The sequence below is a fragment of the Schistocerca gregaria genome, chromosome 2 (genome assembly GCF_023897955.1).
Source record: "Schistocerca gregaria isolate iqSchGreg1 chromosome 2, iqSchGreg1.2, whole genome shotgun sequence".
NCBI lineage: Eukaryota > Metazoa > Arthropoda > Insecta > Orthoptera > Acrididae > Schistocerca > Schistocerca gregaria.
In genome coordinates, this window is record NC_064921.1 from 912,977,591 (window position 1) to 913,099,486 (window position 121,896).

General features: G+C 41.2%; 1 protein-coding gene across 1 annotated transcript; it reads left to right on the forward strand.

Annotated features, from left to right (window-relative positions):
* Positions 1-61,125: 61,125 nt before the first annotated feature.
* LOC126336644 (uncharacterized) lies at positions 61,126-114,771 on the forward strand. Its single transcript, XM_050000567.1, has 3 exons — positions 61,126-61,222; positions 105,744-105,908; positions 114,275-114,771. Exons 1-3 carry the CDS (start codon positions 61,150-61,152, stop codon positions 114,487-114,489), a joined length of 453 nt encoding a protein of 150 aa, XP_049856524.1. The 5' UTR covers positions 61,126-61,149; the 3' UTR covers positions 114,490-114,771.
* The last annotated feature ends 7,125 nt before the right edge of the window (positions 114,772-121,896 follow it).

The window sequence follows — 121,896 nt, forward strand, 5'->3', positions numbered from 1 at the left end:
TGTTATAAAGCTTAACTCCCATGTGAAAAGTACCTTTTTGGCACAGTGCTGTGCTGATTTGAGTCATATGTAATTTCTGTTTTGTCTGGTAAAGTGCTCATGTATATCATAGTTTTTTTTGTAGTCTCTGGTCCTTGCCTATTACATTTAATTTAAAGAACAAAAGGGTTCCCATAATGTATACACATGGTAATGGAGGAATAGCAGATTTCTTAAACAGGGGTTTACAAGATTCTCTAGGCTTGCACCCAGACAAGATTCTAATGGCCCTTTTTGTAGTTTAAAAGTGCTCTTAGCTGTTTTAGAGTTTCCCCAGAAAGTGACCCCATATCTAAGACGAGAATGAAAGTACACATGATATTCATTCAATACTGTTTTCTCACTGTAGCATGATTTTAATGAACAAAGAAGGTAACATGTTTTGCTCAGTTCTGCATTGAGATATTCAATATGCTTATTCCATCTGATGTTACTCTGCAGCCAAAGTCCTAAGAATTTGGTTTCAGTATAGTTACCAACTGGTTTGTCATTGATAGAGACTGAGGGGATAAACATGTCCTTGTTAGGAACATTGCGGAATTTTAGAGCAATGTTTTCTTATTGTTTATTACAAGCTGATTACTGTGTGCCCAGCTGCTAAGTTGTTTCATGACCGTGTTTACTGTCTGCTGTAACTGTTCATCGTCATCTCTTTTTAGTAGAATCATAGTGTCATCTGCAAATATGATTGTTTTGTGTGCATCAACATTTAAGCTTGGATCATTTATGTACAGAAGAAACAGAAGGGGTCCCAATACTGATCCTTGGGGTACACCACATTTATTTTGTTTATAGTCAGATAAGTGATTAGATACAGGTTTTAGTTCAATATTAGTGTGCTTGATGTACACTGCCTGCATACAATTAGTCAGGAAGGAACTGATCCACCTGTTGGACAGACCTCGAATACCATATCTTTCTAGCTTTGATAGCAGAATTTTATGGTCCACCATGTCAAAAGCTTTTGACAAGTCAATAAAGACTCCTATTGTTTCCTGTTTTTTCCATCAGGTTTAGGATGGAATTGATGCACTCATAGACAGCAGTTGTTGTTGACCTATTATTTCTGAATCCATGTTGTTCATTACATAGGATGCTGTTTTTATTTATAAATTTCATAAGTTTCTCATGCATAACTTTTTACAGTACTTTAGAGATGCAGGAGGAAATTGTGATGTGTCCGTAGTTATTTACATTGTCTGTATCCCCTTTTTTATATACAGGAATAACTTTTGATGTTTTCAACACATCGGGGAAAGTGCCTGCCTGAAGTGAGCAGTCGCATAAGTGTGTGAGTACTTCAATTAGGTTTGATGTGCTCTTCTTTAACATTGTTACAGGTATAGCATCAATACCTGCCAATTTGGAATTTTTTACTCCTTTTATTGCTTTAGCTACTTTATCTTGTGAAACAGAACTGATGTACATTGATCCTCTACATGCACTTATTTTATATTCATTTACCTGGGTCCTCTTACAGTTTGATTGTAACATTATCAGTAACACCTGTGAAAAATGTGTTAAATGTGTTGGCTACTTCTAAGGGGTTTGTTACTTTTTAATTTTTATGTGATAGTGTTATATTTTTGCAAGGTTGTCTGTATTCTCCACATTCTTTTTTTTTATAAAACTCCACATAGCCTTTGATTTATTAGCTGAATTATAAATGATTTCATCATTATGAATTATTTTTGCAGCTTTTATTACTTTTCTTAATATTTTGGAGGATTTTTTATAGTATGCGCGTACTACAGGTGAGGAGTTTTTTGAGTTACATATTTCATGAAGTAGTCTTTTCTTCTGGCATGAATCCCTTATTCCCTTTGTGATCCAGCTGTTTGTTCTAGAGTTCCCCTGTATGGTTAATGTTTTCAGTGGGAATGCAAGTTCAAAGAAATGGGTTAATGTATCAATGAAAGTGTTGAATTTTTCATTTATATCGTTCATTTTGTACACTCCTAGCCATTTTTCTTTCTGTAATAAGTTGTTGAAGTAGTTTACATTATGCTGATTATAACTTCGATATGGTGTTCTGAAAGACATGTTGTTAATAATACTGCCTTGTACTTTTATGCTTAATATTTGAGCAAGATGATCACTAAAACCTGCATTGAAATTTTTTTAGTAAGGTGTTGTGTAATCTCTTCTTGACTAGAAACTTTGAAAAATGCTTTCCATTAGAATGTTCTAAACGGGGTACTAGCAGTAATAGGCAGCTCGGATGGCTGACTAGGCTGATAAGGATGTCCTGCAGAACAAAGCGGGACTTATATCAAAAAGTTAGAAATAGTCACAATCAAGCTACTGTAGCCCGTTACAGACAGTATTGTAAGGTGCTTAAAAATATAATTAGGAAGGCAAAGGGTATGTGTTATGCAAATAGAATAGCTAATTCACAGGATAAAATTAAAACCATATGGTCAGTTGTGAAGGAAGTGTCTGGTCAGCAGCACAGGGTCAATGATATAAAGTCAGTTCACAGTACAAATATTATTGTTACTGATAAATCAGATATATGTACAGTATTTAGCAATCATTTTCTGAGCATTGATGGTGAATTAAATAAAAAATTAGTTTCTACAGGAATCATATAACTTTCTTGGCAAATGCCTTCCTGAGATTAATGTCTGCAATACTCCTCTGTGATACAGACAAGAGGGAGATTGAGTCAATAATTAAATCACTGAAACTAAGGACTCTCATGGTTATGAATGAGTGTCCAGCAGAATTTTAAAGAACTGTGCTGCACATGTTAGCTCTGTTTTTAGCCATATTTGTAATTTTTTCTTTAGGAATGGTCAGTTTCCTGAGTGATTACAGTACTCAGTAGTAAAGCCACTTTATAAAAAGGGACAAAGGGATAACATAGGTAAATTTAAACATATTTCTATGCCATCAGTGTTTGCAAAAGTTATTGAAAAAGCTATGTATGTAAAAATAATTGATCATTTTATATCACGCGATTTGCTATCAAATGTACAGTTTGGCTTTACAAGTTGTTTAAGAACTGAAAATACTATAATCTCTTTTCTCTGTGAGGTACTGGATGGGTTAAACAAAATGTTTTGAATGCCTGGTATATTTTTTGATTTAACTAAGGCATTTGATTGTGTTGATCACAAAATATTGCTCCAGAAGTTGGACCATTATGGAATACGGGGAATAACCCACAATTGGTTCACCTCTTACTTTAGCAATAGGCAGCCAAAGGTCGTTATTTGCAATGTTGATAACGGCTGTGATGTGGGGGGTCTGAGTGGGGCACTATCAAGTGGGGAGTGCCCCAGGGATCAGTGTTGGGGCCACTCCTGTTCCTTATTTATATAAATGATATGACCTCTAGTATTATGGGTAACTCTAAAATATATCTGTTTAGTGATGGCACTAGCTTGGTAGTAAAGGATGATGTGTAAAATATTGGCTTGGTTTCAAATAGTGCAGCACATGACCTAAGTTCATGGCTTGTAGAAAATAAACTAACGCTAAATCACAGTAAGACTCAGTTTTTACAGTTTCTAACACACAATACGACTAAACCTGAAGTATTAACTTCACAGAATTGGCATATGATTAGTGAAAGTGAATAGTTCAAATTTCTAGGTGTTCAGATAGATAGTAAGCTGTCATGGAAAGCCTACGTTCAGGATCTTGTTCAGAGACTTAATACTGCCATTTTTACTATTTGAACGGTATCTGATGCGAGTGATCGTTTGACACAAGAATTAGTCTGCTTTGCTTATTTTCATTCACTTATGTCATATGGTATTATATTTTGGGGTAACTCTTCCCATTCTAAAAGGATATTTTTGTCTCAGAATTGGGAGTTCGGGCAATAAGTGGTGTAAGTTCACGAACCTCTTGTCTACCCCTATTCACGAGTCTGGGTATTTTGACATTGGCCTCTCAATATATATATGTTCCTTACTGTCATTTCTTGTTAACAATATTAGCTTATTCCCAAGAAAATATAGCAGCTTTCATTTGGTTAATACTCAGCAGAAATTAAACTTGCATTTGGATCGGACTTCCTTAACTCTCGCACAGAATGGTGTGCGGTATACTGCTGCATCTATTTTCAATAAGCTACCACTCAAATTGAAAAATCTTAGCAGTAATCCATGTGCTTTCAAATCAAAACTGAAGAGTTTCCTTATGGGTCACTCCTTCTATTCTGTCGAGGAGCTCCTTGAAAAATTAAGCTGATTCTTATGGTATTGTTGGTTGTGTTTACTTAAATTTATGGACTGGCTTTTTCAAGTTCATAAACACTTATTTTTATCTGTTATTACTTTTATGTTGTACTTTCATGTACTGACATGTTCCATGACCTTGGAGATTGGCTCCTTAATTTGGTCCCACAGAACGAGACATGTAAATAAAAAGATAAAACCACTACCCTCATCTCTATTTAATTTCCCAACAATCACACAATCCACTGAAATAAAATTGATTTCACAAATGATTTGTACTTATCTTTTCTAATGTCCTTCATCATAGTTGTCAAGTCCTCTTTCAATTCATCCAGTCTGTTATTGTTGACATCATATGACATTATTGTCCATGTTGATATGATTTTGTTGGGCAGTCCTTGGTCTTCTTTCTTAAAGTGATTTGAGTTTCATAGCTGTAATTGACATAAATTGCTGTTTCTTCTTGTTCTGCAGCGACAAGACTTTGTTATCAGTCAACGGATCATGGCTGATGCCTACACTTGTAATCTTACCCTCCCACACATCACTTTTAAAATTTCTCTGTATTTGCACCTATTTTGAAAGCTTCAAGATGTGTAAGACACAGGAAAGAAGACTTATTACTTATCTTCATTATTTTGTTGTTGTTGTTGGTTCAAAGTCTTGTTGTGTTTAGGGTACATTCTTGAGGCTGTAATTATGAACTAAGGGGTTCCTGAAGAAGAAATAACTGATGAAGATTAGGCTGTTCTTATGAATATCTTTTTATTTTATCCCATTCTTCTATACCACACTGACTTCACAATCTCCATTTTTAACACACCACAAATTACTTTACATTATTAGAGACACAATCAAAAATACATCTGATTCGAGCTGAGGCATACCCACCACTACTTACATACTGCAGTACTAACTATTTCCAAAGAGTTTACAAAGCAAAATAGTTTACAAACTTCCTGCACACAAAAAGAATCTTTACTAATTCATATCATTATTTTATAAATTAATCCAGAAATACATTTAATAATTAGCATTAGATTGTGCAAGTAATAACATCAATTTTAAGTAGGCAAGAAATTTCGCAATTTCCATAATTTTTAAAAGAAGAGCAATTTTAACTGCACACACAGAGTACTAACAAATTAATTTCTTTTTACATATTGCATCCTGAAACATACATATCATACAAAATCATATGAAGTTCATTCAGTTTGACAGCTGATAAAGTTCACCCATACAAAAATCGATAGTACGAGGACTATCCACAAAGTACATTACGTTTCCGTTTGTGTCCGTTAGGGGCGGGGATAGCGCGGCCATCTTGCTGTCATGGCATTCCGCCACTCAATCGGCATCCTGCCGTGCTAGTGAGAGGTTTGTGCTGTACTCCGTTGAGTTAAAGTGACAGTTTGAAATGTCAGCATTAATTGAAAATGCCGTGAAAGTGTGAAGTGCGTTTTGTAATAAGGTTTCTGACTGCAAAAAACTGTACACCGATAAAAATCTATCGGCAGATTTGTGAAGTGTATGGGGACAACATAATCACTGAAGGTGGAGTGCGTCAATGGGTCATAAAATTTAAAAATGGCTGAACTAACGTTCACGGCGAAAAGTGAAGTGAAAGACCCAGCGTAGTGACTGCTGAACTTGTCGAAAAAGTTGATGCCATGGTCCGTGAAAACCATAATTTCACAATAACGGAACTCTCTATGAGTTTTCCACAAATTTCACAAAGTTTGTTGCATGAAATCATTACCAAAAAGCTTAGTTACCACTAGTTTTGTGCAAGATGGATACCAAAAATCTTGACAGAGATTCACAAAAATCAGTGAATGGCTGCAGCGTTAACGTTTTTGTACGCTTATGAGAAAGATGGTGACTCATTACTCGATCACATCATTACTGGTGATGAAACATGGGTTAAGCATGTGAACTGTGAGACAAAATTGCAGTCAATGCAGTGGGGGCACACAAATTCCCCCCAAAAACCCAAGAAATGCATGCAGACAATGTCGGCAAGGAAGGTGATGGTGACTGTCTTTTGGGACAGAAAAGGTGTGATTTTTGTGGATTTCCTGGAAAGAGGCACTATAATAAACTCTCAATTGCCAAACTCTGCACAACCTCAGAAGAGTAATACAAAACAAGTGCAGGGGAAAGTTGGGCTCAAAGATCTTGCTGATTCACGACAACGCCCGGGACCACACGGCAAATGCCACTCGTGAAGTTCTCGAATCTTTTAAGTGGGAGTTGTTTCCTCATCTGCCGTACAGTCCCGACCTGGCACCGAACGACTTCCACTTATTCCCAGCAATGAAGAAATGGTTGGCTATGCAGCGTTTTGATGACGACGCACAGCTTCAAGAAGAGGTAACCACATGGTTGAAGGCGCAGGCGGCCGAATTTTACGCCGAAGGAATTTCCAAGCTCATCCATCGCTACGATAAGTGCCTTAATTCAAATGGCAACTATGTAGAAAAGTAGTATTTAAGTGTGGTTTTCATCTGTATATAATAAAAAAAAAATTCCAATACTTTATTTATTTTTAATCCCAAAATGTAATGTACTTTGTGGATAACCCTTGTATAAATGGTATCAGTTATTTCTATAAAAAAGCTAATGTTAGATGAAAGTGAGCCATTATAAGGCCCAGCTTGCACTTTTCTCACATTACGTACTGAAAGCTTTGGATTAAGCCAGTCAGGTAGACACAGTATTTCTTGATTTCTGGAAAGCATTTGACTCTGTGTCACACCTATGCCTATTATCTTAAGTTCAATCATATAAAGTATCAAGTGAAGTTTGTGACTGAATTGAGAACTTTTTGACAGGAAGGTTTCAGTATGCTATCTTGGATGGAGGGTTATCATCAGAAGTAGAGGTGTGTAGGATCCTTGCTGTTCATGTTATAAATAAACAACCTTGTGGACAATATTAATAGTAACCTCGGATGGTTTGCAGATGATACAGTTATCTATAAAGAAGTACTGTCTGAAAGAAGCTGAATAAATATTCATTCATATCTTGATAAGATTTTAAAGCGGTGTAAAGACTGGCAACTTGTTTGAAATGTTCAAAACTGTAAACTATGCACTGCACAAAATGAAAAGTAATGTAGCATCATATTACTATAATATCAGTGAGTCAAAAGTGGAAATGGTGAACTCATACAAATACCTGGGTGTTACACTTTGTAGGGGTATGAAATGGAATTATCACATAGGCTTAGTTGTGGGCAAAGAAGTTGGTAGACTTTGGTTTATTGGGTAGCATACTGGGAAAGTGCAATCAGTCTACATAGCAGATTGCTTACAAATCACTTGTGCAACCAGTTCTAGGCTATTGCTCAAGTGTGTGGGACCTATATCAAATAAAACTAATGTGAGGATATTGAACCTATATGGAGAATGGCAGCACAAATGGTTACAGGTATGTCTGACCCATGGGAGAGTATCACACAGGCGTTGAAGAAACTGAATTGGTAGACTCTTGGAAGTAGACATAAACTATCCCAAGAAAGTCTACCAATGAAGTTTCAAGAACCAGCTGTAATTGATGACTCGAGGAATATGCTACAACCCCCTTTATATCACTCACATAGAGCTCATTTGGACAAGATTAGAATAATGACAGCTTTCACAGAGGCATTCACTCAGTCATTCTTCCTGCCCTCCATATATGAATGGAACAGAAAGAAACCATAATAACTGGTACAATGGAAAGAATTCTCTGCCTTGAATGTCACAGTGATTTTCAGAGTATGGATGTAAATGTAGATGCAGATTGCATTTTCCTAGTATCCTATCAATGAACCAAAATCTGCTGCCCGCCTGAGCCATTGTGGTCATTCTATATTGTATCTCTACATATTGTTACACTTGATAGTATAATAAAAACGGATAGATAAAAAATTTACTCACCAAGTGCTGGCAGTGGAACACACACACAAAAGGTTTTCACTTTTACAATCTTTTGGAGCCAGTGGCTCCTTCTTCTGGCAGAAAAGTTGAAAGGGAAGGAAGAGGGGTGAAGGAAAAGGACTGGAGATGTTTAGGGAAACGAATATGGTTCAGAACCCTGAGTCAGGGGAGGCTTTTGCTATCCTAATATTCACGGATTTAGTGACACTCGTTACTAATTAGTTAATCCACTAATTAAGATTCTGTATAATTTATTATAACACAAAAATTTTTCAATACTCATAATTAGATTATCCTCAATGCATAAGCAAAGGAGCATAATGTAAGCATAAGAAGCATGAATATACAGAAGTATACTTTTATAATTTACTAACCTTCGGCATATTTCATAAAACAACTATTAAAATTCACAGCTGATTCAGAATAGGAAAATCTAATCTAGACATTTTTCAAAACATTATGTAGTTTCCAAGACAACAAATATCTGTACATCTGTAAATACCACACCCCAGTGCAAAATCACATATGTGACCAGGTATCATACAAGTAAAAACTTGGTATCAAAAAGTCTGCAGCTAGCTAATATCTCTATGTCAGTTTGAGTAAAAGTCTGTGCTCATATAGCAAGTACGTAATGTCTTTGTCTCAGTTATTCATAAAAGTCTGGTAAGCTTATCCTTAACACGATGTAGCAATTTTGAATATAAGTTCACGTCCACTTTGCATACACATAACAACCAATTGTTAATGTTCCAAAGTGAAAGTCACTGGATATGCCTACTTTAATCAATTTTGGTGACTTTATAGAAGACCAAAGCAAGTGCACTCATTTCATTATGCTACACTGCCACTGGGTTACTGTTCTCCACTGGATTATTCTGCCATTATTGTGAACTTAGAATATTGTGATTTGTGGGAATTGTGTTGACTCATTACAATGTCATCAATGCCACAATAGTGTCTAGGGGATATGCAGAGGTCCTTTACTTGTATGAACAGTGTATAGTTAAACTGGCCTTCACAACAGTTTAGCATTGATAAAAGTGGAACAAGCCACTTGTTTTGTATTGTATGGAACTGAGGACCTAGAAATGATGGAGAGGCTTCATCCCTGCCATAGCCCGCAGTGGTACACAACCCCACAACAGGCTACAGCAGTCCACTCACCCCACCGCCACCCCACACTGAACTCAAGGTTATTGTGTGGTTCAGTCCCCATGGACCCCCCCTGCGAACATCTCACACCAGACGAGTGTAACCCCAGTGTTTGTGTGGTAGAGTAATTATGGTGTATGCTTACACGGAGCAAGTGTTTGCGCAGCAATTGCCGACGTAGTGTAATTTAGGTGGAATAAGGGGAACCAGCCTGCATTCGCTGAGGAAGATGGAAAACCACCTTAAAAACCCTCCACAGACTGGCCGGCACACCAGACCTCAACACTAATCTGCCAGGTGGATTCATGTCGGGGACCGGTACGCCTTGCCACCCAGAAAGCAGTGCATTAGACCACACGGCTAACTGGGCAGGCACAAGCCACTTACTTCACAGTGTACATCATTTCCAGTATCATAAAAGTCAGCTTTAAGTTAATTTATGCCAAACATCAAGACATGAGACATCAAGAATAAAGAATCTGAGGGCAGTAGGGGTAAAGGGGAGCATCACAATAATATTGATAACACATAACAATTTCACACTATGTTTATCCCTTCCTTCTGTCTGCTACTTTCTTGTTTTCCTATTCTGGAAAACCTTACTTCCAAAGCTACGCAAAGTGTAATGCTAGCACCTTTCTGAGATCAACAACTCACTCGTTACAGAGGGCTGCTGACTCAGCTTTTCCAGCTAGAAAGTGGGAAATTGTGGTACTCAAAATGAAAACCAAACACTGCAGTGTGGTCCTGATGGAGTCAGCTGATAGTGGTTGTAATAAAATGTGTTTAGTGTGTACAGTGATTGTGAGTGACCTGTGAATGAATAGTGTATCACTAGCCTTTTATATTATTATGATAAATAACTCTTCTGTCCTAGCCTTGTCAAACTGGACATGTAAGTATGTAAATGATTGTGTATATGAATTATGTTCTATTGTTACTGTTAAATTGTAATACCATGACATGTTCAATATCCCTGCAAAAGAGGTCTATGGATGAATAAATCTACTAATGCTATTACTACTACCACCATCACCACCACCACCACTGCTACCGCCACTGCTGCTGCTGCCACTACTAATACTACTAAAAACTAAAATCTGCAACCGAACAGGCCATGAAGGCCCAATGGTACTGATCAGCTGCTGTGTCATTCTCAAACTACAGGCGTCACTGGATGCTGATAAGGAGTGGCATGTGGTCAGCACACCACTCTTCCAACTATATGTCAATTTATGAGACCGGAGCTGCTACTTCTCAATCAACAGTGTGCAGCAGACTGGATGGTCACCCATCCAAGTGCTAGCCCAGCCCGACAGTGCTTAACTTCGGTGATCTGATGGGAACCGCTGTTACCACTGCGGCAAGGCCATTAGCCTCCATCTACTCCTCCTCCCACTCCTCCTCTCCCTCTCCCTCCCCCCTCCTCCTCCTCCTACTACTACTATTGCACTACAAATGATAAAGCTTATTATTGATCAAATACTGGCAGAAATAACAGATGTCTTGACATACTGACCCCAAGCAGTTCCAGAACAGTCAGGGATCAGGGACTTGTCAAACCACTATCCAAGAAAGACACCGCTGCAGCACCCTATGACTATCAGCTTGTTTGCATTTTTCAGTCTGCTAGAAGTAATAGATGTCTTGACATACTGACTGCAAGCATTTTCCCAGCAGCCTGGGATCAGGGACTTGTCAAATGACTGTCCAAGAAGGACTCTGCTGCAGCTCCCTTTGACTATTACCTAGTTTGTATTTCTTAGTCTTGTCCATGGCATCAGAGTATATAGCCCATAGCCGCCTTACCAACTACTTAATTGTGAATGACCTACTATATGAATGCTAATCAGTCTTACTCAAACATTGGAACACATGTGTTGTGATAAAAGTTGTAACTAAGTGAAACTATCCATGGAGTGACGAGAAGTGACTACCATACACATTTTAGACTTTAGAAAAACATTTTATACAGTTGACTACAATGCTTAATTTGTAAAAACAACAGTTTAAGTGTTCTACAAGTGCAGTACATTGGTTTTGCGAATACCTGATATCTTGCCAACATAACAGCATTGAAATGGAGACAGGTAATATCAGGTAGGTCCATGGTTTGCTAAGGTCTGATGCTGTTCTCATTGTACGTTCATTGTGTGCCACCTTCCCTATTCCACTGTAAATACAACATATTTCTCATGATATCCAGTTATACCAATATCAAAAACAAATTATATTAAAGACAAATATTGAGACTGTCAGTGCTGTCCTATGAGCATCATAAAAAAAGTCTCAAATCATCTGAAACTGAATTAATCTTCTTTACTAATTGGAGACTCATTAGCCAGAAATTTCAGGGCTCTTTCCTATATTTAATTCTAAAATGGATCAAAATAAATTGTTCTCACTGAGTGAAGAGTCTGTAAGTAATATTAGATGAAAACATAAACTAGGCTGAACACACTCTACAAAAATATAAGAAAACTAAATCAGCACTCCTTCCCCCTCCTCCAGTACAGGAAAATATACAGTGTATTCAAGTGATTTCCTTTCAAGAAAATTTATTTGAAAGTCTTTATTACCTAGAAGTGGTTCAACACTAAAATATTTTTTATATGTACAAAGTGACAGTTATTGAACTATATGAAATAAAATTATCAAACCTTCTGAATGGTTTGTGTTAGAATGTTCAAACTGTATGGTTGGGTATGGAGCATGATGGGGATTAGTATGCACATGTATGGTTTGGTTTAGTGACAAAGCCCACTTTCATTTGGATAGGTTCACCAATAAGCAAAATTGGGGCATTTCAGGGACTGAGAATCCGCATTTCACAATCAAGAAGTCTCGTCATCCTCAACGGGTGACTGTGTGGCATGCAGTGTCCAGTCACAGAGCAATCGGTGTGATATTTCTTGGTGCACAGTGACTAGTGAATGGTAAGTGAAGGTTTTGGAAGATGATTTCATCTCCATTATCCAAAGTGGCCCTGATTTTGACAAGACGTGGTTCACAAAGGATGGAGTTCAATGATATCAAACCAGGAGAGTGTTTGATGTCCTGGAGGAGCACTCTGGAGACCACACTCTGGCTCTGGGGTACTCAGAGGCCACTGGCATGGGACTCAATTGGCTGCCGTATTTTCTGGATTTCAACACATGTGCCTCCTTTTTATGGGGCTATATTAAAGACAAGGTGTCCAGCAATAACTGCAAAACCTTTTCTGAGCTGAAAACAGACATACAGGAGATCATTGACAACATCAATGTTCCCACTTCCTTGGGGCATGAAGAATTTCACTATTTGTCTGTGCCACATCATCGCCACGGACAGCAGGTATATCAGACGTGTCATAACCTAAATCCAAATATCTGTAGTGATGTTTACATGTATGTTGAATAACATTCGTGCTCACCATTGTTCGTAACTAAATTATGTTTTTCTCTCTTCATATAGTTCATAATTGTCACCCTATACATATAACTTAATTTTTTAAATTTGAGTTCAAGTGGTCTCAAGGTGTCATGTACAGCAAGAAAGAGCACACAAGTACAGCATCCTTGACAAGTTATTCCCCTCCCCAGTACTACCCAAGCCCACACAGCAGCACAACACAGCAATGTGTGTGTTCACTATTAACATGTTGAAACTGAGTTTCTTCAATGTGAGTTTATAGGTTCCCACAACTGGTCTGGAATTGTTTAATATGTTCAGTCATTGTAAATAACTTTTAAATAAGTGTAAATAAATTCATGAAGAGTGAAAATATCAAAACTGTAATTGTCATTGAATTGTGTTCCTTAAATTTCCTCTTTCTCACATCAGTTCAGAATACTTATAGTTTTTCAGGTGAACAAACATCTTTGCAAATAATGCATATTATTTTTTTGTGATAAAAATGACACTAAATTCTTAAGTTTACAATGGTAGGTTAGAGAGTCTCTTAAGAGGATTATTGTTAAATATTCTGAACTTAAGTTTTGTGTTTATTTCAGTGATGGATGTCAGGAATTTGTTTGAACCTCCATGACCCACTGAAAGTTCCAGGTCCAGTACCTTTGAAAGTATGTAAGGCAAGAACTTTTAGTTTATGGTCAACACAAGCTTCTAGCTTCACATTGTCTGTCAAGCAGTATCTCTACCATTTCCAGGCATCAGAAGTGTCACTACCACAATGTTCTTCCACAAGTACTACTGAGTCTGATAATATCACTACACCAGATGCTACTGATTGATACGATGTCAACCTGTGACCTTCATTTTCTATTGTTAGCAAGATGGAGGAACTAAATTCATTAGCAGGTAATCACAGGTTCGATTTTGGTGAATGCATAAACCATTCAGTATCAGATAAGTCAGGTATCAGTTTCTAACAAACTTGTTTGCTCAAAAAGGAAATTGATGACAAAAAAACTAAAAACAGATGCCCTTTTAAAAATCTTGGCTAGAAAAGTACACATGTGTAGTATATTCAACCAAGTTGAAGGGACGATTTTGAATGATTGGACCAGGTTGAAGGAAGTTTTGTATCCTTTTCAAACAAGTTTTAAAATGAAGAATATTTGGTGTGTTTGTGATAAAGGCTCACCAAGTTTACAAATACTTTTATGAAGATGCTCTGGGCATGAAAGGAGCAGGTGCTACCTTGAATATACAAGTAAGGCCAAAAGTTTTTGTAAGTCATTAGAAATCAGAAGAAAAATGTGCTCAAACAGTTAGACAGTGGGATCAGACAGCTTGTAAATACCACCTGAAAAAAAATCCTGCTACTTAAATATTTTGTGGTACTTGTGGCAAATCCATTAGAGTCAAAAGTCTGTCAAGGAAATTTCCAAGATTTACTTTTATTTAGAGTAATTATGGATGGCAGTGTAGGAGAATTATTTACAAAACTACAGTGTAAAAGCAAAATATATATCACACAGGGTTAAAAAAATTAATAAGAACATGTGGTTCAGTGTTATAGCATGATATTGTTGAGGAGATAAACACATCATCAGCATTCTCATTATTGTCTCATAAAATGGCTGGCAATAGGAAAAAAACAACTGTGTTTGGTGGGAGTACAATTTGTAGACATGAAATTGAACTTTATCATAAAAGAAGAATTTTTAAGGTTTGCAGAGCTAAGTACATTGGGTGCTGAAGGAATTTCTTCATATATTTTTAAATTTGTTGAAAATTTGGACCTTGATATGAATAAGCTGATTGGCATGGACTTTGATTGCTGTTGGACAATGATAAACAAGAACTGGAGAGGAGGATAGATTTAGAGAAAAATGTCCTTCAGCTGTTTATTTCAACTGTACATCACGTGGACTAAACTTAGTTGTCAGTGACTTTAACAGTTCGCAGGAGATCTGTAACACTGCTGGAACCACTAAAGAGCTTCTTTGGCTTGTAGTTATCACAAGAGATTAGCCAAGAGATATGAAACATACATTTATTGAACACTTGTGCATATGACAATTATGGCTGTTGCACATACCACAAACAGGAAGTTTACGCCACACTAGCTAGTCCAAAGAAAAAGATTTCCAAAGATAGGGTGCTCTGCACCAGAGACTCCACAGAGCTGCCCTCCCTCCCCACGCCCATCTACCCCTTCCTGGTAGTGTGGTAGTGTGGAGCAAGGCAGAGGGAAGGCTCATGGGATGAAGTCATAAACTCAGTGCCAACGCAGTGAGTGTTGGCGGCGGTGGGTGCGGGAAGTGAGGGTGGCAATGTTGGCAGTGCTGCAGCCCGGTGGTTCCAATGGCTGCACGTGAGAGGTGACGGCGGGCAGAGACAAGTTGGCTGAAGGCAGTGCGGCTGTGTCTGGAAGAAGGTCATCATTGAGAGACCACACCAGTTTCAGCCTATTAACTGAGACTGTCTGGGGCCATCAGTGGAGGTGGATGACAAATGTGTTGGTACCATGGCATAGTAAATGGTGACGGCCCAAATAGGGCATCTGAAGGGCTGCCCTCACAGTGTCGTCCCACAGCATACAAAAATTGCACACAGCCAGGTACTTGTGGATGAACAGGGGGGGGGGGGGGGGGCAGAGGGGTGTGGAGGTGCATGATGTACATGCGGACATGATCGATGAGGGTGGGGAGATCCTTGCATACGGCGGGAGGTTAATCCTCGACGATCTTGGTGGGGAGAAGGAGTGGCTCACCATACAGAACCTTGGCGAGTGAGGCATTAAGATCTTCCTTAAGAGCCGAGTGAATACCCAGCAGTACCCACGGAAGGGGGTGGTAAGTTGATGTATGAAATATGGTGACAGTGCAGAGTTCACAGAGTCGTGCAAAGAGGGCAGACTCAAATTGGCATCCCTGGTTGGTGGTGAGAGATAGGGAACAGCCAAAGTGAGCAAACCACTCTGAAATGAATAAACAGGCGATGGTCTCAGTCGTGATGTCAGTAAGGGGGACTGTCTTGACCCGACGGGTCACATGGTCGATGACCAACAAGATATGTCTGTAGCTCTTGGATGGAGGAAGGGGACCAATGACGTCGATATGGATGCGCTGGAAACGCCCCTTAGGAATGTCAAACTTTTCCAGAGGAGGTTGGGCATGCCTGGCACAAAATGCACACACAGCTCCAAGTACGAAAGTCATGCTTGACACAGGCCAGACCAAGTGCTCTGTAACCAGCTGCATCATGGCTCATGTCCCAGGGTGAGCTAAGCCATGCAAGGTGGTAAAGACCCTATGGTGGAGAGGGGCAGGGACCAGGGGGTAAAGCGTGCCCATAGAGGTGTCACAAAGGTCAGGAATTGCCAAATCAGGTTGTATATGGGGCTGAACAGGGAGGGATGAACTATTGTCTGATCTTAGTTGCTGTATATCATCATCATTGGCTTGTAGTTGGGTGAGCTCCTCCAGATTCAGCAGTGCAGTTAGCATGCCAATGTGGGAAAGGTAGTCTGCCACAATGTTCTCTGTGCTGCGGGTATAACATATGTTGGAAGAGTGCTGACAGATGTAGTCCATATGGCGGAAATGCCTGAGCAGAAAGTGTTTAGCCGGATTACGGATATCATCCATTAGTGGCTTGTGATTGGTATAGATCATGAAGTGTTGCCCCTCAAGGTCACTACGAAAATATTTAATTCTCCTGTACACTGCGAGGAGCACATGGTCAAATGCCAACTGCTTGCACTGGCTCTTAGTCATTTTTCTTGGAAACGAGGAGGGGCTGGGTGGAGTCATCAGTGTGCTGCTGAAAAATTGCGCCCACGGCTGATGGAATCACTGGCAACAGTTGTGATCAAGTGACGAGCCTCAGGGTCAGGTTGGGTGAGTGTGACGGCTTTGGCTAGGGCAGTTTTAAGGTTACCAAAAGTGTCGAGCATTGGTTGGGTCCACTCCAACTTCCGTTTTCCAGTGCTGTTCTTGCCAGAGGAGAGTGCGTCAGTGAGGGCAACTGGGATGGAAGCAGCTTGAAGAATATAGCGACGGTAAAAGTTTGCCATACTTAGAAAATGACGGAGCTGAGCATAATCCTCAGGGAGAGGAAGTTTAAGTATGATTTTGACATGAAAGCTCATCGGCTAGAGGCTGTCGGCAGAAATGGGTTGGCTGGGGAAGGTAACTGATGTACAACATAATTGAGATTTATCATGGTTGATCACCACGCTGTTGGCAGCAAGGGCCAAATGGACTGAAGCAAGGTGGACTTGATGCTTCTTAGCGGAGAATGAAAAGATAAGGATATTGTCTGAGTAAGCATAAGCAAAAGGCAGAGAAGCAAAATGGAATCAATGAACCACTGCCATGTCTGCACAGCATTTTGCAATCCATAAGGCATGTAACAGTATTCAAATAGGCTGAAGTGTGTGATGATGGCCATCTTGAGAATATCTGGTGGATGCATAGGAATCTGGTGATATGCTTTGGAACAATCTAATACGGAGGAAAAAGTAGAACCGAGAAGCAACTGTGTGGAATCTTGGATATGTGGTATGGGGTAGTTATCCAGAGTGGGGCAGGTGTTAAGGGACCTGTAGTCCTTGCACATGCAAAAGGTACCATCCATTTTGGGAACAAGGTGAACAGGGAAACACCAGTTGCTACTGGATGGGTGGAGGACGCCTGAAACCAAAAGATCCCGAACAATCTCCTTAGCACATAGAAGTCTGGAAGCATTAAGGTGCCTAGCCTTATAAAGAACAGGTGGACCATCGGAAGTGCGAATCTTATAGCAAGTGGCATTACTGATAGCTGATAATTGCATGGGAGAGTCGGCATGAGGGGTCAAGAAGGTATCCACAGGCAACATTGATTCACTGACCTTGATGAACCAGGGCAAAGTAGGCGAGGGCGTTGGCTGTAGTGGGAGACAGAAGGTGCGGTTCAGGAGTGAAGCGGCATGAAGAATCTGGAGAGGTGTATGCAGGTGGATCTTGGAGATCCGATTGTGGTGGTGTGTAAAAAACAGCAGGCAGTGGAAAGCTCGACACTGGAGCAGGTTGGTGAGAAGACTCTGTAGGGGTGTGTACTGGGGTGCCTCTCTGTGGGGCTGCAGATAGTCAATGTATGGTCTGCCATGCAAGTGACAATTTGACAGAGGCAGAGGTGATTCGGGCACGTAAGTCATCATTCTGGGTGTGGAGTTCATCAATCTGGGAGCGCATGTGTGACAGATCAGAGAGCCTTGAGGTTATGTGCTCGAGCAGATAAGCACACATGGAAAGCCCAGCCAAGGAGGCAGGGAGCAAAGTGAGTCTGAACTTGGGTGGGCACGGAACTGTAGAGCCAGGTGCGTGGCAGAGCATGGCGGCCTGCAAGTCTGGTGAAAGTTTGTAATGGTATAGAAAATCCAACCTGATCACAGTTTCATCCATATCAGTAGCATGGAAGGTGCAAGGGAAGGTGTGAACCGGTGAGAGGTGAAGCGCCATCTTGATGGAGCTGTGGACCACAATGGGAGAATTGTTGGTGGTGATCAAGGCGAGGGTAGTGGAGGATAGTGAATTGACAGCATGCTTGGCTGGGATGGTACTAATGTCAGTGCCACTGTCAATGAGAAAGCAGATATCTGTGGCATAGAGGCGTCGTGTTGCTGAATCGTTGGATGATAGATGCTGTGAATGTATGTGGTGGGACATGGCACCTAAAAATGCGCGCCAGTCTTGTTTGGGCTGGCGCAGGGTGTGCAGCAGTTGCAGGCAGGGTCATCATAATTAGGTGGAACCAGCACAGCAGGTAGGCCAGGTGGCAGGCTGGCGCAGTGCGGATGGGGGTAATGGCTGACTACGGTGGGGCTGGTAGCCAATCGGGCCGCTGCTCGGGTGAGGTCGGCAGCTGTTAGGAGCTTGCTGAGAGTACATCCTGTAGGTCGCTAGGGGGCAGCCTAGGCAAGTGCTCTGGCCTCTGCTGGCTGGCCGTGGAACTGGAGGTGCAGGTGTGACAGCTGAGTAGGATGGTGGAGATGTTGTTCATGACAGGTGGTGTTGGTGACAAATGATGGCATAAGCCTGATCAGCCATATGTAATTGAACCTTGAGTGGGTCAGCGACGTGAGACAGCAGATGAAGCTGCAGATCCAAACGCATTTTGACCATGCACAATGTCCAAGGAGAGACGTCAGGCAGTGGTGTGGTCATTGATTAAGGCACGTAGATGCTGCCAAGGTTGCGAAGGGGTGCGGTCATCAAGATGCTCCTCATGTATAATGTGATGGATAGCTTCTGATCGAGGGTGAGAAAGATGCTCAATGAGCAGTGATTTGGCCATGAAATATTTGTGTGAGGTGGGCAGTGAGAGGAGCAAGTCGCTGATGAGGTCTGTGTGTGCATGGAGATGGTTCACCAGGCAGACAAAATGGGTGCCATCATTGGAAATGCCATGGATGTTCAGGAGGTGGTCCACTAAGGTGAACCAAGTTTTTGGGTTGTCTTTTTGCAGTGCTTGTAGCTTAGGGAACCTGCCAGGTAACACATGTTGAATCTGCACTGGCAGCTGCAGATCAGTGTAGGTGGAGCAGGATGCCTCCAACGCCAAAAGTGCAGTAACTGTGAACGGTGCATCGCCCGAGGTCTGGCTGGGGCTGTGGCAGCATACAGCACACGATACAGAGGGGGGGGGGGGGGGGGGGGAGGAGGGTGCTGTGACACTATGTAAATGAGAATGTGCTACTCCATGCACTGTAATGTTAGATTTGAAGTCCTGGAAATTTGCTGGTGCACCAAGCCATCCTGAAGGTAACAATGCACATAAAGGATACAATGTAATGTCTTTAAGTGGAATGTCCTCCATGTTGTGGCTAGGCAGTGGGCACTGTTCATGTTATGGCTGTTGTGCTGCCCTGCTAGGCAGCAGCCATGTTGAACCAGGTAAGATTAGGTGGCTGCCGGCATGGCTGGGCATAAATAACTGTTCACTGTTAACCAATTTTGAAGGAGGTACACAATCGGCAGAATTAAAGGTGCCTGTTACACTTGCACTAAAAGGCACAGATAGATGTATTGTGGCATAAACAATGCAGTCGAGCAAGCGATGTGATTGAATGATGAAAACAAGCACAAATAACACTAGATGGGATGTCAATGGTGTTGGGGTCAGAATCATGGGAGATTAGTCAAGAGATACCTCACTTCAATATGAAATATACATTTATTGAACCCTTGTACATACACCCAGACTATCTGGTCCAAAGAAAAATATTCCCAAAATAGGGTGCTCTGCACTAGAAATGCCACAGTCTCTTTGGAGAAAGTATACTGTATAGGAAAACAAACGTAACATTTCATTGTTCTATGAAACTAGGTGTTCACACAAAAATACACATCAGTCAGGGTATTCAAAGAAAACTTCTTGGTGATAAATGGTAGTCTCAACTCCCTTGCAAATAACAGTGAAAACAATAAAGACATTAGATCACTTGCCAACCAACTAGATAGTGCAACATCATCAACTACATTTATTATTTGACTACACATTATATCAAGGCATTATAACAAATAATGAACAAACTGCAATGTGCTCCAATAATCTCCACTCAGTCTACAGATATGTCAATGCTGACCTACTAACCAATTTTCAAAAAGCAGAGAGAAAGCAATGATGAATTTTTTTCTAGGAAGTAAAAGAAGATTGCAAGGAACTTGACATAGATATAAAAATTCCAAGATTGGCTGGAAGGCAGAACCACATATGCAATGTGATGACCAATGCTCATCATCCGAAGGCTACTTCAAAGTGACATTTTACAGTCCATACATGGCTTTTATAATCATGTCACTTATCACAAAATTTCAAAAAGTTACAGATATACCTTTCAAAGATGGGATTCTTCACCCACATTAAATGAAAAATCTGCAGAAAGAAGATTTCATGAGAGATGTTTTAAAGGTTTACAAAAGTTTTATCAAATCAACAACAAAAAAGCTGAACCCTGAGTATGGTATGACATCGGACAAATAAGGAGTGTTTGGAAAAAATGATACACCTGCAGAAAGTGTGAAGAAGTTTGGTCTAGAGGTCACAGTGATTTAATTGTTCATCAAGAAGAAAATAAATTTACAGTTTACTTTTTCAGATAAATATTAGTGTCAAAGCCATAAACCGACCTGCATAATACTTTACCTTACAATTTGCTTATAATCTCAATACCAGTATAAAATCTTACAAAATGTTTATTTTTAGTTTCTTTTCTGTATTAATTTATGAAGACCTTGCTCCTGCATTTATGATGCCAAATATCGACAGATTTCAATACAGTAGTTAAAATAACACGTTATTCTTTTCTATAAAGTAGGAGTACTGTGGCCTAGTATTTTAGTAACAGGACAAAGGTTTTAACTGGGTGTAAGTCACCATTCATCTTCCAAAATATTAACACCAAATCGGGGATCTAGCCCGACCCCTCACAAACTATGTAAGGGCACCATTGCTTCTTTGCTTCCAGTTATTAATTGCTATCGCCATTCTGTGTTGTCTTTATTAGGATAGATCATTCTGGCTGGGGCTGGTGATGATATGTCTCCAGCCTTGTCATCAAATATGGGGGTGACTAGGAATCTTGCATACTCTGTCTGCTAGACAAATATTCAAGCAAATTTTATTAATGAGTTTTATTACATAATGAGAAGAGGCAATACTTAACTTTGATAACTACACAGAAGTATCACAAGTAAAGGGTGACATACAAAATACGCAATCATCTTCACTATAAACTACCCTAAGTCTGTGCTACATAGGCAGTACAAAGGAAGTAACTATTTATTCTATCTAACTATCTATCTATTCAAGTCACTAGTATTGAACCTGCTCTAGAATTGGGGCCTTGACCAGTTGGGTGTGGACTGCTGCTGCTGTTGCACATTCCTTCCCCCTCAAAGTGATGCACCGTCATTGTATACGGAGCATGACAATGGGAGAGGGGATAGGAGTGTGGATGCTGTGATGGACCGGAAGCTGTGGCAGCAGGGGACATCAGACGTCTGGTCATACCCACCAACTGGCCTATGCTCTGGTGGAAACATCACCCAGAAAATGCCCAGAATGGTACGCATCCACCTCCTGAGGCCTATGCAAAGATGTAGAAGGCGTTGACTACTGCAGCATGGGTGGATCCAGTTCCATCAGTAGGATGAGAGGAGGCAGAGGAGACGAAGGCTCCATCTCCATGGGGTTGTGATGACACCCCCAGGCGGCTGCTGTGTCTGCTCTCTCCCCAGGATCTGTAATCTGGCAGAAGAGATACAGACGGATCACTGTGCATATGTGGCGAATTTAATTGTAATGTTGGCACTGCAATCCATCTGAGCCTGAAACGAGATACATGTATGCATAAACTGATGAATGATCTCGCCTTACATCGACCATCTGCTGTTGCTAAAAACCCTGAAAAACACAATAATATGCGGCATGAGGTGGCCATCCTTTGGTGCCAGATGCTGAGGGTAGGTGGGGCAGGTGGACTACTGTCTGATAGCAGCGGCTGTGAAGCAATTCTGCTGGTGATCGTCCATTTCATGGATACAAACAATAGGAGCTGAGAAACAGTTGAAATGCTTGATCCCTGGGTGTGTGAAGTTTGACCACCTGCTGCCTGAAGGTTCTGACAAAACATTCTGTTTCACTGTTTGACTGTGGAAAGAATGGTACACTAGCTAGATGCTGTATACTATTGTGTTCACAGAATGTTTCAAATTCATATGACGTGAACTGAGGACCATTGTCTGACTCTACGACTTCACACAAACCTTCAAGATAAAAAATAGAGGACAATGCCTAAATCATGCTACCTGATATTGTCGAGTTCATTGGCACAGCAAAAGGAAACTTGCTATAAGCGTCTACCACAGTCAACCAACGATTGTTGCAAAAAGGTCCCACAAACTCCATGAGCACACATTGCCATGGTGATTGCGACTTAGGTCCAGCAGAAAATAATTGTGATGGAGTGGACTGATTTTTTGCACATGCATGACACTGTGACATCATCTGTTCTATTTGGGTGTCCACACCCTGGCAAGCACAATGTCAATGTGCTAACTGTTTCATATGAACATGAGTTGAAGATACGCATCACACAACTCAATTTTTGAAAAGTAGCGACCAGTGTCTAATCTGTCCATGAGATCCTCTGGGCATGGCAATGGATAAGTATCAGTCACAGTCTGGGGGTTGACTGTAGACAGAGGCGAATGCGACCTGAAGGTTTGGAGAGCAAAACCGGTGGACTTGCCCATTGACTAGCTTGTATGGGTGCAATAGCTCCACTATCTTGCATTTCTTTGAGTTCAGAAGCCACTTTGTCCCATAATGCAATGGGAACAGTTCTGGCGCAGCAAAATTTCAGCTAAGCAATGTCTTTCATAGTAATATGTGCAACAAAATTGTTAGCCTTGACTAAACCTTCAGGAAAGAATTCAGGGAATTCTTTCAGCAAGCTACCTACACTGTATTTGCATTGACAACACATTGTCCTCAATTTAAAGCAAAAACAATTGTACAAATCAAGGCCAAATATCTTCTCACAATCATGTGATTGTAGCACAGTGAAAGTGACAGTTCGCAGATGTGAGCGATACACGACAGGCAAAGTACATTTTCTGAGAATGGGTATGTCTTGTTCACTATAACCCGTCAGGTGTGTGCTAGTTTTAGGCACGCGTGGGGAACCTAACAGTTCATATGTGTTATGATTCAGAATTTGTAACAGAGGCGCCTGTGTCCAACTGAAATTCACACATTTTCCAGTAACATGAAGATGAACAAAAAGTTTATTGGATTGGCATATCACTGAAGAAACTGTTCACTTGCTAGTTTTGCTAATGCCTGGAGCAGGCTTTGAATACATTGCATTGATTACATTGGCCTTGTGAAGACAAGTATGTGAGTGGGCAGAAGTCTAATGTTTGTTCTGTTGCAAACATATGGATTGTATGTGATCTTTCTTGCCACAAGAATAACACTGTGCTTGTCTGGATGGGCACTCCTGGCATTTGTGCTGTGAATAGCACTGAGGGCATGACAACTCTAGCCACCTGTTTAGAGAACTGCTTATGTGGCATAGCACGCACGTGCTATTGCTGCCTACTGGGCCAGTCATAAATCTGTTGTCTAAGTCTGACACCAGTTACATTGTACACAATCACATCACACAACATAACATCTGAATACAAAGCACCACAAGCACATTTGAATTTGAATTTCCTCGTCATACCCTGCATATCTCTTACCCACTTGTGATAAGTTTGTTCTGACTTATTCTTGCAAGAAAAGAATTGGCACTTGTTGGTCATAACTGTTAGAGAATCTACAACCTGATCATATGGAAATTCACTCAGAGTGGTGTTAGGGAACAGTTTCTGAATGAGGCAAAACACTGCACTTCCTAACGTAAACAAAAAGTAATTTAGTTTCACAGTACCTGGTACTTTGTGAGCAAATACGTGGGCTTCATACTGTTGCAACCACTCAATCCATTCCTGTTATTTGTCAGTAAACTGGTGAAAAGGCGGTATAGCACTTGAAGCTACAGTTGTTGTATTTTGTGCTGCTCTGGACGCTTGAGTTGTTAGTAAGTGCTGTACTGTGTCCAGCAGAGTTGAGATCTGCTGTGTCTGAAACTGAAAAATCTGTGTTAGCTGCATTGCATCTATCACTTACAGCTGAAGTGCCTGAGCAGGGGGTGGCAGAGGTGGGTTGCTCATTTTGGAATAGGCCAATGCAATAAACAGAAAATGCAAGCATTAAAAATAAGCACACAAGCAAAGAAAATTTCTGCAACACCCACGTGAAAACACAGAATAGTAAAAGCACCATAAGACACTGTTAATACTGTGTACACACCCCTGCAAAGAAAAGACATGTTAGAATGAAGGTGCCAGCAAAACAAAAAAGTCCATGACAAAATAAAACTGTGGCAGCTAGGCACTAGTTTTTTCTTACACCTTGTCACCAAATATTATGTTTCCCGCCTTGTCAACAAATAGACAAATACTCAAGCAAATCATGTTAATGAATTTTATTACAAAATGAAAAGAGACAATACTTAACTTTGACAATTACACAGAAGTGTCGCAAGCAAAGGGTGACATCCAAAATAAGCAATTGTCTTCAGTATAAACAACCAAAAGGCTGTGATACATAGACAGTACAAACAAAGTAACTTTCACTTACGGTTCTATCCAAGTCGCTAGTCTTGCAGCTGCTATAGAAACTGGGGCCATGACCAGTCAGGTGTGGTGCTTATGTCCTCTTCACATAGGGGTCACTGCTGTCGCATTGTTGTCCCGGAGGGCGGTCCGGTCAGTGTGTAATTGGCTGATGTCTTTTCACAGCCATTTTATCTCTCTCGTTCCTGATTGGCGTGCTGGCACTTGACTTTATGCCGTAAAAGGTGATGCATTTTTGCACACAATGAATGTGTGACATTTATGATTTTCATCAGATATTACTGAGTTTCACTAAGTTATTCTGGCTGTGTGTAGAGACAGGCAAAGATTTCTAACCACTCTGTGATGCTTTACTGTTCTGTCAATGCATACAGCATCTTGTGTCTCTCCTCAACCTTAACACTCTCATTTGAACAGAACAGCAGACATAGTCACTCTTGTCAGAGTAAAATTTACTCTGTGATACCCCATCCCGCAACCACCTTCTTTAAATGATTTTCATTAGTAGGAATTCAAACTGAAAATGATTTCTCTCATTAAACCAGAGTACTGAAGTAATTTTGAGCTTCAAGAGACAAACAATGACCTATTTCCTAAAGTAACAGTAATATCTGGTCTTGGTTTTAAATTTGACCTTCACCCCATTACAACTAAGTACCCTTCATTCCTTATTTATTTTATCTTATTTATTAAACTCCACAGTTAGGGTAATATGCTTGAATGCCTTTCTCTTAGTAATCACTACGTCTCAATGTTAAATAACCACAACCATATTTTTATTTTCTACTTATCATTATTATTCATAGTAGTAATGTTATTGTTACTCCTATTAGTTCTTATTCAGTCTTGTTGTTCCTAATGGCCTAAGACATGGATAAGGCAAACCTTCAGAATTCCAGAAATGAGATTTAAATCCAGGTTGAAAGGATACCAGTCAAAAGATTCACTGCTGACATTGCCATCCTCAGTGAAAATGAGGAGGAATTGAGGAGAGACCTGTTGAGCAGAATGAACAGGCTAATGAATAGCCTAATGAATGGATTTAAAGTAAAGACAGTAGTAACGAGAATTAGCAGAACTGATACTAATGACAAACTTAACATCAGCATTGGGGACCACCCATGAAGTAGATGAAATGAAGGAATGTTTCTATGTTGGGAGCAAAATAAAGAGAGAGAGAGAGAGAGAGAGAGAGAGAGAGAGAGAGAGAGAGAGAGAGAGATGTTTGAGATGTTTGAATATAGAAGAGTGTTGAAAATTAAGTAGGTTGAATTCCAATTAATAAATAGGGCATTGTACAACAGAAACAATGATTCACTGGGGCAGAAATGGTTACCATCATCTCAGCTCATTTGCAGCCACCTATACTAAAGTATTTCCATGATGCTCCAACAGCATCTTGTCAGCTGGAATTCATGATGATGCTGGACAGAACCAGTCTCAGATACCACTGGCCATGAGGTACCAGATCTCCCGGACATAAGTGCAGAATGTCCTTCTGTCACTGGTGTTCTTTATAGTGGCTCACATTGTCTTTAAAGTATTGGTAGAGTCCTGGTCAGTGGTATCTGAGACTGGTTCTGTCCAAGGTCATCATGAAGCCAAAACTACAACAGAATCACTGTTCCCATTTCAGCCAGATGATACTCAGAATGACTATATGAAACATTATCAGGAGTGAATAAATGAGGCACTGACTCACATGTTGTTGTTGTTGTGGTCTTCAGTCCTGAGACTGGTTTGGATCAGCTCTCCATGCTACTCTATCCTGTGCAAGCTTCTTCATCTCCCAGTACCTACTGCAACCTACATCCTTCTGAATCTGCTTAGTGTATTCATCTCTTGGTCTCCCCTCTACGATTTTTACCCTCCACGCTGCCCTCCAATGCAAAATTGGTGATCCCTTGATGCCTCAGAACATGTCCTACCAACCGATCCCTTCTTCTGGTCAAGTTGTGCCACAAACTTCTCTTCTCCCCAATCCTATTCAATACTTCCTAATTAGTTATGTGATCCACCCATCTAATCTTCAGCATTCTTCTGTAGCACCACATTTCGAAACCTTCTATTCTCTTCTTGTCCAAACTATTTATTGTCCATGTTTCACTTCCATACATGGCTACACTCCATACAAATACTTTCAGAAATGACTTCCTGACACTTAAATCTATACTCGATGTTAACAAATTTCTCTTCTTCAGTAACGCTTTCCTTGCCATTGCCAGTCTACATTTTATATCCTCTCTACTTCGACCACCATCAGTTATTTCGCTCCCCAAATAGCAAAACTCCTTTACTACTTTAAGTGTCTCATTTCCTAATGTAATTCCTTCAGCATGACCCGACTTAATTCGACTACATTCCATTATCCTCGTTTTGCTTTTGTTGATGTTCATTTTATATCCTCCTTTCAAGACACTATCCATTCTGTTCAACTGCTCTTCCAAGTCCTTTGCTGTCTCTAACAGGATTACGATGTCATCGGCAAACCTCAAAGTTTTTATTTCTTCTCCATGGATTTTAATACCTACTCCAAATTTTTCTTTTGTTTCCTTTACTGCTTGCTCAATGTACAGATTGAATAACATCGGGGAGAGACTACAACCCTGTCTCACTCCCCAACCACTGCTTCCCTTTCATGTCCCTCGACTCTTATAAGTGCCATCTGGTTTCTGTACAAATTGTAAATAGCCTTTCGCTAGCTGTATTTTACCCCTGTCACCTTCAGAATTTGAAAGAGAGTATTCCAGTCAACATTGTCAAAAGCTTTCTCTAACTCTACAAATGCTAGAAACATAGGTTTGCCCTTCCTTAATCTTGCTTCTAAGATAAGTCGTAGGGTCAGTACTGCCTCACGTGTTCCAACATTTCTACGGAATCCAAACTGATCTTCCCCGAGGTTGGCTTCTACTAGTTTTTCCATTCATCTGTAAAGAATTTGCGTTAGTATTTTGCAGCTGTGACTTATTAAACTGAAAGTTCGGTAATTTTCACATCTGTCAACACCTGCTTGCTTTGGAATTGGAATTATTACATTCTTCTTGAAGTCTGAGGGTATTTCGCCTGTCTCATATATCTTGCTCACCAGATGGTAGAGTTTTGTCAGGACTGGCTCTCCCAAGGCCGTCAGTAGTTCCAATGGAATGTTGTCTACTCCGGGGGCCTTGTTTCGACTCAGGTCTTTCAGTGCTCTGTCAAAGTCTACACGCAGTATCGTATCTCCCATTTCATCTTCATCTACATCCTCTTCCAATTCCATAATATTGTTCTCAAGTACATCACCCTTGTATAGATCCTCTATACACTCCTTCCACCTTTCTGCTTTCTCTTCTTTGCTTAGAACTGGGTTTCCAACTGAGCTCTTGATGTTCATACAAGTGGTTCTCTTATCTCCAAAGGTCTCTTTAATTTTCCTGTAGGCAGTATCTATCTTACCACTAGTGAGATAAGACTCTACATCCTTACATTTGTCCTCTAGCCATCCCTGCTTAGCCATTTTGCACTTACTGTTGATCTCATTTTTGAGATGTCTGTATTCCTTTTTGCCTGCTTCATTTAATGCATTTTTATATTTTCTTCTTTCATCAATTAAATTCAATATTTCTTCTGTTGCCCAAGGATTTCTACTAGCCCTCGTCTTTTTACCTACTTGATCCTCTGCTGCCTTCACTACTTCATCCCTCAAAGCTACCCATTCCTCTTCTACAGTATTTCTTTCCCCCATTCCTGTCAATTGCTCCCTTATGCTCTCCCTGAAACTCTGTACAACCTCTGGTTCTTTCAGTTTATCCATGTCCCATCTCCTTAAATTCCCACCTTTTTGCAGTTTCTTCAGTTTTAGTCTACAGGTCATAACCAATAGATTGTGGTCAGAGTCCACATCTGCCCCTGGAAATGTCTTACAACTTAAAACCTGGTTCCTAAATCTCTGATACCTTTTAGTATCTCCAGGGTTCTTCCATGTATACAGCCTTCTTTTATGATTATTGAACCGTTACCTATGATTAAGTTGTGCTCTGTGCATAATTCTACCAGACAGCTTCCTCTTTCATTTCTTTGCCCCAGTCCATATTCACCTACTACGTTTCCTTCTCTCCCTTTTCCTACTACTGAATTCCAGTCACCCATCACTATTAAATTTTCATCTCCCTTCACTATCTGAATAATTCCTTTTATTTGATCATACATTTCTTCAATTTCTTCGTCATCTGCAGAGCTAGTTGGCATATAAACTTGTACTACTGTAGTAGGTGTGGGCTTCATATCTATCTTGGCCACAATAATGCATTCACTATGCTGTTTGAAGTAGCTTACCCGCATTCCTATTTTCCTATTAATTATTAAACCTACTCCTGCATTACCCCTATTTGATTTTTTATTTATAACCCTGTATTCACCTGACCAGAAGTCTTGTTCCTCCTGCCACCAAACTCCACTAATTCCCACTATATCTAACTTTAACCTATCCATTTTCCTTTTTAAATTTTCTAACCTACCTGCCCAATTAAGGGATCTGACATTCCACACTCTGATCCGTAGAACGCCAGTTTTCTTTCTCCTGATAAAGACATCCTCTTGAGTAGTCCCCACCCGGAGTTCCGAATGGGGGACTATTTTACCTCCGGAATATTTTACCCAAGAGGATGCCCTCATCATTTAATCATACAGTAAAGCTGCATGCCCTCGGGAAAAATTATGGCTGTAGTTTCCCCTTGCTTTCAGCCGTTCACAGTACCAGCACAGCAAGGCTCACATATGTATACTGAATGCCAGGGAAAAGAGTGAGAGTGCTTTAACACTAATCACCGACCAGTAAGATACAGCCTGGGAGTCATGGTGTGGATTTTTACGCCTGCCAGGTTGTTACTACCATTATAAAAGTTATTAAGGCACTAAGTTGGGCTGTATTATATCCTTTGTCGCTTGTCAGATGTCACATATAAAGTTGAAGATTATGATCCTTCGTCAAGAAGGCAAACATGCAGAGACGTCATTAATGTCCTCCGTAATGACCCCTACTACAGTGTAGAGGCAAGATTGACAATGGAAGGTACAAGGAAACTGAAGACCCACTCAATGGTCATGAAGTTTTGATAGAAAGGCCTAGCTTTGATGATCAATATCTACATCTACGCACATACTCTGCAATCCACCATATGGTGCGTGGTGGAGGGTACCTCATATCATAACTAGCATCTTCTCTCCCTGTTCCACTCCCAAACAGAATGAGAGAAAAATGACTGCCTATATGGCTCTGTATGAGCCCTAATCTCTCTTGTCTTATCTTTGTGGTCTTTCCGCGAAATGTAAGTTGGTGGCAGTAAATTTGTACTGCAGTCAGCCTCAAATGCTGGTTCTCTAAATTTCCTCAGTAGCGATTCACGAAAAGAACACCTCCTTTTCTCTAGAGGCTCCCACCCGAGTTCCTGAAGCATTTTCGTAACACTTGCATGATGATCAAACCTACCAGTAACAAATCTAGCAGTCCGCCTCCGAATTGCTTCTATGTCCTCCCTCAATCCGACCTGATAGAGATCCCAAACGCTCGAGCAGTGCTCAAGAACAGGTTGTATTAGTGTTTTATAAGAGGTCTCCTTTACAGATGAACCACATCTTCCCAAAATTTGACCAATACACCGAAGATGACTATCTGCCTTCCCCACAACTGCCATTACATGCTTGTCCCACTTCATGTCAATCTGCAATGTTATGCCCAAATATTTAATCGATGTGACTGTGTCAAGCGTTACACTACTAATGAAGTATTCAAACATTACAGGATTATTTTACCTATTCATCTGCATTAATTTACATTTATCTATATTTAGAGTTAGCTGTCATTCTTTACACCAATCACAAATCCTGTCCAAGTCATCTTGTATCCTAGTCACTCAATGATGACACCTTCCCGTGCACCACAGCATCATCAGCAAACAGCTGCACATTGCTATCTGCCCTATCCAAAAGATCATTTATGCAGATAGAAAACAACAGCGGACCCACCACACTTCCCTGGGGCTCTCCAGATGATACCCTCTCCTCCGATGAACATTCATCATCGAGGACATCATACTGACAAAGATGTGACAACATGACCAGAATGCAAGGGATGAGGATGCGATGTCCTGAGCCGCCTTGCATGCAGTGTGGTGTAGTGGGTAGTAGCACTGGTCACCATTGTGCTGGTAAACCAGTTCAAACCTAATGTCTGGCAGTTATTCGTTAATTATTATTTATTATTTCTTGAAATATCTAATTTTTGTATATTCTAGAATATTCAATGGTTGTGTAAATACCAGCTTCCTGGAATTCCATAGAGGAACTCTATTCTGTTCAGGCTGTAATTTGGAGTTAATAATAAATGTGCTTCACTGGCTTAGTTTTGTATTTTATTGAGACCCTAATTTCAGGTTTGGAATTGAGCATGGTTATGATGACACCTAATCGCACAGTATTCCACTTTTAGGATAGTAACAGTATCAACACTTAAGAATAATGATAGATACAGTATTCCATTTACTAATTACCCTTTGTGACAGGAGATTCTGAATCTGGTTAAATTTGAGAGACCTACATGTTGAGGTAAACCATGCCTCCTTCTTCAAGGCTTCTACTGTTTTCAGCAGTGCTGGACTGTCCCTCCATTCAGCAGCAAATGCCCAATGACACTGCTGTATTCCACCAAAGGACATCTTGAAAGGTAGTCAGAATCCTCATGTTTGCATCCATAGATTATGTACCACTGTCATGTCATGCTCCTGAAGCTTCAGAACCCATATTGGCTGTCAACCAGACAGATCTTTCAGACTAGTCAGCCAGCACTGAGAATGGTGGTCCGTCATAACAGTGAATGGTTTGCCAAGAAAATACAGTACGGCTGGAACCTGTTGATGGTCCAGACAATTGCAAGGTACTCTTTCTCAGCTGTAGAGCAGTTAGTTCATCTTGGACTTACAGATATTGCGGAAGTGTAAACCATAATTTACTAAAATTACATTAGGGCTGCACTTATCCTATAACCAATAACGTTGGCGTTAATTTCTGTTTCAGAATTCTCGTCTTACTATGCTAGAACTGGAGAAAATGTTAGCGCGCACTTAAGGTCAAAGCAAAATCTTTCTTGCAATGGTTCTAGGATAATTTGGCGGATCCTGGCAGTAGTTCTTGCAAGGGAAGTGCCTTGGTACAGTAATCCTATATGAATCATTGGTAGAACGAGCACATTCTGAGAAAACTTTTCACGTAGAAATGTGCCAAGGAGTTGAAAAATTGTGCCTCCTCTTATTGTATTGGTGCATAAGTTCGTAGTGTTTTCATTTTCCTTGCTGGTATTCCAGCTGCTATGGGTTTATTTACCGATCGCCATATTTGTGGTTCAGTATTGCCACATGAGTTTGGATGTTGTCATTTAGTCATTTGGAGTTAGTGAATGGAGCTGTGGATTCTATAAAATGGAGTGCCAAGCGGAGAAATCGGAACATTTCTGATATATTCTTCTGATTTAGTTCAATAGAGGGGTGATAGCAGTGGAGGCGGGCAGGAATATTAGTGCCGAGTATGGGGATAATGTAAGGTGCTCAGATTTTCTACACGAAAAAAGGGGGCATTTGCGAAAAACTGGGATAAAAAAATGGACAAAATAGGACACTAGGTATTCTGCATGCATAACTGCATCGCTTTACTAAAATAAATAAAAACTAATCTTTATACACATAAAAGGGCTTATATTTTAACAAGGCACTTCAAAACATGCTTGTAATGGCACTGCATCATATGCTAACTCATTGCATTTCCAAGAACTGATTATAATTCAAAATGTTGAGAAAATGATAGAATGATTTCTAACAAATGAACGCTAATGTTGACATAAAATATCCATAGACTGTTTAGCTACTGCAGCAGGCACACTGCTACTAACTCTGTACTTATCAGAAGACCTAATACATTCAAAAGCTTTGGACTGCTTAATAGTAGCTTGTAGAACTCTTTGCAGGCAAGCTCTTGATAAATGAGTCTTAATTATTACAATTGCTTCAGTAGTTTCAGTGGCAAAACAGTTTTTTCATCAATCCAAAGGGAACTCACAATTGGAAATACCCTTTTCACAACAGTAGTCCTGTTTATGCTTGGTACAGAAAGAGCAAAACTCACAAACATCTCTATACTCTTACATGAAGTACGGTAGCCTACCTGTACTTTTAAGTGTGTGGAATACATCACACCATCTCTTATCTGTTTCCAAATCAACATTTTTCCCATTCTTCAAATTTATTGAATACAATGTTGATCACACATCCTAGGTCACCTAACAATACACCTTCATCTATCTGAAATGTTGTAACTGAATCTACTGTCTTAAGAATTTTCAGGCAATGTTAAAGTTCAATCCAGAAACAGAATTTTCAGTGTTATCCAATGAAAGATTTCAGACGCTGAAATGCAGAAGTTCACTTTTCTAAAAATAGTCACAAATGTGTCATACAATAAATTGGTAATCGTCTTGTATTTTGACTGAGTGAAAATGCCTTCCTTTTTACTGGTTAATTAAAAATGAAGAAATAACTTCAGTTTGAAACTTACTAAATTTCCTGTTACTAGTTTCTTTCTTTAAGCAGCTATAACTCCTCAGCTGATTCTATATCAACTCCCGTGGTTCTTTCCAACTTTTGGATTGAATTTGAAAACATTTTCAATTGGATTTATGTGAAATGCAGCCAAAGAAGTGAATGTGGGTTCTCAAAAAACTGTTTCAGCAATGTAGGACACTGATCTTGAGACAGGAAACAAATTTCCAAAGGTTCAGACATATCAATAGCTCTTGCAACTCCTGGCAACAATGACAACCACATAGTTTTACTACTGCCTAGAACTTGCTTGTGTTCAGTATCAACGAAATCACAGAATGATTTGAGTCCCTCAACACGCACAGTTAAATGTGAAAGTACTGAAAAAAATTATTCACTATTGTTTCTGCGTCATCGAGATGAATGTCTCCACTTGCTTATGCTGCACTGTGAACCACATGGGCTGCACAACCGATACCTTGAATGTTCATCTTGAGAACACTGTTTAGTTTGGAATAAACATTATGTGTCCTCTTGTAGCCACCAAAGTTGGTATTATAGTTACCTGTACAAAATGTGACAATCTTGTCAACTATATTTTGTTTTTTTAAAATATCCAGAAAAAAGGTAACTATTAATTCTGCCACTTCTCCACCAGTGTTCTGGAGACAGATTACTTTCCACTGACCATCTTTGGTAGGATGAAATACCTAGCTAGAACCGACACTACCTTTAAGCTTTTGTGGTTTGGTGCAGCAGCCGTCACAGACACATACTTAGTAACTGAAGTTATGATTGAACTTCATGCATTGCGTGCAGTGATAAAATCGACTTACATTTTGTGCTAGCACAAGTGATTTTCTTCTCAAATACATTACGTGATCAAAAGTATCTGGACACCCCCAAAAAACATACGTTTTTCATAGTAGGTGCATTGTGCTGCCACCTACTACCAGGTACTCCATATCAGCGACCTCAGTTGTCATTAGATATCGTGAGACAACAGAATGGGATGCTTCGTGGAACTCACGGACTTCGAACGTGGTCAGGTGCTTCGGTGTCACTTGTATCCTACGTCTGTACACGAGATTTCCACACTCTACACTTAGGCAGGAGGTGAGAAAGCTTGGATTTCATGGTCGAGTGGCTGACAATAAGCCACACATCACGCCGGTAAATGCCAAACGACGCCTCGCTTGGTGTAAGGAGCGTAAATGATTGAACAGTTCAAATGTGTGTGAAGTCTTAAGGGTCCAGACTGCTGAGGTCATTGGTCCCTATACTTACACACTACTTAAACTAATTTACGCTAAGAACAGCACACACACCCATGCCCGAGAAAAGACTCGAACCTCCGGTGGGAGGGGCCGCGCAGTCCGTGACATGGCACCCTAAACCGCAAGGCGACTCCGTGCGGCGATTGAACAGTGGAAAAACGTTTTGTTGAGCGACGAATCACGGTACACAATGTGGCGATCCAATGGCAGGGTGTGGGTATGGCGAATACCTGGTGAAGGTCATCTGCCAGTGTGTGTAGTTCCAACAGTAAAATTCGGAGGCGGTGGTGTTATGGTCTGGTCGTGTTTTTCATGGCGGGGACTTGCACCTCTTGTTGTTTTGCGTGGCACTATCACAGCACAGACCTACATTGATGTTTTATGCAACGGCTTGCTTTCCACTGTTTAAGAGCAATTCAGGGATGGAGATTGCATCTTTCAACACGATCGAGCACCTGTTCATAATGCACGGCCTGTGATGGAGTGGTTACACGACAATAACATCCCTGTAATGTACTGGCCTCCACAGAGTCCTGGCCTGAATCCTATAGAATACCTTTCGTATGCTTTGGAATGCCGACTTCGTGCCAGACCTCACCGACCAGCATTGATACCTCTCCTCAGTGGAGCACTCTGTGAAGAATGGGCTCCCATTCCCCAAAAAACCTTCCAGCACCTGACTGAACACATGCTTGCGAGAGAGAAAACTGTCATCAAAGCTAAGGGTGGGCCAACGGCGTACTGAATTCCAGCATTGTCGATGTAGGGTGCCACGAACTTGTAAGTCATTTTCAGCCAGGTGTCCGGGTACTTTTGATCACATAGTTTAGGTCTCTGATGAGGAGGACCGTGCAGTCCACTGAACGAAAAGAATGATTGTGTTTTGCGGTATGGAATGCAAGCAGTCCTTCTTCCACAGTGATAATTTTATCTTCCTCTGTTTTTAGTTTGTTCGTTCTTAGAAAGGAAGTTATGCTACTACAAATTTTCGCAGAAACTGCCAGCATGCTTCTTTCTCTCCATTTGCTGCGGTGTTATATCGGCATGTTCCCCATGTTCAGTGGAAATAATGAACCACGCAACGTACATCCTATATACTTACTCGTGGTTTCCTTCAAAACAGGGCTCTCTTCTTTCGTGGTATTCGAGAAAGAACACTTCTTTTACCCGTATTAATGCGCACGAGTTAGTTTCACACACAGCGGGTAACAGCCATTGGAAAACGTCTGCAACAGTGAACAGTCACCCAGAGCAATCTTCGTTATGTGTGCTTGTCAATTTGAAGCTCTGATCTTCCACACGCTAATACTGCATCCTATGACTGCAAAATGTTCAGTCCGAGAATAATATGGTGTGAAGTCTTCTAAAAAGATGTATTTGGAAGGCTGCATTTGTCATTCTTGCAATACATGCTCTTGTCAGCTGAAGTATTTTCCATCAGTTACTTTCAGCATAGTCACTTTCGCACCTTGGAACTTAGTCTTCTTTAGCCGAAAACAATATGCATCCAATAATACTGAAAAAGAAGTCCCTGAAAAGATTAGCGGCCAGACACGTTGACCATTGATGATTATATCAATAGGAAATGATGATATCAATTACATATCACGAAATTTAGTGGCTGTGGTCTATGAAGGATTTTCATCTGCGGCACTCTTACCTCCATAGATGGTCATCTCGCTTCGTTTCCCTGAATCTGATGGATAGGCAAGAAGTTGGTACCTCTGTACAATGAAAGGGAATGGCTTTCATATATTGGGGAGCGATCTCGACCGTGATACGGTAATGGGCTACATCCCACCAGCATCTCTAGCGGAAACTGATGGATGCCTTTCTGCTGCCTTGAAATTGAAACATCCCCTTAGAAAAATTATACGTGACTGTGCTTAAACTGACACACAATATTTTTAGCGCAACGCAATCTGACTTTCAATAATCCCTACAAAAGAATGGCCCTGACTAACATTAACCTATACCTTTCACAAATCACTTACCTCACCAAAAATCTTTGTTACTCGAACTACTGCAATACAGCGAGTGCCACTACTGCCAACTAAATAAAAGATTCAAACTACTGAAGGAACTAACTACTGATAGGCATAGTTAGCAAATGAAAGATTTTGATAGAGAACAAACAATGTATTTGCCTTAATAGTCATAATATATATAGCAGTTCATGACATCCATTCTTACAAATTTCAAAACTCCGCCATCTCTCTCCCCACATCCACCACTGCTGGCGGCTCACCACCAACTGCGCAACGCTACGTGCCGCTAACAGCCAACTGCCCAACGCTACAATGGCGAGTATTACAACAATGCCAACCAGCCACAGACTGCACACAGCACAGCCAGTGATTTTCATACAGAGGTGGTGTTACAAATAAAAAAACCTAAACAGCCTACTTACATAGCCCCCACGCTCCCCACAAAAAAATTTACAAATTGTTTTGGGCACTGGCCAACACAGATTTGAAAAAAAATTCATAATTATAATTACAATAACAAAGAAATCAAATGCACACACTTATTGATACAATGTTGGTCAAAAGCTAAAATTTTCTCACAGTCCATAAAGACAGTCCTGATCGTTCATCACAGTAAAATAGCAGTGTTTTTGCTCAATGTCTGAGCAGTAAAAGAAAATGCACACGGAAGTAGTGGATTTCCATGCAGTCTTGAAGAAGTAGTGTTGTCCTTCCAACGGAAAGCCAGTGCTGACTCTTGACATGCTGACAGGTAATGGGCCACAACAGAGCAAACCCACAGCAGAGTCAATCAAAGTTGAAGAGTATTGGTAGGTAGGTCATCACAGAGCAGACCCACTGTAGTCCTGGTAGAGATTATGGTATTGGTGCAGATCCACTGCAGTCCTTGTAGAAATAATGGTATTGGTGACTCATCAAAGGTATAGACCCACTGTAGTCCTTGTAGAGATGGCTAGCAGCCAACTGTTGTGGCTGTGCAGGTGCACAATCACCATCAAAGAGTCTTGTGGACAATATAGCAAGTCCATAAACCACCACTTGTCCACTCACAAAGAATTTGTTTGAAATCCCTTAGAACCAGCAATGCTTTTATCCAGTCCCTTGCTGAATTATTAACACACGTGCAAACACTATCAGTCCCTACTTCTCACATATTGTCCATATACTATGACCAACAGAAACGTGTGCAGTGAAATGTAATTTACAAGTTACTTAATTTGATGAACTGGTGTCAATTGCAATTTTATAACATAAGAATACAATAACAAAGGTACAAAATACATTATTAAACAACGTAACAATACAGATAAATTTATAGTAGTACAGGCTTTACAAAAGAATAGAAATATACATATACATCAGTATTACAAGAATTATGACATAAGTACATACATAAAGATCAGAATAACTTTTGAAACATCAGCTTCACATATGAGCAACAAAACAGAACAGATAAATAATGTCTAAACATCTTTACAAAGTAAATAACATATTATTAGAAAACTTCTACAACATAAATCTTATTAGCTAAACACATAAAGACAGGACAAACACAGATTCACATAGCGTAATAACACAAAATACGGGACAGGGTTTGTTTTCTGTGTGACATTTGGTACTGCAGTCCAACCCAAAACTTCATTCTGTAGATCTTTCGTCGTATCTCAACATTTTTTTCCACCAAAAATATCCTATCCAAGCATGCTTTCTGTATTTTGTTCACATCCTCTTTCAAAAAAAGTTTTTCTCCACTGTACACTACTTTTTTGGCCAAATCATTTACTTATAACTTCTCAATAAATTTCTTCCAATTCCTCATAGTTAGTTTCTTATATAGTCTACCCCCTCTTAAGCTAACTTAAAATCTACTGAGCTCAGATGCTAAACTAAGGGACAAGGCAATGCAGCAGCATAAAACAATTAATACAAACAGAAATGAAAAAAAAATGGAAGTTGTCAAAGCAGGCAGCAATATTACAACTAATATAAGGCAATCAAAAAAATGGAAGTTGTCGAAGCAAGCAGCAATATCACAACTAATATAAGGCAATGCGCAGCAAACAAGAAAAATAAATCCATAGTAAAACTGGCTTAACAGAGTAATACAAAGTCAAATTCAGTAACATTATGCCTGGCAAACAGCAGCAGCAAATGTAATAACTTTTGCCTAAACATGACAAAGCTCAAGCAGAAAAAATATTACAGTAAAAATGACCATGTTTAATACCTACGTCACATCTTAATACTAGAGTGATCCATCACGATAACTTACTCTACCAAAAACTACCAAGCAGTTGAAAAGAAAATTATGTATGCAGTTCCCGTGAAGGGAAATGTCTTTTTGTGCTCCCTCATTTTTTTGGAAGTATATCACATTATTATTATATACTGGATCTGTAGACACAAAATATTTATATTAGTACATCTATAAAATTTTATTTTAACCAATGCTGCAGTGCAGCTAGAAACTAGATATTGAACAAAATAGACAAAGCAAGGCGTGAAACGTCATTCACTAGCCATATGGCGTATCATAGTGCAGTAAACAAGCTTTCAACTAGCAAGACAATAGACGTGAAATATTTCTCATCATTTCATTTCAGTAAATATCATAAATTAAGAGCTTCACAGTGTAATCATATGTTTTAAAGTTCGGGCGTGTCGTATTTGCGATGCTTTCTACAAAGGAATGTCAATAGCGAGGTTAATGGCCTCCTTTTTTCCACCTGGGCCTCTGAAAGGCACACACTAATGACTTTTTCTCAAGGCGGCTGGCACACCTGGCCGCTCACAACGCATTACGTCACGGTCACTTAACGTTCTTACCTAAATATTTACAACAGCAGTTTCCGCTACAGTGACAGTCTCATGTAAAAATATTTTTACAGGTTGAGAATTTGCGTTACAAACGTGTAGAAAATAAAATCCTATAAATATAACAGTGTCCAAAAAATTTTCGAGAACATTGTAATACATTCATGCATGTACACACATTTCCTAATTCTTAAAGTACGATTCTTGGTTTCCAACATCCTTTTCCACAAATCAAGAGTCCCTAACCACTACTCATTATTCCTTACCTTATTATACATATACATATTCGTAGACACTTCTTCAATATTTCATCATAATAAATACGTAGCATAATCAAATTCCTCACATAGCATCAGCCTATTGATCATAAACATACCGCAACAGCATAATACACATCGTTATCATAACATCATAAAACCTCAGCCAAATCTCATAATCGTCGTGGCTTCCTTCAATAATTTCAAAACCTAAAAAAAATTCTTTGCTCATTTTAATAGTGTCGTCTACCTCAAACGTACCTTAAAAATCATGACCCCATACCAAATGCGACATTCAAAGCTCTCATAGTATCACAATGTTTCCGAAAAAATATGAACATTTCACAAAGTATAGACAAAATACAATTTCACAAGTGTGAAGTTATCCAACTGTGTAATTACGTAAACATCTGTCACTGATGTAGTGAAATAAATATTTGCCTCTCTCAGTTAAATGATCAGGTAGCTGTGTAATTTACATGTTAGAGAAATATGGTACCGATATTTAAAGTTGTATAAGCAAATACCACATTAGCTAGGGCTCCTTGTGCTTGCCAAACACATGGTACACAAAGTAAGCGTGTACCCCCTGAGGATTAATGTAATTATATCCTCAGGTGTTACTGATTACAGCAATGGAATGAAATGTATCACGGAAAACCTTTGTATCATTGCACTTCAAATATCTTTAAAAATGAATGTTTTAAGTACAAAATTAAACACTCAAATACGTGTACTGTAGGGCTAAACTGTGCATCTTGTTGTAAGATAATCTCTGTGGAAGTGTCGTAGTTATCGTCTCCGAAAGCTAAGTTCTGCATAAGTCAATGTACTTACCTCATGATAAACAAAAGTGAAATGCTTTGCGTATAGATATCGTAGTTACTACGCTTATTGCCGTGATGAAGTAAGTACTGTACTGTAACGTATTGTTGTGCTACAGAAAAGGCTGTCTCATTGTAGCTACACCACAAAAGTTAATACTAAAACATGTTTTCTTTTCCAGAAGAATTCAGAAAAAATATGCCGATATAAAACAGATAAACCGCAAAAGCAACATTGTAAATTCTCACTTATTAGTAGCGTCGTGATAAAATCGTGTAGCTGTCACATAAATTAACCACTGTGTCATCTGGTATCTCACAGAAAGTACTTTAAATCCAGAATGTATTTTCAAGTAAACCCAAAATGTTGCATTAAAATCTCATTAGCAGTACTGGTAAATGTTCTAAGTATGGAGCCTTATAGTTGTTACGTAATCGTGCAACTAACAAGTAAGAATGTACACACACAATAACACTGTGTCGTCTGTTCACAATAACAATGCATTCGTAATTTCTGTTTAAATAAGTTCTCTTGGTTCTTCACTGGATATTTAACTTCAAACATTGTTGCATGTTAACAGATTCTAAGTCCGACAAAGCATACTAGAAATGTGAAGTGAAATGTTTTATGGCAAAGACAAAGTTAAAAAGCAAATTATCTTTCAATAAATGGTTTTACATGTGAAATGTGGTGTAAACCTTTACTCTTCCTAGTACGCAGAGTTTCAACTTCAACGCAATTATCATGTATATGTCGGATTCTGTAAGGTCCATTGTAAACTAGAAAGAATTTGTGACTCAAGTGTTTCTTCTTATGTGACAATGAATGAGCTTTAATGAGAACTTTCTGACCAATATATAATTGCTTTGCATTTGCTTTACCGTGTAATTTTCTCATTTTGTCCGCACCACAATTTATATTTTTAGTAGCCAAATCAATTATGTCTTTGTGTCGAAGTTTACGTGTATTCGGAAAAGGTACAATCTCTCTGATTCTGTTCGGTGGTTCTTTATTCTTCAGTACAAGAACAGGTGGTAAAGCAGTGGAGTCATGAGGCATTTCATTCAGCACGTTTTGAAATAAGTGTAAATATCTGTCCCAATGCTGGTGCTTTCTGTGACAATAAAGTCTGTAAAGCTTATTGATTTCTTTCATAATCCTTTCATATGGGTTACAATGTGGTGAGTACAATGAAATAAAAACATATTTGATTTTATGGTTACGAAGCATGCATGACCAAACAGCAGATCTGAATTGCGGTCCGTTATCTGAAATGACTTTACTAACGTGTCCAACTTCACGTAAGAAATTTTTAACAAAGGCGTTGGATACAGACCGTCCAGTGGCTTTATGTAACGGAGTGAAAGAAGCAAATTTTGAAGTAAGTTCAACAGCGACTAGAACGTACGAAAATCCATTAGATGTTCTGACAAGCGGTCCCAAGAGATCAACAGCAGCAAATTATTTTAATTTAGAAGGAATGACAGGAAACAATGGAGCACGATGCGAGACAGTAGATGGTTTCGCCTTTTGACAAAGTTTACAAATAGACAAGATTCTTCGAATTCTCTTTTCCATATTGTTAAAATAACAAGTCGTTCGAAGAATATAATAATATTTTCGTGGACCAAAATGTGCATAGCTGAAATGAATGTACCAAATGAGCTTATTAACGAAATCTTCTGGAATGCAAATTACCCATAGCTTGTCATCAACAGTGCAGCGTTTGGACAGTATGTTGTTTCTAACCAGATAATAATGCCGAATCTGTGTGTGTGTCTTTTCATGCCATTTACTTTTGATGTCTTTCCAAATCGGATCTTTATCTTATTCATGAGCACTGTCCTTTAAAGATGTGGTGATGAAGTTTTCAAAGGGGACTTTCTGAATGTAAAGAATACTGAAATTTTTCTCGAGGTTGCTTTCTGTGTTACTTTTCTCAAGCCCAGCCGGTGCGCGTGACAGTGCGTCCGCAACAATGTTCTCCTTGCCGGGAATGTAGACTATTGTGAAGTGGAATTCTTGCAGAATCAATGCCCAACGTTTTAACCTGTCATGATTTAATTTTGAAGACATAAGAAATTGTAATGCACGATGATAACTGTATACTTTTACGTGCTTACCATACAGAAAGAAACGGAATTTGTTAAATGCCCAAACGATAGCTAAAGCTTCTAATTCAGTAACGGAATAATTTTTTTCAGATTTTCTTAGCATTCGGCTAGCAAACGCAATGGTTTTCTGAACGGTAGTGTCATTTTCTATGGCTTCTTGAAATAAATGGGCACCAAGACCGACTTCAGAAGAATCCGTGCTAAGGCAGAAATCTTGTGACAGATCTGGATGAGCTAGTATTGGTGCGTTAAGTAGCGATTCTTTCAAAGAATTGAATTCCAACTGTGCTTGTTCGTCCCAGTTCCAAATAGTATTTTTGCAGTGAGAGAACAAATTTTTGGTGTAACTAGAATTTGCATATTTAGAAAACGACGGTAAAAATTTACGAGACCTAGAAAACTGCGGACTTGTTTTTTTGTGGATGGAACTGGAATGGCTCTGATTGTTTTTAACTTTTCAGGGTCTGGCTGAATGCCTTCAGAAGAAATAATATGTCCCAAAAACTACACCTTTGTCCTACCGAATTCAGACTTTTCCAAGTTAAGTGTAATTCCAGATTCTGCAAAAATATGTAACACGCTGTTGAGGATGCGATTATGTTGTTCCCATGATGCTTCTGCTATCAGAATATCGTCCACATATAAGGTGATGTGACGTTTTAAGAACTCAGGTAATATGGAATTTAGCCCGCGAATGAATGCCGCCGAAGAAATGTTCAAACCAAAAGGAAGTTTCCGAAACTGATACCAGACGCCGAAACAAAGGAAAGCTGTGTATTTTCTACATTCTGGATGAAGTTCGATCTGATAAAAGCTGGATCTGAGATCAATGGAAGACAACACTTTTACACCATTAAAATTTTGAAGAAGTTGTTCCAATGTTTGCGGCCTATCTGTTTCAGGAATAATGATGGTATTGATTTATCTCGAATCTAAGACAAGCCTGATCGATCCATTTTTCTTCTCAACTACATGTAATGGATTGTTGTATGAGCTTACTGCAGGCTAAATAATGCCCTCGTCAAGTATAGATTGTATTTCTGTTCTAACACGGTCCCTATAATGTGCTGGAATTACGTATGGTCTAACACAAAATTTAGTATGCTCACGAACACGAAATTGGTACTGAAATCCCTTGATTGTTCCTGTTTTGTGAGTAAAAACTGTGGAATGTGCTTGTAAAATATCAAAAATGTCCTGCCTATCAGTGTCATCACAATTCTCAATTTTTTCGATTTTATTCTGAATTAACTTATTAGTTTCAAATATGCCGTCGATATCATCCCTGTCAGTACTTGCAGAGTGATTGTTAGTGTCTAGTTCTCTAGAAAATTCCGAACTGTTGTCTAACAGAAGGTAAAGCCGATTAATTTCCTCGTCATGGTTTGAGACCCAATCTTCAAATTTCAAAGCTATTGACTTACCTTATTTCTCTAAACTTATTTCAGCATCGTGAAAGTTTAAGATTGCTTTGTATTCATTCAAAAAGTCTGCTCCCAGTATAATTTCCGTCGACAATAATGGAACAATAAGAAAGTTCATAGAGAAGCTGTGGCTTTGACAAAAGAATTCTAAGTTGGTTTGTTGGCGTACATCTATACTTTTTCCAATGACTGCACCTTGTAATTTAATCTTGCGTAACGGAAGTGTGGGGCAATCGTTCGATTTGTTGCATTTGATAAAAGCTGTTTCACTAATTACTGAAATGGGACTGCCTGAGTCAAGTACTGCCGCAAATTTTACGTCAATTACAGTAATGTGAATTACAGGATATGCAATGTTGTTATATTTTACGTCGTGTTCCTGGAGTAAGATGTCCCTAATGTTTTCCATTTTTACGTAATTACTAGCTACGGCAGCTGCGTCGTCAGTTTCATAAGTACGTTTTGTGGCTGTCAGCGGTAGGAGTCATTGCCTATTGTGTCTTTGTTGGCGCGCGTCGTTATTGGGATTTGGAGACCTAACTTCTACAAATTCACCTTGTCGAGAGGGCCCTGCTCTGTTTGAATCTCGCCAGTTCTGCTGCAATTCAGGTCTGCCGTTACGATCATATCGTCTGTCGTCATGTCGGTAGATTTCATAGTTTCTTTCTTGCCGGTCACGTGGTGGAGAATTTCTCCCTGAATTGTAACTGCGCGCTGGACCGTTGCGTCTTAAGTTATTCTGTCTCCCTTGATAATAATTATTTTGGTTTCCATATTGTCTGTTTCTCTGATTGTCTCTGTGATAGTCATTACCGCGGAGGTGATCTTTCCCTGTAATTATTACTACTCTGCCAACGGTTGTCATACGGTTGGTGTCTGTTTTGGTCACGATTTACGTTGTACGAATAGCCTTGTCGTGTATTATTTCTGTCATCGCGGAATTGTGACAGGTGTGACCTGTAATTGTTGTGCTCCTGTTTTCGCGTTCCGCTATTGTCAGTGTCAATTTCCAGTTCTTGTAACAGTCCCTGAAAGGCTTCAATGTCGTCTTTGCATCGTCCTGCTAAAATAATCTGTCGTAAATGTTCAGGTAATTTGATTAAGCAAATGCGGATGAGTTCTGAGGGGCTGTATGGGTTTGAAAGATACTGATTCTTATGTAACATGTCTTCTAAATATTTGACAAGACTGGAAAATTCAGATTGTTCGAAATGTTTCATCATTATGATGCTATGATTTATTTGGTCTTGTGTAGCTTGAGACCAATATGCTGAGAGGTAGGCATGATAAAATTCTCCTTCACTGTGACAATCGAGAATGACCGATCGCATTCTTACAGCTGGTTCATTCTCCAAGTAGCCTCAAAAAAATACTAATCTATGCTCTAATGACCAGTTGGGAGGAAAACAATGAGAGAATTGATGGAGCTACGCTTGTGAATGAATGTCCATGCCAGAATTCTTAAATGTTTTGAATTTACGTGAAGTAATGAACAGTTTATAGTCAAAATCATCGTGTCGGCGGGTAGCATATCGGTCATTGTTACGTCGTGTCGGCGGTTCCATCTCAAAATTCGGTGCACCTTGCCAATTTCTTTCATAATTTCCGAAATGCCCTGTGTTATTATTTTGTGGCTTTTCCGTGTTGGAGCGCGAGTGTCCTCTGAAATACGTAATTCTTGTATTACCTGTGTCAGCTGATTTTGTACTTCTCGGATTTCTCTTTGGTGTTGCATATTAATTTGATTCTGACTTTGTTTGAATTTCCTAATTTGTTCGCACTCTTCTGTATCATTCAGATCATCATCTACCTTTGGAGATAAGTTAATGAACTGATCCGAAAGTTCGGCTACTTTCTCCGATAGTGTACTTATTTCCTCAGTGTGTTTTTCTGAACCAAATTTCAGTGTCCATTTGTGTTGACATCGTATCTACTGTGTCCTTTAAGTTCTGCTGAGTTTTTGCAAGTTGCGTAACCGAATCGGTAGATACAACTGAGTCAATTTTAGCTTGCAACGTCTCATGATTTTCATGAACAATAGTTTGCAGTTCTTTTATGGCTGATTCGTGATTCTGTAATGTATTTTCATGCCGCGAAAAAATAGGTTGGAAATGCTCACAAATTTGTGTTTTTACGTCATTGTAGACTTTTTGACATTTCGATTCGATTTTATGCAAGTCAGTAGTTAAATCTTCACGTGTTTGTTCAAGCGTATGTTCCACTGAGTCTAATTTTTGAAGGTTTTGTTCCATTGTGTCTAACTTTTGAAGATTTTGTTCCACTGTCTAACTTTTGAAGATTTTGTTCCATTGTGTCTAACTTTAGAAGCTTTTCTCCCATTTGTTGCATTAATTGTAATAACAATGCACTGGTGTCTGAAACATGTTCCTCAGCGCTTTTCGGCAATGAATTTGCACCGGCAACATTCACATTCTGACAAGCAGAAAATGTGTCTTGACTCATATGAGAAAACGGAAAGGACACAGAACCTGAATCTACAGTATTTGCAAGATTGTGTCCTGTTATTTCGGAATCCTGAGGCAAGCTGTTTCCGACCGGTCGATCGATAATGCTTCCCTGTTCAATAATTGTTTCACTGCCTACACCATTATTTGCAGCCCGCTCCATTTCCCTATGCACAATTACCAAATTACTACTTTGAAAATGAGTTAATTCATTACATGGTGGCGCTAACACACTGCTTTCGTCTTCACTGTCGTTTCTCAGTTTACTTTGGTGCCTAGTATTACGTTTCTCACACGCCATTATTTTCACAATATTTCACACGATAACACATAAAAGCACAATTTGAAGAGCAAAAATAAGAGAACACATTAACGTAGCACTGAAAATGATATCTAGTTAATTACAAGCGCAGCTGCGAAATACTTGGTGCAAAACTACATGCATGCCACAACTGTTTTACTGTACAACAATGAAAGACTGCAACTACGAAGGAGATTCTCTCTACAATTATGCGCTAGCAATAAACAATATCTACACTAATTACACAAACTAGAAGAAAAAATCAGAAGATTCCAGTGAGGTATCCTCGGCTAAGGGTCGACATATGAAACGTCCCCTTAGAAAAATTATACGTGACTGTGCTTAAACTGACACACAATATTTTTAGTGCAACACAATCTGACTTTCAATAATCCCTACAAAAGAATGGCCCTGACTAACATTAACCTATACCTTTCACAAATCACTTACCTCACCAAATATCTTCGTTACTCGAACTACTGCAATACAGCGAGCGCCACTACTGCCAACTAAATAAAAGATTCAAACTATTGAAGGCACTAACTACTGTTAGGCATAGTTAGCAAATGAAAGATTTTGATAGAGAACAAACAATGTATTTACCTTAATAGTCATAATATATTTAGTCATAATATATTTAGTTCATGACATCCATTCTTACAAATTTCAAAACTCCGCCATCTCTCTTCCCACATCCACCACTGCTGGCGGCTCACCTGCAACTGCGCAACGCTACGCGCCGCTAACAGCCAACTGCCCAACGCTACAATGGCGAGTATTACAACAATGCCAACCAGCCACAGACTGCACACAGCACAGCCAGTTATTTTCATTCAAAGGTGGTGTTTCAAATAAAAAAACCTAAACAGCCTACTTAAAAAATCAATTGCTCTTGTGAGCGCATGGACAGTGGGAACGATGTACTCGTATTCTGGTTCCTATGCATCTAGGCGATAGCTTTTATGTTGTTAATTGGAGCCATGGTGATGTATACAGGGTGGTGCATTGATAGAGACCGGGCCAAATATCTCACGAAATAACCATCAAACGAAAAAAACTACAAAGAACGAAACTCGTCTAGCTTGAACGGGAAACCAGATGGCGCTGTGGTTGGCCCGCTAGTTGGCGCTGCCATAGGCCAAACGGATATATCAACTGCATTTTTAAAAAATAGGAACCATCATTTTTATTACATATTCGTGTATTACGTAAGGGAATATGAATGTTTTAGTTGGACTACTTGATAGATGGTGCTGTAATAGCCACAAACGTATAGATACGTGGTATCACGTAAAATTCCGCCAGTGAGGACCGTGTTTGCTTCGTGATACACTACCAGTATTAAAATGGACCGTTTACCAATTGCGGAAAAGGTCGATATCGTGTTGATGTATGGCGATTGTGATCCAAATACCCAACGGGCGTGTGCTATGTATGCTGCTCGGTATCCTGGACGACATCATCCAAGTGTCAGGGACGTTCGCCGGATAGTTACGTTATTTAAGGAAACAGGAAGTGTTCAGCCACATGTGAAACGTCAACCACGACCTGCAACAAATGATGATGCCCAAGTAGGTGTTTTAGCTGCTGTCGCGGCTAATCCGCACATCAGTAGCAGACATTTTGCGCGAGAGTCGGGAATCTCAAAAACGTCGGTGTTGAGAATGCTACATCAACATCGATTGCACCCGTATCATATTTCTTTGCACCAGGAATTGCATGGCGACGACTTTGAACGTCGTGTACAGTTCTGCCATGGGGCACAAGAGAAATTACGGGACGATGACAGATTTTTTGCACGCGTTCTATTTAGCGACGAAGCGTCATTCACCAACAGCGGCAACGTAAACCGGCATAATATGCACTACTGAGCAACGGAAAATCCACGATGGCTGCGACAAGTGGGACATCAGCGACCTTGGTGGGTTATTATGGGAGGAAGGATAATTAGCCATTTTATCGATGGCAATCTAAATGGCGCAATGTATGATGATTTCCTACGTAATGTTCTACCGATGTTACTACAAGATGTTTCACTGCATGACAGAATGGCGATGTACTTCCAACATGATGGTTGTCCGGCATATAGCTCGCGTGCGGTTGAAGCAGTATTGAATAGCATATTTCATGACAGGTGGATGGCCCCCATGTTCACCGGATCTGACGTCCCCGGATTTCTTTCTGTGGGGAAAGTTGAAGGATATTTGCTATCGAGATCCACCGACAACGCCTGACAACATGCGTCAGCGTATTGTCAATGCCTCTGCGAACATTACGGAAGGCGAACTACTCGCTGTTGAGAGGAATGTCGTTACACGTATTGCCAAATGCATTGAGGTAACGGACATCATTTTGAGCATTTATTGCATTATTGTGGTATTTACAGGTAATCTAGCTGTAACAGCACGCGTTCTCAGAAATGATAAGTTCACAAAGGTATACCAATTGTTCGTCTAAAATTGTGAGCCATATGTTGGTGACTATTACAGCGCAATCTATCACAAAGCGAAAAAAGTGGTCCAACAAAAACATTCATATTTCTTTACGTACTACACGAGTATGTAATAAATATGAGGGTTCATATTTAAAAAAAAAAAAAAACAACAAAAAACGCATTTGATATCCGTTTGACCTACGGCAGCGCCATCTAGCGGGCAAGCCATAGCGCCATCTGGTTTCCCCCTTCAAGCTAGACGAATTTCATTCTTTGTAGTTTTTTCGTTTAACCCTTATTTCGTGAGATATTTGGCCTAGTCGCGATCAATGGACCACCCTGTGTATTTTGAAGTACCGGCACCTTCATTAAACAATGTCACGTCGTAACCACATTCAAGTCCAAATTCGAAAGCATGGTCATCAATGAAATATAACACTTGGCACCGAAAACAAGTTTATTACGAACACCAACATGTAGCAAGAAAGGAACTGAAATCCCGGATAGAAAGTGCATCTGTTTATCATACTCTGCCAGAGCATGAGAGAGTGAAAGCTCTGATTGATTATCTGGGTTCTTCTTAACAACTTTTACTAAAAGAGAAATGGCAAATACAATAATTCTCAGGCATAATGCCTTAGATAAATTTAGAACACTGGACTTGCATTCTGGAGGACGACGGTTCAAACCCGCGTCTGGACATCTTGATTTAGGTTTTCCGTGATTTCCCTAAATCGCTGCAGGCAAATGCCGGGATGGCTCCTTTGAAAGGGCACGGCCGATTTCCTTCCCCATCCTTCCTTAAGCCGATGGGACCGTTGACCTCGCTGTTTGGTCCCCACCCCCGAACCAACTAACCAATTAACAAACCAACTAACCAATCAACCTTAGCTAAAGCATTTGAATATAAGTTAGATGATTAGGCCCAATGACCACATTTAAAGAATAAGCTCAGGTTTGCCTACTCGTTAGCAAAAAATTTTAAAAATTGAATAAATGATTACACACAACATCCACCTTGAAAACCAAGTTCATGGATTACCCCTCTGTTTAACCAGAAAATTAAAAATTGAACTGAACGAACAGGAACACAGAGGGTTATCTGCCGATTGTTAAAATTTTAGCAGTTTACAGCCAAATGCTTGGCCGTTATGGCAACCCGAAGAAACCCAAGGGAAGTTCTGATAACCACAATTCTAACAGACAATTTTAACTTATGCATGTACAAACATTGTAACCTCCCAACAGAAAAAATATGTACAGCATTCACATTCAGTGTAACCTCCCAACAGTTTATTATTCTGTAACCTCGCAATAATAAAGTGACTAACCTCCCAATAAAAAATGTGACTCATATGTAACCTTTCAATAATTAAATGACTGTGAATCTAAACTGGTAAATTTTACGTCAGCAGTGCTGCGTCATGGCCCTGAAAGATTATTCTGAATAAATTGAAAATTCTTACCTCAATAAAGTTGCCGGATAACGCGTATATATCTGCTCCTGTAATAAATTTTTCTGGCACAGCTCAGTGCAATGCTGGGCGCTAGATTTATCATGTATAAAAAGAAACAACTGATTATTCCTTACGGTAATCGGGATGACCAAGGATTGCAGAAATTAGTAAATTCTTTAAATTCAAATGAATGATTGTCAAAAAAGTTAATTTTATAAAAAAGATTATTATTAAAAAATTTTTTTTAAGAAAAAAACATTTACATGGGATTTGATATAACAATAGTTCAAATTTTGTTGTAATAAACTACATATGCGCGCGGTTGCTGGTACCTTATATTACATCGCTCAGGCACCGCCATCGCTGCCCACGACCAACCTCGCGAACTCCATACACCAGACTGCTTAGCTACTACTTACTCCTACTGTCACTGCTCTTACTGCAGCCAACACTGCTCTCTGGTCTGAGATTCTCTTATAACTTACATATCGCAGACAGCGCGTGAGCAATCCATCGAAATTACATCTGCTCTAGTGTCCTAACAATAAATTCCTTTATTATGGACCTCTTACAACACAGAGGGTGCCTTCAGCTCCTGATAGACAAGAAATGTGTTCTTCAGATTCCTTCTGGGTTGCGGAGAGTTGCTTCAGATCCCATATTGACATGCTATACAGAAGAACCCCGTTATGCCCGTCCAGACTTCCAAGTGCCAGTGGAGGTGAAACAGTTGCTCTCTGTCAGCAGCGGTCATCGCCGTCCGCCTACGCTGTTGTGACCGTATCAGCTTGGCGCCAACAGTTGTACTGTCCGCAAGTGCCTCCACATTAGGCGATGGTCACGCGCTCTCTGTCGGCCAGGTGAGCCCTCTGTGGCCAGTTAACCAACCGTTACGCGAGGAAATTGATGCAGCGCAGATCCGAGGCAACTGGAAAAGAGCGAGAGGTAATCGGAAGCGTAATTGTGACAGACAAGCGCGAAATTCAAAAGTTGTGCAGCTGGTAGCCACGGCGCATCCTCCCGCTTCCAAATATCTTCATGTGTTGTGAGCTTTATGGTTAGGGAACTCACAAAGCAATATTAGTGCTGCCACACCACGGAGAACTACAAGTTAACCCAAGTTACTGCAGATCCTCCTTGCTTTAAGCATACATTTCTCTCTAATTAAGAATCAAATTGAAAGATAGCGTACGTGAACGTAGTGAAAATCGTATACCTTCTTTAAAAATAGAAAATTTAATATATGTGTGGAGGCAATCATCCTTGTCCATAACTGAAACAGTATAACAAGGCACCCTACTCTTAGGAATAGGTTATCAAACAGTTCCTTTTTTTCTAGATACAGACTTAAGATAATACAGATTCCTCCTTAAGTTCTTTCGTCATTAACCCAAGGTTTAAACTGACAAGGGAACCTCCCCATCGCACCCCCCTAAGATTTAGTTATAAGTTGGCACAGTGGATAGGCCTCGAAAAACTGAACACAGATCAATCGAGAAAACAGGAAGAAGTTGTGTGGAACTATGAAAAAAAAAGCAAAATATGCAAACTGAGTAGTCCATGTGCAAGATAGGCAACATCAAGGATAGTGAGCGTTCAGCAGCGCCGTGGTCCCGTGGTTAGCGTGAGTAGCCCCGGCACGAGAAGTCCTTAGTTCAAGTCTTTCCTCGAGTGAAAAGTTTAATTTTTTATTTTCAGACAATTGTCAAAGTTCAGGCACTCACACATAATCAACTTCGCTCTCCAAAATTCCATGACATGTTCAGATTTGTTTGGGCATATGCAGGATTTGACTGTCTACACACGGAAAAATTTGAAAACGTTGAAAACATATGTTTTGACAGAGCACAGGGAAAACTGTGCGACTGTGGAACTGTTGCATTCATTTTTTGCAGTTTATGTGACAAACTCTTATGTTTTCATCACTTTTTGGGAGTGATTATCACATCCACAAGAAAACCTAAATCGGGCAAGGTAGAAGAATCATTTTACCCATTCGCCAAGTCTACAAGCTAAGTGGGTCGACAACATATTCATGTCATGTGACGCACATGCCGTCACCAGTGTCATATAGAATATATCAGACGTGTTTTCCTGTGGAGGAATCGGTTGACCTATGACCTTGCGATCAAATGTTTTCGGTTCCCATTGGAGAGGCACGTCCTTTCGTCTACTAATCGCACGTTTTTGCGGTGCGGTCGCAAAACACAGACACTAAACGTATTACAGTGAACAGAGACGTCAATGAACGAACAGAAGTAAACTTTTCACGCAAGGGAATACATGAACCCAGGACCTCTCGTTCCACAGCTGCTCGCGCTAACCACGGGACCGCGGCGCTCCCGAGTTCATACTATCTTTGATGTTGCCTATCTTGCTCATGGACTACACAGTTTGTATATTTTGCTTAATTTTTCATAGTTGCACATAACTTCTCCCTGTTTTCTCGATTGATCTGTGTTCAGTTTTTCAAGGCCTGTCCACTGTGCCAACTTATAACTAAATCTGAGGGGGGTGCCATGGGGAGGTTCCCTTGTGAGGTAAGTGTTGGCGAAATTTTTTTTACTATGTGTGTTTTTGACCAGCTGGATGGCTGTAAGCACAATCCACAAGATACGTACCGGCTCCGTAACCCTGGACAGCAACTTCCCATTATTTTATCTTCCCATTTACTGACTGCCTGAAGATCTGCACCCAGACCCTGTCACCCAGTTTGAGGTGAGTACGATGTCTCCCCTTTGTATACCTCTGTCACGATTACGGTTCAGATTACCTCTCGCCTCGGATTTGCGCTGCATCAATTTTATCAGATAACAGTTGGGTAACTGACAACAATTTCGCTAGTGGCGAGTTGGGCTTGTAAGCAAACGGAAGGCTAGTTGTTTGTATGTGTGACTCATGTATCGCGGTACTAAAGGCAAGAGCCAAGCTATGGAACTCCTGGAACCACCGGAAATGATGTTATTTAACAACCAATAGCCTTTTAGATGAATACCAGTCAGGTTATCGGTAAAATCGCAGCACGGCGACTGTTCTTATACAGTGACCGACGAACTGAAAGAAGCCATGAACAAACAACGGGTGATTATTATGTGCTTTTTGGATTTCAGCAAAGCTTTGACATTTTACTTGCTAAACTCACAAGTCAAAATTTTTCTTGAAGTGCTGTACAATGGTTCCACTCATACCTTATGTTCCGCCAACAATGTGTAGTGATTGAAACAGAAAGGTCACATTGGAAGGATGTAGTATCAGAGGCTCCGCAAAGCTCAGTATTGGTAATTGTACTTTTCTCGTTATATGTTAGTGATGTGTCAGCTGTTCTCTCCCACCACAATACGCTGACGACTTTCATTTATATCGAAGTTCAAGTCCAACCACCCTATACACAACCATGTAAATGTTCATTTACTTGCCTTACCAGAGTGGGCGCAGGACGTAGGTTTGAAACTTAATCCATCTGATACACAAGCAATGTTAGTCGCTCACAAAAGAATTACTACCATGCAGCTCAGAGAACCTCTTACACCATTAATCCTAAATGCCACAGAAATAACCTTTTCTTATTTTGCTGAGAACTTCCGGTTAAGTCTTGGACCGTGCCTTAGACTGGACATACAACTGCAGTCTGTAGGAAGGTGTCAGTTTCATCTCATTCACTGCAGAAATATAAAAAAGAATTTCCTTAAGAGTTTAAAAGAACGTTCATAGAGCCAGTAATATTCCCCACACTTGATTACGGTGATTCTGTTCTCCAACGACTTTCGTACGAAAGCTCATGCAGGCTAGAACTAGCAATGGCTGCCTGTATGATGTACATTTGTGACGTACGCTATTTAGACCGTATCATTCCCGTCTATGAAGAGATATCGTGGCTACGTGCCAATAAGTGTAGAGACTATGATATTCCATGTTTGCTCTATGGTCTTGTCAATCATGGCGTTCCCTCTTGTTTACCATCAACTCTTACAGCATAACCAGGAAAGCTCAGCAGAAAGACTCGTTCTAAGCCAAGTAAAAACCTCTTTGTACCATCATCCCCCACATCAGGAACCCGACTCTGGAACAATTTTCATCAAAATATCAGAGAAATTAAGTTCTTTCCAAACTTCAAAAGATAGCTAATAGACCACCTATCACAACAGCTGTCGCACCCCTGTACTAGTCTACAGCTCACTCTCGGCAATACCCCTTCTCCCATAACTTTTCTCACCCTATTATCGACAAAATTCCGTATTTAAATTTTGTTCTTTCCTAACAGCCACTGTCATTTCAATCTTCTCATCTTTCTTTATGCCTTCCACTTCTGATAATACTATAAATAGCTTCAAATGTGCTACGCTATTCTATATTATTCTTAATGCCCTTTACTAATCTTTCTTTATGCCTTCCACTTCTGATAATACTAAACATAGCTTCAAATGTGCTAAGCTATTCTATATTATTCTTAATGTCCTTTACTATTATTATTTTCCATGTCAATTACCATTACTGTTGTTACTATTGATATTGTTATTAGTCTTGTGAATGTTTTTGGAAGATCTTTGGTATGTGTTGTTCCAGGTCAGGCGTAAGTGAGGGCTGTAAGGCGCTAACCTGAACAGGCTAAATGAGCATTAACCAGATAAATACTTACTAAATGATGGAGCTCTTCCTCCAAGTACTGCAGCTCACTGATTCTTTTAGCCTCGCCGATGGATCGGCAGTAGCAGATCATGCACTGAGACAAGGGAACCCCTTTCACCGATACTGTAGTTTTAACTAGGACCAATAATTACTATCCTAGGACGTATATAAAAAGTCCATAAAATAAAAAAGTAACTTTTACAGAAAACAAAAAGCACTGAATTTCGACAAATTCTGGGTCCTAGTGTTAGATAAAGCAACGACTTTCTGAGCTCGTGTGAGTTTTTTAAGCTGCTGTCTGAGTCTTTATAGTAGCTTCTGCTCTCGATTCACGGAGTGGATGAACTTATAACACTACCGTCCGCTACTGCTATACCATAACCTTAAAGTTGGAGGCAGGTCGTGAAATAAAACTATCTAGTTAAAGCAATTATACTATAGAGCAACAGAGCAGTGTTACCCTCTGAGAGGAATTATATTATGTTGACCGTGTTGTAGCTAACGGAGGTGGCTTATCGGAAGTGAAAGTCAGAATTACGTAAATATTTAAACAGTAACAAACAATATTTTACCTATCCACACTGTTCAAAAGATAAAGAAAACGGTCGCCAGCCTAATTAGGCACAAGAATGCGCAACATTCTTGTTCAAGAAAATAGATATGAGTAACTTTAATGGACAGACACAGCCTATACTTTACACATGAAAGTGCAATGAACTCTGTCACTAGCTGATGTTGACGTTAAAGTAAGTGCTAACAGTTATAGGAGAACAAGGCTATTTGCATAAGGACAACAGAAAATGACATACATTTGCCTTCAAGGCTTGGTCAAACAGAATGATTTCAATAACATTACTATTAAAGTGCACTTTAGGAATTTACAATTAAACATAGATTTAGTCTCATTTTTCAAACGTTTTCCTATCTGACATGAGATGTGAATAAAGTTCACTGCAAAATTATAAATTTGGCATAGGTTTAATCTTCCTTTCACCAATTACTTTTCTAACTGACATGTAAAAGTATTCATTAGTAAAATATTTCTCGCTGTCCCCCGAATTACAGAAGTTACTGTTTTCATACATAGTGGTCTTCCTATTACTTGTCATCTAGCATAAGTACAATAGACAAACTGTGGATCCTATTACACTTATAATATGCACTTCCAATACACAAGAGAGTCAAGCACTTAGCAAACATGAGTATATAACTTTCCACGAATGCAGTTCACGACTTTTACTGCAGTGAGACACAATATTGACAAATTTGTAAAAAAACTGACCCATCTTTTTGCATTTACAACAAGCAGCACTATGATCATTAACAAAGCCAAACTCAGTTTTAAGAACTTTTAATTTTTAAAGGTCACAGCGAATTGTACTTATTACTACAGTCTTCTACTTTCAAGTCAATGATTAAATAAGTAACTTTGAAAGTCCACATAACTTTTAATTGGACTGATTCAACCGCTGAGACGCTTTCACAAAGCTAAATACCTCCCACAATTTTACTAAATCCACAGTAAATCTGAATACGTCCAATAGTGCAACAAGGGTTACTACAATGACTGCATCAGTAATTGACCATGTGGCCACAAATATAGACAGGGAAAAATGTGATGTAGCTGTAAAAGATCTCGGATTATCAGACCATCTCTGTCAAATAACAACAGTAAAATCAGGCATCGAATCATTCCCTAAACTACAAGCCTATAAACGACATCTATCAGAAATCAAAATAAAAGATTTTTCAAAAGAACTAGAAAAACAAAGCTGGGATGAAGTGTATAAGGAAACCAATGTGAATATGAAATTCTCCAAATTCTCCACATTGTTTAAATTGAACTTTGAAACAGCATTTCCAAAAGTATGCATGACTGTATCAACATCTCACAAAAACAGATGGATAACAGCAGGTATTAAGAAGTCCTCCCAAACACTTAAACACCTCAGTTCCATGAAAAAGATTCACAATGATCCAGAATTCTTAAATTTCTATCATAGATACAAAAAGATTTATAGGAAGGTGCTGATTGCTGCAAAAAAGTCATTTAATGACAAAATAATATATAATGCAGAGAATAAAAGCAAAGCAGTCTGGGATGTTATAAAAAAGGAAACGGGGAGAGGCAAACAAACGCAGAATAACATACTGCTAAGGGAGGGGGATAAGGTAATAAATGATCCACAACACTTAGCAAACTATGTAAACGAGCATTTTTCAAGTATTGCAGAGAAGTTACAGCAAAAATTCCCCAAAACAAATATAACACCTGCAAAAATTGTTGCACTAGATACAATGACGTTACTTCCAACCACAGAGAATGAAGTCAATAAAACTGTTCAAAAGCTAAAAAATAAAAAGTCAGAAGGCTTAGATGATGTACCAATGTGTGTACTGAAACAATGCATAGGGATTATACAAGGCCCATTAACAAATATAACAAATGAATCCTTCACATCAGGGACATTTCCAGAGCAGCTAAAACAGGCAAGAGTTGTACCTTTGCTTAAGAAAGGTAATGCAGAAGACATAGAAAATTACCGGCCCATTTCCCTGCTGTCAGCATTCTCAAAAATAATAGAAGCAATTATGAAAGACAGATTAATGAATTATCTGAATAAATACAATCTTTTAAGCAAATCACAGTTTGGTTTTCGAAGTGGCAAAAATACGGAGTCAGCCATAGTAGAATTCACAAAAGTTGTACTTAATGCTCTTGATAAAGATGAGTGTGTCACAGGCATATTTTTGGATCTTTCTAAGGCTTTTGATACAGTCGACCACAAGATTCTATTAAATAAATTAGAAGCATTAGGAATAAGAGGGGTAGCTAATGACTGGTTTCGATCATACCTAACAGATAGGGTACAAAGAGTAGAGATAACACATACTTCAAATAGATCTAAACATTTAGTAAAATACTTATCAGAACCAAAACATATTAATATAGGGGTTCCACAAGGTAGCATATTAGGACCAATACTATTCCTGATATACATCAATGACTTTCCCAGTAGTGTTACTCATGGTGAGAAAATTCTCTTCGCTGATGACAGCAATATTATAGTCACTGAGAGAACAAGAGAACTCCTTACCGAGAAAGCAAATGAAACTCTCAAGGAAGTTTACGATTGGTCAATAAGCAACAAATTGACATTAAACATAAAGAAAACTAATGCCATGAACTTCAGTTTGAAGAGGAAAAATGAAAATGTTAAATTAAATGTAGATGGCACCTCTATAGATTGTGTAACAAATGCAAAATTTCTAGGAATGAATATTGACTCTCAGCTGAAGTGGTGTGAACACACAAAGGTACTTGCAAACAGAATGTCATCAGCATGTTATGCCCTTAGAATTCTATCATCTGTGTGTAACATGCAGTGTCTTTTAGTTACATATTATTCATATGTACACTCAATTCTTAGCTATAGCATTCTTTTTTGGGGAACAAATCCACAAAATATGAACACAATTTTCAAACTCCAGAAAAGAGCCATAAGAATAATAACCAGAAATAGTAGTCGAGCTCATTGTAAAGATCTGTTCAAAACACTGGGAATTTTAACTGCTCCATGTGAACACATTTACCAGTCAGTTGTACACATCAAAAGTAACATTGGCAATTACTGCACAAACAGCTCTGTCCATGACCATGCAACAAGAGATAGACTCAACTTACATTTACCAAGAAAAAATAAACATAAAACTCAAAACAGCATTTTCTACCAAGGAATAAAACTGTACAATAAATTACCAAAAGAGATTAAAGAAATTTCAAAAATACACTTATTTAAGAAGGCAGCTAAAAAGTACCTGTTATGCAATACATTTTATACATTGAAGGATTACTTAGATAAAGCAGAGTAGGGGTTTGATAAAAAAAATGTTATACAAACAAATAATAATAATAATGATGATTATAAAACATCCAATATTCCACATAACACCTTCACTTTATTATTTTTCTTCTTTTTTCCTTTCTAGAGACACTCTCCCCTCAAGCTATGCATAGCACAATACTAACACCTCTTCCTCTTTCTGAGCTCAACATCTCACTCATTATGAAGGGATGCTGACTCAGTTTTTCAGGATAGCAAATGCGAACTTGCAGTACAGAAAATGGCCCAAGGATCACCTGTGTGTGTGTGTGTGTGTGTGTGTGTGTAGTGAGTGAAGTGTTATGAAACAATGTGTGTATAGTGTGTGCAGTGACAGATAGTGAAATATGAGTGAATAGTGTGGCATTACATTATTTAATGAGTTATTTGTAAATAAATTATTGTATACCAGGAGTAAAATCTAATGATTGTCTCTAACTAGAAGTCTGTAAATATATGTGTATACGAATTAGCTTATTGTAAATTGATCTAAGCTTGTAAATACTTTGACATGTCCTATATCCTTGTAAAAAGAGATCTACGGATGAATAAAACTACTACTACTACTACTACTACTACTACCAAAGATCAAACAACCTTATTTAATTAACTGTTTGGCTTTGAGGCTTTCACTTTCTCCACAACAAGGACACTCGGTAATCATAGTTGAAACGGAGAGTAACCTGACAGGTGTTGCGATAAGGAAAAATCAAGGGAGGTACATAAATTCAGTTATAAATTACCTTATATTTGAGCACACTAAAACATCCAGTGAGCTGATCCTTCACTGTACATAACTATATTTCTTCTGTTCCATTACAGTGATTGCGCCATGTGGTGGCGAGTGCATGTTGATAGGTGGATTTGCAGGTAGAATTGCTGGACTCTGTCATTTCTTGGTGGCAATGATAGATACCAATTCCAGTATAGTTCCAGCTCTTGATCCATCAGTCCGAGGCATTGGAAAGAGTCAGGAAAAGCCTCTCTCGGAACCAGCACAATACACAACTTCTACATGAGCAGTTGATAGTTTGGTAGCTCGTCCCCGACTGACTCTCCCTTCCACCTTTCTATCCATGCCAGTCACATTATGAGTGCGCTACAAAGTTCCGTTCCCGAGGGGAGCTACACCACCTTTTACATACAAAATAATTAAGAACCTTAAGTGAAGGTCAGCAGTTTGCATAACAGCCACCAAACATATTAAATAAAACAGAACATTTGCACATATTGACATTTCTACAACAACAAAATTATCTAAACAAAATTATTCAACCTCAAAGATAACCAAAGAGATTATATGAGAAAGACAAAACATCGTTTGCTCATATTGTGCATATTACAGATGCTACACTTCATTACAGTATCGAATTAATCATACACTAATTACAGAAGTTCAACGATGGGGTGTTGAACAAAACAGAAAGCTAAATGAATCAACATAAGGTATGTAGCGTGTAAGCTATGGTGTTACAAACTGCGTATTTACGTAATTAAGTTTCTACAGAACCCTCAGTGCAGGAATACTACTCGCACTTTGTCGATTTTTCTTATCTTTTCGTCATTTAAATTCTGTGGTAACAGTTGTACATTTTGATTGTGCCTCTAGGCAGCAAACCAGAGATATGATAGAAAATAAATTAAAAAAAATAAAATTTACGGGGAAGCTGTGAACAGCCTTTGATCTCATGTCTGGGGCAACGGATGTGCGGCTCTATCTGGAAGTGCGGAGCCGCGGAGGATGTTGCTGTGGTCAACCGCGCCAGTATTCCGCCGTCCGGCCGTGAACAATGAGCGACGCGGAGAGCACGCCGATGGGGCTCTTAGTCGCGCTGCTGCTGGCGCCTGCACTTCTGCTTCCAGGTGGGTCTCTGCTATTCTCAGGGACACACACATACACTCCTGGAAATTGAAATAAGAACACCGTGAATTCATTGTCCCAGGAAGGGGAAACTTTATTGACACATTTCTGGGGTCAGATACATCACAAGATCACACTGACAGAACCACAGGCACATAGACACAGGCAACAGAGCATGCACAATGTCGGCACTAGTACAGTGTATATCCACCTTTCGCAGCAATGCAGGCTGCTATTCTCCCATGGAGACGATCGTAGAGATGCTGGATGTAGTCCTGTGGAACGGCTTGCCATGCCATTTCCACCTGGCGCCTCAGTTGGACCAGCGTTCGTGCTGGACGTGCAGACCGCGTGAGACGACGCATCATCCAGTCCCAAACATGCTCAATGGGGGACAGATCCGGAGATCTTGCTGGCCAGGGTAGTTGACTTACACCTTCTAGAGCACGTTGGGTGGCACGGGATACATGCGGACGTGCATTGTCCTGTTGGAACAGCAAGTTCCCTTGCCGGTCTAGGAATGGTAGAACGATGGGTTCGATGACGGTTTGGATGTACCGTGCACTATTCAGTGTCCCCTCGACGATCACCAGAGGTGTACGGCCAGTGTAGGAGATCGCTCCCCACACCATGATGCCGGGTGTTGGCCCTGTGTGCCTCGGTCGTATGCAGTCCTGATTGTGGCGCTCACCTGCACGGCGCCAAACACGCATACGACCATCATTGGCACCAAGGCAGAAGCGACTCTCATCGCTGAAGACGACACGTCTCCATTCGTCCCTCCATTCACGCCTGTCGTGACACCACTGGAGGCGGGCTGCACGATGTTGAGGCGTGAGCGGAAGACGGCCTAACGGTGTGCGGGACCGTAGCCCAGCTTCATGGAGACGGTTGCGAATGGTCCTCGCCGATACCCCAGGAGCAACAGTGTCCCTAATTTGATGGGAATTGGCGGTGCGGTCCCCTACGGCACTGCGTAGGATCCTACGGTCTTGGCGTGCATCCGTGCGTCGCTGCGGTCCGGTCCCAGGTCGACGGGCACGTGCACCTTCCGCCGACCACTGGCGACAACATCGATGTACTGTGGAGACCTCACGCCCCACGTGTTGAGCAATTCGGCGGTACGTCCACCCGGCCTCCCGCATGCCCACCATACGCCCTCGCTCAAAGTCCGTCAACTGCACATACGGTTCACATCCACGCTGTCGCGGCATGCTACCAGTGTTAAAGACTGCGATGGAGCTCCGTATGCCACGGCAAACTGGCTGACCCTGACGGCGGCGGTGCACAAATGTTGCGCAGCTAGCGCCATTCGACGGCCAACACCGCGGTTCCTGGTGTGTCCGCTGTGCCGTGCGTGTGATCATTGCTTGTACAGCCCTCTCGCAGTGTCCGGAGCAAGTATGGTGGGTCTGACACACCGGTGTCAATGTGTTCTTTTTTCCATTTCCAGGAGTGTACATCCGCTGCAGTGTGCGAGAAACTCTGCTTATGCTCTTGTCCTATGTAACGCGTATTCGTTTATACTAGGCCGTGGGCTAAGGTATTCTGTGACTCACATTTCGTCTTCTAATACTGGAGACGCCATCAGAGGCTATAGAGACTCAGATAGTAGCTTCACATAAGAGCTCAGCGGGCCGAACTGTTTGTGTACGTTCATACGACAGTGGCATCGTGGCGTCCATCAGACCGCTATTTAAGACCGCGAAGTCGTTTCGACAAGTAGCCGGCGGGAGTGGCCGTGCGGTTCTAGGCGCTGCAGTCTGCCTCGGGCATGGATGTGTGTGTGATGTCCTTAGGTTAGTTAGGTTTAATTAGTTCTAAGTTCTAGGCGACTGATGACCTCAGAAGTTAAGTCGTATAGTGCCCAAAGCCATTTGAACCGTTTCGACAAGTATTATGGAGCACGTAGTGCGAAGAGTTGACGGTTCTATATTTAACAGTAGGAGCCAGAACTTGTCCAGATTCATTCCTTCTAGTTTTCTGTTAAAGTTTATCCTTCTTTAAATGCTTTGTGGCCTCTTTATACATCATAACATAGTTTATCCTTTTTAGTGCGAGGTCGCAAAAAGGCAATTATGTTTACCTCATTCGACGCCCCACATATTGTCTGCCACAATATTGTCTGGTAATGGCAATAGGATTGGGAGTGGAGATATCAGGGAGTGGAGATATCCAATGGTGAGCACAGCATTACGCTACGGACCATAGTTGAACTGCTTAGTCCACGAGCAACTCAAAGCTACAAAGCAGAGCAATGCAACGACAAGCAAAGAAAACGTTGCATTATATCATGGCCACCTCCCCCTTGGCAGTTCCTCCCCGGAGACCTAAATGGAATGATAAGGCAAGTAAATCAGAATTTAGATGCTGGACTTGTACTTAAATATAAATGAAAGTCGTCAGCCAGTAGGTGATATTTGTGTTGGGACGAATAGAAATGACACTTTTATTCAAAGACAATAATTACACTGAAGTAATGACGATTCATGCAGGTCCCCTGGACATACAAAAAGCAGGGTATGGTGTTTAATAGGGTGAGTAGTAACCACGGACAGCGGGGCACAATTTGCAGTGTGTTCCCGTGCTGAACACTAGGCTGGCAAGGAGTTCTTCAGGCAGGGCATTTCATTTCTCCATCAGCGCAGCTAACAATTGCTGGATGCTTTGGTACATGTGGACGTACTAGAGTACGTTTCCACAATGCATCCCACATGTCACTGATGGGATTTAAGTAGGGTAGGCCCCTCCATACACCGAATATAGTCTTGTTGCATGAGCTACTCTCCCCCCCCCCCCCCCCCCCCCCCCCCCCCCGATCGACCCAGTTGCGCTTTGGAATTCATAAAAATGAATTCAGGGTCGAATGCACTCCTAAAATGCTGCACCTGGGGAAGTGGTCACAACAATGTTGACTGGTGAGTGTGTGGTGTTCAAGGATTTGCAGGTGAGTACGCCCATCCAACATCATACCTCTCCATACGACAACACCTGGACCATCAAAAAGATCACGTTCGTAATGCTTTTAGGGCTGTACTTGTTTCTATCTCTCGCCATATGAGCGTGCGTCAAGTGGTTCAAATGGCTCTATGCACTGTGGGACTCAACATCAGAGGTCATCAGTCCCTAGACTTAGAACTACTTAACCCTAACTAAGCTAAGGACATCACACACATCCATGCCCGATGCAGGATTCGAACCTGCGACCGTGGCAGCAGCGCGGTTCCGGAGTGAAGCGCCTAGAACCACTCGGTCACAACGGCCGGCGAGGGTGCGTCTTGGACCACTACTCACACTGCATCGATATATCCGGAAAGTGCACGCGGTTCCAATTATCGTTGGTCGAGTCCCTGCGTTCTTGGTACTATCGCAAACGCTGACACCGATGTGCGGGTGTCAACTGAACTCAACGTACTGGTCGTCGGGTGAAGAGAACACCCGACGCAGGTGCCCCACCACCGTGGAACCTGAGACTGTGTGCCTTCAAGTTCTGTCAAATGCGGTTACAGATGCACCTGCTGTTTCTTAAGGGGTCCCTTCTCGCCTGCTGCATGGTGCAGCGGTTATTCATCTATTGCTGCAGTACTTCGTGGTTGACGACTTCATCTCTTTCGGGAAGCAGTGCCTATGGTTTGGAAGGCTCCCCATGCACGTGGAAGAATACTGTGAGCGCTACCGAAGATCTGGGCTACACTCTCCATACTTTTCGTTCTTCCAGTTTCCCGATGATTCGCCCCCATGTGAAATCATCCAAAGGTTGCCTCCGGACCAGGTTATAATGAAGAACACCACCACAATACACGGTAACTGTTTGCTGACTGACGTACGCTGTCTTCTTTAACTGCCTCGTGTTGTGAGGCCAACCACATTCGGCGCAATAGTCATGCTGACCTCACGCCATGTGACGTTCAGCTTCCTGTGCGACACTGAGAGACCTCTGACACATGTTCCCGCACTTTCATTCAATTCCGCCGAATAGTTAACATGTCATGTTACTTCATCTATCTCGTAGTATGTGATCATGTCACTGTGTTTACTGCATTACTCGTAAGTTCATGCCTTGTATGTTTTAAATGTTGACGGGGGTATTTAAATTTAAACAATACGAGTTATGAAAGAAAAAAAAATGTATTCTGATTGTTTGGGTAAAGTATAACATAGGTATACAGTTTGATCTTCGTCGTAAACAATACTTGTTACACTAAAAGTATCCGTCCCTCTTGACGTTTATTAGTTTCTTTAATGATTATTTATTAATAATATCCAGCTGCACTGCTATGTAAGTTGTTTATATTTTATCACAATGAGCCCATTTCGGCAAAGTGTCATCGTCAGGTCCTCTGTAAATACATAGATAAGCGATGGTCTTGATATAATGGTCTTGTAACTATGACCTGAAAAATTATAATATATCATTAGGTGTTTTACTGTACACGTAACATCGTTGCTGTCATGTCCTATCTGTTTTGGAATTATTACTCTCTCCCGGGTGTAGAGTGGAGATGTATATAGATGTTACTTGTTTTCCAAATACGCTACTTTTCTGACAGTTGGACGGCAGTGGGTCAGCGATGTTACATGTTTACATAGTTACCATTATAAATAAGTGATGTGTGAAATTCAGTTGTTTATTATTATTTTTTCCACACTGGTTCATTTCTATTTCCTCAAGGATGTTTAACAATGTTCCCTTTTGCGTAATATGGAGGATTTCTAATGCTTCGTTTATGGGTTTTACATAGAGTTTCTCTGCTTGTAAATGTTGAAAAATGTAGATGGGTTGTTTTCACTTCCTTTGGTGTGCTCTTTATATCTAATTGTGAAGTTTCTACCAGTTTGCCCTATGTAGAATTTTTGACGTGTGTTACAGAAGTTTTGTAAACGCCGGGATTGTTGTGTATGGGAATTTTCGAGCTGCCTTTGTGAATTTTGTGTTGGAGGCTGTGTGTGTTTTGAAATGCAAATGCAATGTCGGTTTTGTTGAATAAGTTGTTAATTTTGTTCGAGATGTTTCCTAGATAGGTCGTGGTTACGTGTTTTGTTTTCTTCTTTTTCGTTGTGTGTATGCTTAGTGTTATTTATTTATGTACATTGTACCTTTCAGGTTGTGTTTTATTGCGGGATAATTGTGTTAAAATTTTGGGGTCATAATCGTTTAGTCGGGCTGTTTATTCCTATATTTTTATTTCCCTCTGGATTCCTTCGTCTTCTAGTGGTAAGTTTATTCAAATCTTCAAATGTGTGTGAAATTTTATGGGACTTAACTGCTAAGGTCATCAGTCCCTAAGCTTACACACTACTTAACCTAAATTATCCTAAGGACAACACACACACGCATGCCCGAAGGAGGACTCGATCCTCAGCCGGGACCAGCCGCGGTAAGTTTAGTAATCTGTTCAGCATTATGTGGAAGAATACGAGTTTGTGGGTTTTTGGATGACATGAGCGTGCATTGATAATACGGTCTGATGTAGTAGGCTTTCTTTGAATTTGGAAGCAATGTTTGCTGTTAGTGTTCTTAATAGTTAGGTAGAGAAAGTTAATTGTTTTGTTAGTTTCGTGATTACGTATTTTATTTTCTTCTTTTCTATCTAGGAAACTAGCAAACATCTCGAACAAAATTAACAAATTATTCAACAAAACCGACATCGCATCCGGCGGTTTGCAAAGTTTCGAGTAACACATGTCAATAATTCTACATAGGGAAAAGTGGTAGAAACTTCAAAATTAGATATAAAGAGCAAACCAGAAAAAGTGAAAACAAACCATCTACATTTTTTCAACATTTACAAGCAAAGAAACACTATTTAAAATCCATAAACGAAGCACTAAAAATCCTCCATATTACGCAAAAGGAAACATTGTTGAACATCATTGAGGAAATAGACAGATTCAAACCTATAAGGAAAAAAATAAACAACTGAATTTCATACATCATTTATAATGGTAACTATGTAAACATGTAACATCACTGACCCACTGTCATTCAACTGTCAGAAAAGTAGCATATTTGGAAAACAAGTAACATCTGATATACATCTCCACTCTACACCTGCGAGAAGGTAATAATTCCAAAACAGACAGGACATGACAGCAACGATTTTACGTGTACAGTAAAACACCTAATGATATGTTATAAATTTTCAGGTCATAGTTACAAAACCATTATAAGACCATCGATTATCTATGTATTTACAGAGCACCTCACGATGGCAATTTGCCGAAATGGGCTCATTGTGAATGAGATAAAATATAAACAACTTACATAGCAGTGTAGCTGGATATTATTCATAAATAATCATGCCATTAAAAGACATATTTTGCTCTGCAGGCCCCAAAGAACAAAAGTTACTTTCATTCAGATAACAAGGAAAATCACTACTTACCTATAATAAGTCTCTTCACCACCGGACTGAAATAACAGTTTTAGACCGCTACCTACTTCGGCTGTGTATGGAACTGACCAAGTGATCGGGGTATTCTTACTCCTTTCCCGACATGAATCCTGTCGAACATTTAGGGTAAGATAGAGGGGTTAGTTCGAGCACAAAGTCCTGCACCGGCAACACTTCCACAATTACGGAGGGCTATAGAGGCAGCAATGGTTCAGTATATCTGCAGGGGTCTTCCAACGACTTGTTGAAGCCACGCCAAGTCGAGTTGCTGCATTACGGCAGGCAAAGAGAGGTCCGACATGATATTAGGAGATATCCCAGTCAGTGGAGATATCCCATGTCAGTGTACAGTGTTCTAAGTGCGAAAGGTATGTAACCACTATCAGACTGAGCGAGATGGCTCGCTGGACTCGCATTCGGGAAGCCGATAGTTCAAACCGGCGTCAAGCCATCCTGATTTAGGTTTTCCGTGATTTCCCTAAATCGCTTCAAGAAAATACCGGGATGCTTGCTTTAAAAGGACACGGCCGATTTGCTTCCCCATCCTTACCTAACCCGAGCTTGTACTCCGTGTCTAATGACCACGATGTCGATGGGTCGTTAAACACTAATCTTCTCTCCACTATCACATATTTTTACCATCGCTCGATTTACCAACACGCATAAATGACAACTACCAGCCGTTGATAGCCCTGACTTGTACAGACTGTCACAAAATTGATTATAGCGTTCCACGTTAAAACATATACTGCTTAGATCGCTGGACGGAAGCAAATTTCGTGACACATTCCGTAAATTATGCTGCACAGTAAAACGTCGCGACATACTAGTTGGAAAAATATGAATTATGTTGTGCTTACGGGTGAGAGCTACAAACCAAAAGACAACGAGCGCATTGGCATATCTACGTGGGTAAATATTAAAGGAAGCACGGAAACTTTTCAGAAATATTCCAGTTGCATAATAAAGAGATTGAAGGAGGTCTAAAACATACCTACGAGTACCTCTCAATGCTTTACTGAACCAGGAAAAACGCAGGAAAAGGACAAGATATATTTATATTTAGGTAATGTTGGCGACTAGTTGGGCAGAGACTGAGGTGTAATTGCCAAGAGACATGTGTTCTTTATTTTACGCTGTCGGTGTCGTAGGAAGTGACGTTGTCCGCTACGCTACATACTGGCAGCTGTTGGTTGGACATGCTTTCATTGATCATTTTTATGCGATTATTGTTTTCCCGTGTTCAAAGTTTGAGAGTATTGCAGTGTAACGTCTATATTTATCGAATTATTTCTTGTACGGACATAACCTGTTTGCATGTTCGTTTGCAGAATCACTAGCTGTACAACGACCCTAATCATCTTTTCCACCCTTAAATGTAATACCCACTCTACGAAAGTTTTTTCGGGAGTTAGTTCGCACCTGTGAAGCAACGCGACCTTACCACGATTTTGTGCATCGGACGTAGTTTCTAAAGCCGTAATCGCGAACCCAAACAATTACAATATTTGCTCTTAGAACACTGTGCACTGAGGTGACAAAATTCATGGGTATACCTTCTAACATAGTGTCGGACCTCTCTTCACCTGCCTTAACGCAGCAACTCGACTTGGCGTGACCTCAACAAGTCGTTAGAACTCGCCTGCAGAAATATTAAGCCATGCTCCATCTACAGCCGTCCATAACTGTGGAAGTGCTGCCGGTGCAGGATTTTGTGCACCAACTAACACCTTGATCTTATCCCAAATGTGCGACAGGATTCATGTCGGGTGATATTGGTGACCAAATCATTCTCTCGAATTGTCCACAACGTTCTTCAAACCAATCGCGAACAATTGTAGCCCAGTGGCATGGCGCAATGTCATCCATTAAAATTCCATAGTTGTCTGGGAATATGAAGTCCATGAACGACTGCAAATGGTCTACACGTAACCGAATATAAACATTTACAGTTCATGATCGGTTCAGTTGGACCAAAAGACCCAGTCCATTCCGTGTAAACACAGACCACAACATTATGGAACAACCAACAGCAAGCGCACTACCTTGTCGAGAACTTGGATCCATTTCTTCGTGGTGACAGCACCACACTCGAACCCTGCCATCAGCTCTTACCAACTGAAATCGGAATTCATCTGACCAGGCCACTGTTTTCCAGTCGTCTAGAGTTCAGCCGCTCCCTTGACGAGCGTAGGGCAGGTGCTGCAGGCGATTTCTCACTAGTAACAAAGATGCTCTCGCGATGGCCGTCTGCTGCCGCAGCCCATTAACTCCAAACTACGCCGCACTGTCCTAACGCCGTACGGATACGTTCGTCGTACGCCCCACACTGATTTTTGCCGTTATTTCACGCGGTGTTGCTTGCCTGTTAGCACTGAAAACTTGCGTGAACCCTGCTGCTCTCCGTCGTTAAGTGACGACCGACGGCCACTGCGTTGTCCATGGTGAGAGGTAACGCCTGAAATTCTGTATTCTCGGCACACTCTTGATACTGCGTATCTCGGAATATTAAATTCCCTTAAGATTTCGGAAATGGAATGTCCTACGCGTCTAGCTCCAACTATCATTCCGGGTTCAAAGTCTGTTAAGTTTCGTCCTGCGGCCATAATCAAGTAGGAAAACTTTTCACAAGAAATATCTGAGTACAAATGAGAGCTTTGCCAGTACACTGCCCTTTTACACCTTGTGTGCGCGATACTACAAGCATCTGTTCATACCGCTATCTCATGATTTCTGTCTCCCCACTATTCTTAACTATAAGCACTCTGTAACTGACCTTTGCCCTGTGTTTACCTAACTGAAATTTAATTTGGCTGTCGAACTTCTTCTGAAGCGTTTAGGCGGGAAACTATTGGGTTGTTTTATTTAGCAACAAATTATCCGACTATGCCGGCCGGGGCGGCCGAGTGGTTCTAGTCGCTACAGTCTGGAACCGCGCGACCGCTACGATCGCAGGTTCGAATCCTGCCTCGGGCATGGATGTGTGTGATGTCCTTAGGTTAGTTAGGTTTAAGTAGTTCTAAGTTCTAGGGGACTGACGACCTCAGCAGTTAAGTCCCATAGTGCTCAGAGCCATTGAACCATTTGAAATTATCCGACGGCCGTCACTGGTCACCTTGATTTCGATGTTCCACTAAAAATAGTGACTGCATCCTCCACCGGAGCAGTAACATACTTTGAGAAATTCCCCCTCAGATGTAATGCTTCTATTTACTATCGATCGTCATGTTTTGTGAGATCGAACTTTGGAAGTTAAATCCGTTCATTCAGCTTGGAACAGTTACTCAAGTTAATTTTTTATAAAGCTTTGCCATTTTATTTTTTATTTTTTTAAGAACTAGAATGAAACTGACAAGATATTAAATCACATTTTTCAGCACTTTAAGACCTTTCACATTTCAGATAAAGTTAATAAATGTTATCTGAATAAAGAAAATATACTGTTGAATCTTTAAGATGACTTCATGCAAGTGAATGTTGCTCAAATGATGTAGCAAAGCGAGATATCAAAAATACATAGTGTTACGACTCCTTCGGTTTAAGGAAACACTGCAGCTACTGCTGCTGCTGTTGCTGTTTAATCATTTCAACGTAAGGTTTAAGTAAAATTAAATGTATTTTCAAATCAGACAGTAACACTATGAAGGTAAAAGTGACAATACATTGAAAAAAACGAGTTGAATTAAGTCTGACTCTCCTTTACATTAATGAAAGTTTAAAACTTCGTAGCTTCTCTCAATAAGTGCAGTGCAGTTGATGATGCTGTAGCAATAACACCTCTGCCAATTCTACGCGTCTCTGGCTAAAACGATCTGACAATGGCGTCGCGAAGGCTGCACATATTTGGCCTACTCTAAGCAAAGTTTTGCAATCGCTGTAAACACATTATTGAGCCTGGTAATTCTCGCGACGACGGCAAGTAATTACGAAAGACGATATTCTAATACAGAAATATTAGTAAACGGTTTCCTCCGATATCTGGTGCAAATGATAGCACAAAGTGCAAAGTTCTGCGGAGTGCACCTTACCCAAACGTAAATGACAAGGGTAAAACCGGGGTCTCTTTCAAGCGTAATTGCATCCTCCTTTCTTATGCATATTTTGCTACTTTTTGCAGTAATAAATAATATTAAGTTTCAGGATGAGTGCAGACCGTACATAAACATTTGTTTCATTTTTTAAACTCTGGAACAGTAGTTTAATTCTATACTTGTCAATGTAATTAAGACTTTATAAAATGTACCAAATAAATACGTCAGATCTTAACAACACACTACATAGATTGAGCGAAGTGGAGCTCTACTTAGCACACTGGACTCGCATTCAGGTGGACGACGGTTCAAACCCGCGTCCGGCCATCCTGATTTAGGTTATCCGTGATTTTCCTAAATCGCTTCAAGCAAATGCCGGAATGCCGAGAATGCTTCCGGGTTGTATGGATGTGGTCCATGGATCTCCCTGTCGTTTCGTCCAAAGCTCCTTTAGACGTCTTCGGAGGTGCTCCTGGTTGTGCTGAGTCTTGTCGACTGACGAGTCGGACGTCGAAGAACGGCCTAAATACCGTGGAAAGAGGGCGTGGGCGTTGTCTGGATTTCACATGATAGCAGAGATAAACCTTGTCAAGAATAAAATATGACTATCGATCATAGTACGTCAAAGATAAAAAACCCTCATCGATTCTGTGGCGCCACTGTCCATATATCGCTGAGTTTCATAGCTTCTTCTTTTCTGTTGAAATTATCCCCATGTTTAGATATATCTATGGCTTCTCTATATAGCCGTGGATAATAGTTCGTCATAGTACATAAAACTTCAGTTTCCGAAAATTTCACTACGTGATCACCCGACTGAAGAGCATGTTCCGCCACGGCTGACTTGTCTGTTTTCCCTATTCGGCAAAGACTTTTATGTTCCTTCAACCGTGTATTCAGACCTATCTTTGTAGTTTCAATGTAGACCATATCACATGTAAACGGAATTTTGTATACACCACCTGCAGACAGAGGGGGACGTTTATCCTTAACGGCACGAGGTCTGAAAATCGGTCGAACGTTATGTTTCCTTAAAATCTTGCCGATTCGATCCGTTACTTTTTTGATGAATGGCAGAGAAACCGTGTTCTTCCATCGCTGGATCCTATCGTTGTCCTTAGGCCTCCTGTTATCGGTCGCAAAACTCTATTTCCTTACTGGAGTACCCATTCTTCTCAAACGCCTGCTTTAGATGTTTTAACTCGGCGTCCAGGTATTCCGGCGCACAAATTCTTTTAGCTCTGTCCACTAGACTTTTAATTACACCTCTTTTCTGTTGTGGATAATGGTTAGAATCCTTAAGCAAGTATTTGTCGATACGTGTAACCTTTCGAAAGACTTTATGTTTCAAGTTACCATCAGTCTGTCTCATAACGGAGACATCCAGGAAGGATATTGCACTGTCTTTCTCCATTTCCATGGTAAACTGGATTTTAGGATTTATACTATTTAAATAACAAAAGAATTCCTCTGAAGCTTTTTTGCCATGTGACCAAACCACAAATCTATCATACACGTATCGATACCATCCACATGGATTTTAAAGAAACATAACGTTCGACCGATTTTCAGACCAACTAAGAAAATAGGCCAAGCACCTCGTTCCGTTAAGGATAAACGTCCCCCTCTGTCTGCAGGTAGTGTATACAAGATTCCGTTTACATGTGGTAGGGTCTACATTGCAACTACAAAGAGAAATGTGAAGCGGAACATGCTCTTCAGTGGGGTGATCACGTAGTGAAATTTTCGGAAACTGAAGTTTTATGTACTATGACGAACTATTATCCACGGCTATATAGAGAAGTCATCGATATATATAAACATTGGCATAATTTTAATAGAAAAGAAGAAACTATGAAACTTAGCGATATATGGACAGTGGCGCCACAGAATCGATGAGGGTTTTTTATCTTTGACGTACTATGATCGATAGTCATATTTTATTCTTGACAAGGTTTATCTCTGGTATCAAGTGAAATCCAGGCCACGCCCACGCCCACTTTCCACAGTATTTAGGCCGTTCTTCGACGTCCGACTCGTCAGTCGACAAGACTCAGCACAACCAGGAGCAACTCCGAAGATGTCCAACGTAGCTTTGGATGAAACGTCATGGATTGAAGAGTTCCATGGACCAGGCCATACCACCCGGAAGAATTCTCGGCAGTTGAAAAATCCGGTCGTGAAAGCCTTCGTTGTATAAATGCCGGAATGGTTCTTTTGAAAGAGCGCGGCCGACTGTTTTCCCCTTCTTTCCCTTACTCCAGCTTTGGGTTAAGTTGCTTTGTGTGCGCCCTATTATATATCTTGTATAGACAAATTTCCCCTGTCGTAAATGGGATTGCATAGTATAGACGTAGCTGTAGCTGTAGACTCAGGGCTGTTGGTTTGCATGCCAGACGTCTGTAGACCTGTCTGTAACTCGTGGAAATACAGAGAAAGACTTTATTGTGGAGTTAGTATCCTCGCTAACCCAATTGCGCTGTTCGTAGCTACATTCCGCTTCTGTCTGTAGAACTGTTCACGTCACACCTGTGCCTGGAGGGTGAGGAGGGGGGGGGGGACGGGACGTAACCGATGTAATTACAGAAATATTACAGTGCCTGACAGAAAAAGGGAAAATAGCCAGAGGGAAAGAGGAAGCGAAATGAAACTTCACGCATTAAACTGTTATTTCATGTTATTGCAGTGATCACAAATTCGAGTCAAATATACACTCCTGGACATTGAAATAAGAACACCATGAATTCATTGTCCCAGGAAGGGGAAACTTTATTGACACATTCCTGGGGTCAGATACATCACATGATCACACTGACAGAACCACAGGCACATAGACACAGGCAACAGAGCATGCACAATGTCGGCACTAGTACAGTGTATATCCACCTTTCGTAGCAATGCAGGCTGCTATTCTCCCATGGAGACGATCGTAGAGATGCTGGATGTAGTCCTGTGGAACGGCTTGCCATGCTATTTCCACCTGGCGCCTCAGTTGGACCAGCGTTCGTGCTGGACGTGCAGACCGCGTGAGACGATGCTTCATCCAGTCCCAAACATGCTCAATGGGGGACAGATCCGGAGATCTTGCTGGCCAGGGTAGTTGACTTACACCTTCTAGAGCACGTTGGGTGGCACGGGATACATGCGGACGTGCATTGTCCTGTTGGAACAGCAAGTTCTCTTGTCGGTCTAGGAATGGTAGAACGACGGGTTCGATGACGGTTTGCTTGTACCGTGCACTATTCAGTGACCCCTCGACGATCACCAGAGGTGTACGGCCAGTGTAGGAGATCGCTCCCCACACCATGATGCCGGGTGTTGGCCCTGTGTGCCTCGGTCACATGCAGTCCTGATTGTGGCGCCCACCTGCACGGCGCCAAACACGCATACGACCATCATTGGCACCAAGGCAGAAGCGACTCTCATCGCTGAAGACGACACGTCTCCATTCGTCCCTCGATTCACGGCTGTCGCGACACCACTGGAGGCGGGCTGCACGATGTTGGGGCGTGAGCGGAAGACGGCCTAACGGTGTGCGGGACCGTAGCCCAGCTTCATGGAGACGGTTGCGAATGGTCCTCGCCGATACCCCAGTGAGCAACAGTGTCCCTAATTTGATGGGAAGTGGCGGTGCGGTTCCCTACGGCACTGCGTAGGATCCTACGGTCTTGGCGTGCATCCGTGCGTCGCTGCGGTCCGGTCCCAGGTCGACGGGCACGTGCACCTTCCGCCGACCACTGGCGACAACATCGATGTACTGTGGAGATCTCACGCCCCACGTGTTGAGCAATTCGGCGGTACGTCCACCCGGCCTCCCGCATGCCCACTATACGCCCTCGCTCAAAGTCCGTCAACTGCACATACGGTTCACGTCCACGCTGTCGCGCCATGCTACCAGTGTTAAAGACTGCGATGGAGCTCCGTATGCCACGGCAAACTGGCTCACACTGACGCCGGCGGTGCACAAATGCCGCGCAGCTAGCGCCATTCGACGTCCAACACCGCGGTTCCTGGTGTGTCCGCTGTGCCGTGCGTGTGATCATTGCTTGTACAGCCCTCTCGCAGTGTCCGGAGCACGTATGGTGGGTCTGACACACCGGTGTCAACGTGTTCTTTTTTCCATTTCCAGGTGTGTACAAAGCACTTTGTAGTGTGAGCCCATTTTGCTCTTCTCTCTGGCCTAGTTTCATGAGCCGATTATGTCGGGAAGTGTCATAAGGCCGTTTATTCTTTCCTGAGGCAATCTGGCCCACAAGTGTTGTAACTCATTGATGGTTACAAAGTTTATGTTTATTCAGTATCTGCATGCTTGCCTCGACGAGCTAAAATGAAGTTAAAAAGTAGTTTTCCTTCGCTGCGCGAGTATAACAGTTGTGAACTCCGTTACATGTGTAAGTTTGTATCGGTACTGGAGGCCTGCTCGGATAGCCAAGGTGTTTAAGGCGACTGATCGCCATAAGCGGGAAATTTGGGTTCGCAAACAGCTGAGCGTCAATACGTATACGCAGATACTGGCACTGGGACGGATATGACGCTAGAGCTGGTTCTACACATATTCTATCGGGGACGGATATCATGTATTTGCTGGCCACGGTTCATAGAGACTCGCGTCATGTATGGACGAGCATTGTCCAATTGAAAAATGGTATCGCCATGCTGTCGCATGAGAGGTTTCGTCATTCACAACCAGCCGTGACATGTAGTTATACCGGATGGCTACCCACACCGTGACACCGCTAAGCCTCTCCAAAACATTGGAAGCAGGTTGCCGCCCTGCTCACTGATGATCCATGATTCACCGTTAACACAATGCGACGCTATTTATCCACAGTTTCCTGGTCACAGAATCACTTTAAATGCAGCAGTATGTGTGGTAATTCTCTGGTCTGGCTGTTGATAGTCTGCGACCAATTGTAAGGGATGATACAGAAACGTTGTAGGAAGTCCACTACTTGTTATCGGTTGTCAACGCAGATGAGAACGGTTTATGATGTTCTTGCTGAACAATAAAGTGATTCTTACTTTGGTCAAAGGTGGTCGACCAGAACCTTGACAACGAATATGGTTGCCCTCACGTTCCTACGCAGTACAACACCGGGCCACAGTCACATCTGAATGAATCCCCCATAAATATGCTTACTGCACGATTCCACTAGCCGGTCAAACGGAACCCTGCAATGACGCTTCTTTCAAACTCTGTCAGGAGTTGGTAACGCTATCTCGCAGGGTAGGTGGCATTTTCGTGTCCTTCATAATGATCACTCAGCATCTGATGCTGTTCACTCCCGCTGATATACCGCGCCTGCTAACAAAATTAACCACAAATAACACTAATAATCTCTGGTGACCGTTCTGCCTGCCGAAGATAATTGCAACTCTATCATTTACATACCTGCCGATGGCGTGTTCATACACGAAGTTATATTCACATCCGACCATGCCTTGCTTAATTTTTTTTTTTTTTTGCTATGCAGTGTAGATATTAGCTCCACCTTTTTAAACGATATCATGCTCTTCTAGGTCTTTTTACACTTCTTTGGGGCATACCCTATGTTACTCACTTTTCTTGTGGACCATTCGTCATCGAATATAACGTACTGGGTTCAATTAGTTAAATTTTCCTCGTACCATCACATATTTTCCAAGATACTCTTTATGATCGAATCTTGGTTTGTAGTACACGATGTAGTAGAGTGTTGAACATTAGAGGGTCGAACACCTTTTGGGAATCTAGGAAAATAATTCTACCAGTATCGTTTACTAGATGTCAGGTACGAATAAAGTAAGCTGTGTTTCACATGTGGTTTTCGTAAATTCGTGCTGATTCTTTGAAACTTGTTTTCCTCGTAATTCTGTGTGTAGAATATGCACTAGGATTTCGCGATAGACAGCCCTCAGCGACACTGGTCTGTAATTAGTTGCATCCTATCATTTACCCTTGTGTGACATGCGCTCATTTCCAGACACATGGGACTGAAATTATCAATGTCCCGACGGTGCGAAACTAAGAATGGTCGACTCTGATGGTGTAGAATTATGTGTCTGTTTCTCACAGAGTTGAGTAGATATTTTAGTTGTGTTCTGTACACGGATAGAGCACTTCGAGCTTTGTGTGCGAAATGCACAGAATGGGTCTTTGTGGAGTCCCTCTAGTATAGATGGAAAGTTCCATTCAGGAATATCGCTATTTTGTTGCTGAGACGAGAAACTGGATCGTGCTACATAACAGCAGGAAGCGCAATAGTTATCTCGCTGCGAAATACGATAAGCGATGACTGCCTTCCGCTTTGGTGAGTTACTGTAACGAAACACTTCCGAGAGTATCTCGAAATCACCATATCGCAATACAGTGTCCTACAGAATTTTTAAATCCTTTTAAATCTTTCTTCTCGTTCTTCACAAATTTGCTAACTGTCTTGTGGGCTCTAGCTATGCATCTGACCTCCGATCCCATTTCAGTTGAATGTGGTTGGAAAGGTTCAAAGGTATACAACAACACGACTGCCCCACGTGGGTTGCGCATGAAACGAGAAATATAAGGCAAAAAAATTGAGAGAGCTCAAATGCATGACCATTTTCATCTCATTCTTTTCACGTAGGACCAGATCACCGGAATTTTACGAATAAAAAGGCTTTTGATGCAGTATAAATTATCACCCTTTAAGAGTTATTTATTTATTTTTTATTTGACAGGGCAGAGTGCTTCCAGATGAGAAAGGTGTTATTTGTCAGTTGTTAATGTACAAGTGATTGGTGAGTGTTAAAGAAGACCTAACATATGGTGCAAATAAATATTTCCGAAATATACTTTTTCTTCTTGAAGCTAAAATTAACTACAAAAAACATCTGTTTCTCACTTTTGGCTTCGTATATTAATCAGCCACTGCAGATAGTAGCAATATAAGCCATAGACGAATAAAGTACCTTGTTCAGTGCTCGCTGTAGTTTACATTCACTTTCTTTTAAAAAAGATGCTTTTCCAGAAAACTTGTTCTGATTAAAATTAAGTATCGCAAAAGAGGTATTTCATATCTGGCTGAGGAAAATTCTCTTATAGACTATAAAAACGAAACTGATCTTCGTGACACTATCACCATAGAAATGCTTTTTCTGTCCTCCGTCTAAAATGCTCCTGTCTAACAGTGTTGGGTGGGCATGTGTGAGACACAGGTGTCTGTATCGGCTTTCGAAATCCAATCTGCCACTTCTTTTTCGGTTAACGTAGTTAATGGACTCGTTTGGCGTCCCGCCTAAGGAGGAAAAAAATCTGGTTGTAATAAAAATCGAACCCTGGACCCTGTACAGCAATAAGACACACTGACCTTTCAATTCTGGAGATGACCATATACAGCTTAGTGCTCCAAACATATCTCTACAATGTTGTGAGGAAATTAGGACTCAGTTGGATATTTACAAAAAAAAAAAAAAAAAAAAAAAAAAAAAAAAATGGTTCAAATGGCTCTGAGCAATATGGGTCTCAACATCTGAGGTCATCAGTCCCCTAGAACTTAGAACTACTTAAACCTAACTAACCTAAGGACATCACACACATTCATGCCCGAGGCAGGATTCGAACCTGCGACCATAGCGGTCGCGCGGTTCCAGAGTGCAGCGCCTAGAACCGCTTGGCCACTCCGGCCGGCTGGATATTTACAAAGTGAATGAAAAGCAGTGGCGGACTGACATTGAAGATTTGGGGGGGGGGGAGGGGTGGTGGGCGGAGGGGGCGTTGAGCCTCTTGTTCCTGGGCCTCGATGTTTGGAACCCCTCCAGGTCACGACCATTTATAATCAAATCCGAAACAAGGTCAAAATAAGTTCAAGTAAATAGGAAGCAGTTTGGAGTTCGAGGTCTTGTACGATGCAAAATATAAACATAGGTGCCTACTTACCTTTAATAATTGTGCAAGAGGCGACTGTTAGAAGGGCGAAAGCAAAGATGGTTGTGTGTCAGTAGCCACTCTCCCAGTTCTCTCCTTGTCAGTTTTCCTCGGAAGGATGGTGGCGATCTGTTGTCGCCGGTAGGCGAAGTGAAACAAGATTCAGAAATAGTTATTTATTTCGAAAGTTATAAGTAGTGTCTTGACTCGCTGTTGACACTGAATGTCGATGTCTGTCGAGGAATCGCGTCATAAGCGGACTTCAGTCCACTATAGGTAGCTGGCGCCGCACGCTCGTTCCTTACCGTCTGCTGCTATGGTGGTCGTCGCTCGTGGTGCCTTAGGTGCTCTCCACACGGCGAACGTGAATGAAGGCGGCGCGGCGATGTGGGAGTTGCTCTGGCCCCTCTCCCTCACAGCCGTTCTTCTTCATATGTTGAACCGTGATGACGGTTATCGTACAACAGTGAAGTACGACCATCCTAGGCAGCCGTTCTGGTAGGCGCTGGCCCGTCCGCTGAAGTATCAGGCTCGCTGGTGTCCAGACTCCCGGTCCAATCATCTGCGTCAGCGGCAGATAGTGGTGTTGACCTCTGGGACTTGTGATCATAGCGAAGTACTTATCTTTCCGCGAAGCGGCTGCCGTTGCTCAGTAGCACGCAGGAAGCCTACAACAGACTTTGGGCAGACATCACTTTACTGTAATGGGGGAATCGACTGCAAACATTATGTACGACGTCCATCCGTCTGATCGACTGCCTTACGAGCTAAAATCCTGGGGTATTTATGGAGCGCAGTAAAAGCTAATGTTTAAGCGACGTCACTTGTCGCGACTGTATCGGTCTTGCTATTGCGAAGAAATGGTTCAAATGGCTCTGAGCACTATTCGACTTAACATCTGACGTCATCAGTCCCCTAGAACTTAGAACTACTTAAACTTAACTAACCTAAGGACTTCACACACATACATGCCCGAGGCAGGATTCGAACCTGTGACCGTAGCAGTCGTCCGGTTCCAGACTGTAGCGCCTAGAACCGCTCGGCCACCGTGGCCGGCCTATTACGAGGATTTCACCTGTTCTCACACTGGCGAACCTGCTTAATGATACATATTTTTTTGTGAAAGTCGAAATTGCTTGATTTTAAGACCTTTACTCGAATTACTTGTTTCATCAGAATCGTGCTGTCATCTTCAGATTGGCATTACATTATTGCGTATATATTCACAAATACGTGTTGTCGACATTTTGATAACTACGTGTAAATACATTAAAAAACTCCACGTGGTTTTTCATTTATATGAGTTATCAGATGAATAAAAGGTAAAAGTACAACATCCATAGCACCAATACAGTTAAAATTAGGCGCCATTTCGACGACCTTAAGTGACTCTATATATAACAGAGAGCACAAGTGTAAGTCTTCCTTGAGTTTGCTGTAGTAAAAGCTCTTGGCACGCGTCGTTCCATTAGCAGAAGCATTCCTTTCATCACGTAACGAAGGTAACATGATCTTGTCTGTTTGCCCTGCCTAATGCATTTCTGCTGGGGTCCACTGTCTGGCTCACCTTGATTGCGGTATGGATGCCAAAGGTAACATCAAAGCGTTGGCTTTGGGACCCCTATCCTAGTGGTCGCCAGATCGACTGTTCGTTGGTTCTTTAGCGATATGCTGTGTCTGTTGAACGAGTGTGTGTTTACTGTGTATAAAACATACTGGCAAATGGAGTGCAACACAGGGATTGCATTGAAGCTGATAGTTTTAACATGAACGAGAATGTTTATGGGACCCTATCAACTGTGATTATAAACACAGCCTGAAAGGATTAGACTGTTGGAAGGAAAAAGGTGGGCTGTTGGAAAGTAATGTGCACAATGTGACAAAGGAAATGGGGTCTTTACTGAACTTTGTAGCTTTCATTTGGAAAAAAACAATTGAAATAAGCCACACTCCAATTCAGGTTTAAGGTCAGACATTTTGTCCCACTGTACTGCTCCTTACTTTTTAAAATAGAGTGAAACATGCCAGGGGGTACAAATGGGTTGGCTGCCTTCAACTGGTTTTTCGCTTCAGACCGTGAACCCTGTCCACGCCACGTACCTGTAATCCCACAACAGTCGTAATGTTCTGCTCCCCACTGCTGCTGGCTTGACTGAAATTATGTATATAAATAAGCAAGCGTGTTTAGGGAAGCCACTCAACGCCAAGAACAACCACTGACCTACGTCTGGGTATAACATCTATATTCTGAGACGATAAGAAATCACAGGCTGCACTGCTTACATTCTAATTCATCAGTGTTTATCCCAATTAATGAATGATTACCAGTCCACAGTATCACTCAGGCGAGCATACGCGTAACCGACATGACGCGGGTGATTGTTGATGATGCGGAAGCCGATTGATCGCACGAAAGTTTTTACGCTCGTCACGCATACATAGATATTTGGTACCAGTCCTCCTTGACACTAGTAATAAATTTTAACACTGTTCACAAAGTTAAATTTACAGTTCACAGTTCTCAATTGTACGAGCGTGCGCGTAAACGTCGCGGCGCGGTTGCTTGTTGATGATGTGGAAACGCGATGATCGAATGCACATTGTCACGGTCGCTTCAAGACATTGGCACTTGACTGCACTCTTTTATGGTAACTAATTTCTACTGATTCACATCAGTTTATTATGGGAGACCGAACATGGCGCGGATGATTGATGCATTGATACACAAATACGCTATCAGCGGCACTGCTCATTTTTAAATTACTTATTGACGCACTTTCCTATGAATTATTTGCATGTTTTATCACTTTTCTGTAACAGCACTTGTAACAACACTTCAACTTCCATGGGTATAACATCTATATGCCTCTCACGTGCAAAGCTACCCACAACACAACATAACAGTTCCGTGTCCCATGCTCGACTCTGCAAACGCGCTGCCCGCAAAGATACTCCGCAACCAAGCCAGCGATATGACAGTACGGTTAAATTCCCGAACGAAAAGGTTTTCGAATTGTCGAAGAGAATATCGAAATCTAGATAATTCCCTACTGCAGCGGATTAAAGAGACGGTGTGAGGGGAGGAGGGTATACTGCCCCATCCCAAGGGTATAGACCCATTGCTACATTGTGGACCAGACGTGAGTTACTATCATGGAAACATAAAGAACAGTTCTCAAATACACTAAATTTTACATAATAAAAGAACCTTACCTACAGTGCAACCTGTATAGCAAAACACAGTTACAATAAAATGGGTAAACAAAGAGCTCACACAGTAAGACATAAGAATATTAAGTCCCTAGAACAGAAAGTTTACAATTACAAATACTATAGGTTAGATATGATAGGCAGGTGCCTGAAAGAAGGAGATAAAAAAATAGTAGAAAAACACACGCATTCACTGCTACTCCAATTAGACAATATCACTGGTGACACTATTAGGCAAAAACTAAAGAACCTCCATTAGCACTAGGCCGTCAAAATCGAGCGAAAAAAATTATTTCAATACTCAGAACACTGCATCACAAGGGAGTGTTATTTGCAATGAATGGCGTGGGGAGTGACTATAGCGTCGATGCTGCACCGACTGGCGGATGTTCAGTACAGTCGTCAGCTCGCCACTCTCGCCTTGCGGTAATCCGTCCACTGGCGTACATGAAACAGGTTAATGATGCTCTCAGTGTTGTCCTAACAATGCCTATTCAGTTTACTCTTAGTCTATTACTATTACTGTAGACATTACGATGTTCTACAAGACATAGTATAAAAAACATAGGCTAATAAGAAGAAAAATATACGGATGTCCACTAAGTTAAATTTAGTTACTAAGTGAATGGTACAAAAAATAATAGCAATTATTAAGCAGGAGTGGTAAGAACTTTTTCAATGAAAGTCTTTTGGGTGCCAAAACCTATAGACACTAAACACTAGTAATCACTCAAACCACATCACTGCATGGGCAAGAGGAAACGTAATACTTATAGTCTAGATCTTACAGATAGGACGTGAAGAGAAAAAAAAAGATATTGCATGTGATGGGAACACATCTCAGTTAAATCTCAATCGATTAGAGTGTCCTCATAAAACTTCACAGTAATCAGAAATTAATGTCTGTACTTAAGGACAACAGCAGCTGACATATATACAGATTCAGACACATCACAATATATCAGTCAGCTATTAATCTTGATCACTATAGTGCAGTTTAACGTTTTCCACATGGTGTATGCCCTCGTAGCATGAAGTATGCCGGTAATTTCACTCTCAAAATAGGTTATACACTCTTTCCACTTGCTATGTTTCCAGTTTCTCACCTGGTCATCAATGCATTGTGCCTTGAATTCTGATATTCGTAGCCGCCACCGTCGCCTCTGTGACCACCATGGCCACAGCAACCACCATAATGTCTCCTGTCATTACATCTATTGTTATGGTTTAAATGGGCATCTGTATTGGATTCGTTGTTTCCTTATACTCTACTATCGCCTTTTCCTCCTCCTGTTCCTCTTCAATCATACAGCGTGTCTAATTGTCCTAAGGCTGACTTCATTGCCTCTACGTCATCTCTAGGGATTGCTAGCAACTTATCTGAACTCCAGTCGGTAGTTTACTTACTATCAGGGACACTGTTGCTTCTGTCGTAATTGTTTCATCTAAATATAAGTTCCTCTCATAATAATCTTGAGAAAACTTCTTTAAGTTCTGGTCACATTCTCTCTCAAATATTCTACCTTGGTATAGACTGTTACGCACTTCATTTTGCTTCCATCACAACCAATATTGTTGCAAAACTTCCTTTTCAAATTCAACAAAGGTTGTACACTTATGTCCTAGTCTCATACCCCAGCTGCCAGTTTCAGCTTCCGATCTTGGTGCAAGAAAGCGTACCTTTCTCTGCTTGTCCTATAATTCAGATAACACGCCCTTAAATTGCTCTAGAAAATCTCTGGGATGCCACCTTCCATTTGGTTCGAAGTTCTTAAAATTTCCTATGCCAAGGAAGACCTCATCATTTTTATACCAATTAAGCTACCTCTGGTAATGCTTCCATCAAGTAATAGTGATTTCACTTCACTCTTCCCCTACTGACCGACCTGTTTTTTAGTCTTGCCTACCTCACTGTACGAGGAGGGACCAAAGATAACCGGTATTTCTTTCTAGAAAGCATATACCTCATTGTTTTCAAATACGACCTTAATCTCCTTCGAAGTACTCCCCATTAGCATTAACACACTTGTGCAAATACATTCCAGTGTTCGAAGCACCTTTTAAATTCGTCCTCTTTGATACCTGCTAGCACTTTCATGACATTGCGTTTTACGTCTTCCACATACGCAAAACACTTCCCTCTCAAGCCTCTTTTCATCCTTAGGAAGAAGTCCGAGGGTGCTAAATCCGACGATAGGGCGCGTGGGTCAAGGTAGTCGTCTTCGTTGAGGCGAAAAACTGGCGAACGCTGAGAGTCGTGTGTGCGGGAGCATTGTCGTGATGCAGGAACCACACTCCATTATCGCAACAGCTTCTGCTGCGTTCTTGCCGAGCAAGAAACAAAACTTCACTGCCGCACATTGTTTGTAAGAACTAGCCATTTCCCCGTCTCACTTCTGCACTGTACGCACACTCAAAGAACTGCCAAAGAAACCACACTTCTCACTGTTGGGTGACGCCGCGTGGCAGAAAGACTCAGTAGAGCTCCTACTACAACCCTCTGGCGGCACAACCTACTAATACAAGTACACAATGTGCAGCATTATGATTCTGGTTACTTCTGGGTCCCCCTCGTACACCTCTTCTACTCGACGTGCATAAGCGTCCTAGTTTAGCGCAACAGCTGACACCCTATGTTTATAGTGTTTCACATCCTCATCCAGTTGTTCAAAATGATCGTCGTAAACCTCAACCCTTTTAGGAAGTTCTTTCTTCATTTCTTTGACATCTGATTCTACCTTTTCAAAATGTTTAGTATTGCCTGCAACATTCTCCTCACACCAAATGGTAAGCTCATCTATCCTTTGATGACTGGACTCAGCCAGCTTCCATAGAGCCTCATTAGTATCTTCGATCTTTTTACTGGGTCGTTCGTTTATCTGCTCCACTGACCGCTTAATATCCTTCTTCCTTTAATTGTTTGTTATCATTCAGTAATGTTTTGTTATCATTCAATATTGTTTTGATCATGTCCACCATAGACAGGTCAGATCTAATTTTACACTCAACCCGTCTGGGCGTCTCCATGATTGGTGATGACACTGCATTAGCACTTCCCATCTCTGTTGATATACTACTATCACCTATACCAGAATCCTTGGACATTTCACCACTACTTGTTTCTGTTTTCGTCTCCACCTGATTACTTTCACCTAAAGAGACTGCTTTCACCTCCCTGTCTACTGCAGTTGTACCAAGCTTATTACTTGCCATACTGAACCACCGTAAAGTCAACCAAGCAATAAATAAACAAATCACAACAACACTCGTAGCATAGAATGGCTGGCAATAACTACAACCAAACTACAGCGCCATATGCATTCAACGCTGTAATTCGTGCCCAGAAGCACACATAACATACAAGATAATGTAAAAAATTGAAATATAAGCTAACGTAAATATAGTTCTGCAGTTGTAATAACTGTTGATAAAAAAAGTAAGCAGGATCTGCAGTGACATTTACTTTACTGTAAGATCGGCAAAGTAATTATGGCTCGTAATTTTATGAACAAAAATATTTCAATTGTTACTGTTTGTAATTACACATTATAGAACGCAATCTGCACTTCCAGTTAATTACTCTCGTTGCTTCAGTTGCGTGAGGTAACGTTGTGATGCGGGACTTACTTTCTGTTGTCTGCTGGCTCCGTAGTAGGGGCTGTTGCATAGTGCCGACTCAGTTGACGCCGTCTTGCTGTCAGCACTGCATTCTCTCTGCAAAGAGTGGTAATATTTGCAGCGTCGCTCCTAGGCGCCGCTCACGTCGTATACTATTGTGGCTGCAAAAAGGTTTTCACCTTTGCTCACAGGTGACACTAGCGTCGTCTTCCGTAATGGCTGCCAAATAATTGTTCCATTTCGCACACAGCTGCCGCTAGTGTCGTCAAAAGCGCACCACCATGGTTCGTAGCACTAGTTCTTTGCACTGTAACAGATCGGACGAGTATATACACTGTGTCACAAGTTCTTTGACGTATACATCCCACAGCTCGCGTGACGTCACTCAACAATCCGAACTAACAGTCACTGTTTATACATAAAAATGGTTCACTCTCCAAATAAATTACACGGCACTTCTTATCCAAAACTGCAGGTCCTGAATACACGTCACCATGTAACACGCCCAGGGGTGCAAATGGGTAGGGTGCCTTCAACTGGTTGTCGCTTCGGATCGTGCGCCCTGTCCACACCACGTATCTGTAATCCAGCGGCGGTTGTACTGTTCTGCTCCACACTGCTGCTGGCTTGCCTGAAATTATGTATATAAATATGCAAGCGGGTTTAGGGAAGCCACTCAACGCCAAGCACAACACTGACCTTCGTCTGGGTATAACATCTATATTCTGAGACGATAAGAAATCACAGGTTGCACTGCTTACATTATAATTCATCAGTGTTTATCCCAATTAATGGATCCACAACATCACTCAGACGAGCGTACGCGTAACCGACACGACGCGGGTGATTGTTGATGATGCGGAAACGCGATGATCGAATGCACGTTTTCACGCTCGCTACAAGACATTGGCACTTGACTGCACTCTTTTATGGCAACTAATTTTTACTGATTCACATCAGTTCATTCTGGGAGACCGAAGACGGTGCAGATGATATCAAGCTGTGCGACACGCAACGAGAGGATACACAAATACGTTATCAGTGGCATTGCTCATTTTTAAATCACTTCTTGACGCTCTTTTCTTCTGAATCATTTGCATATTTTAACACTCTACTGTAATAGAACTTGTAGCAACATGTCAACTTCCATACTAACAATGCCACTCACGTGCAGAGCTACCCACAACACAACTGTTCCGTGTCCCGTGCTCGATTCTGCAAACGCGCTGCCCGCAAAGATACTCTGCAACCAAGCCAGCGATATGACAGTACGCTTACAAGAGATCGTCCACCAATGTCATTTCATCTTTTTTTGGTGATCAGCTTCTGCAGTAAAATAAATACTGCGTACGCGAAGACACCTAAATCCTCTACTGCCCTTATAATATCGATGGTTGAAATTAAAACGCTACTTTGTAACAGTAACAAAACGGGAGCACCCTCGACAAGTTATCAAAGGTAGCTGCGATTCCTCGTGCACCAATCCCTTGACCCCAAACAATTTGTTTGGACTGATTGAGAGGTGAAATGACAATGCGTTGGCGACCGACGTTCAGCCTTATCCATTCGCTATCGTTCGTTCGCCTAATGCATATGCGCCTTGAAGTGATTTGGGAAACAATCGTCAGTAAAAGATTCAAGGTCCATTTTTTCCGAATACGAACTTACTGCCGTGACAACTAAAGCATCCGCCTTTACTCTACGCCAGTGTTAGGCCCACGCAATACAAGCCGTCTCTTGGGACACGAAGTAAAGAGGGTGGTTATGCCTGAAACCGCTGGTTTCCTGCTACATCGGGTTTTCTCCAGGCCGGTTTAATTTGACTGTTAAAATCGCTCAAAATAACCTCTTTCTGAAGTAACCAATTTTCGATTTTTTATTCCTATTGTTTTTTGCAATTAACGTAGAAATAGTAGAAATAGAACAATGATTGAAATGTGGACTATCTCAGTATCAAAATACATAAAATCAAAATATTAAGGTAAATAGGCAACACAAGAAAACTTAGTCTTCCAACGTTTGCTGCTTTTTTCGAAAAGTGATACTACAAAAGTACCACAAAAAATCAGAAATGTTCTAGTACGGACTGTAATTTTTTGAACTCTGCTAAAAGACATGTTGTAATCGGAGTCATACCACTGTATGGGTCTTACGAATACTCAGTGCTAAAGCGTGAAAACTGAGGTCCATTCTCAAGGGCTACTGTCAGATAAAGGCATATTATGTAGACACAAGCAGCAGATCAGCTACTTTCTATATTTATTGTGAACATTGAATGAATTGTTAAGTTTTTATTTTATTACGTTTATCATAAGTTCCTTACTCCTCTATACTTTCATAGAAATGGCAGGCAAATCTTAAACCTCTTAAAGCAAACGAAGCATTTCAGTTCATTGCTACGTCACTTCGTAAAATATTTCCAGACTAGGTTGACGCCGTTATGGAATACAACGGATGTCCGACCACGAGAGCGAGAAACTACCGTATACATCAGATGAGTCTAGCACACTGCACGTAAATGCGTACCTAAAGGCACGACACATGGCAAACATGGGTATTATTGTCTCAGTATGACGTGTTTGTTGCTGGTTTCTGTCGGCATTGTTATTAAACAAGCACCGGCCTCTTTTCCCATTTTCTATAATAACGCACTGTTTCAAAGCGACGCCAATCGAAAAATTTTAGCGCTGCTACTGCGGCTAATCGATATTTCGTTCTTTTTCCGTTATTAGTAAAAAAATAAAAGAAAAACACCTGTTAAAACCGAGACCAAACAAATACCGATAAATACCGGTTATTCAGAACGAAACAATCGGTATCGCTTTTAACCGGTCGGCGTTTCCCATTCCTAGCGCTAGTCTGAGAGGAGTGCCAGAGGCAAGGCAACTGTTAAGATTTTTATACAGGACGTGACAGAATTGGTAGCGACCGCTTGAGGCACCAAGCTGAGATGGGCACCAGAGCCGCCCAAGTGAAAGATTTGTATACATTACGCATCACGATTAACAGCGAAAACCGATACGGATGAAAATGTATGAGGGAAAAGTTGAGAGATTTAAAATACAAGTCGCTCGCGAGGACAAATGTTCCCGAACTGGCCTTGCCTTTACTAGAACAAAATGGCAACTATTAAATGAATAGTTCAAAGGAGGCAGTGACAATAGAAAGAAAAGCGTAGAAAATCTGTGTTTATAATCTTTAACTCTTGTAGTATTATATACATCAACAGAAAAAAGGTCGCAGCGCCAAGAAATAGCCGGCCGGAGTGGCCGTGCGGTTCTAGGCGCTACAGTCTGGAAGCGCGAGACCGCTACGTTCGCAGGTTCGAATCCTGCCTCTGGCATGGATGTGTGTGATGTCCTTCGGTTAGTTAGGTTTAAGTAGTTCTAAGTTCTAGGGGATTGATGACCTCAGCAGTTAAGTCCCATAGTGCTCAGAGCCATTTGAGTCAGCCAAGAAATAATCGATGTTAAGTAAATCAAATGGCTCTAAGCACTATGGGACTTAATATCTGAGGTCATCAGTCCACTAGTCTTAGAACTACTTAAACCTAACTAACCTAAGGACATCACACACATCCATGCCCGAGGCAGAATTCGAATCTGCCACCGTAGCAGGCGCTCGGTTTGAAGCGCCTATATCCGCTCGGCCACAGCGGCTGGCTGATGTAAAGTAATGAAATTTCGGGAAGAAATTTGTCAAGGTAACATACGTTAGTGATACACATTGCAAGATCACAGGTTAATGTAAGCGCGAGATAAGCCATTGCAAATGTGAAATGTTGGTACATTAATAACCAGCGTAACCACCAGAATGTAAAATGCAAGCATGCAAACGTGCATTCATAGCCCTGTACAGGTGCCGGATGTCAAGTTATGGGTTGGAGTTCCAAGCCTGTCCCTTGGTCGGCCAACACAGGGACAGTTAATGCTGGTTGTGGATACGCTGGAGTTGTCATCCGATGATGTCCCATATGTGCTCGATTGGAGACAGGTCTGGTGGTCGAGCAGGGCAAGGTAACGTGTCGACTCTCTGTAGAGCATATTGGGTTACAACAGTGGTATGTGGGCGAGCATCATCCTGATGGAAAACAGCCCCTGGAATGCTGTTCACTAAGGAGACTGCCTACACTAAGCTTATCCGTCCTCTTTTAGAATACTACTGCGCAGTGTGGGATCCTAACCAGATAGGATTCATGGAATACATCGAAAAATTTCAAAGAAGGGCAGCAAGTTTTGTATTATCGCGAAATACGGGAGAGAGTCTCACTGAAATGATACAGGATTTGGGGTTGGCATCATTAAAACAAAGGCGTTTTTCGTTGCGGAGCGGAGCAACCTTCTCACGAAATTCCAATCACCAACTTTTTCCTCCGACCTACATAGGAAGAAACGATTACCATGATAAAGTAAGAGAAATCAGAGCTCGTCCGGAAATATATAGGTGTTCGTTCTTTCCTCGCGCTGTACGAGATTGGAATAATAGAGAATTGTGAAGGTGGTTCGACGAACCCCCTGCGAGACACTTAAACTTGATATGCTGAGTATCCATGCAGGTATAGATGTCGACGTAGAATGGCAGCCCAACTGGTCGAATCACCAGACTGACGTACGAATTTGCAGTCAGGTTTTGCGGTGGGATAACCACAAGTGCCCCTGGTGGCATACGAAATCGCACTCCAGACGATAACTCCAGGTGCAGGTCCAGTGTCTGGCTGGTTGCAGCCCTCAACTGGCCTCCTTAAAACCAACAAAGCAGAACCTATTTTCATCAGAAAATACAGCAGACCCCCACCCTGCTCTCCAATGAGCTCTCGCTTGACTCTTTTGGGATCAGTAGAATGCACCAGCAGGGCTCCTGGCTCGGAGTTGTCCTTGAAATAATCGATTTGTAACAGTTCGTTGTGTAACTATAGTGCCAACTGCTGCTCAAGTTGCTGCCGAAGATGCAGTTTGATGCGTCGGAGCCATAGCCGAACACGGTTGTCTCCATTCTCGGTAGTAGTAATCGGCCGTTCGGAGTCTGGTTATTTGCGACCGTACAATATGGTGATTATCTCTGCCAGCAATCCCGTACAGTGGTTACATTCCTGCCAAGTCTTACGGCAGTATCGCATTATGAACATGTAGCTTCTCGTAGCCCTATTACACGACCTCGTTCACACTCAGTGAGGTGTTGATAATCGCGTCTTTGTCGCCTTAGAGGCATTCCCGACTAGCACCAACTCACCACGTCCGATCTCACAGCATTTACAATGTGTATTTAAAGCAAACTTGACTAATAGCCTCATAGTGGCGTTACTATCGCCACGCTTAGGCCACTGACGAGAAATTTGTGTAGACATGTAGACGTAGAAACACGCCTACCAGCTTTTGTTTGTGTCTCCCAACTGCTTCGTGTTATGATTTTTTCTGTCTCTGTAGGATAGTTTAATCAACTTAAAAGCAAACAAAATTCTTTAAACGACTTATTTTACACTAAGTAGCAATACGGCTACTTTGCCCGACATCAGTGGGCAAAATCGCTATTTAGCTTTTAGCTCAAAAATAAGGGACGAAAAACTGTTTTGACAAAGAACTAAATCCATTTTACCGTCAAACATGGTTAGAATTTAATTTTTCTCAAATAAAAGTAAAATAATGTTCCTCAATTCTTGTACGGAGCTCGTGAGTGCGGAGGGAACACCTTTTGGCCTTGAATTTGAAAATTAATCTTCGCAGTACATGCACTCTCCGTCTCCATCGTTGTCGTCAAAACGAGTTCTCCTAGGGTTGTGTTTCTTGTTCTTTGCAATCTTTCTTTTACTTCCATTCTTCTCTTCAGGTGCTTTCCGTTTTTTCTTCTTTTTACTTTCTTCTTCTTTTCTTTCTTTATTTGCAGCTACTAGATCACTGTTATAAGTAATTGCTGTAAGTATCGCCACGGAGCCCTTCTTTCGACAGCTGCTGTTACACGTATGGGCTAGAAGCTACAGCCGAGATGGCCACTTTGGCCTCACTGACGCCACTGCACAACAAATTTTTAGTAACTGAAGTAGGATTACGAGTTCAAGATATGACACTTCCAACACAATTCCATTACAGAGACATAAGTGACTTCCCTCTCAATAGGAAATACACAAAGTGACCACTTACTTTAGTGTGACAAAAATTATTATAACAGCAGGAAGCGGCTAGGATTCACGGAGTGAGTGGGCCCTCCAGAGAGAATAAATTGAGGCATTTCCTGAGTGATGTCAGCACGTCCATAGCTCTATCGACCTTAACAGTTTCTATGTCCGTCGTGACCACTTTTCCCGTGTCTCCCCAACAAAATCTGTGCTTCTGAGATCGGGACTAACCGTAACGCAAACATTGCGGGTAAGTACCTATTTTGTTGTAATCATCAACAGCAAATTCTTCTTCTTCTTCTTCTGAAATCTCTGCCTTGTTGCAGCGACCACACCACTCTATTTTGCTCCGTCCTCTTCAGTTCTTGATAATTATGACACTTTGTTATCTCCAATAGATCTTCCACTATTTTGTTCTTGGTCTTCCCCTCGTTTTCTTTCACAAAACTCTTCCTTACAGTATATTTGTTAAAATCTTATCGTGTCTATACGCATCTCCAAAAAGATTCATTTTTTTAAGGACACTTATTTATGTGTAGCTCCTGCTTGTTCACTTGAAAATATCTTGAGTGGATTTTTTTCAGTTCATCTTATCTTCGATAGCCTTCTCTAAAGAGACTTTTAAATCGCTTCTACACTGAACTGACAAAAGTGATTGCATACCTCGTTATATATTGTGACATACCTTCTTTGTCCAGCGCAGCTCGACGTCATATGGACTAAACAAGTCCTTGGAAATCCTCTTCAGAAATACTGAAGTATGCTGCGTCTATAACGGTCCATAATTCCGAAAGTATAACTGGTGCAGGATTTTGTGTATTAACTGACCTCTCGATTATGTCTTATAAATTTTCGATGGAATTCAGCGTCGGGCGATCTGGGTAGCCAAATCATTCGCTCGAACTGTCCAGATTGTTCCTCAAACCAAACGTGAACAATTGTAGCCCGGTGAAAACGTGCATTGTCGTCGATAAAAATTCCGTCGTTTTAGAACATAAACTCCGTGAATAGCCTAACATAACCACTTCCAGTCAATGACCGGTTCAGTTAGACCATAGGACCCATTCCTTTCCATGTAAACATAGTATACACCATTATGGAGCCACCATCAGGTTGTACACTCCATCATTGACAACTTGGGTCTGTGGCTCCATGGGGTCTGAGCCACACTCGAAACCCACCGTCAGTTCTTACCAACTGAAACCGGGACTCATCTGACATGGCTACGGTTTTCCGGCCGTCTAGGGTCGAACTGACACGACCACGAGCCCAGGAGAGGGGCTGCAGGCGATGTTAACCAAAGCACTGGCTTCGATCGTCTGCCGCCAAAGCCCATGAACGAAAAATTTTGCCACATTCTCAAAATAACGATTACCTCCGTTGTACGTCCCATATTGCTTTCTGCCGTTATTTCACGCAGTTTTGCTTGTCTGTTTGCACTGACAACTGTGCGCAAACGCTGTTGCTCTCGGTCGTTAAGTCAAGACAGCTGGCCACTGCGTTGTCCGTGAGAAGAGGTAAGTATTCTCGGTACACTCTTCAACTATAGATCTCGGAATATTGAATTCCGTAACGATTTCTGAAACGAAATGTTCCATGCGTCTGTTTCTACAATGCATCTAGTTCTAAATACTATTCCCGTCGTGCGGCCATATCAAGTCGGAAAACTTTTCGCAAGAATCACCTGAGCGCAAATGACAGCTCCGCCAGTACCTTGTGTACTAGATCCTACCGCCATGTGCACATCTAGCAACACCTGTCGGAATTCGACTGCGGCACGGTCGTGGCCTATCCATCTTAATCTTTCACCCAGCGCAAAGTCCCAAGCGACTGGAAAAAGCGCAGATGACTTCCATATGTACAATGAGGTGGTAAAAGTAACGGAATAGCGCTAGGCACATATTCAGATGCTGGTAGTACCACGTACACAAGGTACAAAAGGGCAGTGCATTGGCGGAGCAGTCATTTGTACTCAGGTGACTCATGTGTAAAGGTTTCCGACGTGAGTATGGCCGCACGAACGGAATTAATAGACTCTGAACGCGGAATGGTTGTTGGAACTAGATGCATTGCAAAAATAGACGCATAGGATATTCCATTTCGGAAGTCTCTATTGGATTCAATATTCCGAAATCCACAGTGTCGAAAGTGTGTCGAGAATACCAAATTTCGGGCATTATCTATCACCAGGGACAACGCCGACGGCCTTCACTTAACGATGAGCCAAATGAAAAAAATAAATGAACTCCACTCGGAAATCAACAAAGCGCATCAGAACATAAAATACACACTTGAAAAAGAAAGTCAAATAAATTTTATTGATATAACAATAAAAAAGAAAATGTCAAACTTAATTATTTTTATATCTTTAGAAAACTAACAGCCACAGACACCATTATACGTTCCACATCTAATCATCGCCACAACCAGAAGCTTGCAGCACTAAGACATATGTTACATAGATTAAACAGGATCCCACTCAACAAGAGAAACTATGAAAAAGAAGTGAGTAAAATCATACAGTAATTAGGAACAATGGGTATGACACACATGTAGTACACGGCTTAATCAAAAAATAAAAAAAAAACACAAATACAAAACAAACACAACACTTCCATAATATAAGAAAAATCACAAGCTGCAAACTTACAAACACACACAATGACAACATCGCACAGAAAAGAACCAGCTGGTACACCATGACTTACACACATAAATTAACACACAGAGCTGCAAACATAATAAAGAGAAGGGGTTCCAAATAGCATATAAGACTGGACAAACCGTCCAATCACACCGAAGCCAACCAAATACCAAGAGGGATAAATTCCAGCAATCAGGAACATATAAACTTGAATGTCCAAGTTGTGAACATGCAGGAATTTTAAAACACGATACAAAGAACATATCAGGTGCTGGAAGTACGAAACAAACCTAACCACCATACTACACAAATGTAACAAGAAATGAAAATAATGAGACTAAGAGAACTCCACATTCAGAATGCCATTGCTGAAACCAAACATGTGATAAATGAGCAAACATACATCAGTACAGGCTCCCTACTACACTTAAAACGAAGAAATGATAAGATAAAAATCGTCCCACTCAAATAAGCACCCACAAAAAAAGCTGACCAAAATAAATATTATTTCACACCAAAACACACACACTCTCTCTCTCTTTCTCTCTCTCTCTCTCTCTCTCTCTCTCTCTCTCCCCTCTCTCTCTCCCTCTCTCTCTCTCTCTTTCTCTCTCTCTCTCTCTCTCTCTCTCTCTCTCTCACACACACACACACACACACACACACACACACACACACACACACACACACAGACACACACACATGCATACACAAACAAATCACAGATACTTCAAAAATTACACTCGAAAGTTGGCAATAAGATTCGATCTTTGGCAATAATAACCGACATTCGGCAACACAAATCAAAACATTGCATCAAAACAAGTGTTCAGTTGCTAGTGCTATTAAATGTGGAAAAAACCGCAATTATCAAAAGAGGAACGGAACCAAGAATGGAACAGAAACATGATATGTAGAAAATCGTCCAAGCAGCCTGTAAGTAGAATTTAAAATATTACTACAGCCAACCACCAGAACTGTTTATAACCTATAGGTACATTGCCCCAAAATGTAAACTAAATAGTAAAAATACACTCCTGGAAATTGAAATAAGAACACCGTGAATTCATTGTCCCAGGAAGGGGAAACTTTATTGACACATTCCTGGGGTCAGATACATCACATGATCACACTGACAGAACCACAGGCACATAGACACAGGCAACAGAGCATGCACAATGTCGGCACTAGTACCGTGTATATCCACCTTTCGCAGCAATGCAGGCTGCTATTCTCCCATGGAGACGGTCGTAGAGATGCTGGATGTAGTCCTGTGGAACGGCTTGCCATGCCATTTCCACCTGGCGAATCAGTTGGACTAGCGTTCGTGATGGACGTGCAGACCGCGTAAGACGACGCTTCATCCAGTCCCAAACATACTCAATGGGGGACAGATCCAGAGATCTTGCTGGCCAGGGTAGTTGACTTACACGTTCTAGAGCACGTTGGGTGGCACGGGATACATGCGGACGTGCATTGTCCTGTTGGAACAGCAAGTTCCCTTGCCGGTCTAGGAATGGTAGAACGGTGGGTTCGATGACGGTTTGGATGTACCGTGCACTATTCAGTGTCCCCTCGACGATCACCAGAGGTGTACAGCCAGTGTAGGAGATCGCTCCCCACACCATGATGCCGGGTGTTGGCCCTGTGTGCCTCGGTTGTATGCAGTCCTGATTGTGGCGCTCACCTGCACGGCGCCAAACACGCATACGACCATCATTGGCACCAAGGCAGAAGCGACTCTCATCGCTGAAGACGACACGTCTCCATTCGTCCCTCCATTCACGCCTGTCGCGACACCACTGGAGGCGGGCTGCACGATGTTGGGGCGTGAGCGGAAGACGGCCTAATGGTGTGCGGGACCGTAGCCCAGCTTCATGGAGACGGTTGCGAATGGTCCTCGCCGATACCCCAGGAGCAACAGTGTCCCTAATTTGCTGGGAAGTGGCGGTGCGGTCCCCTACGGCACTGCGTAGGATCCTACGGTCTTGGCATGCATCCGTGCGTCGCTGCTGTCCGGTCCCAGGTCGACGGGCACGTGCACCTTCCGCCGACCACTGGCGACAACATCGATGTACTGTGGAGACCTCACGCCCCACGTGTTGAGCAATTCGGCGGTACGTCCACCCGGCCTCCCGCATGCCCACTATACGCCCTCGCTCAAAGTCCGTCAACTGCACATACGGTTCACGTCCACGCTGTCGCGGCATGCTACCAGTGTTAAAGACTGCGATGGAGCTCCGTATGCCACGGCAAACTGGCTGACACTGACGGAGGCTGTGCACAAATGCTGCGCAGCTAGCGCCATTCGACGGCCAACACCGCGGTTCCTGGTGTGTCCGCTGTGCCGTGCGTGTGATCATTGCTTGTACAGCCCTCTCGCAGTGTCCGGAGCAAGTATGGTGGGTCTGACACACCGGTGTCAATGTGTTCTTTTTTCCATTTCCAGGAGTGTATGTACATGTTCCAGGCCACTGAAGATGCCTTGCAGAGAATAAAGGCGAATCGCATATGGCACGAAAATTGTGTTTCAGTCAGTTGTAGTCAGACGGTCCAAAAAGTAAAAATTATCAATATATCGTAATATATTATTTTCTCTGTATTCATGGCTACACCGTTTAGAATTCCGTTTCATTACGTTACCTTCTGTAACATTAAAATTTTTTGTTCTATTCTCTTCAGATAGTCTGATGATGTCTCACAAGGGCGAAACGCATAATTGGAGTTAATAAATCAATTTTTCAAGCGAGGCTGCCTTTATGAAGAAAACTAGTTGGTATGATGAACTGCAGCTTGCTCTAAATATAGAAAAATGTATGTTAATGCGGATGAGCGGGAAAAACAACCCCATAACGTTCGAATACAGCGTTAGTTGTTCTTTTTGACACAGTTACGTCGATAAAAATCAAGGCGGTACGTTGCAGAGCAATACGAACTGGAACGAGCACGTAAGGACGGTAGCAGGAAAGGCGAATGGCTGACGTCGGTTGACTTGGAGGATTTTAGGAATGTGTAGCTCATCTGCAAAGGAGGCTGCGAATAGAACACTAGAGCGATACACTCTTGAGTATTCCTCCGCCAGATTAGACCAAAGGATGTCATGGAAACAGTTCAGAGGCGAGCTACCTGATTTGTTACGGGTAGATTCGATCAAAACGCGAGTATGCTTCGTGAACTCAAGTGCGAATGCCTGGAGGGAAGATGACGCTCTTTCGCTGGATCTGAAACTGACTGCAGAGCGATTCCACTGCCGGCAACGTACACTTCGCGTAAGGAGCACGAAGATAGAGAAATTAGGGATCGTACGGCAGCACATAGACAGCCGTTTTGCCTTCGCTCTATTTGCGAGTGTAACAGGAAGGGAAATTACTAGTAGTAGCGTAAGATACCCTCCGCCACAATTTGGAATATTATTACAAGGGAGACAGAGCAATCAAGAGTACAGGATGAGCGAATGGAAACTTGACAAACCACAACCAGAAGTCGAAAACATTTTGAATAATCATTTTTTAAATGTTGTAGAGAAAATAGGATCTAAATGTTCATTAGAAAAAGCAAGGCAGTTAATGGAAGGGGCCTTACCCACACAATTTGATACAACTGAAATTCCACCCACTTCTCCTTCTGAAATTAGGAAGATAATAAACTCTCTCAAGAACAAAAGCTCACATGGAATTGATGGCATTTACAGCAGTATGATAAAAGCCTGTTGCCAAGAGATAAGTGGGATTCTTAGCCACGTATGTAATAGCTCTCTGAAGCAGAGTATATTCCCAGATAGACTGAAGTATGCCATTGTTAAACCACTGCATAAAAAAGGGGATACGTCTGATGTCAACAACTACCATCCAATCTCTCTTCTGATTGCCTTCTCCAAAATTCTTGAAAAAGTAACGTATTGTAGAGTCGCTTCACACCTTTGTAAAAATAAAGTTTTAACAAAATGTCAGTTTGGTTTCCAGAAAGGTTTTTCAACTGAAAATGCTATATATACTTTCACTAATGAAATATTAAATGCTCTGAGTAACCGGAAATCACCCGTTGGTATATTTTTTTATCTGTCAAAGGCTTTTGATTGTGTAAATCATGGAATACTTCTAGATAAGCTCGAGTACTGCGGTATGAATGGGACAACGCTCAAATAGTTTAAATCATACCTAACTGGAAGAGTGAAGAAACTTGAAATAAGCAGTTCACATAATATGCAAAGAACTGGTGACTTCTCAAACTCTTGAACAATCAAGAATGGGGTGTCGCAAGGTCCGGTCTTGGGTCCTCTGCTGTTCTTAATATATATTAATGACTTGCCATTCTATATTCACGAAGATGCAAAGCTGGTACTTTTTGCCGATGATACAAGTATAGTTATCACACCCAACAGACAAGAATTAATTGGTGAAATTGTAAACGATATTTTTCAGAAAATCATTAAGCGGTTCTCTGCAAATGGGCTCTCATTAAACTTTGACAAAACACAGTATATACATTTCCATACAGTAAATGGAATGACACCATGTTGATTGTGAAAATTTACAATTTGATCACGTTGGAATAAAGCCTCATCCGTAAAGAGAACATTCGCACTAAAATGAGGATTGACACATTGTTGGATGAACCATTCGCAGAAGTGTACTCGTGGAGGCCAATCAGCTGCTGATAGTGCCTGCACACGCTGTACATGGTACGGAAACAACTGGTTCTCCCTTAGCACTCTCCATACAGTGACGTGGTCAACGTTACCTTGTACAGCAGCAACTTCTCTGACGCTGACATTACGGTTATCGTCAACTGCACGAAGAATTGCCTCGTCCATTGCAGGTGTCCTCGTCGTTCTAGGTCTTCCCCAGTCGCGAGTCATAGGCTGGAATGTTCCGTGGTTCCTAAGACGCCGATCAATTGCTTCGAACGTCTTCCTGTCGGGACACCTTCGTTCTGGAAATCTGTCTCGATACAAACTACCGCGCCACGGCTATTGTCCCGTGCTAATCCATACATCAAATGGGCATCTGCCAACTCCGCATTTGTGAACATTGCATTGACTGCAAAACCACGTTCGTGATGAACCCTAACCTGTTGATGCTACGTACTGATGTGCCTGATGCTAGTACTGTAGAGCAATGAGTCGCATGTCAACACAAGCATCGAAGTCAACATTACCTTCCTTCAATTGGGCCAACTGGCGGTGAATCGAGGAAGTACAGTACATACTGACGAAACTAAACTGAGCTCTAACATGTCAATTAAGCATTTCCGGACACATGTCCACATAACATCTTTTCTTTATTTGTGCGTGAGGAATGTTTCTTGAAAGTTTGGCCGTATCTTTTTGTAACACCCTGTATATATTCACTTATGGAATTTGTTATTAACTATCCAAACGAATTCAGAAATAGTAACAGTGTACATGGCTAAAACACTAGGAGAAAGGATGATCTTCACTACTCAAGGTTTAATCTAATTTTGGCTCAGAAGGGGGTACATTATGGTACCACAAAAGTCTTTGGTCACTTACCTAATAGCATCAAAAGTCTGACCGATAGCCATACAGCATTTAAAAGGAAATTAAAAGAATTTCTGAGTGGCAACTCCTTCTACTCATTGCATGAATTTTTGGATATAGTAAGTGGGTAATTTCACCAAGCCCCACAAAATAATAAAAATAGTAAGTGTCATGTAATATTTTGTGTAATGTAATATCTTGTATAGACACCTTTTATTTACCTGCCACGTTCCACATCATTGCAAAGTGCCGTATTCGTGATCTATGGAACAAGTACTAATCTGATCTAATCTAATCATACAGTAGTTTACACATTATGTACGTAAATGTAGATTAGCGGTTTTACTGATTCGGCATAGTACTGTTTGCGTTAATACGGATTCCTCGACTGCCATGTGAATATGGAATCGATTAATTGAGGGGTCGACACGGAACGTCATGCAGGATCTCAAATCGTCATACGACGAACCCATACGACTGGAGCCACAGAGCCTCAACATATTGTCCGATTGGTCGTACAGCATCGTTCAGCCACGAAACGTACATGAGCTTGTTTTCAACAAGGCATGTACCTACACCAACATTGTGACGATGTTTGTCCATTGTTGCGGCTTCCATTGACAGCAGCAGTTACATTTGTGACGTATTAAGTCCGGTGGCAACGCTACGTTTCAACAAGATAACAAGACCTCATGTAGCCTGTGCTATACTGACCTTCTTCGATATAGAAGGTGTTCGACTGTTGGCCTGGCCAGAACATTCTCTAGATTTCTCATCCATTGGAAACATCTGGGTGCGGTTTTCCGGCAGACTCAACAGCCACTGTGACTGAAGAAACATGGTACAGAGTAGAAGCGGTATGGAGTAACAAGCATGCATCTGTCTTTCAACCTCAGTTCGACTCAATGCCCAGATTGGTTAGGACACTTGCTGCTGCCAGAGATACCAGATTTCACATCCTGTGTACCCATTATCACCTAAAATTTAATCATGTAGTCGCAGTACTATACTGTACATGCAGTGTTGTCGAGTTAGTTACTTACTTTCATACTTGATTACTTACTTACTTGTTCCGTAGATCATATTCGTCATAAGCGTTATGATGTGGAGTGTGTTAACAGACCAAACACAGAACACAGATGTTTATATCTAAAAAAAGAAAAAGTGGCTAAATGGGCCCATTTACAGTTTCTTATGTAAAAGTGGCTAATTATTTCTATTCAATGTCTGTGGCATGGATTAAGTTGTTAATGGAAAACATCTTTAATCCATATTTGAAAACACTTCTTCTATCTGCCAGGCAAAATATTTCCATAGGCCGCTTGTCAAAGAGTTCTCGTACTTTTCTCTGCCAATGTTAGATTAATTAAAGGGTAATTTAATCATCACTACTCGCAGACTTGAATGTATTGTTGATAAATTTCGCAAGTGAATATTTGTACCTTGAGGTTGTGGTTAATACTTCCAGTAGCGTAAAGACGCGCCTGCAAGATATATGTGTATGAGCTGCAGATATATATTTCTAGTTACCATCAGTGATAAAATCAGCTACAGTTGAAAAAATATTTACAGTATGTGTGAAAAGGAAAGCAGGATCAAGTTTCAGGACCTGCGTCCCACATGCATGTGCATATTTAAGTGAAAGTCGAGAAAGGATACATCGCTGAGGTTAAAATAGGTTAAAATATCGCTGGGTACATGGCATGAAACAGGATATCCTCTTCAATGCTAGCCTGCCAGAAAGTCTCTCCCAGAAGAGGATAACAGGATGCGCCACACTTGGATCCACATGAAGGCAGGCAGGTGGTCCTTCGGACACACCCATGATGTGGCTCTCTTCTTTATTTAACACGAACAGCCCAGCATATCTTTCTACATTCTGTTTCGTAAGTAAGAAATAAACCACGCATTTCCTGAGCTACGTATCCCATAACAATTAAACTTCTTTAATACACTACTGGCCATTAAAATTGCTACACCACGAAGATGACGTGTTACCGACGCGAAATTTAACCGACAGGAAGAATATGCTGTGATATGCAAATGATTAGCTTTTCAGAGTATTCACACAAGGTTGGCGCCGGTGGCGACACCTACAACGTACTGACATGGGGAAAGTTTCCAACTGAATTCTCATACACAAACAGCAGTTGACCGGCGTTGCCTCGAGAAACGTTGTTTTGATGCCTCGTGTAAGGGGGAGAAATGCGTACCATCACGTTTCCGACTTTGATGAAGGACGGGTTGTAGCCTATCGCGATTGAGGTTTATCGTATCGCGATGTTGCTGCTCACGTGGGTCGAGATCCAATAAATGTTAGCAGGGTGGGTTCAGGATGGTAATACGGAACGCTGTGCTGGAATCAAACCCCTTAGTCCTTTTGTATTCCCCTCCTCTGCCTCCTCCATTCGCTGTCGCGTCTGCCCAGAACCTCCCCCCCCCCCCCCTCTTATGAGTCCTCATCCACCATCGGCTCCTTTCCCGCCCCCCCCCCTTCGCTTTTCCTCTCCTTCCCCCCTTTTTTATTTTTCCATCATCTGTCCAGTTTCCCCCCACCTGCTCTCGGCTGTGGTACGTCACATTTGCACTTTTTAGTGCAGTGTTTCAGTGACTGTTCAGTGTTGTTCGCCTTTTTCGTGTTGCGAACAGAAACCATGCTGTCGCTAGGTGTGAATTTTATATCTTTTGCTGACAGAAACCAGACTGTGGCCGTGTTTTTTGTCTGTCTATTGTTTTACCTGTCTGCTTCGTATGTATTTTAGCATCCCTCTGTTCTTTGTTTTAAGTTCCACGATTTTTTTTCGCCATGTTACTCTTTAAGTCTGCGATTTTATCGCCTGTTTTTATTATTTATTCTCTTCATCTTTTTAACAAAGTCTGTAGGCTGAAGAGCGGCATACTAAGCTGCTGCCAGCCCGCCCCCTTCGGGGAGAATTGATATTCAATAAAGGAAAAAAAAAGCTGGACCCAACAGCCTCGTATCACTAGCAGTCGAGATGACAGGCATCTTATCCGCATGGCTGTAACGGATCGTGCAGCCACGTCTCGATCCCTGAGTCAACAGATGGGGACGTTTGCAAGACAACAACCATCTGCACGAACAGTTCGACGACGTTTGCAGGAGCGTGGACTATCAGCTCGGAGACCCTTGACACTGTATAACAAACAGGAGCGCCTGCGTTGGTATACTCGCATTGACGGCACTTTGAACAGTGGACGTTACATTTCAGATGTGTTACGACCCGTGACTCTACCCTTCATTCGATCCCTCTGAAACCCTGCATTTCAGCAGGATAATGCACGACCGCATGTTGCAGGTCCAGTACGAGCCTTTCTGGACACAGAAAATGTTCGACTGCTGCCCTGGCCAGCACATTCTCCAGATCTTTCACCAATTGAAAACGTCTGGCCAATGGTGGCCGAGCAACTGGCTCGTCACAATACCCCGGTCACTACTCTTGATGAACTGTGTTATCATGTTGAAGTTGCATGGGCAGCTGTAGCTGTACACGTCATCCAATCTCTGTTTGACTCAATGCCCAGGCGTATTGAAACGTCCCCTTAGAAAAATTGTACAAGACTGTGCTTAAACTGACACACAATATCTTTAGCGCAACGCAATCTGACTTCCAAAAATCCCTACGAAAGAATGGCCCTGACTAACATTAACCTATATGTTTAACAAATCACTTACCTCACAAAAATCTTCGTTACTCGAACTACTGCAATACAGCGAGCGCCACTACTGCCAGCTAACTAAAAGATTCAAACTACTGAAGTCACTAACTACTGATAGGCATAGATAGCAAGTGAAAGATTTTAATACAGAACAAACAATGTATTTACCTTAATAGTCATTATATATATATATATATATATATATATATATATATATATATATATATATATATATATATATATATCAGTTCATGACACCAATTCTTACAAATTTCAAAACTCCGCCATCTCTCTCCCCACGTTCACCACTGCTGGCGGCTCACCTCCAACTGCGCAACGCTACACGCTGTTAGCATCCAGCTGCCGCTCCCCGACACTACAATGGCAGACAACAATGCAAACTAGCCACAGACTGCGCACAGCACAGCCAGTGATTTTTCATACAGAGCGCTATGTGCATTTCTCCTTGGTGTAACAAGTTTAATGGCCAGTAGTGTAGAATAAGCCATAGAAGATACCACCTGGTGAGATTTTACCGTCTAAAATTTGTATTATGTGCTTAGTAAATGTGTAAATAGTTGGCTCATTACTGTGGTCCTTTTGAAATCCAAACAGTGATTAGCTAAGTATCCCGTACTGCACGAGGTGTCTGACAACCTTGGAGAAAATACCCTTCTCAAAAAATTTAGAAAATGATGTAAGGAGTACCGTGATGGTTATTGACCAGTGGAATCACCCTTTGTATAGAGAGCCCTAACAAAAGTGTATTTCTGTTTGTCTGGGAAAACACCCTGAATTAATTAAGCATTACGATAAGTGATTAAGAACCTTGTATTTTACAAGGCCAAAACTAATAGTTGAATTTTTATTTTAAATGGGAATGTGAAATAAATTTTTATTTCATTAAACGTCCTCTGTATTGCTTCAAGTGTACGGTTTTGCTCCTTCTAAAATGTTTGGTCCAGTTTTCTCACTTATTTTTGAAAACTGAGTATTAAAAATATCGGCGGATGAACCTTCTTTTGCGATGTTCCCGTTCTTTTTAACATAATGAAATGTTTTATGGCTGATTTCCCTGTCTTTTTCTGACAATATTCATTTTGATTTTATTTTATTGTCTGGTCTGTCAGTTTCAGACAATATGCATACTAGAGTTTCTTAATTCGTTACGGTACCATTTATAATATGGGATTATTTATGGATTATTACTTGTTCTGGTTATTTTGTACAAGTTCTAACTTTGTTGTCAAGAGACTATGATACTTGTAATGGTTCAAGGTTTCAAAATGATTTTCCATTGTTACATTTGTAATGTGTATTTTGCAGGGCTGGAGGTTGATTTCAGGAATTGCTATACAACTCCATTAGTAATTGTAACTCTGTCTTAAAATATATGTAAATGTATGAATTATTCATTCGATAAAACGGTTTATGCCTTTCGTTATTTTCCTCTTTGCAGCGTCTGCCCTGAACTGTTACCTGTGCCGTTCAGCTGAAGATCCTTCATGCGCTACCAATCCACAAAACCAGGGAGACTGTGATGAGTACCTGGCTTTAAATGCTCCAATCGTCCAAGTAAATACCATTAAGAACACCACTCACTGCGTCAGTCTCGTATACACTAGTAAGTATTGTAACTTGCATGTACGTTGTTGCATTTCCTTGTAGTTCCTAGATTTTTGTTGATATTTCATTCACACCAACAAGGGGAGGCCACGACGTTTGGAACGCGGATTTACTGCAAACTTCGTACACTCGTAGTACTTCATCAGGACAGCAAAATGTGTAAGACGTAGCGCGTACTTCTCAAGCGCATGTCTAATGCCCCGTAATCGCTGGATCGAGTCCCGTTCATCAAATTTTTTTTCTATTTCTAACACAGTCAAACAGTCAATTTCTTTACTATTTGTATTGCAATGGATGTAATGTGAAAAATACGTGTAATCGGATGAACTTTTATTAAATTTACAATGTTATTTGACAGTCTACAAATTTTTATCATCGCAAATAATATAATATTCGTAAATATCGACTAGTAAACGACCAAACGCATAAAGTGATACTGAAAATATATGCTTGTTGGTGTCTTCAAAATTGTTCGTATTTAATCGAAAAAAAACGAGAAATTGCTTCTCGTGAAGACGCTATTAAAATAAACTCGATACTGCATGATCAATTATCAGCGTCGATATTTGAGGAAATGCTGTGTTATGCATGGTTTGCTTCCAAATTATCGGCTGAAAGAGAGGTTTTTGAAGATGTTAACGAGGTTTGTTTTTCCACGGAAAACCACTAAAGACCTTGCGTATGCGAAAACAGCAGTTATTCAATGCAGCTGGTGCCGTTTAACTTTATGTTTCCATGTTTTTACGAAAAATACCATCCTGACATCGTACTCGTAATGTCGAAAGCGACGATTAATTGTACATCTTTCGAAAGCCGTCTGTGCCGGTAAAAACTTGGAAGTAACAAGTAGTTTCGGGCGCCTTCCACGTGTAAGTGATTTCTCAAAAATGTTCAAATGTGTGTGAAATCTTATGGGAGTTAACTGCTAAGGTCATCAGTCCCTAAGCTTGCACACTACTTAACCTAAATTATCCTAAGGACAAACACACACACACCCATGCCCGAGGGAGGACTCGAACCTCCGCCGGGACCAGCCGAGGGATTTCTCAAATCATTCACAAGCATACATTTTCAGTATCAGGTCCTTCGTTTGGTCGTTTACTAGTCGATAATTATGAATACATTATTTGTGAAACTAAAAATTTGTAGACTGCCAAGTAACATTGTAAATTTAATAAAAGTTCATCCGATTACACGTATTTTTCCATTATATACATTGAAATATAAATAGTAAAGAAAATGACTGTGTTAAAAAAAAATACTGAAGAACGGGACTCGATCCAGCGAGTACGGGGCTTGAACACTACCCACTTTTTTTTTTTTAATCTCATTTTGTTCGTATTCGTTCTTTGTATCTCCTCGGGGCGGACGTTGCAAGACACCCGTTTTAGTTCGTCGTTGATGCATTTACTCAGTTTTTTTTACTTTTTTTTATTACAGAGGGCAGCTAACCCTCTGACCGAACACGCTGAGTTACCGTGCCGGCATCCATGCGGCGGCCGCCGCTTTCTGGTAAAAACGGCCACGCACAGGTATATATTTGACGACCTAAATATCTTGCAATTTTCTCAATAACGCTTGAGAAGTACGCGCTACTGCTTACACATTTTGTTGTCCTCATGGAGTACTACGAGTTTACGAAGTTTGAAGGAATTCCGCGTTCCAAACGTCGTGGCCTCTCCTTGCAAGTGAGGACACCGGTATATTGTTGAGCTTGATGTAAGTTCAAAATGACCAATATACTGCAGATGAGGTGGGGATGAAAGTACTAAAATCCCTCTCCCGGGGGTGGTATAGAAGCGTGTAAACTCCCATAGTGTGTGTAACGTACAGCGTGTGTATGTGTGGTTGCCTAATGTTGTCTCCGCAATGGAATTCTCCCGCTTGCAATGCAAGTGACAACCTACACATAGGGATTTACATCATACGAGGTATCGTGTTGTGGTTTTACTTCAGTTCAGTTTAGCAGGTCACATCAATCACTTCTGATCGAGCGAGGTGCCGCAGTGGTTAGCACACTGGACTCGCATTCGGGAGGACGACGGTTCAAATCCGTGTCCGTCCACCCTGATTTAGGTTTTTCGTGACCTTCCTAAATCGCTTCAGGCACGTGGTTCCTTCGAAAGGGCACGGTCGACTTCCTTCCCCACCCTTTCCTAATTCGATGGGACCGATAACCTCGCTGCTTGGTCCCTTCCTGCAAATCAACCAACTAACCAACCAACCATTCCTATAGGTATGCCACCACAACGGATCACAATTTGGTAACGTAAATTATGTATTCACAAAAAAACATGGAGAATGCAAAAAGTTGTATTGATATGAAGTACACAATGTCGGATTCTACCCTAAATGTAATTTAGAGATATTCAGAAAATATGTTTGAGAAACGAAGGCCACAACCTGAGTGGCAGTTTCAGAAAAATCTCAGTGGACAAGCGAATGGAATTCAACACAGTTACTGTGAATGCTTCCCTGTCCACTGAACTAGAGTGGGCATGTCCCCTATTGAAGTACAGACAGGAGTTTGCGTGTTGGGATGTTGGTCATTGTGCAGATCAGGCATGTGGCGTACTTGCAATTCTCTGCCTACCCTTTGGGCGCGATATGCCGTCCGCAAACTTCTAGGGCTGAAAATACCTCAGTACAAGACAGAACATGAGTCAATGTCTCTCTTACCTCACTAGCGAGGAACACAAATTCGACCACCGTAAAGAAGCACTTCTTGGAGTGTCAGACTCCACAGAGAGCTAAGGAATCGTCTCTCAATTAAACAGAAAACAACTCCGATCAGATTCTCCTCTGTAGGCCTCACTAGTGAAGTCTCTAAGTCGATCTCTGGAGAGAACTGTCTTCGATCGATCCCCGCAGGGAGGTGCCTCTTCTCGCCATATGCTGCTTGTTCCTGCACACCCAGTGTCTATGTCTGGCAGGCCATGAATCCCAGTGGCCATTACAAAAACATTACCTCCCAGTACATGGGTCATGAATCTGCCAGTCAATCACTTGAAGCTCATACTCCTTTCAGAATATCTTGGGGAAGTTTCCATTTCCTCTCCTACAACGTTAACAATCCACCAATCAAGTACGTGTCTCTGCTTAACAGCGGGAAGTGTACCCCAGCACTTCCCATGAGAAAATTCGTTGAAGGTAAGCTTGCGACCATTGTTTGTGAACCTGTGCATCTTTAGCACTAAACGGATGTCTTTTCACCTAGTTCCACCCCTGACCTCTTGATCCAGGATGCTGATTAGAAGTTTTGTGCGTTCCACCACAGGACAAGCTCCCACTCACACTGTCTGCACTATGGAGATTCTGCGGTCTCCAGCATTGTAAACCACCACCTTCTCGCTTTGCTCTCTCTCAGGACAATAAATGTCCGTCCCTGCTGAGCATGACAAGTCTCTTCCGAGTCTCTCTTTAGCCGATAGTGGTGACAGAAACTTGTAGCCTACATCGCCTTTTTTGTCACTGTCAGCTCTAGTTTACTCCCAGCCATGCAGCACTACAGAAATTGTTGGTATGTGGTGCTAGCCGATATCAGCAAATGAAATGATTAATAATAAGACTATGCATCATAAACATTGATCTAATATAAATATAAATCGAAAGAAGAACAACAGAATGTTAAATGTATGGAGACAAAATTTTGCCGCATTACAAGGGTTGTTTTGTTGGTTGCCTCTATTACTCAATTTTTTGTCCAGCTGACCAATCATCCGCGTGGATGCGTCGGTTAGGACTGCTTGCTTTTTTCCGTAAACGCTATTTCATGATTTTAATGATATTTGCTTCACTTCTTCTATGCCTTGAAAACCCTTTCCTTTCTAGGTAATATGAAATATTCATTTAAGACCAGATACAACAGGCGGGGCAAGGGAGAATGGGGAGGTACGCTGGGTCCAGCTCAAATTCGCCCTACATACTAACGACGGGGATCGGAGCGGTGGCAGCCACGAAGTGGTTTTTAGGTGGTTTTACACATCTCGCTTGTGTCATACCGAAGTCCCACCTCAGTTACACAGTACACAAGCTCGCTTTCGTGCGAATAACACTACACACAGACAGTTGGGTTAACTCTTTTTTGTATTATTTCGAAATAGGAGAAAGAGTGCCACAGACTTGATGAGTAAAATGAGGTGGCAATCACTAAAACAAAGGCGTTTTTCGTTGCGGCAGAATCTTCTCATGAAATTTCAATCACCTACTTTCCCTTCTTATTGTGAAACATTTTGTTGGCCGCCACCTAAAATGGAGAAATAATCATAATAATAATATAAGAGAAATCAGAGGTCGAACAAAAATATTTAAGTGCTCATTTTTGCCGCACACCGTTCATGAATGGGACGGCAGAAAGCTTGAAGTTGGTTCGATGAACCCTCTGCCGGGTACTTAACTGCGGATTGCAGAGTAATCATGTAGTTGTAGATGAAGACATTCCGTTCCGGGGGGTTACGGGGTGGCGACAGGAATGGCATGCGACCACCCCTTAAATTAACGTCACCAGATTCCTAAAATAACAATGCCGACTTTGCGCCGACGCGATCAAAGGCACAAACAAAAAACGAAGATTTTAATTTTTGCTGAAAACTGTCTGACATGCAATTCTGTGTGACTGGGAGCATTGTCATATTGCAGGAGCCAGCCATCTGATCTTCACTGTCATCATCAGGAACCGTTTGAAATCCACTTCTGGATAATGGCTCCCTCTAGACCTCTCCATTCATTCCTCTCGTCAAGCTATGCACATACTTACCACTTCTGTGTGATATATTATCTCACCTACTTACCTTCCATCAAGTTATGTTTTTTTTCATGGACTTCAGCAAAGATCATCTCTCGTTTTTTTTAAAAATCCATTTCCTTGGCTAAATTTCACGTCAACCTCAATTTCATTTACAATACCGTCATCATGCCTTCCAATATAGCACTACACAGAATAACTTGGCACTTTTCGGGGGTGTGGAGATGGGGGTAGATATAGTTCAAGCCTAAGCACGCGTTCATCGCTTAAGTAGGTTGCTGAGCGGGAAAGATATGCTTGTTACCGGAGGTGGGGAGGAGGGAACAAGCCGCACTTCCTCCTCGTAGGACAAGTAGGAGACTGTAATCAGTGCCTACTACAACACATTGTTACAGCGTCCAGTATTGTTTCCTATTTGAGGTTGGCAACGGACGGGAACATTCCCTGCCTGCCCGAAGTGATCCAACTCCCCTAACTCCTGTGATCCCAGAAAAGTGTTAAGTTATATTTGTAACGTTAACATGACAAACAACTTCCGGACGACGAAAACCGATTTTTGGAAGCCGTTTCTTTTCTCTCCTATTTACATGTTAAGGTCTTAAGTGGTTTTGGAGGACCAGTCAAATATAGGTTTTCCGATCACTAATTGTTTTGCACAAATGCCCTCTGAAAATCAGCTGTTTCGGTTCATGGTTTAGTCAGCGCAATGGCTGTTTCTTTTTAATTAAATATCAGTGGTAGCCAAATTCACGCTTGGGCTAATATTTCTACTTCTCCATCACTACATAAAAAATCACCCCGTCCAGATTAGCCGAAAATTTTTAAGAACAAGACGTAACCTGACAACCCAAGCACGTTTGAAACAAATTTGTGTGTTTACTTGACAGCAAGCATCGACTGTGGAAGAGGAAATCCGGCAGCTAGAACCGCATGTCCGGAATTGATACTGGAATGTTTACATGATGAACCAGAAGCAGAATTGGGATATCGGTTTGCGAAATCCGATTTTGAGAGCCTCCTGTAAGCGATGTAATTGTGGGTTATAGTACGTTCCCTGTCTCTGATAGTGGTTCCCAATATGCATCTCTTAACTGCCCTTAGTTTTTGAATGGTTTTGTCCTTAAAACATCCATGTCTCCCCACCACAGATGAAAACTTTCATCTTCATACACCTCGGAAGAACGACACAGGGAAGCCTATATTGTTTATCGAAAGCGCTCCAGCCATTTTTATCCTTCTTTTCCTTCCTATTGTGAGGGTACTGGTGTGTAGTATCTGTAAGTGGTTGTTCTTTGGAGGGCGACGATGCCCAGTGGCGCAGAGTCGCAAGTAGAGGCAGTTGTTGAGAGGCTGTGGAAGGTGTAGGCGGTTGCGTAGCGAAGGATTTATCTCTATGTTTAATAGTAGTGGCACACAGTTTGAATAATAGTGTGTTTATGTTTGTGCAGTGTGATAAAGGAAATAAATTAAATTTTACCAGTTCTTAATGCGTCTCCATCAGTTAGTACCACACGATTGCATTTAACAATGAACGAAGTCTGGATATACACGGTCAACTATAAAAAGAGGATTGTAACATAATAATCATTAATTAACCCATATAATCTCCAAGGAGTAGGGAGCTTATACTATCAAGTAATAGTGTTCAGCTGTCCTAATTATATTAAACAAGACATAATTGTTAATTTACGCAATGAGTTTTTCTTTGCGTGGGTTACATTTATAGAGTTATTGTAGTTCTTTTTCAAGTCTACACTCAAACTTGCTCTATTAAATTCTTCTTCTCGCTATTCAACTTATCTGAACTAGTGGCAGATAATATTATGCCATCAACAAAACGAAAGATAGAATCTCGTTGTCTGGCTCTTTTATTTAATTGCTGACGTCTAATGGATAATTTCCTTCTTCAGATTTATGCAGTCGTGTGTAGAAGTAAAAACGCAAAACCGCTTGTGTTTTACATTAAAACTGATTTTTTTTCTACTGCACTGTCCACAAACCGTACAACTAGGGGATGACGGGAAAAAGAATCTGATTCTCTACCCATCGAAAAAACCACGATGTGACTTTTGGAAAAGATATAAGGGTGTAACTAAATTCCTTTCACAGACTTTAAAGACTTGTGGTGGCGACCTAGGTACTTAAGTTCAGCACAGTAATTCTTGTTCAGAATCGTACCGTCTCCCAGCTACTACCGACGGCTCCACAGGCGTAGTACCTCCGTACCATGTTCCGGTACACAGGAGCACCAGTCCTTGGCCGGTCGGAGTGGCCGAGCGGCTCTAGGCGCTACAGTCTGGAACCGCGCGACCGTTACGGTCGCAGGTTCGAATGTGTGTGATGTCCTTAGGTTAGTTAGGTTTAAGTAGTTCTAAGTCCTAGGGGACTGATGACCTCAGATGTTAAGTCCCATAGTGCTCAGAGCCATTTGAATTTGAACCAATCCTTACTCCTCCAGCTTTCGCCGCAGCCATACCCCACAGATGTCATAGTGGATCTCACAAATCAAAGATTTCATGTGATCGGTGAATGACGTACGTAATATGGCGCCGATAATGCGGGATATTTGAACGTGTTTTGGGGTCTTTTGCGAATAGAGAAAAAACTATAAATTTCCAGACATGAGTCGCTATTCTAAACTTGATCGTCTTGGTCCCAACTAATGTCCTCAAACTATGTAAAGAAATTTAGCCACAAATTAGATTAGATTAGATTCAGTTTTCGTTCCATAGACCCAAAATGAGATGATTCCCCTGGGCATGCAACAAGTAAAATACTATAACATAAAAAGCATAAAACATTTGAACATAATACTTTCTAACCTGATCATTTGTCAGATTGTCAAAGCAGGTGAATGCATTACAGTAAACGGGGACTGCTGATATTTACTGAATTAATACACTGTCTCAATGAAATATTGTTAAGCACTTTTAATAAATTTATCATACACAAAATACCTAATCTCAACTGTTGTGACCAAGTGGTGTCAAAACTGAAATCTCACAGACCTTTTTACTTAAGCCGGTCTAACAGTCCCTGTTAAGATTCTCATCGATAGAGTAGAAGGAGTTGCCTATCAAAAACTCTGGTTAAACTGAGCATTATCTGAAACCAAGTTCTTAATGCTAGCTGGCACTTTATTGAAAATGTGTGTTCCTGGATCTTGGGCCCCTTTTTGGACCAAGGTAAGTGATTTTAGGTCTTCATGTAGATTGTTCTTATTCCTAATATTGATACTATGCATTGAGCTATTGGCTGGAAACAGCAATAAATATACTGAGAAGCAGAGGTTAGAATACAAAGTTCCTTGAACAGGTTTCTACATAATGTTCTTGAATGTACACCACAAATGAGTCTTTTTACACATTACAAATGAGTCTTTTTACACGCTTTAGGTAGCTAAAAATTTTTGCTCTAATTGACGAGTAGTTCCAAAATATGATCCCATATGACAAAATAGAATGAAAATAAGCAAAGTATGCAAGTTTATTTTTTTATATTTATATCTCCTACATCCGACACCATTCTCACTGCAAATACACTCAGTAGAGATGTAGATGTAGACATGTCACATAACAGATTGTCTAAAATGTAATAAAAATGTGTCTCCCATGTTACAGATGTTACAGAGAACAGCGGTCTCAAGTACACAGAAAGGATGTGTGTGCCAATACCGGACATGACGAATCCTTGCCTGGAGGCAGCTAAAGTGGTGAAGGTAGACAGCTGTTACTTTTGCTCCGAAGATCTGTGTAATCGTGGTGGAAGAACTGATTCGATACAGGAATTCTGTATCCTACTACTATATTACGTGGGACGCTTATTACTCACCTGACTAAGGCTCTAATTTAGCTGGACACGGTTTTGTGATATATACATAAGTGTACTTCAAATTGTTAAACAACTGTTAAAAAAGCGATGAATTATTTGTCACTGGCATGTTAATGTGATAAAAAGGTTACCGATTTGAAGAAGTGCTACACCAGACACTGACATTGGGAGTAATTTGGATGTGAAAGTATTGAAACTGCTTTGTACTCGTAGTTCAGCTTATTTGTAGTGGGTTCCTGCTTTGGCCTCAGAGTTATTGGAAGAAATTATTCGTGTTTTTTTTTTTCCGCTGAATCGAGCGTTTGTAGCCACATAAAAATATAACTGTTGTCTTTCATCGATTGTCATTTGGAAACCAACGACTGTACATTATGTAAAACAAAATAAAACATTTTACATCTCTCAGAACTTGTTTATTGTCTTTCACGAAACGGTTAGAAGGAAAGCAGTTCATTCACTCATTCGAAAATTGTTTTCTGTGAAGTACATCATGAAAGATAGCACCCAGATATGTGGAACGAGTCACGTTAGTCACTAAGAGGAGGCAGCAGACACTATAGCTACCTACAACTTTAAACTATACTAAAAACAAATTATTACTGTTGCTGATATAGTCATACTGATAATTTTGTGAATTAGTTGTAAATTACCTTATACATATTAATGAAGATTAGGTGAGAAACAACTGCCTCGGAAAAAAATCCTTTATCTTACATCCTTCACTGCTCCACTGCCAAATTTATTTAATATATCAAAGAAAGCATATATAACTTCACATAGACCCTATCAGCTGCCTATATGTCGAAAAATCCAAAATCTGTTTCGATGTGTCTGCCGAAAGCAGCACAGGAAATATACAAAGGTATAAAGTGAATATGAAGTTTATTGTAACACACATAAACAATCTTCTACAGTGAGTGTTACTTTGGAACACAACTGAAGACAAGTCGTTTCTTGAATATTCGAAGAATAACAGTAATATCGGTATGCTGCACGCCTGAAAATGTCACAGTAAATTGCAAGTTGAAAAATCCAAAGAGTGTTCAGAAGGTACATGTTTAAATATGCCGTATTGCCACTGAAAAACAAGACGGGTATTACGAAGTCCAATTGCTGGTCAGGGCATCAGAGTCCACAGCGCATCACAAAAGAGATCACCAATGGTGTAGGTCATTGCTGGTAGCTTCTGGAGATGAAGGCCGACGCGGATGGTGGCGTCGTTATAGCAGTGGCTTCAGAGTGAGCTCCTGATTGTGGGAATGCTTTCGCAATTGGCGCCTGGCTCGGGAAACTCTCTTGCAGAGAACTCTCATACATAACCTGAGCAGTGGCCTAAATAATGCCTCAGGGCCGGATACTGCAGGTACGTTTTCCGATCACGTGATCCACAGAGGAGGAAACGTCTGTGAAGACAGTGACATCTGGCGGCACTTGGGTTTCTGCCTGGTGGCTGGGTGGAGTGCAGCCATCCTTTGTCATCTGAAGAGCTGTCCCCTGTGAGGTCTGTGACTACCTAATCTGTGTGTGTTGCAGGTCGCTGGCTGCGTAGGTGCAAGGCTCAACGCAGCTGTTCAATGTAAACGCCAGAGTTACATGGAATTTGCATTCCTGAGTCAAAATATTCTGAAAAAATTATAGGGCTGGCTAATGAGATATTCTTTCGTTTTTGACTGTCTAAGGACTTTCGATTTCTTGCCTGGCATTTGCAGATTTTAAAACTCCTAAAACTCCATTCTGAACCTGAGTTAAAGCAGTGATACGCCATTTCACTGACCATACTCATTTTCGAACAATAACATTAGGTAATATAGCTAGAGAATAAGATAATAATTTATGATGGAACACACCATAATTGTGCAACGGGTTGGTGCAGACTGCGCCAAAACCCGCCATTTTGATCAAGTTATGTGAATTTGAACTGTGTAGTGGATCATAATATTGGGTGGTGCGTGGTAGCCATGTTCGACCATTGACTTGTAAGTGGGTGTAGCGTGCACAAGGAAGATGCAAGCTATCCAAGTGTGGTGATAACGTGGTCCTTTAGCGGTGCAAAAGTGAACCGCTTAGAGTGTACTGGAAGGCTGGCTCTAGAATACTTCGGTAAAAGACACAGTTTTAATTGAAAGATACCCCTTAGCAACAGCCGTATGGGGTCACTAGTTATTCAAATTTATGTGAGATGAAGATTACTTGAAATTAGTTGCTTCAGTACAGGTTCTGTGAATTCTGGTGCGTGGAATTTATTTTTACTTCTACACTTGTGGTTGCGAATAATACAGTTCATACTTAATTCAGTGTGGTTATTAGCAAAAAATACTATTAGGGAGTGTCCGTATTGGCACAGTACAAGACTCCATGGTCCTTGAAAAGAGCTCTGCAAGATGTTCGATTATTAACGTTAAACAACATTCTTGCTGCACGCTTCTGTAGGATAAATGCTTTTTTGCTTCAGCTGCAGCGTCCTAGAAGGTTACACCATACTAATGTACTAGATGCAAGCACGAAAAATAAACCAGCAAACCTGTCGTGAAATCAGCACAATGGAAGACTGAAAAGCAGGCAAAACTGAGCCTGTTGGTTAGTTCGACCACGTGCTGCAGCCACCTTAGTTTAATATCGAGCCGGCCGGAGTGGCCGAGCGGTTCTACACGCTTCAGTCTGGAGCCGCGCGACCGTTACGGTCGCAGGTTCGAATCCTGTATCGGGCATGGATGTGTATGCTGTCCTTAGGTTAGTTAGGTTTAAGTAGTTCTAAGTTCGAGGGGACTGATAACCTCAGCAGTTAAGTCCCATAGCGCTCAGAGCCATTTTTTAAAATCGTTCCGGCTGCGTAGCCATTACAAACAAAGAACCTAATCTAGTACATGGCCACGGATCTCCACTACAAGTACATGTAAGTCATTTTGATTTGTTCGTTAATGCATATTATGAGTCTTCTTAAGATAAAGAGTTAAACTGTTTTCTTTGAATCAGTTGGGTATTACATTATTCTTCTTTGTGTATTTGGTATGGATGTATTTGGGTCCATTATCTGTATATAGGTTCTAATTTGCTAGATAAATCTTTTATGTACACCAAAAGCAGGATAGTGTCAGTCAACTCTACAGGTGAATTGTATTATAAAGCTGATGATGGTCAATTTGAAATAATCTGAAACAGAGATAAAATTACTTACAAGTTATTACAGGAAGTTTCACGGTGTTTGAAGTAAGCGCACACATATTTTTCGAGTTTAATGACATACAACAAAAGCTCAGGAATAGTATATGTGGAAAACAAACAGTAAGGTACAATGGAATACGTTGATGTCTATATCTTACGTGGTTTCTGTATAGTATTATTTCTTAAGTAACACAAGTATAAATACTGTGTTTATAAGACCATTGCCTCTGTCTCAATTTTGCCATTGGATAGATTGTGTGCTCTTTCCTGTTGTGTGGAGATTTCCAATTTAAGTGAGAGCCTAGCTATTTTATAACGAAGTGAAATTTAATAGAGACGTCTAGTAGAATCAAGAGCAAATAGCCACGTTCGCACCACCAGTAATCAGTCTACCTGCAGGTTCGATATCTCTGAAAGCATGGTGGATGCCCTTGCAATTATGTATCTGTTAACTGCTTCGTTTTAACAGTAGCAGGATGGAGGATTTAAATAAACGTGTTGCTGGCTTTGTTTCTAAAACTTATTTGTCAGAAGTTTTTCATTAGCTCGAACGTCTGTGATAATAGTATTATTAGGAAGTTCCAGACTTATCAAATGTTGTTGCGAACTGTTTTTTTTTTTCTTTTCTCTCTTTCTCTATCTCTTTTTACATTGTCTTAGTAGGAAGTTCCAGACTTATTAAATGTTGTTGCGAAGTGTCTTTTCTTTTCTGTCTCTCTCTCTCTCTCTCCCTCTCTCTCTCTTTACGAGGTCTCAGATAATTGTAGTCTAGCATCTGGTTCTAGTACATGTACAATTCAGAGCACCGTGTCAAGCCTTGATCCTACTTGCCTCCCAAATCACGTTTCCGTAAATGGATTTCCCAATGTCACTTTTGGTTGATCATGTAAGTGCTCCAGTATCAGCTGGATGCGGTTATAGATGCGTGATTTTCTCTACCACATTGAATATTTGCTCCAGTGAGATGCTCTGCCGTTTTCGCAACGAGCTTTGCGATGTCAGTTTTGTACGTTCTGTTAATAATGTCTAATCTGGGCGGAATGTATTTTTATACAGCGAAGGAGAAGAAGAAATATTAGTGACCAACAAGATACCACTTAATGTATTCAAGCGAAAAAAATATCTCGCTGATTAAGTCGGAAATGGGGAGAAATGATTTCAAGGGGTCTCAGTTTGTAAACTCGATAAAGAAATCAATTTACGACAATCGGATTTTATCTTCTGCATGTCTTGCTGCGTGTGAATATGGTGATCGTTTCATCTACATCTACATCTACATGACTACTCTGCAATTCACATTTAAGTGCTTGGCAGAGGGTTCATCGAACCACAATCATACTATCTCTCTACTATTCCACTCCCGAACAGCGAGCGGGAAAAACGAACACCTAAACCTTTCTGTTCGAGCTCTGATTTCTCTTATTTTATTTTGATGATCATTCCTACCTATGTAGGTTGGGCTCAACAAAATATTTTCGCATTCGGAAGAGAAAGTTGGTGACTGAAATTTCGTAAAAAGGTCTCGCCGCGACGAAAAACGTCTATGCTGTAATGACTTCCATCCCAACTCGTGTATCATATCTGCCACACTCTCCCCCCTATAACGCGATAATACAAAACGAGCTGCCCTTCTTTGCACCCTCTCGATGTCCTCCGTCAATCCCACCTGGTAAGGATCCCACACCGCGCAGCAATATTCTAACAGAGGACGAACGAGTGTAGTGTAAGCTGTCTCTTTAGTGGACTTGTTGCATCTTCTAAGTGTCCTGCCAATGAAACGCAACCTTTGGCTCGCCTTCCCGACAATATTATCTATGTGGTCCTTCCAACTGAAGTTGTTTGTAATTTTAACACCCAGGTACTTAGTTGAATTGACAGCCTTGAGAATTGTACTATTTATCGAGTAATCGAATTCCAACGGATTTCTTTTGGAACTCATGTGGATCATCTCACACTTTTCGTTATTTAGCGTCAACTGCCACCTGACACACCATACAGCAATCTTTTCTAAATCGCTTTGCAGCTGATACTGGTCTTCGGATGACCTTACTAGACGGTAAATTACAGCATCATCTGCGAACAACCTAAGAGAACTGCTCAGATTGTCACCCAGGTCATTTATATAGATCAGGAACAGTAGAGGTCCCAGGACGCTTCCCTGGGGAACACCTGATATCACTTCAGTTTTACTCGATGATTTGCCGTCTATTACTACGAACTGCGACCTTCCTGACAGGAAATCACGAATCCAGTCGCACAACTGAGACGATACCCCATAGCTCCGCAGCTTGATTAGAAGTCGCTTGTGAGGAACGGTGTCAAAAGCTTTCCGGAAATCTAGAAATACGGAATCAACTTGAGATCCCCTGTCGATAGCGGCCATTACTTCGTGCGAATAAAGAGCTAGCTGCGTTGCACAAGAGCGATGTTTTCTGAAGCCATGTTGATTACGTGTCAATAGATCGTTCCCTTCGAGGTGATTCATAATGTTTGAATACAGTGGAAAAGAAACGAAGAAATGGAATAATCTTAACTAATCTAAGAAGCAATCAGTTTTATGTATCATTGTTGTAGAGTGTAGTTCCACTGTATTCGCGAGGGACTCTTTTACAGACAGTTAATGGTACTAGCAAACACTTTGGAGGAATGGGAGGGGTCGCAGATTCAAATCCTGCCTCGGGCATGGTTGTGTGTGATGTCCTTAGGTTAGTTAGGTTTAAGTAGTTCTAAGTTCTAGGGGACTGATGACCATAGATTTTAAGTCCCATACTGCTCAGAGCCATTTGAACTATTTTTGAACTAGTTTCGGCTAACAATCTAGCCATCTCCATATATAACATATAAAACAGATTACTTCTTCTGTTAGCAACATACAACAGCTTTCAGAACTGCACATAATATTGCAGCGTGGTTCAAGAGTATATACACTAATTACGAGGGTTATTCGGAAAGTAAGGAACGATCGGTCGCGAAATAGAAACTAAAGTGAAAATCTGATGATGTTTTGCGCAGATGTGTTGGGCAGTGTCTCTAGTATGCCCGTCGATCGCGTTACGTCGTTCCTTTTAGTTGTGATCACACAGGGAGCACATAAAGATACCTAGAACAACAGTATCTCCCGCCAAGTACGAATGCCTTGTGAGGAATTTCGCCTCAAGATATGCAACCAACATTACATAACAGTCATGCAGTTTCTTCTTCAAGACAATTTTCAGACGCATTCTGCAGGGGCAATGAAGATGCTCCTGCATCGTTTTCAATTGGAAATGTTTGATTACCCACAATACAGCCCGTAATTGTCTCCCTCTGCGTTTCATCTGTGCTCACATGAATCGCTGGCTAGGAAGACAACATTTTGGCACAGGCAACGAGCTGTAGGCCAGCGTAGAGAACTGGGGGAAAGCACGGACTGGTTCAAATGGCTCTGAGAACTATGGGACGTAACATCTGAGGTCATCAGTCCCCTAGAAGTTAGAACTACTTAAACCTAACTAACCTGAGGACATCACACACATCCATGCCCGAGGCAGGATTCGAACCTGCGACCGTAGCGGTCGCGCGGTTCCAGATTAAAGCACCTAGAACCGCTTGGCCACAAAAGCACTGGCGGCTGCCTTCTATAACGAGGGTATTGGAAAGTTGGTACAACGCTACGACAAACATCTAAGTCGGATCGGCGACTATGGAGATAAGTAGCTGGAAGTTGTAGCTAACTGTTGCAAATAAAACAGTTTTGATTTTCACTGTGGTTTCCATTTCGGGACCTATCGTTTCTTACTTTCTGTAAAGCCCTCGTAATTACAGAACACATACCACAAAACATTCTTGATTAGTGTTGATGCCTCTACGGCCTCACATATAGTTAAAATCTTTCTTAAAAGTGATAACATCCATACATGACGTAATTAAAAACCGGTTTTCATCGTTCGTGGCCAGTATACGAATAATTGAACGATGGTCATGAAACTGAAAATATACATGGATACGGAGAAGACGCAATGAAAACAAAACAATAGTTGCAAAAAGAACGATCCACTACAAAGCTAATTGTCAGACGTATCATCTGAACAAGGCGTTATGCCGTTACCACTTAGTAAGTGACACAATCAGTATTTACAACATTTCATAACAGACATTATCTCTGTGTATGTGAATATTATTACAGCTGAAACGTCCCCTTAGAAAAATTATACACGACTGGTCTATGTGAAACGCCCTCTTTGAACAATTATACACGAATGTGCTTAAG

What these genes read in the sequence shown, in the direction of transcription:
- LOC126336644 (XM_050000567.1), top strand. Translation starts at nt 61,150, where the DNA reads ATGAGCGACGCGGAGAGCACGCCGATGGGGCTCTTAGTCGCGCTGCTG. An exon ending in GCCTGCACTTCTGCTTCCAG is followed by an intron (nt 61,223 to 105,743) that starts GTGGGTCTCTGC and finishes TCCTCTTTGCAG; the next exon opens with CGTCTGCCCTGAACTGTTAC. An exon ending in CGTCAGTCTCGTATACACTA is followed by an intron (nt 105,909 to 114,274) that starts GTAAGTATTGTA and finishes CCCATGTTACAG; the next exon opens with ATGTTACAGAGAACAGCGGT.